The sequence below is a fragment of the Cricetulus griseus genome, chromosome 5, assembly GCF_003668045.3.
Source record: "Cricetulus griseus strain 17A/GY chromosome 5, alternate assembly CriGri-PICRH-1.0, whole genome shotgun sequence".
Lineage (NCBI taxonomy): Eukaryota > Metazoa > Chordata > Mammalia > Rodentia > Cricetidae > Cricetulus > Cricetulus griseus.
In genome coordinates this window covers 30,799,608-30,943,786 of record NC_048598.1, presented here as the reverse complement: position 1 = coordinate 30,943,786, position 144,179 = coordinate 30,799,608, and the positions used below count along the sequence as shown (strand labels likewise).

Genomic DNA, 144,179 nt, shown 5'->3' with positions numbered 1-144,179 from the left:
TGTTCTCCACTCTATTCCTGATGAATGCAGTGTCACCAGCTTTCTCAAGTTCCTTCCAGGACTTCCCTGCCATGATAAGCTGTACCTCTCTTAAATTGCTTCGGCAGGTATTTTGTCATACCAACAAGGAAAGTAACTAATACAACAGGTGTGTTCATAGATCCAAACTCATCAAATGTATACATTAAATATGGGTAATGTTTGTATATTATATATCAAAAAGGCTTAAAAATAGTTTTTAGCCAGGTGGTGGTGGCACACACCTTTAATCTCAGCACTCGGGAGTCAGAGGCAGCTAGATCTCTGTGAGTTCAAGGCCAGCCTGGCTTACAAAGTGAGTTCCAGGACAGCCAGGGCTGTTACACAGAGAGACCCTGTCTCAAAAGACAGACAGTCAGATAGACAGACACACTCACACACACACACACACACACACACTGCAAAGGACACATGCACACACATACACACACACACACACATACACACACACTGCAAAGGACACACACACACACACACACACACACACACACACACACACACACACTGCAAAGGTAAAATATTGAAGTATTTGTTTCACATCATCGAGACAGGTTTGGATATGACAGACAAAAACTAATTAGTACAAATGATTTGCTTTGCTGTATGACAGGGACATCGCACGGGGCTTTTCCAGTGCATTTCTTTTCTGACACTATAAGCACTAAGAAGTTCTATAGTATTCCAAAGGCACTGTGCTACTTACAAAGGGGACAGGGAACACAGAGACGGCTCAGCAGTTAAGAGTATGGTTCCCAGTACCCACACTAGGCAGCCCACAACTGCCAGGAACTCTAGCTCCATGATGCCTCCAATATCGCAGAACATCCTCCCCACAATAGATAATTCTAAAAAGGTGGAGATAGGTAACTCAAGCATTCTGGCCACTGGATCAGCCCCATTTAAGTCTCTTTCAGACACCAAATATCTAAGACTATACTGGTCTGAAAAAGACAGTGTCTCGCTCACTTTGCTTCCCTCAAAGCTGTAATAGTTTAATACAGTTTGTTTAATAAAGCACAGGGGTGTTTCAAGAGTCTCCTAAAAGGAGAGGAAACTAACAACATTCTAGGAAGAAACTGTACTTACAAGACAAAGGCATGATATTGAAAGCATAGAACACAGTTCTTTTTTTCCCCAATAGCAACTTATTTTCCAAAATTATGTAACTTTGGTTGGCTTTAGTACATAGGTGATTAATATTCTAGAGTACAAACTGTTCATAATTTCCAACATCTGGTAGAAGCAACATTGCTTATGCTTGACAATTTAAAATCTGATACTTAAAGCTGAGTGTTAAAGGCTAATCTTACAACCCACACAAACAATCAGGGAAGCATTTAAAAATACATGTTTGCCGGGGCCGGAGAGATGGCTCAGCGGTTAAGAGCACTGACTGTCCTTCCAGAGGTCCTGAGTTCAATTCCCGGCAACCACATGGTGTCTCACAACCACCTTGAATGAGACATGGTACCCTCTGCTGGCATGCAGGCAGAATACTGTATACATAATAAATAAGTACAATCTTTAAAAAAAATACATGTTTGCTTATTTTATGTACATGGGTATTTGGCCTACATGTGTGTCTGTGCATCACATGTGTGCCTAGTACCTGCAGAGGCCAGAAGAAAGAATCAGATCCCTTGCAACTGGAGAAAAGGAAAGTTCTGAGCTGCCATGTGGTTACTGAGAATCAAACCCAGGACCTAAAGAAGAGCAGCTAGTGCTCTTAACCATTCAGATATCTCTAATAGTGCCTAACTGCCTTGTATGTAGTAGATGATGGGAGAATAAATGACATGGTTGATGTTGGTACAAATCAAGCTTCTGAAAGAAAAAACAAAATCACCATTAAAGAGGGAAGACTAATTAGAAAATTCCCATAGCACTGATATTAAATGTTGAAACCAAAGTGTTAGTGTTCTGACTTTAATTATTAAGTTAATTAAATAAGATAGTATTGTTGAACTCTTATCTGAATACATCTTCATTTCATTTAGGTATAATGTGGATAAGCTAATTTTTGCATAACTACTTTGTTCTTTTAAAAGTATAACATTAAGTGAGGTGTGGTGTAATGCCAGCACTTGAAAGGCTAAGGTTGGAGCATGAGGTACATACCAAAGTCCTATCAACAAAATACAACACTCCCCCAAGTCTGTCTTAGCATTACACATACATATATCAACACATACACTTTGTGTTCTGATTACTGCATTAATATATATTCTGACTTTTTCCTATAGACTCATTAACTATCTACTTTTCAAATTTAGAAAAGTAATTCTATTTCTGTCTTATTTTTTGAAACAGGGTTTTGCTATGTAGCCCAGGCTGGCCTACACCTTATGATCCTCTTGCCTTAGCCTCCTCCTACTGAGATCGAAGGCATGTACCACCATATCTGAGTGAAAGTAACTCTTGAATTGAGTCATTCTCCAAAGCACTGTCCCTTAATTCTCTACTCTGGACAAACATTTTGGAGGAATTAATCTACTCTAATAGTGCCCATCACCCACACACAAATGGCTAAAGGATTCCTATTTCTTACTTGGGTAATACTGAATTGGGATCCATGTTAATGTCCCACTATCATCAAAACTGATTTCTTGGTTCTCTCCCTTAAACTTTCCCAGATTAACAGAGAAAAATCTTAATTCTTTCAGTTGCTCAATCCAAAACTCCTTAGAGTCCCTTCCCATCACACCCTCAAACCCAACCACCAGCAAACCCTGCTACCTTCAAATAGGATCCAGCTGTTTCCCTACATCCATACTGGCTTGGCTTTCATGTTAATTTTGGCTATTCCCATCCTTTTCTCACCCAGACTATTACAACAACCTTATGAATTATAGTCTTAATCTTCTTTTTGCCAGTTTATATTCCTTCACTAAACAACATCAGAGTTCCTCTGGTAAAGTAAATCATATCTTTAGAGCTACTCCTGTGCTTGAAACCTTTTGAAAATGCCCAGAGGGGAGACAAAGCTTAGTTAAGGCTCGAAAGCGCTGGGACCTTCTCCACGCTGAGTCTTTGAGCATCTCTTTGCTCTCTGCTCCCCAGCTACAGACTTTCTTGCTGGCCTGGGGACAAAGTCAAGCTTCTTTTGCTTTAGTTCTTTATTCCTTCTTCCTGAAAGGTCTTCTCCCACATATTTGCAGAGTTCACTCCTTCATTCCTTTCACACATTTGCTAGACTACCAATTTATCATACCATTCTCTATGAAATAATTCATATTTCTACTACTCAGAATCGTTCACCTTGTTTAATGTTTCTTCATAAATACATAATATATTGGCTCTTTCCTTCAATTAAAATAAAAGCTCTTTGAGAACAAATGCTTCTGTTCTTTCTTACATGCTGCTATACCCCAACACTTGGATCAAGAACCCACTAAGGAGCTGCTTATGAATTAACTTTTCTTCTTGTTAAAAATGCATATCCTCCAAATGTTCTCGTCTAGTTCTCATGCAAGAACACCAAGTTTGTAATTAGGCCAACACTGGTCAAACTTAGGCTCCTTACTTACTAGGCTAGGAAAATTACCCAACCTGGCTTGTCTTAGTAATCATTTCTACTGCTGTGATGTTGGGATGAAACATCATGACCAAAGAGTGCTGGCGAGGGTATGGGGAAGGGGAAGGATCTCTCTGGCTTCTACTTCCACATCATAGTCCATTAATAAAGGAAGCCAACACAGGAAATCAAACAGGACAGGCACCTGAATGCAGGAGCTGATGCAGAGGCCATAGAGGAATGCTGCTTACTGGCTTGCTCCCTGTGGCTTGCTCAGCCTGCTTTCTTACAGAACCCAGGATCACCAGCCCAGGGGTGGACCCGCCCTCAACGGACTGGGCCCTTCCACATTGATCACTAATTTAGAAAATGATCTACAAGCTTGCCTAAAGCCTGATCTTATGGGGGCATTTCTCAATCGAGGCTCCCTTCTCTCAGATGACTCCAGCTTGTGTCAGGTTGACATAAAGTAGCTAGTACATGTCTCATCTCTATGTTCATCATGTGTATGTGAGGATAACTGTACTTACTTCATAAAGACTGACAATGTTAAGCTTTCTCTAAATTAGGTCCTCTGACTCCATATGCAGATCTTTTTCATCACAAACTGTCTTGGTAAACTGGACCAAGTATTTAAAATGGAAATGATTTTGGAAATCTGCTCTATGTGCCTGCCTATTATTCTTAGGAGAAAAAGAAAACATGCAGGCACATGGCTGTATTATGCTGCTCTTCTAAAATAAGCAGGCATAAGAACAGGGATACTGCTAAGCTGAGATAATAATTTTAAATATTCTGGGAAGCTGTATTTAACTCTAGAAGTGTTTAAGTCTAGACATTGTACTTAGTTCTATTGAGTTTGTTCTGTTCCTCCTTTTTTCTGCTATTTATCTTTGTAAATTCATTTAAGAATCCAATCTCCTTCCCTAGTGTCATCTTCTCCAAAGAGTTTTATGGAAGGAAGCATCTTTCTCTGTATATTTTGTTTTCTTAGATACCAGTAATGAGAAATCATAAGCAATCTGGAAATAGGTCATGTTTATACCTTGCTCATTTATGCTCACAGCTTCTTTGCCTGGTAGAATAAATGCTCTGAAGAGGTAAGTGGCTCACTGAAGAGTAATAAGGCATAGAATTAAAATACAGAAGAAATGTGTCTTAGGCAGAAGGAAGTATTTCCCCTGGAGATTAATTTGCAGATCATTTTCTGGCAGTCAGGAGGAGAGGTACGAGATCATGGGAGGAATGGATAAGAATGTGAAATGTTTGCTGTGTAGAATATGAAGCAATGACTAAGGAGCCACAGAACTATTGATGGATAACACTGTCGGCTAAATGACATTATATACCATGAACATTGTAGCATAGATCTCTGTGGCTGGTTTTATTTGACAATACTCACTACTGTGGATCAGAGAATATAAATTCCTGAATTAATCTAGAGTTGGAAAAAACAACAGTCAAATATTCCCAAGACCCATTACTATACTAACAGCGATCTCAATTAAGGAACCATTTTCTGCAAATGGCTAATTTTAAAAACCACTACAATAGCAATTTTAGAAAACAACCCTTTTCACTCTAAAGCATTTATAATCAAAGATCCGTGGAGTGGAATGTTTCCTTAGACTTGTACATCCCTCCTTTTATACCCTTGCCTAGCAGTGTAAGTTTCTAGGTTTTTATCCCCAATACTTCATTTTTTAAATTTAGAAATTAACAGCTGGTACTTTAAGATTTGTTTGAGCTGACTCTCATTTATAGTTATAAATACACTTGAAAACACACTTGAATAGAGATTTGAACAAATTCTCAGAGCATAAATATCTCACTGAACTGGTTCTGCATACCAGAAAGACACCCACTAGACACTAGATTTCATTTCTAATTCCAGACAAAAAGCCTGGCTGCCTGTTTTAAAAAATATATATTTTTATTATGCTTAATTATGCATACTTGTATATGTGTGGGTGGGTGTGCAGAGCCGACAGGTGTCAGATTAACTTGGAGCTGGAGTTACAGGTGCTTGTGAGCTGCCTGATATGGGTGCTGGGAACCACGCCTGAGTCCTCTATAAGAACAGTATGTACTTGTAACTGCTGAGCCATCTCTCCATTCCCTGTCCATTTTTTAAAACTAGAAACAGGTTGTGGATATTTTAACTTTAAGACATCTCATCACTTGTTTACTGGATAAAAGTATAAGTTCCACCCCAGCGATCAAGGCAAAAAACCAAACAAAAACAAAAAAAAGGAAGGGCAAGTAGCCAGTAGCCATGTAAGCAAACTGCCCTCCATAGGTCAGGAAGTAGAAAACGGTTCCAGAGTACTTCTCAACACCTTGTCCCAATACTTTATTAGTAGAAAGCTGGGTAACAGAGCAATTCCAAATGAAAATATGACTAAGCAATGAAGCAGAGTATTCAATATTCTTGTGTCCCAGAAAGGAAAAAGAGGTGTTTTTGAGTAAGATAGCATACATAGTACATGCATGCCACACTGGAGAACAGTCAAATCAAGCAGATCTATCTGCTACTATTTTTAAGCATGCATTTCAGACTAGCTAGAATAAACAGGAAGTTGCGGCGAAAGCCTTTACTTGTTTTAGAATGTTTACTTGTCTTCCATTTAAATCCCATTTAAACACTCCTGGTACCCCTAGAATTCTGTCCTGGTTGTTATTCTAGTCCCTCATTCTAGTCCCTCATTCATACCCATAGCTTGAAAAACCTTCTGCATATTGGTTGGCTTATGATTTATTAAGTTCCAGCATAAATCTCTTTTCTCTCCATTTATACTTGGTTCCTTAGACACAAACTCCTAAAACATATGAGAGCCTGCTGGATGCTTATGACACTTGCTCATGTTTTAAAATGTATTTTATCCCATCAGGGCAGCACTCAATTTTCCAATTTGAAATCTGTGGAGAGTTATATTCTCTTCAACATAGATCTACCCCAGGTAATCTTTCAGTTAAGCTATTAGAACTCTTTCATGTTCATTTCTTTACTATTATTTTCTCCTTTTTCTTGCCAATCTATCACGTGGCTAAAATTCAGCCTAAACAAATTTTATCATTTTATCCGGATAAAATGATAAAGGACAAACTATTTCATGATTATGGCCTTGACTTATACAATTTTCCTTTGTTTTTCTTCATTCATATACTATATACTAAATTTAAGATATACTTATCATGTATATAACTCAGACACTTAAGTCTTACTGTCTCCCTCCCCACAAGCTTTTCCTTCTATATTTCTCCTTCACTACAATGTCCTTAATTACTCCCTGCTTGCTTCCATGCCCATCTCTTGCACCCCTACCTGAACCAAGGGCCTCACACATGCAAGGCAAGTGCTGTGTCACTGAGCTGAGTTACATCTCCAGTTCTAAGACTCTTTTTTTTTAATTTTAAAAGTGTGTGTGTGTGTGTGTGTGTGTGTGTGTGTGTGTGTGGTGCCGTAGTGCATGAGTGGAGGTCAGAGGACAACTTTTGAGAGTGGGTTTTCACCTTCCACCTTGAGGAAGGGTTTCTCATTTCTGCCTTCTAAGCTTTCAGAGGATTCTCCTGTCTGCCTCCCATCTCACAGTAGGTGTGCTGGAATTACAGATATGTGTCACAGCATCTATCTTTTTTATGTGGGTTCTAAGGACTAAACTCTGGTTGTCATGTTATACAAGGTAAGCACTTTTACCCACTGACCCATCTTGCTTGTCCTTAATCCCTTCTTTAGAGTTCTTGGGGTGGCCAGATGGTTCAATGGATAAAAGTTCTTGCTACATAGATCCAAAAACTGAGTCTGATCCTGGGAACCCATGTAAAAGTAGAAGGAACACATATTATGCTTATACATTTGAGCAAAAATCACCTACAATGATGTTCACTATAGAACATTGTTTAAGTATGGTGTGTACAAATGTCAGAATACTATTAACTATAAAAAAGAATAAGAGAGGTTTATATGTATTGGTCATTTAAAAATAAAAACAGCATCTTGCTATATAGCCCAGGTTAGCCTCAAACTCAGACTCTTCTTGCCTCAGTCCTGAGTGTAGGGACTACAGGAACATGCCATCAAACTGGCTCACATTTAATTTGTGAACTGGAATGATATGCTGACATTAATGTTTTGCTTTTCTAAATCTCTCCTTTCAGAACTATTCGGAATCCAACTTCAGCTCTAGCAAGTGCTGGACAGCAACCTCTGACAGTCTGATCTCTACAGCAATGCACATTGGCTCCTAAAGGGATAAAATAATAAAGGCCCAAATTACTTCATGGTTACAGTCTTGATTTCCACAACTTTTGTTTTGCTTGTTTGTCCTTTTGCAGCTAAGGAGGAAAGAAGGCCAAGGGTCTTCTTTTTTTCTTTTTCTTTTTTTTGGTTGTTGGATTTTTGAGGCAGCAGCTCATATAGCCAGGCTGGCTCCAAATTCGCTACATAGTTGAGTCACTTTATAATTATGTGCCACTCAACCCAGTTTATTCAGTGCTTGGAACCAAACAGGGCTTCAAGCATGACAGGCAAGAATTCTACCAACTGAGCCCATATCCCAGCCCTAATTTTTTTAAAGAGAAGATATTTTATACATGCTTGTACATGCATTACAAGGTCTTAAGAATAATGCAGATGAAATTGTTTATGCCTTTGAAGAACAGTGGGACCTGGGATCTGTCCTGGGAGACTCATTGTCACCATTTTTGTTGTTTTAAGAAAAAATCTTGTATAGCCTGTGCTGACCTCGAACTTGTTATGTAGTTGAGGATGACTTTTGATTTCTGATCCTCCTGTCTCCACGTCCCACATGTTGAGATTACAGGCATGCACTACTATGCCCCATTTTGAATATGCTGTTGAATCTTTCAAATGTAATGCCATATACATACCATCAAATAAATGAAACTTTTGCTAATAAAATGCCAGTTGATTTTATAAAACTGTATAGTTATGAATTATAATACCTTAAGTAGTTATACTCTTCATTTCTTTGTGCTGGGAGCCTTTAAATTCCTCTTCTGACTTTTATAAAGTATATGACAAATTGTTATAAACCTTAACTTACTGTGCTGTAAAACATGAAGTTACCTTTCTTATTTGGGAGCCTATTATTCAGCCTCCTTACATCCCCTGTCCTCTTGCTTTTCTAGCCTGTATTCTATTTTCTATTTATCTGAAATCATTTTACTCTAGTTTCTATTTCAGAGAACATGCAGCTTTGACTTTTTATATCTGGTTTATTTCATTTAACATAACAATAACAAACTTCTACCTAGGTGGGTGTCAATGATAGGATTTTTTTTTTTAATGTTTAAATAATGGTGTGTGTGTGTGTGTGTGTCTGTGTGTATGTTTACTCTTCTACTTTCTCTACTCAACGGAAACTTCAGATGATTATATATCATGTCTGTGTGCTACAATAAACATGGCAGGACAGGACTCTCTCTGATACAGTGATGTCATTTCCTTTGGATATATACATATACACACACATACAGTAATAGGATAGCTAGTCAAGTGATAGTTATAGTGTTAGTTTTTGCATTTTTAAATTGTTTTTGGAATTTTCATAGCGTTTTCCATAATAGGTGGAAAAACATATTAGGAGATGAATAGACTAATTACTTTGATTTGATCATTACATATCATGTACATGTATCAAATTGTCACACCTCACTGCATAAATATATACAATTGAAAAGAATGTTAAAACTACTCCCACCCAGGGGAAAAGCTGAAGGAGCTGTTCATCCAGACAATTATTCTTTAATCAATAGGTGCTATGGTTGCTATGGTGTCATGCATTAGGTGTGAACTTATAGTCTGTGAAGGAGAATGAGCATGCATCCAAATAATCACTTCGAAAAGAGTTATTTATTTATTTATTTATTTTTGAACATAATTTATTTTTATTTTATTTGTATCGGTATTTTGCATGCATGTATGTCTGTGTGAGGGTTTCAGATCTTGGAGTTACAGACAGTTGTGAGCTGTCATATGGGTGCTGGGACTTGAACCCGGATCCTCTGGAAGAGCCCAACTGATGACAATAAAGAGCTATGATTCAATAATTGATGGCATTAGAATTATACAACATCATTTTGAATAACTGACAGTATTGTGTAATAAAAATAAGGCAAGGGAAAAAGCTCCTCAGACTGAGTGGTTAAGTGAATATTTTATACAGAAATTACTAATAAACTAAGAATGTTGCCACAGTCTGACTTTCCTTTATAAAATCCCAGCACTGAGAAGGGGATTGGGCACAAAGCTTCACACTAACCAAGAAGCTATTTGCAACTGCTAGTTGTTGAGAGGAAAAGTCAGTTTTCCCTGGGTATATCAACTGCACTCCAGGGCAGGCCAGCGCAAAATATACTCCATGTTGCTGTTGTTATTGTTATTGTGTGTGTGTGTTTTAAGACAGAGAAAGAACATGAAGTTCCATGGTTAGGGAGTGGGGAGGAACTGGGGGAGGGGAAAGAAAATGATCAAACTATATTATATGATAAAAATTTTAAATAAAATTTAATTTAAAATTTTAAGTTCTTATTTTAGCAATTACTTAAGATATGATACTATGGCAACTGAGGATAAAACAAAATCTGTGGCTTTTGTAATCATGCTAGAAAATGAAGTGGTAAAGCACTTAATATTGTGTAGTGAGTTTCTTCTAGTACTTTACAATTCTTATTCTTACTGTAGGGTAAGCTATAATGCAGGGTCCATTATCCTAACGGAACATGTCACCTCTATGATGTCTTTTCATTTGTACATCTTAAAGCATTTGTGAACATTTATTAATTCTAAATATCACAGGCAGATACACCAGCGAAGTTAACAGGGCAAGAAAAGGTAAAATGGTTCAAAGCCAATTGATTAATCAGTAACAAATCCGGAAAAGGATATATATTCTCTCTCCTTTTACTTGAATGTGATCCCAAGATCTTGCTGCCTCTGCCTGCAAGGTGCTGGGCTTTACAGGGTTGCACAGTCATGTCCAGCCCTGTCCTTATGCTGTAATTTCCCTTTTCTTAAAGAATCTTTGTGTTATTTATCTTTGATGTTAAGCAACATATTACAAAATAAGAGTTTGACAATAATGAGTTTAAACAATGAGTCAATAGAATTGACTTGTTTCAATAAAGATTCTGGTATAATTTGTTAGGACGGACTGAGAAAAGACATTAATAAATTCTAGCAGCAAGACAGCCTGTAATTGTGCATAGTTTCCTCACACTTCTATTTTTCTACAGCTATTTTAGTCCTTAATCTTCTCCTTCATGCAACTATTTAATAAACATAATATATTACTGAACACCAGTAAAACAACCAAACCACGCCTAGGAATGCAGTATAGTGTCTTACAAATACTACTTTTATTTGGCAACAGAAATCTTCTATATTATACAAAGAATTAAATTTATAATAAACACACAAAGCATCCTATGGTTATATATAACAAAAATTACTATGCAAAAAAGGCATATTTAAGTATTAAGGACCTAAAAATCCAAACTCTCCCTAGAAATCTAACACCTACATTTCATTGAAAAGCTGCAGAGGGTGGTGGTGCACACCTTTAATTCCAGCACTTGGGAGACAGAGGCAGATGAGCTCTGTGAACCTGAGGCCAGCCTGGTCTACAAGAGCTAGTTCCAGGACAGCCAGGACTACATAAGTTCTTATTTAAAACAACAACGAAAAACAATCCAAAACAAACAAAAAAAGCTGCTAATTTCTGACATTGTTAGTTTTGATTTACTTGAAACAAGAATGATCAATTCCAAGCAGGGTTTAGTACGGTTTGTGAATAAAATGATTTTAAACGATGCACTGTTAATAGCCGCTAAGCTTCAATCAGTGAAATCTTAAATGGCTTACCTGCGCATTGGCTTTCCTTCCATGCACCATGAAAAGTATCTTTCACCGTATTCAAAAGCCGTACCTTAAGCAAGAGAAAAGCAGTAACTTACTAAAAACTGTTTCTGATTCTCCAGCAACCTTTGTAATCATTTCACTCATTTCGTCTGTAATCAAGAATCTTACATCCCGACATATTTTTTGTGCAGATGCATAATCATAAGAGAATGCAATGCCTTTAAGATGCCTATCATTAACTAAGGAGGCTAAGTCAATTGATTACTCGTGAAGGTGAGGGAAAGCGTGAAAGTAGTCATGATAGCTTCTCGGTCTTGTCTCCGTTCGAAATGCACTTGGAGATTTTTGTTTCGTTTTGAACTTCGCCCCCAAGCATATTTGCAGAACAAACACTTGATACCACAGCAGTTCTAACTCAATGAGTCGGAGCGGAAACATGTCTTAAACACTGGAAGGTTGTTAACTCATTCCGAAGTGACAGAGAGCAGGCCGAGGCATTTGCTTTTTAAAAACAACTCAGCTTCCGACCAGCCCGGACAGCTTGAACAAGGGCAGGGAAAGTATAGCTCCAGACTTACACTCTCCAGAGCCCTTGTCTTATTCCCCGAAATACTGTCCACCACTAGGATCTCACTGGCTTCCAAAGGTGACGTGGGAAGCACAGTGCTCACTCCCCTCAGAATCCCAAGTGAAGCTGTCCAGGATGCGGAGCCCTAGCGTCCCCAGAAAGCACAGCACAGCACAGGCTTCCCCTGGCTTCAAGACACCTTGGTCGGCCGGCAAGAAGCGCAGTCTGGCGCCCCGCAAGGCCCAACCCGGGCGCCCCAATAGTCTCTTTTCGGGGCTGACTGACAGGCGACCTACAAAGCACTGCCCTAACCGCACTGGGGCAGTTCGGCAAGTTGAGATCACAGATCCGCACAGCGAGACCTGGAGCTCTGCTCTCCATCCCCTGCTCTAAGGCTCTGACTTACTGGCTTTGACACTTTTTTCTCTGCAGCACCCTTCTCTGCCTCCTCCGCCCTCTCTGCCTCCACCTCTGGCGCCGCTAGCGCAGGCAGGATGCGGCTCCCACAGCGATTTCCTTTCTCGGCACCCGCCCCTATCCAGAAGCAGGAAGTGATCCTGTTCCTAAATCCTTCCCGCCGAACTGCACATGTTCGGGTAAGTGGTTCCGTCCTGGTTCCGGAAGTTGCTGCGCCTCGCGCTGTGTGTTTCCTATTTAGTGTTTCCGGATAATTTATTGATTTTTTTTAAAAACGGAGGCTTCCTCCCCTCCGCCTCCTTCTCCCCCTCCCCCCGCTATGTTTTACAGCATAGGCAACAGGAAGATGGTAAGTATTACCGGAAGCTAGGAATCTTGATTTGCTTGTAGCTTTTGGGTCCCTTTTTAGGGGATGCAATGCGGTCCATGATTGTGGATTGATTTCTTACCTCATGCATACAAGGAGTTGACTAGTATCTATCAGGCTCCTACTATGTGCAAGTCTGAGGATACACAAACAAATCACAAGACAAATCACAAACCTTTCCCTCTAATTTTCCACAGCACAGTTTCAAGATACTGGAGTTTAATCCAATATTCTGATGGCATCATTTTCCTTTAATATACTTTTTTGTGTGTGTGAACCCACTTTAGTACCAAGAGTAAAAAAACCTTTTTGTATTTTGTTCCAAAAATTTCCTCAATAATTAGCCATCTTATTTTTACAATATATTTTAAAACCAACCAAACGAAATAGGGGAAAGGTGAGGATTACAGTTTTGAGTATATCAGTTGTTTATTTTTGAAAACTATACTGCACTTAACTAAATCTTCTTTACCTGATCATTAAATGAAATCTACAGACTCTGTATAGTTGTTTCTGAGAGGAAATATTCCTAATATTAATCAACTTGTAGTGGGTGGATGATTAGTCCTCAGTATTGAAGGATTTATGACCATCATTCATATTTTGCTGATGGTACCAAAGCATTATATAACTTTCAAAAGGGCAAGGGCACCTGTGAAGCACCTTTTGGGGATGCACAGCATATCAGGGTTAGAGCCAGGACTTAATGCCATGTACAATGGTTCTAGAGTTTGGCCACAGTTACATTGCGTCTCCCTTCAGAAAGGCTCAAGAGTTTTTGTTCATCTATACTATTGGTATTTTCAACTTTAATTATACTTTGCCAATCTGGTGGCTATAAAATGGTTTCGATGTACATTTCTCTGGTTCATTGAAATGTCATTTTATATGTGCAGCTGGCAGTTAGGTTTCTTTTGTGCAAATTGCCTAAAAGACATCTTCACAGTGACCCTTAGAGTCTTCCAAAATATGAATTATAATTTTGTGGGATAACTAAGCTCAATGGGGCCTGACAGCTGGCCTACAGCATGCGCAGTAGATATTTCCTAACAGCTAGCCTGGGTCTGCCAGAGGGCCTTGACAATAGCAGTAAGTCTGACGAGAGATGACGTGGACAGTGACCATATCACCTCAGCAGATGCCTTCTCAGTGGATCTCCTCCCCTGGGGCAGGGTTGGGGGGAGTATATAAGGCTTACCCCTTCCTGCAATAAACTGAGCTTGTTGTTTCAACTTGTTCCTAATGCCTGTGTCATTGCTGTTGTGTCTACTTTCCCCCACTCCCAAAGGCACCCATCAGGATCATGCAACATAATTTTAGTTATTTATTGCTATAAATTTCAATAACAAGGGTTATATAAAAACCACTAAGCAATGCTAGTAACTAAAGATGTAATTTAAGCCTATAGCCAGGGTAAAAGTAACACTTTCTGTTCTTGTCAATCTATAATTCATTCTTCAACCCAGTGTAACCTGGCTTGTGCTTCTACTACTCTTATTTCTTTTCAAAGGGGAGCAGTTCAATGTGAATTGGCTCTTCATATTTATGTCAAGGCCTATCAAATGATACATAGAAATAAGAATATGGAAAACCTGGCATTTCCAATTATTATAGAACTCCTACAATCTCACTAAGTCTTCATCTTTGGGGATCCTGACTTTCTAGTTGAAAATGTACTTAAAATTGGTTTTACACTTTGTGGGACAGTGGCAACAAATATACTTTAGGGGCCAAGGAGCTTAACTTTTAGACTTTCAATTAGAAATACTATCTTGTTTATCATGTATGAACTACATAGATCCCAAGGTTTAGGTGTAAACAAGACCCATGGGACTCTTGTTTTGTCAAATCTTCATTCTTGGAGAAATAGACATTATAAAATTAATATATCATAATATAAAAGCACAAGTTATGTGATTGTTTAGTTACAATAGCAGTATAACTGAAAGTGACATTCAGGTTGCTAAGAAAATAACTAGCAGGGAGCCCATATCTGGTCTCAATAACAGGGGGAAGTATGGTTAGCTGCACTTAAGATATCCCCCAGTGTTTTTTGACCCCAGCAATTGGTCCCTTATCCATGCAGCCATCTTCTTTTCTACTGTTGTGGAAATACAGAGAGTGGGCTGTATTTTTCCAACATGAGATGCAATGTTGTTTGGACACTCCAGGCACCAAAATGAGCTCAGCAAACTTCTTTTCTTTATAAGGCACCTAGGCATAGACATCTTGTTATAACAACAAAGACAGCCCTATGATGAAGATCTGGATCCTGGTGCTGATCTCATGATCTCAAGCAAGTATTTTATCATAACCTCAGTTTTCTTACCTATATGATGGTTCACTTCTTATAACATTCTGAGAAGGCTTATTTGTAGAAGTTGTGGCTGTAACCCAATTTTTAAAGTGCTCATCTTGCGTGCATGGGGCCCTGGGTTCAATCCCTAGCAAAGTCCTATTGGAAGTTCTGAGGTTGTATTGTGTAACAAAACTCCTGTGGTGATGCAGCAAACATGTCTACTCACCCTAGATAGGGAGCCCATTAAATATCATAGTACGGATACCACCAAAGTCCAACTTGGTGAACCAACGAGTTTTATTGAGGTTATTTACAGCCTATGAGTAAGGGGTTACTTACAGGAGCAGACATGACTAAAAACAGCTCCATCACCAACATCTACCCCAGCATGGGTGACAGCTCTCAGAACTGGGAACCTGGAATACACTGCACAGCCTGTGGGCAGCTCAACAGGATGGAGATTGTCCTTTCCGGGTGCCTCAGTTGGTCTGAATCTCTTCTGGGCAGCTGATCTGATTGGAACGACTTTTTTTTTTTTGTAGCTTTTCTCTCCTGAGAATCTTCTTTGCAACTTAGCTTTTCTAAATCTTGGCATTTCAGCTCATGGAAGAGTCTTCTCTGCAGCTCAGATTTCTTCTGTCTGAGGGGGACTCTCAGCTTTTTCCCCTTCCAGTGGCAGTGGAAAGATCCTAGTGAATCTAGTCACTTTCAGGGACTTACTGAAGCTATTTTGAGTTGTGTACCTTCCTGCTTATCGAGCTTCCCTGCTGGATAGAATGTTTCAACCCATCCTGCATGGAATGTTTGCAACGGTTTTCAGGAAACCGTTGCAAACAGATTATAATGAAACCTTAGTGGCGTCAAATTGACTGGGCCATTATACCTTACAAAAATCAAACGTATTTGGAATATAAATAATGGAAACATATAAGTGGGGGTGAGAAAATATGGATGCATTTCTTGAGTGGAGAAGCATCTCTTTGACTGAAGGAATCAGTATCAGCTTAGGACATCCAAAGACCAAATTCTCAGCACAAAGGAAATTTATTTGTCCCAGAGGGTCAAAGGGCAGGGAATAAGAGACAAAGACAGGAGATGGATGACTAGGTAGAAGGAGAAGGGAACAATGGAGAAGGGGAAGGAGTATTTTTCCTAGGGGGGACAAAGGATTGCTTCTGGGCAGAGAGGAGACAGACGTGGCCCATAGAAAAATGGTGATTTATAAAGGTAAAAGCAGAAACCCTGTGTTAGGATGAGGTACATAATTTTAATTGGGCATGTTAATTAGGTGAGCCAAAGGGGGTTTTTGATTGCTGGACTTCAATACTTTGATAGCTGGACCTTGGTAATCAGCCTTAGGATGAGAAAGTGGCCAAATGAGGGGATAGACCTTAGTGGCTAGCTTTAGGAATGTAACCTAACAGTTTTAGCAAGGCAAAGGGAAGCATGGAAAAGGGGAAGGCCTTCCAGAACCATGCTTGCCATACTTGAGCTGGCTAGAGTCCCTTCAGTGAACAGAACTGATTTTTTTAAAGGGTTAGATGGGGGTGGGATGGGGAGTGGATCAATGGGTGAAGTGCTCATGATACAAGCATGAAGATCTAAGTCACTGGAATAGACACTTATTCTGGGTATGACTTTACCTTTCCTGGATGCAATACTGCTGACAAACCTACCATCCATGACCATACAGCGTGCCTTATCCACCATCACAGTATTCCACCTAGAATCACTTCTTATCAAGAAACTCATTTCACAACAAAGTGTAGCATTGCACTCATACTGAATGCACTATTCTTACCTCGTATCCCACCACCCTGAAGCAACTGTCTTGATAGAGTGATGGAATGACCTTTAAAATCACAGTCACAGTGACAACTAGATGGCAATAGCCTGGAGAGTGGGGCACGGAGAGTGGGGGCAGTATTCTCTAGAAGGCTGTGTATACTCCAAGTCAGCATTCAATATGTGGTATCATTTTTCCTAGAGTCAGGATTCATGGGTCCAAGAATCAAGGGGTGGAAATACCAATGTTACTGCAGGCTGCATTAGTCAGGGCTCTTTAGAGGAACAAGAGTAATAAAATGAAAGCAGATAGAGACTTGGTATAATGATGAAGTTGGATAAATGGGCACTAACTGAAGAGCAAGTAAGAACTGTCCTGCCAAATTATGTCTACAGTATAATTCATCCCAATATGAATCTTCCAGTTTGAGAAGATACATAGTTGCAGAGGCCCCTACTTCCTCCTCTTGCATCAAAACAGAATCTTCAGCCTGCCTGGACAACTAGGTTATCCTTTACCAAACCTCTACCAACAGATGGGAGGGGAAGGAAGAGGACCCTGTTCAAAAGCTAGGCCTTGTCCCCACAGCTGCTGAAAACACCAGAAATGCAGGACCTTCATTAAACAAGTGGTTTTGAACTCTTCTTCTACTGAGTTCAGATGGGAATTGGTATTGGTAGCCTCCAGCTCTCATGTCTGATTTTCATTTGTATCAGAGAAGCCAAATCAAGGGTTAGCAAACAGAGGAGCAGTCCACTGAAGCACATGGATTATGGCTTCCCTATTGATAGTGTCAAAACTGCCCAGGAAGCCCTTACATCAAGCACATGGAAAGTGTTGAGAACCGAAGAACCTTATATGCTGTATACACAAGTATTCACCTGTACATGAGAGTGGTTAGGGATGCTGTGCACTCCCAGGTGTGTTTAAAGTGACATATACATTGTATGACCAGGCTGTTTATCTTCTCCAGAACTGGCCTCAGCTATACTTTCAAAAGATTCACAATTCCTAAATTCTCCACTTAGGGTGAATTTTTAAATGCTATGATTTTTAAGGAAATTTAGGCTTTTGTCGGATTTAAAAAAAAAAAAAAGATTACCCCAAGCCAGGGTTACCAGTGTAAGTTATTGTCCTGGTCATTGTCAGCCTCTCTTATGTTGCCTATTGGAATTCTGAACATGAACAGAGCAGGCTCATTCCCAGGTTCTCCAGGAAGGCAGGAAGCCAAAGCAGCAGGTTCCTTTGTCTTTAATTGGCTGAACACCTAAATTCTTCATGCCAGGGGTCTCTGATAACTCCAGATGGAGTCACTTGAATACCCAGTGACCTTCAAAGCAGGATCTCAAAGAAGCTCAATCTCCTATCAGGTGTATACAGGTCTTCTGAGTGATGGTCTGTCTCTAGCTTGCTAGCATCGGATTTGTTGGTAGCAACAAATTTTCTTCAGGAGAATTCGTGGATAGGACATTTATTTTACCACCAGCACATCCAGATTCCATGCCTAAGCCTAGAGGACTCTTAGGTGCCTCCATCCTCCTATGGCCACAGAAGCACAGTGGTGGTGAATGTGCTGTTTGTCTTAGTGACTCCTAATTTGTGTCTGGGCTTTGAGCTGTGTGCTCCCGGGCTCCCGACTCACCTAGAAATGGTCTCAGTGCTTCATCCAGCTGTCTGGCCTCCTCTGTTCACTGGTTGTCAGTCTTGTTTCTGATAAATTAAATGATTCTAGCTATACTGGGGCCACCTATCAAATAAGCAAATATCTGGATTTGGGCAAGTTGCTTTGCTGACATAACTGAGGGGAAGTGTTCATTTATGCTGGTGTGTGTGTGTGTGTGTGTGTGTGTGTGTGTTTATGAAAAAATAATAAAATTTCCATGGAGAGAGATTTGACAACTTCTAGTTAAGTTATGTTTGTATCTCTTTTTGACCTCATAACCCTTTTATCCCAAAGAAATAGCTGCAGAAAGAAAGGAAAAGGTAAATGTGAAAAGAAAGTGAGAATAAAAAGGCTAGGTACAAGGTTATTCACTGCAGGACTCTTAGTGACAGCAAAAATCGCAAACAAATGAGAAGTCTCTCAAATGGGGATGAATTAAACAAACTGGGGGATGTCCATAGAGTGGGAACTGTGCACTATAAAATAAGAAAAGAAAAGATCTATTCACAAACACCTCCATGTGAAACAAACACCACCGTGCTCAGTTAACCTCATTGTTTTGGAGCCTAGGGTGAGGGAGCCTACAGTGAGGTAACACACCACAGTGGGAGCATGTGGGAGGGTGACACTTTCTCACCTTAGGGCTTGGAAGCAAGCAGAAAGTCTGAGCAGGCAGAAGACCTCCCCCCAAATTCCCATTCAGTAGTATGATCCCATGGCCTCATCATCTCCAGTATAATTAGTGAACTCAGCCCCATAACACCATCTCCAGCTATTAAGAAGAGCCACCGTTGAACATCAGTGATTCCAGTACCCCTTCTTTTTTTTTTTAAAGGATCCATTAAGTAACTGTCCTTTTTTTAAAGATTTTATTTATTTATTTATTATGTATACAACATTCTGCTTCCATGAATATCTGCACACCAGAAGAGGGCACCAGATCTCATTATAGATGGTTGTGAACCACCATGTGGTTGCTGGGAATTGAACTCAGGCCCTCTGGAAGAACAGTCAGTGCTCTTAACCTCTGAGCCATCTCTCCAGCCCTCCAGTACCCCTTCTAATATGGCCTTGTTATTTTGGTCAATGGATCGTCCTCTAGAATGTGGTTGCCTAGTGAGTTTTCATAGCACACCAGCTCTGGCATACTTAACTCTTGGAGCTTTTAAATGCCTTCTTCCACATCTATAGCAACCCTGGTATCTCTACCACATAAAGCATGGATCATCATTTTCTCATGCTTACAGAAACAATCCTAGTGACCCATTTGCATTGCTGTTAGATCCCGTATCCCAAGAGAATGCTTCCAGAGTGATTAAATTCTCTTATTCAACTTTATAATCTGTTTCTCTTGATCCAGCACCCCTATAATGTATAACCTCAGAGAGGCTTGGCTTCTCTGGGAAACAATTTCTATTATGGACTGAATTGTGTCATTTCAACTCAAATCCCCCTATGTAGCTCGAAGTACCTTAGGATGTGATGGTATTTGGAGACAGGCCCTGATGCAGTGCAACTGCTGTCCTGATTTGTAAAGGGTTAGGGTTAGTATCTCTAGGGGAAATGCTGGCCATGCCCACTTGGAGGCTGGTACAGGTGACACAGACCATGCACACTTGGGCATGGTCAGAGTGACGTAGCAAGACTTTAAATATGAGGGACGCACGCATGGGGCTCTCTCTGTTCCCTGGTCTGCCTGGTTGTACAGGACTGACTCCATTGCATGAGTACTTTCCCAATAAACATCTGCTCATCAAACTTGCTCTGACTCCATTGAGATCCCCATTTATTGCATTTCATCTCAGGTATCTGAACAAAGACAAAGACATAGAGAAAGTGATATGCAGATACAAGAAGATGAATGCCATCCAAGTGCCTGGGTCAGATCTTCCCTCAGAGCCTTTAGATAAAACCAACCCTGCCAGCACTTTTATCTGCTACTTGCTATTAGTTGTTTTACCTTGGCTTGCTACATACTTAATAAACCCACTTATGGAAAACCCAAAGTTTTATCTATTTATTGAGGATTTTGTTTCTATGTGGAACGTGGTGTCAATAAATAGAGTGTCACTTTGGTGGTTTGAAAGAAAATGGCCTTCAAAGGGAGTGGCACTATTAGGAGGTGTGGCCTTGTTGGAGGAGGTGTGTCACTGTAGGGGCAGGCTTTGAGGTCTGTCTTTTCAAGCTGCGCTCAGTGTGACAGTCATTAAGCTTCTTAATGTAGGATTCTCAGTTCCAGCACCATGCAGTCTGTCTGCATGCTGCCATGCTCCCTTTCATGATCACAATGGACTGAACCTCTGAAACTGTAAGCAAACCACACTCAGTCACATGTTTTCTTTGTAAGAGTTGCCGTGGTCATGGTGTCTTTTACAGTAATGAAAACCCTGACTAAGACAGTCACCCAAGATCTGGTTTGCAGAGGATCCACTAGATACACGAGAACTTCCAATAGTCATTTACCCCATCCCGACTGTATAATTAGAATAGACATACTCAGCATTTGACATGATCCTCACATTGGTTCCTTGGACATCGGGGTAAGAATAATCATAGGTGGGAAGGCCAAATGGAACTCTATCCAGTAGCATAGGAGCAAAACAAAAGTCCAGGGATAGGAGAGAAATGATAGAGATGTGTGTCACTTAAAGACCCAGTGGATGCAAGGGTCCTGTGGTCTCATCACATCTGCTCTGGGTTTACCATCCAGACCTGACAGTAGGCAAATGGATCCTGGAAGATGTCCATGTGCTGTGCAAACTTATCTGTGTAGCAAACACTGCAGCTTTTATGGCAAGTGGTATTTTCTTACAGGATATCAGCACAGTCTCAGGGACATGGCCTGCAGCTATCATCAGAGAGCTATTTCTTCATTGGAGAAAGATCAGAACAGCCAGCATTCACTTTAAATGGATAAGCACAAACATTTACAATCTTATGACTCAAGACAGAACATAATTTGAATAGATCTGAACCCGCTAGAAATTCCATGAGGTATCACATTGGTCCATTCTGTCACTGACGGCACTATTAATAAGATGTATGCTTCAGAGGGTAGATTAAGCCTGTGTATATTCAAAAGACCTCCCTACATCTATTTAATTTTAGGGGTTTGGGTGTCAGGGGCATGTTGAAATATCCCTTTTATGACTGGACAATTTATTACATTTTGTACCTTCCACAATATCTGGCATGCTTTTTCATCTAAGAAGCTGCTTCTACTCATACAATGTAGGTTTAAAACTTCTTTAGTGCAACACAGAACAGAAAGAGCGCTTTGTTGAGGAAACATGTGATCCAAGACATTCCTAGGTATTAGAAATGCCAGTGGTGAGAACTGGGGAGATGGCTTATTGGGCAAAAGTGCTTTTGTGCATCTGAAAGACCTGTTTTCAGATCCCTCCTATCCACATTAGAAAGTCAGCTATAATATATACCTGTAGTCTTAGCACTGGGAGATAGAGACAGAAGAATCCTGGAGGCTTGCTGGCCAGATGCAGAGAAAGCAGGATGTGTCAAATATGAGGTAACAAGCCATGAGCCACATGGTAGAACTTAGATAGGAAATATGGGTTAATTTAAGTTGTAAGAGCCTAAGGTATTGGTTGAGCATTTATAATTAATATTAAGTCTCCGTGTAGTTCTTTGGGAGCTGGCCAGTGTATGTGAAAGTGGCAGAGGTACTGGTAAGAGGGGAAGCTTTGCTTAGGATGTAAAACCAAAAAGATAAAAGAGACATGGTTAAATTCATTAAGTATCATGCTATTTAATATTTATTTATTTATTTATTTATTTATTTATTTATGTTTCTTAAAGGCAGGGTTTCTCTGTGTAACCGCCCTGGCTGTCCTGGAACTCACTCTGTAGACTAGACTGGCCTTGAACTCACAGAGATCTGCCTGCCTCTACCTCCCGAGTGCTGGGATTGAAGTCATGCACCACATTCTTTCATCTATCTATCTATCTATCTATCTATCTATCTATCTATCTATCTTTGCGTATGTGTATTCATGTGTGTGTATATATGTATATTTGGAGGTCAGAGGGGTGTTGGCTTCCTCTGGAGCTCGAGGACCTTGTAAGCTGCTTGGTGTGGATGTTGGAATCGAACTGTAAGAGTATGCACTCTTAACCACTAAGCTATTTTTCCAATGTTGATTTTTGAACAGGTATTCATCTTCAGCTCAAATGATGAGCCCTTCTGGAATATCACCTCCTTTTTAAAACGATTTCATTGTAGAAACAGAATGATATTTCCCTTCACACTTGACTTCAGAACAAAGACTTCCTGGTTTTCTCTCTGCCAAAGCACGTGAACACGTGTATTACTTAACAATTACAGTGGTAATCTCTCGCTGGTTTTTCTCCAGTTTCCCCCTGGCCATCCTCACCCCCAGAGCTGTTCTGGATTTTAAATTTCTGGATAAAAAAAAAGAATCTAACACATCTAACTTCAAGTTCCTTCTGCTCCTACCTAGTCGGCATTTGTGAGTGGTCAGGAGACAGTCTAGGTGACACGAACTTTAACGATGTAAAGTCTGCAAATAACTAGGAAATTAAGCGAGGTGTCTGGTTGGATTTTAAAAATAGGATTCATCCTCATATTTCCAGAAAGATATCCATTTAAAGGCAAAAGAGGGGACCAAAACAAGACATCAATGAACATGCCCACACTTCATTTTTATTATAGTTTTAAAATTGTTAAATACAGACCTATTACAGAAAAATTTTACAAAATAAAACACCTGCATGCCACCATCGGAACACAGATTTTCGTTACTAAGCAGAATTCCTCTAAGCTTTGCATCCCTGACCTTCCCGCACAGCTAGAACCTAGGCGCTGGTGAGGCGCGGCTGCGCGAAGTACGCCGTCGTCGTGGTAACCACGGAAGCCTGGGCCTTAGGAGAGGTGAGTAGGAGTCCAGGCCCTGAGGTCCTGAGGGCGATTGGGGGGCGATGGGGCAGGATAGACCCGCCTCATCCCTACAGGTTGCTGGGGTAGGGACTGCCTGCTGGGGTAGGGACTGCCGGGATGGGCGTCAACTAAGGTGTCCTAAGCCTGTGTCTCCCTCCCATGGGCTTTGCGCATCGCATCTTGCCCGACTTTGAGCATCCCGCCGCTGCCGCTGCCGGAGGGCCAGCAGAAGGGCGGAAGGGAGAACTCTTAAGCCCCTCAGGGAACCCCCGTGCTCTTTCCACGTGACCTGGTTATCGTAGCAAGGCGGACATTCCGTGTGTGGGATCCCCAGGCCTTCATTCTTGATTGAATTTCTAGGCGCTCAGAGCTGACTTTACGGGATGAGGAGCCGGCTCCTCTGTGAGCTGGACTTTAAAAACCTCAAGAGACATTTATTTATTCCCCCCCCCTTTTTTTTTGAAGAAAAAAAAATTTGAAGAAAGAATTCCGTTGGCTAAAAGAACCTCCAGGGTCGACTCCACTACAACTTTGGGCAGCCTCATCTGCCTCCCTGCCCTTTGTTTATAGTAAAGTCCTCTGGAACCTTCTCCCAATCTGTTGTTGCTGCCTGCCCTCTTTACAGTTAGAATAAGCTCAGCCTACAGCCCTTACGTCCTTTATCTCTACGATTGCTCATTAGACTGTGGGTTGGCAACCAGACTTGTGTAATTTTCTATTTTTGGTACTTTGCAGCCTTTAAATGTTCCTGCTGTGTAGTCGATAAGTTTCTAGACTTCTCAGAGCCATTTAGTAAGTTAGAGCAGGTTTATCCTCATTCTAGAAAATTCAATTAAATCAAGAGGATTAAATCAGTGGTGTTTTGCCTTCACAGTCTCTCCTCTCTCCCCTCTCCATGCCAAGCTTGTGTTACATATTATTAGGTATGTGGGCTGATACCCATTTTGCAAATATTTTAGCGACAGCTATAGCCATCCATGTGTGTGATTCCTGTGATTACTCCCCTGCTACAAAGGGAGTGACCGTGTAATACACAAACAGTATCACACACGCCTAAATAGGTGCCACCTGGCCCTTGACCCCTGCTTTGGAATGTACCCTCTGCAGTCCTGTGTCAGTCTCCTCTTCTTACCCCTCCTATTTTAAATTTTCTCTCTCCTCTTTCCTTCCCTGTTTTTTTTTTAAATTCTTCATCATACTTATTACCGTATCACATTCTAAAATGGTCTCATTTGTTTTTCTTGTTTCTTGCCCAAATCCATAAGCATCATAATTGGGGGAAATTTGTACTGGAAGAAATGTAACAGGCACTGACTTAGATGAGGGACCCTTGCTCTCATTAGTTTGAACTTGCAGTAATGGCATAATTTGCCATATATATATATATATATACATATATATATATATATATATATATTTGGCTTTGGCAATTTCCTCTCTGATTTGTCAACTGCATAGCTAGGTTTGTTGGATCAATTTTTATTGAAATATACTTAGTTCCCAGCACTGATGCCTTCAACATCGACCTGACAGTTGCCTACAGAATCAAGTTCAGACTTCTTGCTGCAGTCTTAGCCTGTCTTTATGCATATACCAAATGCTCATTTCCAATAAGCTGGTTAATTTGTTTGTTTGTTTATTTATTTATTTATTTATTTATTTATGTTTTTTTGGGACAGGGTTTCTTTGTGTAACAGCCCTTCGTGTCCTGGAACTTGCTTTGTAGACTAGACTGATCTCAAACTCACAGAGATCCATCTGCTTCTGCCTCCCAGCGTGTGTCAAAATGATTTTGGCAGAATTAAACTCATCATAGGCCTCTTAGCTAAGGACCTCTCTTCTTGCCAGTTGTTGCCAGGGTTTGTCTTCTGTTTCTTGAAAGGTGGCTCTTTCTACCATGTGAGGAGAGCTAGGAAGAAAATATAAGCCACTGTATATTGGATTCCATCATAACGTTAGCATACCATGCTTGCTGCCATATCTTTTCATTAGAAGCTATGTGAAGTCCATGCTGAAAGGTGATGGAATTCACAAAGGCATGGACATCTGGAGGCAGGGGGTACTGTGAACCACAGCAGAAGCATATTGTCACATTGTATACTGCTGTGATTCATCCTATTCAATTGTTACCTTTACTTTTTATTTAAAAATAGTTATTTTATTTATATGTGTGTATGCAAGCCTGCATAAGTTTATATACACCAGGAATATGCAGGAGCCCAAAACATCCAGAAGAATGTGTTGGATCCCCTGGAACTGGAGTTGTGGGTGGTTGTAAGCTGCCATGCAGGTGCTGGGGACCAAACCTGTGGCCTCTCTGCAATAGCAGTAAGCACTCCTGACTGCTGAGTCATCTCTCCTGTTTCTGGGCATGGTTTTCCCCTTAAGGATTTTGCTGTTTGAGTACATAGTGATGCCATAACGTTTGGTATAATGTCATAACATTTGGTGTGTATGGGGAACCATAATTCTCTTCCCTGAGTCATTCCCGGGTTGATATACCTTCCATCAGAGTGAGCCCTGTTAAGATTTCCTTAACTGACTGTAATCAATTCTAAAGTCCATAGAATTTCAAATGTTATGGCACTTACCACTTGTCACATTTTATAACATATATTTTGTTTATGTCATATTTTCTTCTGTGTGTACAGTAGATTGTTGAGGGAAGAAGATAAACTTGTTCATTTTAAGCTGGGTGTAGTAGTTCACACCTGTAATCCCAGCACCAGAGATGTGGAAACAGTAGGATCACTGCAAATCCCAGGTCATACTGGTCTACACAGCAAGTTTCAGGTCATCCAGGGCTACATAGTAAGACTTGATCTCAAAACAAAACAAAACAAAACATGAGTTTTTAATTTATATAATATATATGAACATTTAAATAACAGTGATAAATTTTCAATAGATAGTAATAGGTGAATATATTCTGTTTGAATGGATTCTGTTTAAAAGCTAGTGCCTAATTTTTGAAGTTTTTATAATTTGGCTCTAATAATCTAATTATATTTGTTATTTCTCCCTAACAAGGATCATTTTTAGGCAGATAAATTTAACAATTCTCTTTTGATTCTTTCCTAATGAATTTAGTTGACTTTGGTCTTTTGTCTGTTCCTATTTAATATATCTTTTGTATTATATATTTAATATTTTATCATATACTGAGGCCACGTGTTTACTCATTGTAGATTTTATTGATTGAATGACTAAATATTTCAGTTATTTATTTTCAAGTACATATTTTTGTTTCATTTATATTGTCAGTGAACTGATTAAAGATAATTAGCCTGGTATGGTGGCACATGTTGCCTTTAATCTCAGCACTTGGGAAGCAGAAGTAGGTAGATCTTGGTGAGTTCAAAGCCAGCTGGCTTACAGATCAGGTTCAGGTCAGCCAGAACTACATAGTGAGACTCTGTCTCAATAAAAAGTAAAGAAATAAATACTGGTATGTTTGAATTACCTATTATTTTCCTTTGGTGCCAGGTATTTTTTGGAGTGAATGGAGCTAGAAGGAATTCCAGAACCAGAGGGTTCAGAAAAGTCAGTAGTTTCCTCCCAGGAAGAATATGAAGAATCCCAAGAAGCAGAGGAAAGAGGCTTGGAGAACCCCCTCTTGCAGCCAGCTCTCAGGGGGGATGTAGAAGGTTTGCAGAAGATTTTCGAGGATCCTGAACATCCCCACCATGAGCATGCTATGCAGCTGCTTCTGGAAGAAGACATTGTTGGGAGAAACCTGTTGTATGCAGCTTGCATGGCTGGGAAAAGTGATGTAATTAGAGCCTTGGCAAAGTATGGGGTGAATCTGAACGAAAAAACCGCCAGAGGTATTTCATCTTTCATCATTTATCATTTGTGACCACCTAAAGATGCATCTCGCAGTCTCTGTGATCGGATAAGTGTGATGTGCCTGCTTTGTTACATAACTATTTCAAAAAATTTTATTTTTTTCATTAAAACAAAGGTTTTTTTGTTTGTTTGTTTTTTGTTTTTGTTTTTGTTTTCTTGAGACAGGGTGGTTTTTCTGTGTAACAGTCCTGGCTGTCCTGGAACTCACTCTGTAGATCAGGTTGGCCTTGAACTCAAGAGACCTGTCTGCCTCTGCCTCCCAAGTCCTGGCATTAAAGGTGTGCTCCGTCATCACCCAGTTTAAATTCATTTTTCTTAAGCCCAAACTTATTGGCCAATTGTGTTTCTGCCTTGAATGAAAGATTGGCTATGAAGTTAGAAGAAAAAAAAAAAAACTAGTGTAATGCCCTACCCTAAAAGATTAAGCAGTCAGGGATTTGTCAGTAGCTCAGTTGGTAGTGTGCACTTTCAGTATATACAATGCACCTATTGGGGTCAGCACAACACTGAAGTTGGTTTTCTTCTTTCACCTTTATGTGGGTTCTGGGGATTGAACTCATGTCATCAGAATTGTGCTTCAAGTACCTTTACCTGCTGATCCATCTTGCCAGCCCTTCATTGCACACTAGAAGAACCTCCAAAATTGAGCCCAAATTAAGCCCTCATTTTCTTCATAAGCTAATCCTATCATAATCATTTTGATAATTGTAAGTTGACTATTAAAAACCTGGGTTTTTATCTGACAAATATTGCTACTTTTGCTTGGTATTGTTTTCTATTTGTAGGAAATCTCTCTTTTCTATCTTTTACTGTCTAGTCTATATGTCTTATTTTCAGGGTGAGTTTGTTGTAGGCAGCATACAGTGGGTGTTGTTTCTTCTTTTCCCTGCCTTTTATTTGTATTTTTAAACTAGGGACTATGAGCCATTTTCATTAAAGGTTATTATCAGTACATAACTATCTACTCTTGTCATTTGGTTGTTTTCTGTTTGTTTTGCATATCCTTTGTTCTTTTCTGTTATAGTGTCTTTGAAAATCTATGTGTTGGATAGTTTTATGTCAACTTGATACAAGCTAAAGTCATCCTAGGGAGGGAACCTCACTTAAGAAAATGATTCCACAATATTAGGTTATAGGCAAACCTGTAAGGCATCTTCTTAATTAGTGATCAATGGGGGAGGGCCCAGCCCATTGTGGTGTCATCCCTGGGCTAGTAGGCCTGAGTTCTATAAGAAAGCAGGCTGAGCAAGTCATGAGGAACAAGCCAGTAAGCAGCATCCCTCCAAGGCCTCTACACCAGCTCCTGCCTCTAGGATCCTGCCCTGTTTGAGTTCCTGTTCTGACTTCCTTCAATGATGAACAATGATATGAAAATGTAAGGCAAATAAACCCTTTCCTCCCCAAGTTGCTTTGGTCATGGTGTTCAATCACAGCTATCGTAACCCTAAGATAGTCTATCCTATTGCTAAGCTTTATATTTTCTCCTTTTAGAAAGATTTATTTTTTACTCTGTGTGTGTGTGTGTGTGTGTGTGTGTGTGTGTGTGTGTGTGTGTGTCTGTGTCTGTGTGTGTCTGTGTCTGTGTGTGTCTGTGTCTGTGTGTGTGTCTGTGTCTGTGTCTGTGTGTGTCTGTGTCTAGTTTGTGCACATGAGTGCAGTTGCCTGTGCAGGCCAGAAGAGGCACCAGATCCCCTGGAATTGGAGTTACAAGTAGTTGTGAGCTTCCTGACCTGGACATTGGAAATGAAACTAGGGTCCTCTGCAAGAACCGTACTAGTTCTTAGCTTGTGAACTATCTCTCCAGTCCCATTTCACTTTATTTTGTATGTTTGTCATTGTCTTTTCAGTTGTAGAAATGGTTTCTTTCTCTGTTCTTGCCTTTCATCATTTCAGTTCTTAGAGTTGAACTTATCATTGGAACACTCTATAATTAGAAGCAGCCTTTTGTGTTTCAGTTTCCTTATATATAGTTGGGAGAAAGGCCAGTCCCCAGAGCTAGGTCAGGATGAGGAAGAGGTCTAAATGTACTGGTCCTTGTGAGGTTCACAGAACAAAGCCTGTGTAGATGGGGAGATTGCTTTTCTTCTTGTCGGACCTTTTGGCTCACTGTGAACTCCTGTTTTGGTTAGATTTTCATGAACTTGACACAAACTAGGATCATCTGGGAAAGAGGAACTTCAATTGATTAAGTGCCTCCACCAAATTAGTCTGTCAGCAAGTCAGTAAGGTGTTTTTCTTGATAATTTTGTATGTTTTCTGGACTTTTAATTTAAAAAATTATTTTACGTGTGTGTGCAGGCATGTGTATTTGCACGCATGTACATGTGTGTGTGTGCATGCATGTGTGTCTGTGCACATATGTGCATGTGTGTACAACACGTGCACACACGTGTGTGCTATGGTACATGTATGGAGGAATCTGTTCTACTATGTGAATTCTGTGGATCAAACTCAGGTTGTTAGACTGAGTCAGGAAGCACGCACTTTCATATATGCTGGGCCTGAAATAATGTTTAGAGGATTTTCTTCTTTTGGAATGGTGCTGGTGTTACAAAATGGACTATTCCCGGCAAAGAATTGAGGTTGAAAATTCCTTGGCAAAAGTTTGTTTAAAATGCTTTTATTTTAAACTGATTGTATTAAAATATACATCCCCCTTCACCCCTAATTTTCAGTGTCACAGTGAATTTAATGAGTAGATGACACCTTGAATTAGTATTTCAGCTTTGAGAAAAGCAGTGCACGATCCAGCTTATCTCCCAGGTAGACTGGATTCTCAGTCATACTAACAGTGCCTTGTCTATAGAGAGTGTCTTTCTCCGAGTAAATCAGGGACCCTGGACCATTCAGCTAATAGGAAGATTTCCACTTCAGGCTGATGGCAGGAATAACAAGGGTGGTATCTAGATACATCTTGACTCTCAGTTTGTAATCTGTGGTCTGAGTGTGTTCCCTACAAAATTTGTGTGTTGGAAATGAAAGCCAATTCGGGAATGTTGGGAAGTCAGTCCTTGTGAGAAGTGTTTAGGTCACGAGGATCTCTTACGGGTAAACAGTGGACTAATGCCACTGTACCAAAGGGCTGTGAGAGCATCATTCTCCTCTTTCCCACTGTGTGAGGGCTTAGCAAGGTCCACACCAACGCTCTGCCCTGGGACTTCTCACACCTCAACATTGTGAGAGATAAATTCTGTTTTAATTTACACAGACAGTGGTATTTTATAACAGATTAAGATTGTCAAGAATAAAGACATCATACAATACTGGAGCCAGGCTCTTGGCTCTTAAAGATCTTAAATATTTTTCTTATTGTGATGTTAAAAAATTGAGGGATGCCAAAGAGTTCCAATTTTGGGCAGAGCTGAAAGTAATTCACTTTCGATCTTTTTTTGTTTTTCCTCACTATGTGGCTCTGGTTGTCCTCACAGAGATCTGTCTCTGCCTCCCAAGTGCTAGGACTAAAGGCGTGTGCCACCACACAAAGTAGATTTTTTTTAGACAAGGTCTCACCATGTAGTTTTGACTATTCTGAAACTTACTCTATAGACCAGATCACTTTGGACTCATTATTAACATTTGATTGTCCCTTCTGGTCATGATGGTTTACAAGTTGATCTCAGGTAAACCTAGGGTTATGACACTCTGGTGAATAGGGAACCAAGAGGTTTCTGGAGGAAGTAGAGTCACTATTGTATCTTCTTTTTTCCTATCTCATCCAGAGAGTAGCACATGGGTGTTTCTTTTCTTTATAAACTCTATATGAACACATGCCCAGGTTTTAATCTTACTTTGGCTCTGTACTACAGTATGGCCTTGGGAAAATTTTGACTTGCTGACCTTTTCTTCCCATTATATACTGTAATGAAGCTAATATCTTCCTTATAGGGCTGTTGCAGTGATTAAATGAAGGACATACAGAGCCCTGGTATATAATAGTTTCAACATATTAATTCTTTATATATATATATTATTTAAATTAGAAACAATCTTATTTTACATATCAATCCCAGTTCCCTCTTCCTCCCATATTCCCATACTCCCCAATGGACGCCCCCATTCCATTCTCCATCCACTTTCCAGGGAGGGTGAGGCCTTCCATGAGGGATCATTAAAATCTGTCAAGTCGTTTGGGGCAGGACCTAGGCGCTCCCCTGTGTATCCTGGCTAAGAGAGTAATGGGTTCCCGAAGTTCGTTCGTTCTGGTTCCACGGCCAGAGGCCCCATAGACTGCCCAGTGCTTTTAACTGACACCCGCATTCCAGGGGGCCTGGTTTGGTCCTATATTGGTTCCCCAACTGTCAGACTGGGGTCCAGGAGTTCCCAGTTGCTCAGGTCAGCTGTTTCTGTGGGTTTTCCCAGCATGGTCTTGGCCCCTTTGTTGCTCACTCCTCACTCTCTGAAACTGGATTCCAGTAGTTTGGCTCAGTGCTTGACTGTGGCTCTCTGCTTCTGTTTCCATCAGCTACTGGATGAAGGCCCTAGGATGGCATTTAGGGTAGTCATCTTTCTCATTATAGAGGAAGGGCATTTAAAGTAGCCTCTCCACTATTGCTTAGGTTGCTAGTTGGGGTCATCCTTATGGATCTCTGTACAATTCCCTAGTGCCAGATTTCTCTTTAAACCTACAGTGGCTCCCTCTACTGATGTGTCTCTTTCCTTGCTCTCCTCTATTCATCCCCCACTCAATCTTCCTGATCTTTCATGTTCTCCTCCCCCTCCTCTTCTCCCTTCCTTTCTCCTACCTTCCTCCCCCTCCCCCATGCTCCCCATTTGTTTAGGGGCTCTTGTCCCTTTTTGCTTCACTGGGGGACCGTGTATGTCTCACTTATAGTCCTCCTTGTTTCCTAGCTTCTCTGGAGTTGTCAACACATTAATTCTTGCTCAGATCTTTTTGCCTCTTTGGCTATTTAAGGGAGTCATTAAGTCTATTCTTAGGGGTAAGTGTAGTGAATTGTTACAATTTATATCGACTTAGGTCTCTTTTGAAATTTCTCATACCAGAAGCATGACTCAGTCACCCTGGGTACCAGGTCTACACCACATCCCAATGGCTCAGGCTTGTGGCCAGAGAGGAGAGTTTAGCAACATCTCCTCTGCCAGCAGTGTGCATGCATGTGTGTGCGCGAGTGCATGTGTGTGTGTGTGTGTGTGTGTGTGTGTGTGTGTGTGTGTGTGTGTGTGTTTCTTTAAATGAACCATTCTGGAATTTGCCACAAGTTTAAAGTTACAAACTATTTGCCACAAGTTGAAAGTTACAATCTGTCGTGGCCCGGCATGTCTCAGCCCCAAGCACAGAAGCCATGAGGTTCGGCCTGAGTGGGGGTGTGTGGACTTGGAAACTCCTAGCAACCCAATGACGATAAAGATCAAACAAAGGCATCTTGTCATCTTTAGAGAGCTCTCAGTTCCATGCTGTAAAACTGGAGTCTCTTGTTTATTGAGCATCTTCCTGGCTGTTTTCTAACCATGATTCCAAAGCCACAAGGCTATTTCTGTCTCCTTCCTCTCCCTGGTCCCTGGTCGCTAGCTCCTAACTCTCTGTCCTCACTTGTTACTCACACACCTAACCTCCCACCCAGGTGCAGGCCTATTCAAACGCTTAGTCCTGTAGAGATGCAAACTAGGAGGCATTCTACACTGAGACTGTGCTATACAATAGCAGACCTGCTTGCATTAGCAATACAATAGTGGGCCGGAGCTCCTGGGTGCTCCTGTTTACTGAAACCAAAGGCTGGACCTTAAGACATTCCATAATGGAACTTTCTTGGTCCCCAACAACAATCTATCTCCTTATATATGTCACCAGTTGCTACACTTTTGAGTGACATGTGAACAAAGGACGGACTCACACTTTCCCTTAGCCAGGTTCTGAAAGTAAAAGTGTTTTACTTTCCCTGATAATGTACTGGTCTTTAGAATCTGCAACTTCTGACAAAACAGAGGCTACCTAAAGCCAGAGTTTTCCTGCATGCTTCGAGAATGAAAGGTTGGGTTCTTTTTTCCAAGACAGGGTTTCTCTGTGTAACAGCTCTGGCTGGAAAGGTTGGGTTCTTAAGACAAGGGTTGGCCAGGTAGACACTGGATATGGGTCAAATGAAAACCCAGGTCACCCACCAGTGTACATGTTCCCCGTGTCAGGGACTTTCTGGTTGTGAATAGTGTGGGGCTTGTGAAAGGTACACTGTGAGCCCCCAACTCCTAAGGTCTTCTATAGTAAGGCCTGATACTAAGCTTTGGTGTTGGAACCCCAATTGAGATAATTTATAATTGCTTTCTAGAACCTAGGACCTTGGGCATGTTAGGCAAGAGCTATGTCACAAAGCTGTGTCCTTAGCCCTGGCTCCCCGGCTTAACTGAGGCCTCTCAAAACAATAGAACAACGACTGTGATCTTTGATTTTTATACAAATCAGTGGGGAAAACTCTTGAAGGTGCACCGTATTTCCACCTTTACTGCCGTACCTCAGTTAAGTTCAAGAAACTGCTTTTATTCTAATTCGGCAAGTCATACTTTCAGCTTTAATTCAAAAGATTGATTTGCAAACCAAAGCATACACAGTGATAATGATTTAGATTAACATTAAAGAGAGGTAGTCAGAGTATGATGAAAATTCCTTAAAGTCAAATAGGGTGGTAGTTCCAAAGTGGACGATTGCTAGAGAGGTTGCCGTCTTTCAGCTGTGCAGGAGCTCAGGAGTTAGGCTGCCAGCGCTGGTATCTTGCATCCATCATTTTATTGACCGTGTTCCTTGTGCCAAGTTTCTGAGCATCTCTGACTTTTAGTTTCCTTGTCTGTAAGATGAGGATTATAATAATTCTGATGCTATAGGGTCTCTAAAATTCAATGAATTTACTATACAGAACACTTAGTGCCTGACTCATAGTAATTGGTACTTGATTATGGTTATGATCTGTTATATAAAATAGTCTGGAATAACACAAAGATGTACCTTAACTTGTGATAAAGCCATATCTCCATGGACCCATTATAAAGTACAGTAAGCAGAAGCATGCATTTAACATAGCTAGCCTGATCATCATAGTATAGCAACCCTGTAAACCAGAGAACATGCCTGGGAGCTGTTTATCCTGTGATTACATGACTGCCTGGGAGCTGCTACTCACTGTAGCTGTGCAGCGTCAGTGTATCAGAGTATTGGAATACATATTGCTAGCCTTGGAAAAGACTAAAATCAAAGTTTCAAGTGTGCTTTCTGCAGAATGTGAATGCCTTTTCTACCATCGTACAGTTAAAGACTCCTGTCAAGCCCTCCTAAGTCTGTTTAACCTGACCATCTTTACTCTGATAGGCTACACACTCTTACACTGTGCTGCAGCCTGGGGCCGCCTGGAAACTTTGAAGGCCCTGGTGGAACTGGATGTTGATATAGAGGCTTTGAACTTCCGGGGAGAGAAAGCTCGAGACGTTGCTGATCGATATTCTCAGACTGAGTGTGTTCATTTTCTGGACTGGGCAGGTAAGGAGCCCAAGCAATGCTAAGATGATTGAGGCCATGGAATGAGATGCTTTACATTTCTACCTTCCAGCTAGATGCTGTATTTTCTGTTGTCAATCTATGAAGATTGCCTTCATTTTTTCTTTTCTCTTTCACTTTGCTATTGACCATAAAGCATTGCTCTTAATTATAACTCTCTCTCCCTCTCTTCTCTCTCTCCCTCCCTCTTTCTCTCTATGTCTTATTGGTTTACCAGCTTCTAACAATTTAAGCAATACAGTTCTATGAGATTATATATATAATATATGTTCAAGGTTCTTTTCTGAGAGACTTTGTGTGTGTGATCTTGTTGATTTACCAACTTCTAACAATTTAAGTAATAAATTTCCATGGGATGATACAAGCAGTATATATTCAAGGTTGTTTTCTGAAAGACCCAGGCAAAATACACTATTTCTTAAATGTTTAAATATTAGCATATTTCAGTAATATATTTGCCCCCCAGAGAGAAAAATTGTTATTGATGATTAAAAAAATATTTTCCTAGGAAAAGTTAACCTATGGTGTTAGTAACCCAAATCACAATTACCCTATTGCATGGAAGAACTTCTGAGACTTGTTATTCTTCTGAGTTTGGCCCCTGGTTACATGAATATTTTTTAATGGAATTTCATTGAGATGTACAATTAAACATTTTTATGTCTTTTATGCATATTCTATTTCAACAGAGTCCAAAAATCTATGTGCTACCTTGAATTTTGCTCACATTTTTCTCTATAATTCTCAATATCTGTAAAATACAGCTTGAAGAGCCTTTAGGAAGATACATCTGTGTAACTTGCCGTGTGGGCTTATAAACTTCAAACCGTTTGATATGGTTATCACGTGCTGAGCAAGCCTTTATGGAATGCCCACGATTTAATATGCTAATACTGTTGTAGGCACAGCTGGCTGTTTCTGCCATCTGGACTTTTTTTTTTTGGAGGAACAATCTAGAAATCATTTGGCAATTATTTAACAGTATCAGAAAGATGTGAGTATAAAGAGAAAGGTTGAAGGTAAAATGACAGGAAAGGCAGTCCATGCCCTAAGATAGAGGAAGAAAGCCAGCTGGCTGGGGTTCACCTAGGCCTTACCAAATGAATGGGACTTGAATACATAGTAGCAGAACTAAGCACGTAAATGGAATGTTAGATCTGGGAATGAAAGTGACAAGATTGCCTTACTGGAGCCTATGCCATAGCTTCCACAGACAATTGAGAGTGTAGGTGGAAGGGGTGAGTACACGGTCCCTAGAGGATGTTCTGGTTTGAATCCTATATGAGTGTGAGCAGAGTACTCCAGTTCTTTGCACCCAAGTTTCCTTTTCTGAAAAGAGAGGCCAATAATGGATCCTTCCTCTTGAGACTTATGAAAGCTAAATGATGCAGTGTAAAGCACATAGCAACTACCTGTCATGTTAAAAAAAAAAATTGTCAGGCTGAAAAAAAAATGCTGCTGCTATAATTATCACCGGATTATACCCTTATATGTCAGGTTAAGGTGTTTTCATTTTATTCTGGGAGCCACATTACTAAGTGTGGATTCTTTTTCAGTTGAGTGGAAAGCCAGACTTGTCTGAAAATTTTCCACTAAGGGTGGTGGAAACAAAAGAACCCTACACCAGCTCCCAGAGAAACCTTTCATCCTCAGACAGTCCTGGAAATAGATTTCTTCTGCCCTTGACTGAGCTACATTTGCATGTCCTTAGATGGCATGTCCTCTGGCTCCTGTTCTCCTTTACTCTTCATCTTCTTTAGTTTACGTTGTTGCTTAAATTTCTTAAAGGAAGAATGTTGAGACACCTGCTTCAGAAACTTGGTCATCATGGATGTTGTGGTCAGTAGTCTGCAGAGTATTTGTTCAATGTCGTAGATGGATGGGCTCTCCAGGTCACTGCTGTGTTTCTCTAAAGGGGGTTGCTTTTTCAGCTGTAAGAGCAAAACAAATGAGCTTTGTCTTATTTCAAAGTAAACATATTCTGGATAAGCAAACTTAAAGACTGCTAAGCTGTTCACATAGAACATAGGTTCCTATAGAAGACTGGAGGACAGAAACGATGCTCTTTAATGTGCAACGCAAGACTAGATCGATCGTTGTCAGCTCCAGCAAACATTGGTTAGTGTTTTCTAGGGTGAGATCATTTCGCCAAGAGAAATTAGGATGTTTTCCTTCAGGACGTGGAGCAATTGAGTCAGTGCTAACCTGATGACTTCCTCCCTGCTGACTTACCCAGCTGTCAACCCTGTGAACTGCAGTAGTGACTAGCATAGCAAGATGTGTTCATGGGTGTAATGGTGGCACACAAATCACAAGGGTAGCCAAGTGCTTTCTCATTGGATTTAAGGCCTGCTCCACAGGAGGAAACACATGCCTGGCACTGCATGTATAGCCAAGAACCCATGAGGGTAGAGCTCACAGGTCCCATTGGTGAACCTACAAATATTGTTTTGCTAAATGGGCATAGTACCAAACTGCACTCTAAATTTGGGTCTCCTACATGTAGGTTAGTGCAACTCTCTGACCTCATCAGAGAAATTTCTTTGTGCAGTGGATGGTAGTTCATGCAGCAACTTACGACTGGTCCAAGTGCAGAGAATAAATGGCTGTGCAGTGCCTAGACATAAATGTGACATCTATATCACACCTGTCCCCTTAGGCATCATGGAAGAGAGGGGCAGAAAATTTGAAGGAGCCAGAGGCCAGAGAGGACTAGAGCAAAACAGTATTTTCTGACCTGGACAGGAATTCTGCACTCATGAACTTTACAGCACTTGTGATTGCCTGCACAAGGTGGAGTGGGAATGGGATCATAAGCCCTCACCCCTAAATTAGGAACTATAGACAATTGACGATTTCGGGGGAAGGGAGAGCTAGTTTTCCTTAAGTGCATGGTTCCTGGAAGGTTGACTTGAATAAAACTTCTCAGTGATAACTGGGACATTAAATGAGCCTTTAAGATTGTTGTTAGGGGTTGGGGACACAGCTCAGTAAGCTGTTGAGAGCTTGCCTAGGATGTAGGAGGCCCTGAGTTTAATTCCCAGAACCAAACAAACAGAAGAAAAATATTTTCCCTTACTAAGCAAGATCACTGTCTAATACAGAAATATTTTAAAAACAAGAAAACACATATTTAGGTCACTTTGAAGGTCAAGGAAGCATGTGTGCACACATAGCAGCATTCTTGTCTCAAATTATAGTGCCATCTATTGACAAAATTGGGAATGGAGAACCGTTTCCCACTAAGATCTAACATTTAGAAATTAGTTCATTTACAGCCCCTTGGGAAGCTCATGTCAACTTTTGTAGTGAGCTTTCTTTGATAGACTCTCAGGTTCTTCAATAGGCCCCCTTATTTCAGATCATTTTATGAGGAGGCTGAGAAAGAGCACATGACTTACTGAAGGACAAGTAACCTCACTTCCTATAACCCCACCTACCGTATCTCAATGTTTTGATGTGTTTTGTAACTTGAAAGTAGGAGTTGGAGGAGATGATTTAAAGACCTTCTGATTAAACATGCCTCTGTGGAACTCTTAAGAGTGTGCCTGACACTGCGATAGGGAGTGGGGAGCAGGGAGGGTAACTTCAGAGAACTGGGTAACCTTGCCCTTCTTTGAGATCCTACAACTCCTATTGGCATCATAAATTCACCTTTTTTTGGTGTTTGGTCCATTTCATCCATAGGTAATGCACAGATAAGACAAGCAGGATTAAGAAGAGAGCTTGCACTAGGATGTACGTGAGGCGTAAGGAACCCTGGATTAGATCCATGTTAGCAAAGTTGCAGCAGAGTTTGTCCAGAGGGTAAGGTAGACAGTGGGATGGGGAAGCCTTAACTTTCAGGTAGTGCACTTCCTCTGGAAGAATCTCCCATCCGACCTTTGTCCAGGTTGTCCCATCACAAATGCAGAAACTCTCTCTGAAGAAACAGAAGAACAGCAGGGGAGAAAGCACAGATAGTCTTTGGTTAGACATGTTTTAGTCTTAACTGAGAAGAAAATCTTAAGCTAAAAAATTGGTCAGACAAGGCAGAAAATGCCCCAAGCACTGGTTAATGTGGTGCTTCTGTCAAGGCCTGTCAGATAATCCTGTTAGGCAGCCCAGCACACCTAGAAAAATACACAGGGATGATCATTGTTACATCGTCAGTCATAGTGACTCAGGGGTAAGTTCAGTGACATCATTTAAAAATGCACTGGGATGAAAAGCTGCACCCAGCTAATCACGCCTGGTTTCTTGAAAGTGAATAGTCTGCCAGGGAACATATTTAGCAATAGGCATGCAATCATAATAATAAAACCTCATGAAAACAGACAAACAAACAAAAAACCCAAAGGTAGTGAAGTCTTGCTATGAAGCAACAGAAAGATTGGTTGCTTTGGATCCTGCTGTTCTATGGAAAGCAGACTGTGAGAGGGAGAACTAGGATGTTTAGATGAGAAGATTTCCATACAAAACATTGAAGGCATGACTGGCCTTTCTCTTACTGTCTGTTGTAAAATGTGAAAGGAATGGGATAAATTACTGAAAGAACTGTCAAGCAAAAGGGGAGCAGAGCTTGGCAGTGTGGGAATGCAGCAATGAAGATCACAAGACAAGCTGCTGTGGTTTAAAATGTGGTCCCCCAAAGCCCCCTCACCCAAAGGCATTCTCCTCAATTTGGTGCTTATTGGGAATCACTGGAGACTTTGAGAGGTGGGACCTAGTGGGAGGTCTGGTCACTGGAGATGGGCCCTTTAAGGGACTGGGGGGATCTCAGCCCCTTCCTGTCCTTTGCATTGGTTTTTGATCACAAGTTCTTTGTTTTCATACCCTCCCTGTTATAATGCTATGGTGCCACAGGCCCAAAGCAATAGGACTGACTACCCAGAGATGGAAACCTGACACTTGAGCCAAAGTAAACCCTATCTCTTTATAAGTTTCTTATTTCAGTCATTTTATTACAGTGACAGAAAGTCTATTAATAGCACAGGTACTAAGTATTAAGAGTCCCCGTCAAGAAAATAAGCTTTGGAGGGAAAGACATCAATATGGATGGGCAGCTTTTTGCTGCTGAATTATTGGGGATTATGGATCATGCATTCTCCAGCCATTTCTGCAGAAGTCAGGATGGACATTAAATTATCCACAAAAGACTAGGAGGAGCCTCTTTCTGACTGGATGAATCTCTGTGATATGCAGGGAGTCTCAAAAGGATTTTGAGAGTGTTACATTGGTAGAAACACCATTTTTAAATAAAGGGACAAAGAAGACAAAATAAAAAAAAAAGAGTACTGGTCTACCAAAATTTTGTAGACAGGAACAGATTAATAAAGCTATTCAACTGCTAGGACACATTTTTTTTCCCTCACTTCCTTCATTCCTTCTCCTCATTTTCCACCTCCTCCTGAGCCAGGGTCTCACTATGAAGTCCAGGTTGTCCTGGAACCCTATGTAACACAGTCTGGCTTTGAAACCAGAGATCCTCCAGTCTCAGTCTCTCTCTCCCTCTCCCTCTCCCTTTCCCCCCCCCTCTCTCTCTCTCTCTCTCTCTCTCTCTCTCTCTCTCTTCCCCCTCTCTCTTTTGATTTTTTGAGACAGGGTTTCTCTATGTAGCTTTGTAGACCAGGTTTGCCTGAAACTCACAGAGATCTGCCTGCCTCTGCTGGGATTAAAAGCCCCGCTCAGTCTCAGCCTCTTAAGTGTTAGAATTATAGCTTTGAACTACCAGGTTGGGTTATACGATATAACTCACGAAAAGGGAAAGATGATTTAGTGGGTGGATCCTTGGGCCCATGAGGTAAAGAAACAGGCCCACAGGGTAGAGAGACATCCTTAGGTCTGAATCCTACTGGAATTTATATGCTGTAATTTGAATTATTTTGAATGGCAGTGTCTATGCCTGTGTTCTGTGCTTGTGCCACCACTAGAGTTTGAAAGAAGATAGTTTCTAGCTCACCACATCTACAGATAGAGAGGAATTTTGGCCTAGGACAGATCACATATTTGAGAGTTTGAGGTTTGAGACTTCTGAGCTGTGATTATTTAGATGAGAATTTGGGTTTTAGTTGATTTGGTCATAGCTTTTGGGGGTATTAGGATGGAGTAGATGCATATTGCCTGTGAGATGCATGTGAATTGTGAGTGGATGAGAGAGAAGGCTGTGGTGGGCTGGATAATGGCTAACAAACATCTAGATTCAGATCCCTGAAACATGGGACTATTACATCATTTAGCAAAAGAGACGTTGCAGATCCTTGCAGTCCTTGAGGGGAAGAGTGTCCAGTTTGGACCCACATGTAGTCAGTGTCTTTATAAGCTAGGACAGAGGGAGGTTTGACACAGAAGAGAAGATAACTTGATGACAGAAGCAGAGATCAGAACGATTATTTGAAGATGGAAAAATTGCCATAAGCCAAAGAATACAGGCAGCCAGTGGAAGTTGAAAAAGGTGACGATCAGTGTCTGCTCAGAGCCTGCAGGTCAGTAGAACTAGCCTCAGCAATTTGGCCTCTGGAACTGATAGAGGATGAATTCCAGCTGTTTAATCCACCTGATTTGTGGTAATTGATACAGCAGCCACAGGAAACACTTTTTAAAAAAATCATATCTAATGCAATTTGGGACTAATCTACAATTTCTAGCATTCAGTATAAGAATATGGTAAACTCTTCTATTTATTTAAGGCTTTCATTTCTCTCAGTATAGTATACTTTTAAACAGGTCATGTAGTGTGTGTGTGTGTGTGTGTGTGTGTGTGTGTGTGTGTGTGTGTGTGTGTGTAAGCTCAAGAAAATAGAAGCAAGTGACAATCTGTCTACTGGAAATCTTTTTCTCTTGTTGCTGTTTTCTCCAGGATGAACATTTTGACAGATACGGTCGATTTGGGACCCAGTGTCATGTTTTATATTTCTTTGGGTCTTCAAAATTCCTATCATAATTCTAGGGACACACTGAGTGTTCTGAAGTGATGTGTCCTTGAGTGCTGTTTTCCTGAATTCCTCCAAGACAGCAACAGTGGACCCTGTACACAAATTTCATTGAGTTCTGTCTATGTGACGGACTGCACAAATACGGCAGCTTGCCCATTGTTTTTTGTCTTATTTTATTTTATTTTTTTTGTCCCATTCTTTCAGATGCAAGGATGATTCTGAAAAAATTTATTACAAAGTCCTCTCTCATAATTACTGACCCAGAAAAGGGTCCAGGGAAACTCCTCAAGGAAGACAAGGTACTGTGTTGTGATTATTACCTGTCTTGATGTTCTAGAGGTAGACGTTTCTCCTGGTGCTCCCCTGCCCTTCTCCTGCTCCTTCCTTTCCCTCCCTCTCTTCCTTCTCTAGTAAACTTCTGATAAGAGATTAGATGGTACAAAGTAATATTTGAAAGCAGTATTTTTAAATTGATGCACAAAATATTGCACCTGACCACATCGGCGAATGTTAGAATGTTGTATTGAGTGAAAATCTGGAAAAAAAAACAAACCAACTCACTAAAACTTGCAAAGGTTTTTAGAAAGCCCCCCCTCCCAAGTGATACCTATTTAAGGCATGCATCATGCTTCTGTCTCTGGGGCAGGTAGTGAGAGGTGAGGAGGAATTGGGAGCTGTTAATTTTCTATTCTTCTGTTGGGATATTATGCTCCTCTGAAATTCAGTTCTATATAAAACATACACGATGCACTTTAGTGCATATGAATGTGTATATATTTATTACATGTATCAAATCTTCCATAATGAGAAAAAATATTGATTTGGATATACATTAAAATTGTGCCCAGCAGATCTCTGTGAGTTCGAGGATAGCCTGGTCTACAGAGTGAGTTCCGGTACAACCTCCCAAAGCAATACAGAGAAACCCTGTCTCGAAAAACTAGAAAAAAATTGTGCCCAATAAGCTGGGCATAGAGACAGCCTGTGTTCCAATATTTGGGAAGCTGAGGCAGGAGGATTACCTTGAGTTCTAGGCAAGACTGGCTGCACTCTGAGAACCAGGCCAGCTAGGGCTACAAGCTAACAAGACCCTGTGCCAAAACACTAAATATGTTCCAGGTATTAGAAATATGTGATGGCTTTAATTGCTGTCTGTGTTGCTGTGTAGGATCCATGAGAATTTATTTTGACATGATTTGATGAAAATCCCAGTTAGCTCTTGCTTAACGGCATCAGCAAATCTCACTAAGGCACACATTGTTCTTGTATCTTCATAAACAACCTTACAGTATGTCTTGTGAAAGAAAATACAGAAAACATTCAATGAGAGCGGGTTGTTGGACCTGCACCTCCATGGTTCTCACCATGAAGGAACAGTGCTTTGTCAGCTGTGACTAGAAAAGCCTTTAAATTTCAATGAAAATGTAATATGCACACCCCACTAATTAGAAAAAATGACCTAGAATAAGCTTAATGACCTTCTCATTTCCAGTTTTATTACCCTGGAGTTCTGATAGCAATTTTGTATGATTTTCATCATATTTTCCTCTTTATTTATAGAAACACAGATAATAGAGGTTTGTAAAGAAGATCTTATTGCTAAAAAAGTGTGATCGCACTATAGAGATTACTCTTATTATTAACTTGTTTCTTCCCTCTCTGGATATCTTATGGACACTTCTCAAATCTGTCTCTTTTGCAAGCTTCTGTATCTATGGCTTATTATTTAGCACTATGGAAAATACACGTCAACAGGCTGCTAATTTGTATTCATTATTATAAAGCTTACTATAAGAAACACTTTCCTACTTTTAATTTTTCTGGCTGACACATTCTGTCTGTACATATGAGGCGTGTGTGAGAACTGTTTTTGAGTAGACACCAGGAATGTGTGTGGGTGTATGGTTTGATAGAACTTTGTTGAACTTCCTCCTTCTGCACACCATTGAAAGGAAGTAAAGTACAATTTTTACCGAGTTTCCTGTAGCTCATACCATCCACCTTTTCTCCAAAGCTTTATTTGTTTTTATTTTATATGCATGAGTGTTTATCAGCATGTACATATGTGCACTGCATGTGCAGTACCTATAGAGGCCAGAAGAGGGTTAGGATGCCCTGGAACTGAAGTTACAGATGGTTGTGAAACTGCTATTTGAGTACTGGGAACTGAACTCTGGTTCTCTGCAAGAACCGCAAGTGCTCTTAACTGCTGAGCCTTAGCTCCAGTCCTACTATCCACCCATTTTTCACCTTTTGCAAACACTTCTCTCATCAAGAGGGCTCAATAAAAACAGAATCAGGGAGAAAGGGTAGACTGGTTTAAGGTTTCTCCATGCTCAATGGTGAGTTTTAAGACTTCTCATTCTAATGGTTAGACAGCTCAGTAGTCAGAAGCCATATGCTATTTCAATTTTAGTCATTTAAAATTAAATGTGATTTAAAATTTAGTTCTTTAGTCACACCAGCCAGCCTTCAAATACCCAAGAGGTAAATATACCTAAAGGCTACTGGATGAGGTTCAGATAACATAGCCTTAGAGACACTTCAGTTTGTAAAGACAATATTACATTTATTTATTGTGTATGTGTGTATGTGCCTCTGTGTGTGCCTCTGTGTGTGTGTGTGTGTGTGTGTGTGTGTGTGTGTGTGTGTGTGTGTTTGTGTGTGTGTGTGTGTGTGTGTGTGTGCTTGTGCATGTGTTAAGGTCAGAGAACAGTTTGGGTGAACCTGTTCTCTTCCTTCCACTGTGTGGGTTCCATGTATCAAACTCAGGGCATCAGGTTTGATAGAAGTGCCTTTAGCCACTAAGCTATCCTGCGGATCCCAGCAATACTGCAGTCTTATTTTTCAATAAATAAGTGGCAGTAAATTCACTGTTTTTGCTCCCAGAACGCTATCCTCAATGCATGCCGTACGAAGAACGAGTGGTTGGAAACTCATCCAGAAGCTACCATCAGTGAGCTTTTTGAGCAGAAACAACAACTGGAGGACATTGTGACTCCCATCCTCATAAAAATGTCTACTCCACGTAAGTTTTTGGGCTTGAATGTCAGGATATATAATAACTCAGTTCAGTGTTGTTCTTTCTGATACACTATTATTTTTAAATATCTTCATTCCACTAATAATAACTGAATTATTTTTGTAAGATATATTCCTGATTCTAATCTTAATATTACATTTATCAATTAAATTTTTATAAGATTGTAATGTTTTTTATGATTTATTTATTTTAGGAGTGTTTTTCCTGCATGTATGTATACATATCCTTATGCACGCCTGGTGCCCTCGGAGGTCAGAGGGTGTCAGATTCCCTCAGAACTGGAACTAAAGATGGTTGTGAACCACCATGTGGATGTTGGGAACTGAATCCAGGTCCCCTGAAAGAGCATCTAGTCCCCTTAGCCCTGCCTTTGAGACTTTGAAATAGGGTCTTGATATGTGGCTCAGGTTGCCTGTGCCCACTGAATGCTGGGTTACAGGTACCACCTTGTCTGGTTTATGCCATGGATTTTGACCTGAGATTCTCACGCAGGAGAGGATGCTCTTGGGGAGCAGGATATCAGAGTCTGGAAAATATTTTCAGTATTATAATTCTGTTTTTTGGTTGGGGAACACCACAGTGGAAGTGCTATCCCGAGACCAGAAGAAACTCACACATCAGAATCTCATTGGCAGGTATACCTAAGATTTAAAAATGGCAACATTATTGTCATACAATTTTCATGAAATTCACCCCTTAAAACTCCAATCAGTGCTTCTCAGTACATTCACAAAGTTGTATAATTATCGCCATTTCTAGTTTTAGGCCTTTTGCTACCCCATAAAGAAGCCTTATACTTATTAACGGCACCTTCTATTCCTCCCCACCAAGGCCTGGCAATAATTGCTTTACGTTCTATCTTTATGGGTTTGTTTGACACAGGGTCTTGCTATGTAGCCCTGCCTGGATTGGAGCTTGTGATGTAGGCCAGGCTGATGTAAAACTTGATATAATCCTCCTGTCTCATCCTGTCAAGTTCTGGGATTACACATGTGAGACAATGTCCAGCTTGGATCTGGTTATTCTGAATTCTTCATAAAAAGAGTCACAAAATACATTTGCCCTTTATGATTGCCTTCTGTCCCTTGGCATACTGCTTATCTTGTTCGTTTATTCTGTAACATGTGTTACCATTTAATATTGGTAAATAAAATTCCATTGTATGGATACAAGTTTAATCCATTCACCAACCAGAGGGCATTGTGGTTTCCACTCTTGGGCCAGTATACATAATACTGATATGAACTGTGTCTATTGCCATATGCTTTCGTTTTTCTTTGGTATATGAGCAGGAGTGGAAATACTGGGTCATAGCTAAGTGGAAAACTGATAAGCTGTTTTCCATTCTCATCAGTGAAGAGCTACCTGGCATGCCTTTGATAATGTTTATTATTGTCTTTAAAGTACCTTAGACACACGTAGTGGGTGTGAAGTGACGTACTACTCTGATTTGAATTTCCCTGATCACTAGTAATTATAAACATCTTTTCGTGTGTTTATTGGTCATTTGTATATTATGATGGAGAACTATTCATTTTGATTATTTTAAAATTAAAAGTTGAAGTACCTTGTTATAACAGTTCTTCATATGTTCTGGATACAAGTCTATTACCAGAAACACGACTCTGAGCTGGACAGGGTGACAAATGCCTGCAGTGCCAGCACTGGGAAGGCTGAGGCAGGAGGCTCGTGAATTTGAGGTTACCTTAGGCCACTCACTATCCACTGCTGACAAATACACTTCTGTGTTCCCTGAGAGCTGAAGGAAGGATGGGTACAAAGGAAGAGCTGGACAAGCAATACAAAGAAGGGTTCATCTTGTTGGTCTTTCATCCAAGTCAGTCATGGGGGAGAAAATGTTTTAAATGCCAAAAGAGATTTCATGGAAGTTTCCAGAATGTCCAGAGACCCATTTGAACAGCCCCAGAGTAATCAGGTTGTTTCCTTGAGTTAGCAAAAGGCTCTAACCCTATAAAAGAAGGAAGAAACTAGCCATCCAGGGAGGCACATCCAAATTGCAGCTGAAGATGAAAGAGTGACTTAAATTCCAATCTCCAGCCTCCACACAGGAATGTGGTAGCACTTGTCTGCGTTATGGCTTAGTTAATGAATAGCTTTGCCACAGCACTGTCTGCCAACAATGCCTTGTCTGCTCAGAATAATGTGTGGGGCTGTGAGGTAACAGGGCCCATGATTTTGCAGCCAGCTTTCCTTTCCTCTTTTGGCTATTAAGAGATGTAACTGAAAAGGCACTGCCCGATTGCATGAGTTTGTTTTCATTTTCTTGGTTATATCTTTTAAAGCACAAAAGCTTTGTCTTTCCTTTGATTAGCTGGCAGTGTCATATCTGAGATACATTGCCTAACCCAAGGTTACCAAGATGTAAATTTATGTTTTTTTGGTCAGAGTTTTATACTTTTGCACTTAATCCTGCGGTGTTACTTTTTTTTTTTTTTTTTTTTTTTTTTTTTTTTTTTTTAATATGGCGTGGGATGGAGTTCAACTTCACTTTTGTGTGTGTGTGTGTGTGTGTGTGTGTGTGTGTGTGTGTGTGTGTGTCATTCATTACCTAAGCTTTCGATGTTTATCAAGAGGGGTTGTGGGTTTTAAGAGGTTGAGACAATTAGGCTAGTGTAGGTGGTATGAGGGGCTCGCCCTTGCCATCTATGTAACTAATGTCTACTGAGCAGGTAGGTGGCACTCCCCTTAGGTACCTTGAAGGGAGACCTGCCCCTCCCCCAAGCAGCTGCTTGTGTAGATTGTGAGTAAAGCATGTACACCTGGGAAGGTAAACTTCAGTGAGGCCCAAAGGAACAAAGAGAAAGCACCCTAAGCCGGAGGCATTGCTGCCATGAAGCCAGGGTAGAGTGACAACCATAGAGCAGGAGCACAGGCTACCTATGAAAGGTTTAGATTAGGGACTAAGGAGATGGAGTGCTCCCGTCTGGCTGATTGTAGTCCTTGAGTCAAGGCAGGTTAGAAAATAGGGCCACGGAGTGAACTTGTGATCATTTTGTTAAAACTACCCAAACCCAATCTGACAGCTTTAAGCTTTACTTGATGGGTAGTGGAACGCTATTACAGAGCTTTTAGGTCTGGAGAGAGCTCAGCCGATAAAATGCTTGCCTCACAAACATGAGGACCCTTTGAGTTTGATCTCTAGAAGCCACTGAAGTAGATGAGTAGGCCGCCATGTTCTAGTGCTGGGGTAATGGACATAGGCAGGTGCCTGGGGCTCACTTGCAGGCTCGACTTGCTAAATCTGCAAGCCCGGGCCATGGAGAGACTCTGTCTCAAAAAACAATGTGGGCATGGCCTGAAGTGGGACATTTGAAGTTGTCCTGTACCTTCCAAAGGCACGCACAGCACACACAAGTGCACCCGTACAAGCTCCCCTCCCCCTCCACACACTTGCACACCCACAGGCACGTGTGTTTAGTGTTGTGTGACTATAATCCCAGAACTCGGATGGCTGGAACAGGAGGACCATGAGTTTGAGGCTATCCTGGGCTACATAGCAAGGCCCTGTCTCAAACACACAAAGAAACAGACCTTTAGGGTGGCAGAGAAGAGGGACTAAGTAAAGGAGGATAATCTGGCTTCCTTTATGAAGTAGCTTGGAGGGAGAGGAAATTAAAGGCGGTCAAGCCCTCCAGTCCAGAAGTGGGGTGATTAAGACTTCAGTTGACGGGTTAGACAGTCCATTTTCCACCGTGTCTGTCACCATCACTGAGTTCACCCAACCGCCTCCCTTCCCCCTCCTCACCTCTGCAGAAGGATTCCCTCTTTCCTCAGGTTCCTCATGTTACAGATGTCCCCTCTAGACATCTTCATAGCAGAAGATGCTATGCTGGATCTTGATGGAACCTCTGAAATGATCCTTCATTTTACAACAAAGAAATGAAGATGAAAGAGGTTCAACATTTTAATCAGAGTTTCTCTAGGTGGTGGTCTAACAAACACCAGGCAAAGCGAGTATATGAAAGTGTGTTCCTGTGGCTTTACCCAAGTGCCAGGGTTTAATCAATGACTTCTTCAGGCTAGGATACACTGATGTATTGCATGCCCATTGTTTGAAAAACTGGCTTCTGTGTGTTCTGTATCACAGGCTAATCAAATGTCATTTAAAAATGTGCTTCTTTCAGGTCAAGTGAAAAGTGCCAAATCGATGACCTAAGCCGTGGTCAGCAAAGCAATCAAGATTGTACCTTCTACAGGCCCCACACGGTGTAGAAGGCTACGTTATCTTCCAGTATTAGATAAGACAAACCCATTCCTGCCAGCTGAACTCAAGAAATAGACCCAGGGTTTTGCAAAGTGTTTGGGTCCAAATTCAGTCACCCTGGCTTTGTGTAAGGCTGTTCAGGATACTCCCACCTGCCTCAGGGGCTGGGCCTCTGCTCCCCCAGACACGTCTCCTCATGAGTCCTCCAAGCATGGCTCCTCAAGAATTCCTGCATTCCTTCGAAAGAGCTGAACAAGGATTTAAAAACCACACAGAGAGGGGGCTGGAGAGATGGCTCAGAGGTTAAGAGCACTGACTGCTCTTCCAGAGGGCCTGAGTTCAGTTCCCAGCAACCACATGGTGGCTCATAACCATCCGTTATGAGATCTGGTGCCCTCTTCTGGTGTGCAGATATACATGGAAGCAGAATGTTGTATACATAATAAATAAATAAGTAAAATCTTAAAAAAAAATAAAAACCACACAGAGAAGCTAATAATCTTCTGTGTAGCTGAGGCAAGAAATTTCCACTAGACTAGGGAAATCCATTTTAAAAAAGATGCACTAGGCCATTTCTAAAGGAAAAGCATTTGTTCATTGTCTCTCAAACAGCAACAGTAAGAATTGCTTGGGGCAGGTTCCTCTGATTTTAGCTGCTACTTTTTAATGTCTGAATTACAATTCACCTGGAAGGTGGGAGACAGTTTTTGAGAAAAGCCCACTGTTACCTTTAATATCTGTAATAAGTACAAATCTGTCTAGCCTCTACCCTCCAGGGGATTTGGTGGTATAGACACTGTAACTGGCACCATGCCACTTCCCTTCTTTCTCTTTGATATTGTCCAGGTTTTAAAGGTCATTGTTAACCATGAACCTTTAAAGTTCTTTGCAAAGTCCTTTTTCTAGTCACGTTAAGCAGGACCTTGCACTTCCTATTCCTTTGTGACTTTCTGGGAAAGATTTTATAGGAAATAAAATGTAAATAAAAGGGGGGGGAGAATATTCCTCATTCCTATCACTTCTTCCTCTTAGTCTTGCTATGCAAACTATTTTTCACTGAAGAGGAGAAAGAGAACAAGGAAGCCATTCAGAGTTCTCTTAGACACAGCACTAAGGTTATCTTGGTTTGAATGTTTCCCAAATCTCATTCTTGAGCTCTTTTGACTACATGAGCAATTCCCATTCACCTTCCTTCAGTGGGATCTGTGTTTGGCCCTTTTAATACGAATATTTCATGATTCTGTGCACATCAGTACTGGGATCACTGGGAAGAGGCCAGGTGCCCTTCTTTGTTGCTGTTATTTTCATTCTAAGCCACATTTCCTGAGCCTCAATCATGAATGAATACAGCAGTGCTTTCCAGGTCTGCGTTCCTGGTAAGTAGGAAGTGAGTCCTGAAACACACTTCTATTCCTAGGTAAGACAGAAGCATTTTAAACCATCTACTAGAGTAACCTCTCTCTCCCTCTTTTGTCTGGCTACCTTTGTCTGCAGACATTTTATAGCCTTTGATACACTCGCTAACACTGTATTTGTACAACCCCTTGCACTGGCACCTTTTTGCCAGCACCCAGACTTTCTTAAAACCTACTTTTCTAACTCCCCACTGGCTTCTCTTCTTCTAGACCCTCGACGTCAGAACCTCTCAGAATTCAGTTCTGATTCTTGGTGGGACAATTGTTTTTCTTCACCCCACGACAGTCCAGTCCCTGTCTCCAATATTACAGAGATCTAACCCTTCCTTCCTTCCTTCCTTCCTTCCGTTGGGGGCACTTATGGTGCCAGAAGCCTCATTCTGGGTTCAGTGTAATTATTCATGTTTATCTCACCATATGAATGAACAATGATATTTTTTAAAGAAAGACTGGTTTTTGCTCTCTGTCATACAAGAGAGCTTGTAAAATAGTAAGTCAGTAAATAGAAATTGAATTGACTTAGTATTACCTTACTCCTAGCCCCTAGCTCTGCCTAGTACTACCTAGTACTCTTAGAACTCATTCCATCTCCATTCATTTATAGAGCTTGCTTACATTATAGAAATGATATCGACCTTATCTTATGTCTTGCTTATGCCAGTGCTCTATTGCAATACCTTCTCCCCCAACAGACAAGCCATACCTACATCAAACATTGTGGCTCTATGTCTGCCTTCCCTCAACTTTGTATTTCCTGAACTGTCATCTCGAATGTCATGGACCTAGTGATTTCCAAGAGATTCTTGGATCTCATTTCAGAGATTTCTTTGATGTGGGGCTCTGAACACTTATTTATAATATCTGTGGATCTATACCTTCTGTTTGGAAGAGATGATATCAATTATTATTTACTGTTGCACTGACTTAGAGATAGGTTAATGGAAGACTTAAATGCCTTTATGCTGTGAGTTTGATGTTATTTCATTAGCTGCATGGATTATTAGCTGAACCTGCATAGAGTAGTTCCTTTTTTAGAAGTACATGCTAACAATTCAGGAATGCCGCCACAGTATTTGAAAGGTAGTCAAAAACTAATTCAATGTTATAAACAGTTCCAGCTGGTAGTTCTTTAGGTTTTGTGTTTCATTGACCATAAAAATGTAAAAATATAAAGGTAGGATATTAACATAACATTATTAAAATAACAATTTCTGCCCTCTATCACTGTTATATAACAAAAGATGTTTTAACAGCAAAGAAGCAGGAGAAAGAAAACAAGGAAGCCATTCATAGTAACACTCGCTAGGTGATATTCTCTTGGACACAGCATTGAGGTAATCTTGGTTTAAATGTTTTCCCAAATCTCACTTTTGAGATCTTTTAACTATATGAATAATTCCCATTTGGCGTCCTTCAGTAGCAACATTAATATTGGTCCATCTGTGGGATACGCCGAGTGAGTATTCGCTGCTGGCAGGAGAAGGGGACCTGTGTTTGGCCCCTTTAATACATGTATTTCAGGATACTTTGTGCACATCAGCACTGGGATCACTGGGAAGAGGCCAGGTGCCCTTCTTCGTTGCTGTTATTTTTCTTTTAAGCCATATTTAGGCTGAGATGACAGTTAGAACTTGGTTAGATTTACTTTTCTCATTTTGCCATGTATGATAGAATTTCATCATACACCAGAACTGATGTAGTATATAACCGTTGACAACTACTGCCCTAGAACAATGGAGGTAGACTGATGTTTATTTTAACAACAACAACAACAAAAAACCCACATTGTAAAAGGCTGCCAATTACTCCAGTGTTTGTCTAATATGCAGTGGATTATATTGTCCAGGATAGCCTATATACCTATCTTGCTCACTCCTCTTACTATGTGGTCCTGCCATTTCTAATGTAGAAATACAAGTCTCTGAGCTCTCTTGAATCTGGGGAGCCCATGACCATAATTGAAAGCAATTCTGTGTTGTTTCCAAGGCTGGGTTATAAGAGGTGATGTGACTTCTGCCTCAGTCTCTTAAGATACCACCTTAGAAACCAGCCTGTGAGGAGACCAACAAGGAAAGGAACTGTGGCTCAAGCCTGCAACTCTGACTTCACTCCATCCATCTAAACATTGCTGCCAACCTGCCCGACTACGAGTGAGTCATCTTGGAAGTGGATTCTCCAATCGAGCCACTAAATATTTGATGCTATATGGAGTGGAGACAACTTTCTCTGCTGAGTCCTACCAGGGTCATGGACTGTTGAGTTAAATAAATGTTTTGTTTTAAGTCACCGGGTTTTGTATTTATTGGCTACACAGTAAAATATAACACGTAAACACAACTCAGTAAAATATACACATGTTGGAACTCAGAAATGTCAGGTGACACAATAAAGCCCAGAAAACGTGTCTTTGGTTCTGAAACTGGATGGTGGGTTGCAGCTGCAAATGTCTCCTGGGGGAGCATGAGTGACAACCTCCAGTCCTTAAGGATAGCCCGACCAGAAGCCTTCAGATCCTCTATGAGGCTACTAGAGGGAGTCTATAAGAAGGAGGGAAATGTCCCTTGCAAGCTAGAGCAAAGGGCTCTTGTTATGAGGCCACAGGAAGTTTTTATGATGTTATGTAATGAACACAAAGATTCAGTGAATATGTCCCAACTTACCCCAGAGCCACCTCACCGTTTCTAACGTGGAAGGGTCTGAGCTGAAGAAAGGAACACAGCAGCTTTCAAGTAAAATTAGAACTGTAAATGTTCCAGTAGCTCCTGGGTTTGAAATTGAAATTGCTCTTTACTTCCCAGTCTTTCTAGGTGACAAAGGTTATGAAACCAAGAAATGACTTCTGGGGAACGATAAAATCCAGGGTAGAACTACAAGTGCATCTGTTAATCAGAAACACCTAAGATGGCATCTCGGGGTTCTCAGACAATAGGGTTTTTTTTTTTCCCTATGTGTCCGGGAAGATGGTTTCCAGGTGTTCCAGGTGGCATCACAGCCACACCCAGATGGAAACGGAACTGCCACAGCTATCTTCCTTTCTCAGTGGTGGCATATGCTTGCATAGGAAACTGTCTGACCTACCTTTCTGCAGTCCCATGTCCACCCTTGACCAAATCAACTTATTGGGAGATGGAAAATTATGACTGATCCACTTGTATTGCTGGCCCGTCCCAGTCACACAGCATAGCCTGTCATCAGAAGATAGGATGGGGCAAAGCCCACTTCAGCTTCCGAGCTCCCCAAGGCTGTCAACACCTACCTCTGCTGGCTTTGCTCTCGGTGAAATATGCATTTTATTTATTTCTTATTTCGAGCCAGGGTTTCTCTGTGTATCCCTGAGTGTCCTAGAACTTGCTCTATAAACAGGGCTGGCCTCAACTCAGAGATCTGCTTAGCCTCTGCTTCCCAAGTGTAAAATATAAATTTATTATGACTTTTAAAAAGGCTGTCTACCAGGGAGGTTGTAATGAAGAACTGCTCGTCCATCCCTGTGGTTTAGTTAGATGCTGTCTCTGGCTTTCAGTACCATGGCTAAACCAGAGCTGAATACACACTCTGTCCATGTTTCCCGAGGTCTGTGGACTTGGAGAACCTGAATCTTGAAACCTAAAACTTAAAACTACAAGAGCTATAGTCACAAGGTTTGGGGGAACCAAGAGAGCCTGGGGGGACAACAGTGAAACAGGAGCTAAACACAGCAGGGAAAGGCATTGTTTAGAATGACCTGAGGCAGTACAGCTGAGGTGCCAAGGCAACAAAGGTGCAAATGAGAGAGAGCATAGTGAGGTGGGCACCAGTTGAGGAGAATGAAGGCAGCATAGGGAAAGTTCTCGGGCAAGAAAACCAGACATCTACACAAACAAGAAAGCTGCGGAGTATTTTAGGGTGACATGGATGGATTAGTTATAATTCAGGGTCAGATACAGAACTTTTGACTCAAATTCAGTCCCTAGGAATTGAGACGTCCTTCAGAGTTTCTTTAACACAGAAGTAGATTCAGTCAGCTTCCTGCTGTGATGTTCCCCTGGTGCTCTATGGAGAGAGAGCACAGGCAGCAACTTTGATTAGTAAGCAACAGGAAGAATAGAATTCGCTGCACTCAACTTAACTCCTCCATGGCAGCACACTGCAAACTGAAGATTAGTGTTCACCGGAGAAATATTTAACTGAATTTGTTTCTAGTAATTTAGATCGGAGCCCCCAAATCACATGCTGGACGTTGAGAATTTGTTGACTAGTATGTCCCGGGGAGAGTGGGTGACCATCGTACCTTCAAGCAAAGAACTAAAATTCAATGGCGAGTCGAACGAAGGGAAATTGGAAAGTTAAATATTGAAAGGGAAGAAGAAGGAAAGGAAAATGGTAAGAAAGAATGAATCAGGAGGCCTGTGTAGGGGAAGAAGTCTAAAGGGACCAGAGGGTGATGGGTGGGTAAGATGGATCCAGCATGAAAGCAGAGTGGGGCGGAAGTGAGAAACACAAATATGAGTGAAGTGTAATGTACATATAAGATGTTACAAGGAAACCCATTATTTTGAATGCCAGCTTAAAGTTAATTTTAGAAGGCAGTGCGGTATTGAAGGGGGTTAGGGCTGAACTGGAGAGTATTGGCATAAAAAAGACACCATGTATGTTTTTAAAACCCAACAGGTTCTGTCTTTGTGGCTGTATTTGACCCTTTCATCTGTTAATGTCAAGCAAAGGAAATCAGTTAAAAACAGTTGTAGGTGCAGACTACAGTGTGGCCATTAAATGCATGCTCCTCTGCAACTCAATAACTCCTTTTGGATTGGAGGTGGGGATAATGGGTGTAGCCAATCAGAACAAAAGCAGGTTGGCAAGAAACCAATGGGGCGTCAGCATGGAAACAGCTTTGGCTTTGGTATCAGTTGGTGGGACTGACCCTGGCAAACAGATGCAGAGCTGAGCACAACAGAGCTCCTCTTTGGGATTTTGAAAGGCTGCAGTTTGATGACAACTCTGAGCCATCTTAGGCTTGGAAGAACACGTCTCTGGGGAAGAGCTTGCTTTTAAGGTCATTAACATGGGGAGGAGGGCTTGGAGATGAAGAGCTGCTTGAGGGCCATGGAGTAACTTGAAGATGTAGTGGCCACCTATTTCTTTACGTTATAATCATTGTGACTGACAGCAAATAAGTATAAAACCGGGCAAAAGATGAAATCTATTCCTAAGGTGCCTTCAGAAACTTCCAGGAGTTGTTAGGTTAAGGCCAGCTATAAGAAAAAACAAAAGAACCCCAAGTCCTTCTTGGGACCATCATGTACATTTATGCAGGCGATGTCTTACACAGGACACCAGTTCAGTGGGGGCATCAGGGGTGGTATCCAGCCTGTTGATATGACAAGCCACCTGCCTGTAGTCAGGCTTCACGGCACTGAGGAACAGGTACTTTTTCTTTTCTTTCTTTCTTTTTTTTTTTTTTAACTTCAGTCAAAGGCTCCACACAATTAAACCTCAACCTCGATCTCTGCAGTTTTTTTTTTTTTTAAATATTGTTTACCCCCGTCCTCACTCCCTACTTTAACTGATGTGACACAGCAATTTACTTTGCTTTTCGTTTGCTGAGAGAGGAACAGGAAGTTTTGTAGTTGAAGTAGTCATGTGGAATTCCAGAGTGATCTGTACTAATGGAGAATGAGGAGCATGGCGTTTGTCTTTGCTCCTTTCCTCTCAAAGCGTTCGCCCCTTGAGGTGTTTATGGTGAGCCTGTCTTGTGCTGCGAACCATATTTACAGCCTTAATGAAAATCAAAAACTCAGTCTTGGCCTTTGAGAGGCTCACTGCTCCAAGCAAGCACATGGTCAGATCATGACAAAAAGAGTGCAGTCAGGGGCCTCTCCTTCCCACTTGTAGGTAGTACTGGGAAGATGCAACACAAACGCTGCTGCTGCTTCCCTGCAAATATTCCTGGAGCATGAAGGAGAGTGGGTGGCATTAATGCGCTCAGCTCTGAGTGTGCTACCACCTCAGTTAGGTGGCGTGTGGATGGATTGGATCCTGGGAGACCTCACTCCCAACCTCTTTTTTTTTTTTTTTTTTTTTTTTTCATTTTACAACAGGGTAGTCTGCCATAATGCAAACGACTTCTGGAGCAGCATTGTTAAACAATTTATCTTTCTGGGCATCAAAAGATGACAACAAGCCTGATTTACTCTGTGGGAGGTCAGCCGATTACTTTGTGGTCCAGAAGCATTTCACAATTATTATATTTGCCACTATTGTTTTGGGAGGTAAGTAGCCATGTGAGACTCCTCTGTCTTTAGAAACTTTTCTCATTGTAGAAGGAGATCACAGCTACGTTAAAAGAGCAGCCCATGGAATGTCAAGATGAGAGTGAAGACTGCCAGGCTAGCTTCATTCAGTTTCTCAGGAGCACTTGTTTACATCCCTTTATTCAGTAACACTAGCTGGGCATGGTAGGGTGGTAGGACCTTAAAGAGAGGGAGACAGTCCTTGCCATTATGGAGCTTTCGCATGGGGGAGGCAGGCAAACAAATAATCATGAGGCAATGTGTTAAGTGTTGACGTGAAGGATTTTCTAATAAGGAGGAAGGAGATCCCGATACTGCCTAGATGACCAGGCCTACCCTTATCAAATATACAATATGAGGGGAGACCGGTTGGCAAACAAAGAGGACACAGGCAAACGATCTGCAATTTGTATAGTTGGTGTCATTAACCTTGTTTATTATGCCTTTTTTAAAAGACGATTTCATTTTATTATATGAGTAGGAATCTTTTGCCCGCATACATGTCTATGCACCATGTGCATGCAGTGCCTCCAGAGGCCAGAAGAGAGCGCTACAGCCCCTAAAACTAGGTAATTCCAGTTGTTTGTGAGCTGCCATGAATGCCAGGGTTGGGAACTGAGCCTGGGTCCTCTGGAAGATCAGCAAATGTTCTTAACCATTGAGCAATCCCTCCAGCCCCAATTTTGGTTTTCGATGGGATTTTTCTTTACTCCACCCACTTTTCTCTAATGTTCCTAGAAGAACATTAGAGAGGGCTTTGTAAATAGAGGCCTCCTAAACATTGGTTAAGAATTCAGCAGGTGTGCTGGGTGTTGGTGTCGCACGCCTTTAATCCCAACACTCGGGAGGCAGAGGCAGGCGGATCTCTGTGAGTTCGAGGCCAGCTTGGTCTACAGAGTGAGTTCCAGGACAACTTCCAAAGCATTACAGAGAAACCCTGTCTCGAAAAACCAACCCCCCCCCAAAAAAAATCAGCAGGTGTAGTGAATAATATTCATAGAGATAAAGTAGCTTACTCAATAAAGCAGGTGCCTTATTCTAAAGTTAACTCCTGTGAGGAAAGTTTCTAAGTCTCTTAAAAGAATATTTACTTAGGAAAAATATCAGCTGCTTCAAAACCTTTTCTGGAGTAAGAAAGATCATGTAGGACCAACAATGAAACAAATATATGCAAAGGGAATCTTCATTTTAGCATTTATCAGGGTGTGAAACTGTTTTGTCTACAGATTTTTAATATAGTCACTAAGGACTTTGGTTCCTTTTGGTACCCACGATGATCTGATGACCATGAGCTTTGCCGACTCTAGATATCCTCTGAGGATGTAAAGATAAGTGGCCAGCAGCAAAGGGCATTGCAGAAACAGCAAGAATACCTGCCCTTTACCTGGCTTTAAGCATAAGAAGTATTCAGCAATTATTTACTGGGAGGCAGAATGCAAGAACCTGGGCTGCTGGTGGGTCTTGCTTTATGCACAAATGTGCAGGATTATGGTCAGTCTTGTGTCTCTAGGGGAAAGAGATGAATAGTCTTGGACGGAACAGACTTAAAGGCAGCCAGACAGTGACAAGTGCCTTTCATGATTGTCCTGTGAAGGAGGTGTTCCTTATGACACAGTCAGTTTCACGTATTTCTGTCTTCCAGGAAAATTATGGAGTATATGTTATTTTAGCACAGAATGAATGGTTATTAGCATAAAATGAAGTATATGGGTATTAAGTTTGGCCTTTTCATTAATTTCACCATCAAACTCATCCGTAAGATGCCTATGGAGAGGTCCTAACACGTTCCTGTGTGAGCAAGTGTGAGGCTGGTGAAACCTCAGTATTTTTCATATTACCCTATGAGGGATGCCTAATTACATGCATCTTATACTTAACAAATTGTATTTGTGGGTCATCGAGGTTGTTTCAGAAGTAAAAGCACTTGCCTCACAAGCCTGTATTCCTGAGTTCAATCCTCAGAACCCACATGGGGTGGAAGGAGAGAACCAATTTAACAAGGTTGTCCTCTACACACACACACACACACACACACACACACACACACACACACACAGTGCAAACATGCCCATGAATGCACATAGATAGAGAAGATAGATAGAATTTCCTAAACCCAAATAGCATTTGTAATAGTTATTAACTATTCACACATACTATGACTCAGAAGTTGAAAATTAAATAACTAGGCTGACAATTACACTATTCTGAAAATATAAATAATCATTTGTCTCTTTCAATAATGTTTATTTTTTAATTGACATGTAATATGTTTGTGTATTTATGGATTATAGTACAACTTGACACAGGTATACAATGCATCAAATAGGGTAATTGCCATTTTGAAATTATAAGTTGTATTTTTATTTTTTAGGGGTTTCAAAGATGATTTTAAAGAATTCTGAGGCCTTTGTCTTGATGGTTCTGTCTCTGTCAGGATTTGTGACAGGTCAACTGGCTTACCATTTTATTGAGGTACTGTATACATAATAAGTTACAGTAAATCCAAGGCCAAACACCTCACAAAGGCCCATTCCTAATGTGTAAGTTTTTCCTCTTCTGCAGTCCTGGGGCTCAAACCCAGAACCTCATGCATGCTAGACAGAAACATCTTATCAATGACCCACACCCCCAACCCTATGGAATTAAAAAAATGTAAACAGATACTCAAATAATTTCATATGACACTAAGCATTTTTGCGAAAAAAGACACGTAAGAAATACAGCAAGAGAATCGTAAGTTAGGAAAGCTTCAAATTGAAAGTGAGGCCAATTCATCTAATTGGCAGGTTCCTTGTCATCCTTCTCTGAGCCATAACCTTTCCCCTGTTACTCCTTCTGAGTTCTTGTTTCTTTCCACTGTGGGCACACTGGCTTATTCTCTGATGTTCACTTTAAACTTTTAGGGACTTGGCACAAAAGACAGCATCTCTTTTCTTTTTTAAGATTTGTTTATTTTATGTGCATGGGGTGTTTTGCCTGCATGTATGTAAGTGTGCTGCATGCATACCTAGAACCCCTGAAACCAGAACAGGGTGTCAGATCCCCGAAACTGGAGTTACAGACAGTTGTATCCACTGTGTGGGTGTTGGGAAATTCACCTGGCCCTCAGCAAGAGTAGCCAGTGCTCTTTACTACTAAGCCATCTCTCCAGCCCCTGCACCAGTTATTTTCATGATAAAGCATGGCTGCTCTTTTTCTCTCGGATTAGATATGAAACATACATTAAACACAATATAGCCACAAGAAAATATTCCTTCATTTTTTTTTTCAGCTTATTAATGCCTGGCTTTAACAGCAATGCAGTGTGCATTTTAACAAGTTGTCTCCATCCAATGTTTTATTTTTTGAGATGGAAATAATACCTAGAGCACATTTATCGAGGGCTGCAGAAGCCTGTCAACCTCCTGAAGTTCCACCACTCCCACTAGCTAACACCGTTTGAGTGTCTACTATGTGCCACGATCATTTTTAAGTGCTCTATACTCAACTCATTAGTCCTGAGTTAGCTCGTTGATTCTTGCAGGAACTCAATGGCAGTAAACTTTCCAGCCGCTTCACAGACTGAGGCACAGAGAAATGAGATAAGGCAGTCATTAAATTGGAATGGTCTAGAATAAACTTTTTAGGAGGGAGGGAACATTTACAGCACTTCAACGACTGTTGTTGTGTTTTCTATTACTTTATGTACACCCCCACCATTCCATTCATGCCTAATATAACTGATTATACCACCATCTAACTATACTATTTCTCTGCTGACTGACTGGAATATTTTTTTTTTTCAATTCCAAGCAGCTCCCCATGAAGCCACAAATATCTGTGTGAGAATATATAATAGACATATTAAAATAAATATCAAACAGCTTAATAAAGACTTGTCTGTAAATTGGATAGTATATCTCAGGTAACACCAATGGTAAGAGATATATATCAAAAAATTAAAAAAGAGATATATATCATTTTTGCAAGTACCAACTTTAGGTTCTTAGCAATATTGGTGTAAAACTATCAGAGAAGATCAGTTTAAAAGGAGGAAAGAGTGGAAAAGGAGGGGCTGGAGAGATGGCTCAGTGGTTTAAGAGCATTTGCTGCTCTTGTAGAGGATCTGGGTTCCGTTCCCAGCACACAGACTGGCAGCTCACCAACCCTCTATAACTCCAGTTCTAGGGGATCTGACAACCTACCCTGGCCTCTTGAGCCACATACATATGGCGCATGTACACAAATGCAGCCAAAACATGCATACACATACACATAAAATTAAAACAAACAAACAAACAAACAGAAAGTTACCTCAAAGGAGGAAAGATGTATTTTGGCGCATGGTTTCCTACTTTTTGGTCCTTGATTGTTCAGTTCCATGGCTGTGGTACTTGGAGCATTGTCATTATCATAACAGAGGATGGGGTAGAGAAGGGCTGTTCATCTCACGGCAGAAAGAGCTAGAAAGGCAGGGGTTGGGACAATATACGCCCTAGGACGCTACATCAGTGACCTTCTTCCATGAAGCATCCATATTCTAAAAGCCCAAGGATGTTAGCATCCTCATGATCCAAGCACCTCTCAATAGTGCCACCTGTTGGAGCCAAGTCCTCAAAACAGTAACCTTTGGGGCAGGGGGTGGGGGAGGAAGGAGGGAGCGACGCGGGGGTGGGGGTACACTTCTAAACAACCACAAGTAACAGACTGATTTTTCCATGCATTTGTTACTTTAGGTGCACCAGGTTGTCTACCCTCTTCTAAAAACACCAAGTTTTTCACTTTATTGTTATTTTTTACCTTTAATTGTATTTGTGGCTTCTCTGGATGTGGACTTTTACATAGTCAAGAATGTGTTGTGGCAGGTAAGAAAACATTGTAACACATTTTTAAATTAGTGCTCTGTAGAAGCACTGATCTAAAAAGAGTTGAGGGACAGGGTGTGTCGGGGGGAAATTAGTGTTCGCTGAGGGACTGTTCCATTTGGGATCTGAGTAAATAACGTCTCAGTTTTGCCCATGGGCAAACGGAAGTCACAGTTGGGTCGGGAAATATTTGGGTCTGGGTTCTGGTTCTAACCTGGCTTCATCATGACGGTGTCTTGTACTTTTGGTTGTGAGCCTAGCCTTTAACGGCTGCGCTATTCCTCCAGCCCAGACAGTGTCTTCTTTTAATTGCTGGGATTGTAGTTATCATTTCTTGTTTTCCTTAACTACACTCGTTGCACTATTGTATTTGTGTTTTCAGAGAACGTTTTCCCCATTTTGGTTTAACGCTGTTCTTTCTAGCATCTTGAATTAAAATGAATTGTAGCATTTTAATGGTATTTTGCATATTCAATGCTTGTTTTTCCCTTTTATGTGATCTCATGTTTTGATGCTTAGTGTTTTCATTATTATTCAATTTTAATTTTTAAATTTTTTTTTTGGGGGGGAGGGCAGCCCATTCATTCGTTTTTTAGTGACATAGTTTTGGCTGGTCTGGACCTCACCATTGTAGACCAGGCCTTGAATTTACAAAGTTCTGCCTGTTAGGGGCATGCCTGCAGGGTGTGAGCAGTGCAGCCATAAGTAGACATAGACAAGTAAGTAATCTGTGGTGTGTTGATTTAGAGTCCTTTGGGTGCATCGTATCCTCAAACTCCGTACAATTTGATGCCAGTTAAGAATAATAAAGTAATGGCTAGAGCCATGGCTCATGAGTTAAGACACTGGCTGATCTTCTAGAGGACATGGGTTTGGTTCCCAGCACCCACATGGCAGCTCACAACCATCAGTTCCAGGGCATCCGATGCCCTCTTCTGGCCTCCATGGGCACCAGGCATGCAGGTAGTACACATGTTACCGATATACTTACAGGTAGAACACCCATACACATAACATTTAAAAAAAAGAAAGAGAGAAAGAAAAAAGAACAAACTTAAAAAGAATAAAATGGTGAATATGACCAAAATAATTGTATGGATGCATGAAGTCATCAAAGAATAAACAAAAACATTACATTATTAGAAATAATGAAACAAAAAAATTAATGTGTAACCCAGGATATGGTTCTTCAGTTTGAGTAAATGCAGTCTTATCATCTTTGGGTAGATGTGACACTGTGTGATGAATTGCTTCACAGGTCTTGCTAACGGGAGTGATTAGCTTTGGTACAGCATTTGTCACCATTGCATATGTGGTTCTGAAATTCAATGAAGATTCATGGGATCTGCAGTGCTGTTTACTCTTCAGCATCACACTGTGCGTAATAGACCCTCTCCATTCCGTCAACTCGCTGAAAACGATTGGTATGTTGGTTCCTTTCTCTCGCTTCCCAGATGTGAGGATACCGTATTTCCCTACATTGCTTCCCTTTTCTCACCTCCCAGATGTGAAGATACATTGTTTCCTTTGGACTGTATTTTCCTTGCATGGATTATGTATTCAACAGACTAGGGATTAGCGCTTTGCTTTTTCAAGGATAGATGACTGACTTGAAGGCAATGCAGGCAGATAAGACAGTCCCTGGAGATAAACCTAAGTATCAATCCGTAATCAGATTTTGAGTCATTCCAAGGTCATGTGGAAACATTCCAGTACTTCACATCCAGATTAAAAACTGGAGAACAGAGTTCCCTTAAAACAAAAACTATAGATATACTATCCTAGGAATAACAATAACGATGATGATGGTGATAGTACCTCAACTATATATATTTTCAATTATTGTTTCAAAACCCCAAGGCAAAAAAGAACATTAGACAGGTCCAGCTTCCTCTGTAATGATGATGGTGATGTCACTTACTGTGATCAGTTTGGGTTTTTATCCAATGGTTTAATGAAGTGATTGCTTTTATTTTCTTTTATTTTTTGAGGCAGGGTTTTACTATGTAGCTTTGTCTTATTCAAAGCTCACTACGTAAACCAGGCTGGCCTTGAATTCAGAGATCCACCTGCCTCTGCCTCCTGAGTTAGCGGTTGCTTTTAAAATACGTGGGTGTATAGGAAAGCAAACTAAAGAATAATATAAAATTAAAAAAAAAAAAGGAAGGAAACTGAACAAGCCAGGGGGATCAAGCAGCAAGCAGCACTCCTCCATGGCCTCTGTCTCCATTCCTGCTTGAGTTCCTGCCCCGAATTCCTTCAATGATGGACTGTGATATGGAAGTGGAAGCCAACTGAACTCCTTCCACCCCAGGTTGCTTGTGTTTGTGGCATTTATCACAGCAATAGAAATCAGAGCAGGGCAGTAGCTTTTTTTTTGAGTTTCTTTTATTGTGATTTTATTGTTTTCGTAACAAGATCAGCTTAGAACTGGATCACTTGGCCCTTTCTCTTCTTATCGCCTCCCAGTTCAAAATGCTTGCATCTCTTAATTGTCAGCATCCTCTTAGATCTGCAGTTGGGGCTCAACATACTCAAGCCTCTGCACGATCTTCTTTGTAGTTTTAGCCTTTTTTTTTTTTTTTTTTTTTTGAAAATAGGTTTAGTCTGCCCACCATAGCCACTCTGTTTCCTGCCACAACACCGCTTTCCCTGGACATACAAAGAGTCTTTGCCCTTCATGTACTGTGTTGCTTTATGGGGCTGGTGCTTGCCATATTTCTTGCAGAACGTCCGGCGAGTCTTAGGAACGTTCACCATGTTGGCGGGAGTGATATAAATCAGTGTGTGTTTACAGATGGCAAACACTGCAAATCAGTATTTCTCTTCCTCTGTTTTTAAAAGAGGGTCTAGAAACCAAGCCCTGTGTATGTCAGACAAAAACTCTACATCTTAGCTATATCCCCATCCCAGATGTGGTCTTTTTAGTTCTGGAGAGCTGGTTTATTGGTATACCACTGGACATGGGAGACATAAGAGGCCTCAGTCAAAATTTCTAGAGAGGCAAACCACAGGGTTAGTGGAGAAAAGAATGTTCTGCAAAGAAAGGGCCAATGAACTTGAAGACACAGGGGTGGGAACCATCCAGAATGAATGAGAGAAACAGACTGGGAAAAACTGAGCTTTGATAAGCTGTGGGACAAACACAGGGGACCCAACATATGAATCCCCAAAGGTGGCAGATAGAGAAGATCTATGAATGAATAATGAATAAAAAACTCTTAATTTGGTAAAAACCCAAAGTTTCAAATACCTCCAAAAAATTCCCCAAGTCTAAGAAAAACAAAACCATACCACAGTAAATCAAAATAAAATGCTTGAAAATCAACAATACAGAACAAAACCCTCAACAGCAGCCAGAGGACATGGTAAAGATGTTTATTATATAATAACAATTAGAGAAACCTCTTCAGAAACATGAAGATACAACCCAAAAGACATCAAAGTAACTTTTTCTTTTTTTTAAAAAGAGCATTAGAAGAAAAGGACTGTCAGGTTAGACTTCTACACTCAGTATCTTGAAGGCAAGGTGAAACAGAGGCTTTCTCAAATATGGATTTCTCATTCAGATGGAAGTTTGGATGTGCAATTTGATCTACCCAATCCCCTGGCAACTACTAATCTAATTTTGTTGCCTGAGGGTTTGTCTGCTCTGGACAAACCATACAATGCAATAGTCCTTCTTTACTCATGGTCTGTTTCAAGAAGCTCAGCACTCGTCTGAGACTACATATAATATGGAGTCCTAGATACAATGTTTTGTCTTACAGATTCACATCTATGAGAAAACTCACTTTATAAATTAGCCTCATTAAGAAGGTAACAGCAATATCTAATAACCAACCAGAAAAATTAAAACAATATATTGTAATTAGCTATTTTAAAACCCATGGATTGTTTATTTCTGAAAATTTTCATTTTCTATTTTGGGACCACAGTTGGCCTCAGAGAATGGAAATGATGGCGAGTAGGATGACAGCCATACCAGGCCAGTGTACACGGCTTTTGTGTCCGGCGCCTTTTACTTACAAGGTTCTCAGGGTTCATTGTGCTGCAATTGGATCAGCATTCCTTTCTGTGGAGGGATACTGTCCTGCTAGAGGGGTATAGCCACCTGCATTTATTTACTCATTAGCTGACAAACCACCGAGTTGTTGCGAATAATGCTAAACATTCATATACAAACATCCATGTATGTACAATTGCTCACTTATATTTTATACTCTTCCCTTTCCTTCTGAGACAGGGTTTCTGTCTGCAGTTCTGACTGTTCTGGAACTCACCTACTATATAGACCAGGCTGGCCTCAAACTCAACAGAGACCCTCCTGCCTCTGTCTCCCAGCTCTGGGATTTAAGGCATGTGCCACAACACCTGGCTATTTCCCACTTTCCTAAAATGAGCTTCTTCTGGGCTCTGATGTTTATTCAAGTTAAATGTGGTATCCTAAGATCTGTCTCGTCCAGAAGCTTAAAAATGTTTCAGGCAAGGAAGGTAGAAGCCTCAGCAGATAAAGCGTTTGCCACACAAAGCATGAGGACAGTAGTTGCGATCATTCGGCACCCACTTCAAAGCCAGGTAGATGCAGTGGTTTACCTGTAATCCCTGTGTGGGGAGAGCAGAGACCAAGAATCCCTAGAGCAAGATGGCAAACCAGACTAGCTGAAACAGAGCGCACTGGGGTCAGTGAGAGACTTTGCCTCAATATGTGGGGGGACAGTGATTGAGGAAGACAGTTAATGTCGACCTCAGGCCCCTCATACACGTCGTGTCCATGTGCACAGGTGTGAATACATAGAGGTAACCAGATTCATGGATATGCAAACAGAAAGTAAAAGGAATGGAACAAATATTGGAGGTGGTGGACATGTAAAAGTTGGCTTTAATTGCCAACTTGTCACAAGCTAGAGTCATCTGAGAAGAGAGTACCCATGTGGGATTGTCTAATAAAGTTGGCCTGTACACCTGTGTGTGTGTGTGTGTGTGTGTGTGTGTGTGTGTGTGTGTGTGGTTGTCTTGATTATGAATTAATTGTTACAGAAAAACCCAGCCCAGTGTGGTGGTACCATTCCCTAGGCAGGGGATAAATATACAGAGGCGGCTGAGTACAAGTAAGTATGCATGCATCGATTTTGATAGCCCGTGTGATGTGACTGGATGCTCTAAATTCCCGATGTCTTGACTTCCCTGTTATGATGGACTATAGCTTGGAATTGTGAACTAAAATAAACCCTTTGTCTTGTAAGTTGCTTTTTGTCAGGATTTATTTTTAATCACAGCAACAGAAATAAAACTAGGTCAGGGCAACATAAGGGGTGCTCCCATTACCTTCCTTTGCATCCAAAAAGTCAGAAGGCTTAGCACAAAATTTAAAACATGTTGTCTGTGATTGTTTCACATATTCATGCCAGTCATGATCACCTTCTTTCTTTCTTCCTTCCTTCCTTTCTTTTTTTTTCTTTTCCCCTAGCATGTTGTAGCTCACCTCTGTTTTCTATGCAGGAGCACCACATTGAATTATACTTTGTGTTTCCATTCCCAGGCATTTCTAAGATGTACACTGACATTATCAGAGGAGAGTCACTGATCATTTGTAGTTTCACGTGCATTTTCTTCGGCATCTTCCGGGGCCAAACACCTAACGTTTCCATGTTCAGGGGTAAGATCATTGTGTTTTGCCCACATATTATCTAAAATTATTCTTGTTGAAATGAAAGTGCATTTGTCTTTGTAGCTTTCTCTATACATTGCTATTGGACCAATTAAAATGATTAAGTTAGATAACAAGAAAATAATTACCATCTTTGCATTTTTACAGATCACTGCAGCACGAAGTGTACATTTTATGACTAGTGAAATGCAAACAGGTGTATACAAGAGAGCTGGAGAGAGGAAGGGAAGGGGGAAATGATATAATTTTATAAGCTCAAAAAAGGAAAAGAAATAATTAAAATAATAGTAATAAAACCCTTTATTCCTCTCCCCTAGCATGCACGCACATATACACATTATGTCATCTGGCTTAGGCTATCTCTTGTGCTAGGATCATTATGTTTCTCAGCCAGTGGATGTTAAGAGTTGACTTGTCATAGATTTGATGATGAAAACAGACTATTCATCTAGTATTGGTAGAACAACCCTGAGAATGACAATAGCTGGATTTGTGTGGCTAATGGTCACTGGAATGTGGAATGTTTCCTTGACAGGTTTCTAGATGTTGTACTAGTAGCTAGAGGAGAAAGGGGAAAATCAAATCATAGCATGAAGGGAAAAGTTGTCCTGTACAGAGAAATCCTGATTAGAGGCACTGCTGATCACGCCTGCTTGGGCGTGGTCAGAGTTACATAACACAGGTTTAAGAAGGAGGGGGGCTCATGAGGCTCTCTTTTGCCTGGCTGAGCTGACTGGGAAGGATTTCAGGGTCCTTCCTGCTCAGGTGCAAACCTGGTGACTGGCTCCCTTGAGTGAGTGATTACTTTTTCCCAGTAAACCATTGTTTATCAATCTATGCTGACTCCACTTTGTAAATGTCAATATCCTCTTGTAATGTATTTGTGGCAGCTGCAAGAGGAGGGTGGAAAGGCCTGAAAGCAGAAAGGCATTTGCAGTGCTTATCAATGAAGGAGCTGTGGTAATTTGGGTAGACAATTCAGAAATGATTTATTAGCATATACTAATTATGCATAAAATGGGTTTCATTATGGCATTTTCATATAGGTACATAATATATTTCAATTACATTCACCCTGTCAGGCTCTCTTGCCTCTTTATCACTCCCATTAATCCTCTTTTCAACTAGCTCCTCTACTTAATGTCTTTTTGTGTGTGACCCAGGTTTCAATGGGATTGGCAGGAGTGTGGGTGGGAGTTTGTTTACATCCCTGGAGAAATTGATGTTAAGTTGTAGACTGTCCCAGAAAGACAAGCCTCCTTTTCCGACTTCCGCCTGGCACTCTTCTCTGCTGAAGAATAACCCTGTTCACAAGCCTGAAGAACAAACCCAAGTGCTATCAGTGAAAAACAAACAAACAAGCAAGCAAACTCCCAGACGCTAAACTCAAGTTTTCCTTTCTCATCTTCTCTCCTTTCTTTTACTTTTAGAGTTACATGTAATCATTGGGCTCAGCTTCGATATCTTTGGAAGCACAATTTGTGGATATTGGTGTACAAGAATCATTCGGATTATATTGACCGACCTTTTTAGCAACACGCTGACCAACGTTGTTCTCTGCTTTTCACTGGTGTACATGACTTTCTACCTTGGTAAGGCAAACGAGCGCAAAACCTGCTGTCCCCCCGGGAAAGCGTATGATGGATGAATCTTGGTTCTGCCCTGTTCCTTACTCCAGATGCTTCTTCACAACAACTTCCGCCTCTTTGCAGTCTCCTTTCTGTTTTGTCACATGACTTCTCCTCTCCATGGTCTCCAGTTCTCTCCTGCCCTCTCTTAGTATCCTCCTCATCGTAAACTCCGCGTCTTTCCTCTTTGCACTCCCCCCTCTGGGTACCCTTACCCCTTTGCGCTCTGTTCTCTAACCCTATAGGCAGTCCCTGGCAGATCCCTACGAGGACACGGAGTTCGTTTCTGTTCTGATTCTTGAGCAGCTCACCTGTAAAATGGGAAAGTTGGCAGAGAAGCTCCTGAGGTCTTTCCCAGCTCACTTAGTAAGCCGAGAAGGCTGTTGAAGTGCCGAGCTTTCCTTCCATCTAGAAGGCAGGAAAGGAGAGGGAGAGGTCAGGGTGTTTCTGAATGGAGAAGCTGGGGCCGGGCAGTTAGCTCAGTCCCGCAAAATTGGGACGTGAAGTGTTACAGTTCCCATGAGCCATAGTAACTACGACCGAACTGCTTTTGCTCTCATCCCATCCAGTGGAGCAACTTCAGCCAACTAAGATTTCAGATTTTAAGAGCTCTTTACACGCCCAGTTACGGAAAAGCACTGTTTTCCTTATAATATATCGCCACCTAGTGGTTGCTTATTGCCCTGAGCCAGTCAAACTGGAGAAAACATTCACAGAGGGTTCGTTTCCTCGGCTTTTCTTTCCTCCTCTGTCAAAGTTATGTGGATGGGTGCCTTATCTTCAAAAGAGATTCCGTTCCATCTTTCCCTCTCCCTAACCAGATCGTGAGCACCTGGAGCATGAGTGGGACTCATAGTCAGCTCTTGCTCTCTGTTTTGCCTCTTTGCAGCCAAGCTTAGAGTTTGTCAAATGCCTGACATGATAATTGAATAAAGCAATATTCATTCTCAAAAAGTTTTTGAGTAAGAAGACTCCAGATAGACTTCATCAATCAGTGACCTTGTAGACTAGGTTTCAATATTTAGAGCCCAGTGAACTACCCTTTAGTCGGGCATTGGGGAGCCGGGGGTGGGGGGGTAAGGGAGGGCAAAAGCTCCAAGAAGCTGTGAGTTCCCTCAGCAATTCCTGCATACAGGCGGCTCAGTGTCCCCGAGGTGCTGAGCTAACTACTTTCCCCACTAACCCTAGCCTCGGTGAGATGTAAGGCTGGCAAACTGGGTCACTGCTCTTCGCTAAAAATAGCTTTGCAAAAAGAACAGAATAAAAGAAAATAAATATCTCGTGGAGATGAAGATGATACGAAGTTGAAAGTCCACAGTGTTTTGTTGGCTTGTTTGCATGCTGTCTCTGGCTTCTTTTACAGAATAATAGCTAAGGGAAGTAGCGGTGACAGGTCCCTCTGGCCCGTTACAGAAGAAACCTTGCTATTTCCCTATTTCCTGATCTACAGTATTAGGCTAATTCCTTGAAGCGACATTCTAAACAAGAAACACCACTTCTAGCTTTCCTATGATCTTTACTCAGCACACACTAGTGCGCAGATTTAATTGTTTTTAATTTTAACGCATTTTCTCTCTCTCTTCCCAGTGGAATATTTCGGAATGTCGGGCATTGTTGCTTTGGTCACGGTGGGCCTGAATTTAGATTCGTTAAGCTTTAAACCGAGGATGGAATTCATAATTACTAAGTGAGTTTTCTGCTGCATATTCAGTATAAATCTCATAGGATTTTGGTGCTAAATCAGTTGTGTCTTCAAGGAGGCTAAGACAATTCCATATATATATACATTTTTTTCTATCTGTAAAGTCTTAATGTGTCAACAATGATCAGCATTACTGATATTTTTATTCTGAGTAAAGAATCAGTGGTCCAGAGACTGCAGTGGCTTCTCTATGTTTCTGTGATAGAGTTATACTTTGAATTGTGGGTTTTTTCCTTCATGTCATACTTGGGTGACACCATCCTGATGTGAGAAGAAAGTCAGAAGGGAAGGAAGGAAGGAAGGAAGGAAGGAAGGAAGGAAGGGAGGGAGGGAGGGAGGGAGGAAGGAAGGAAGGAAGGAAGGAAGGAAGGAAGGAGTCACAGTGAGTTGCATCACCAGCAAAACTCTTACCCAGGCTTCCCTCACGGATGGGGCATAGATCAGTGTCTTCTCAGACCAATGGATTAGCCCTTCTCTGAGAAACAATGCTAAATCGCAGAATTGTTCAGAATCCAGACACCAAGTCTCACTCTACTAAAGAAATTCTCATCTCAAATGAAAGCAGATGTGGACCATACACCCTAACCTTGATTTTTCTCATGAAAATTTGTTCAATGTAAAAGTTGTTTTGAAATAATGTTCCTTCCTATTTTTTTGTGTGTGTTTAGATTATCCTATAAAAATAAATACCAGTGATAGAGGACGGTATGGTATTTTTTTTCTTTTTGGTAAAAATGAAACAAAATTGGCACCTATAACTTTTGTTACTTTGATGTGTTTGTGAATGAAGCTTGGAACTAACTGTTTCAGAAGGCTTATTGCTTGATGCAGCCACCGAACTTGGGTATGCTCTTCAACATTATTGCAATTACTCATTGTGTCCACTCAAGTGTTTATTCTTTTTTAAAAAATATTTATATTTAATGTATGAGTGCTCTGATGTATACCTACACACCAGAATAAGGCACCATGTGCTATTACAGATGGTTGTGAGCCATTATGTGGTTGCTGGGAATTGAACTTAGGACCTCTGGAAGAGTAGCCAGTCTCTCTCTAGCACCTCAATTGTTTATTCTTTTACTTAAGCCACTAATCTTTTCATGTCTGCTATGGCTTGGCTGTTGAATTTTAAGCCTGACACAATGAGAATAAGGCATTTTCCAAAAAACAAATAAGCAAACAAACACCAACAAACAAAACAAACCTATGCTACTATTAAATGGCATACTTGTTTATATAAAAAATACTAATGATAAGTGTTCTAAAATTATGATTTTGGGGAGTCTTATTATATGCACAGGCATTTTTAGGCCCTATGGAGATATTTTAAAAATACTCAACTCATCCGTTATTTTTTGTGACAGCTGAGAACTGAGCACTGGGGTTTGCGGTCCTCCATTCTACTTTCCTTCACGGGAGCTTCGAGTGGCTTGAATCAGGAGATCAGAATCACTTGGAGAGTCACATTGTGTCCTAATTATATCGGATAACATGCTTTATCCGCAGCTAAAATGGGGCTTCCTGAAGCTTCTTCTCTGGTGTAGATATTGAGCGCCCTCATGACTTTGGGGCAGAACAACTGGAAGTTCCTGAGAGGGAGGCAGGATTTGAGATCTGCCTGTAGAGGGCAGATCTGGCCCTGACTCAAGCAAGCCAGCATCACAAGTTTTTCAGAAGCAACCTGAGAGTATCTATCTCTCTCCCTTGCTTAACATATGGTGCAGGCAATCAGCACTGCAGAGACTCAGAAGAGGTCACGGCTAACCAGAGAGCATTAGATGGAGAACACAGGGCAAGAAGCAGGTTTCCCAGATGTGTAGGCATTCAGCAGAATGGAAATCAGACAAGAGAGGCTTTCCAAAGTAATGGGAGGAGAATATGCAAGTCACCGCAGAAGTGGTGAAGAGGCATTGCACCATCCTCAGCTGTTTTCTGGTACCCAGGTGCCTCTTTGCAACCATTCTCACTCTGGACTTGCAAGTGGCAGCTCCAGTATCAGACAAACTGCTGGTCAACCCCAGGGAAATTAGTACATCACCAACTTGGGGAGGGCTTTATTTCTATGCTTTGTTCTTACTGTTGTGTTGTGAGAGGCGCACCATGAGTTTGGTGTGATGTAGATAATGACATGGGTGTCTTAGGTTGACAAAATGCTTTTTCATGTTGACTGTAACTAGGATGGGGGCCACAGTTTCCACTGAGACAACAGGGTTAGGCATAGCATAGATACTTTTATGTGAAAAAGACTATATTTTAAAAGTACATTGATTAAAATGTCATTTCCTTTTTATCCATCCTAGGTTCTTAATAATGTGTTCATCTGCATATGAACATTTAATATATGGTTTCTTTGGCATTGTTGTTGGTTGTGGAGAAATCAAGTATTTCAGATTTCACTCCCTAGTTTTCACTGTCACCTTATTTGTAACAGTGAATTTTGCAAGGTAATGATTATATTTTAACATTTCCTTTGCTGGGCTTAAATCATTTTCTGTGTATATGAGCATTTATGTATTCAGGTGTGCATGCATGTGCGTGTGCGTGTGTGTATGTCCATGCATGTGTGCATGTGTGTGCACACATGCGGAGGCCTGAAGCTGATGTTGGATGTCTTACTTTACATCTTTCTATCTTATTTAACAATTTAAAAAATATGTGTTTGTTTATTTATTTATATGTGTTCACCTGCTCACATATATATTCACATGTTTTGATGTCAGAGGACAAATTGCAGGGGTTGACTTCCTCCTTCCACCACATAGGTCCTAGGGATTGAACTCAGGTTTTCACAGTTGGCAGCAAGTGCCTTCATCTGCTGAGATACCTCCACTGACCCTCTACTGTATTTTTTGAGACAGAGTCTTTCTTTTCCTGAACCTGGAGATCTCTGCTTCAGCTAGACTGGCATACCGGCAGGTGCCAGGGATATTTCTGTCTCTGCCTCCTGAACACTGGGGATTGAACTCAGCTCAAGTCCTCACTCTTGTGCCCCAGGCACTTTGCCAACTGAGCCATCCCTCCAGCCCCTGAGCTTAGATTCTTATGCCCAGAGTTAGAATCAGAAGCAGTGGAGTCTAGGGAAGGAAATGTTATGCACTCAGGAAATGTGCGCTGTTGTCTCGTCCTTGGCGATGGCATGCTGTGCAACCCCGGGTGAGCCGACTTTTTGAGATTTCTCCCAGAAAGGACTCTCATCACCCTTGAGCGCGATAGAAATGCAAAGTCCCAGTCCTATCTTGACTGATGATTCTACTGAGTGGAGGTGAGACCAAGAAAACAGTTCTATGTATTGTCAGGTTCCTCTGACTCAAGGTTAAAGTTAGAGCACACAGGACAAGATGAATGACATGCCCTACTCTTGCTGAAGTTCTCATCATGAGTGGTAATCAGTACCCATGGTAAAGTCACTGGTTAAGCACTTGCCCTGTGGACTAAAGCCATTGGTATTAACACAACTCCGAAAGAGAGGTGCTGTTGCATCAGTTTACAGAGAAAGGGTGCAGGGAGCTTGGAAGCTTGCCTAAGTGGGTCACCCAACTTGTAAGGACAGAGCTGAGATTAAAATCTGACTCTATGAGCACCTTACCTGAATGCCATTGCCTGCCCCTGATAGCTGTCTCCTATAAAGACTCATGACAGTGTGGCTTCTGGATAGGGCAGTGGCCAAGGGACCTTGCTTTATAAGATGCTATTTTGAATCCAGTCTTATGACTTTAAAGAGATGTCACGCAGCTCAGGAATTGCCATCATATAATCTAACACACCAATTCCCACAGCGTGTCCAGTTTGTGCCTCATCTAACGCACACTTACTGTACACACGCGGCTGTTCAATCAGTAGCTCTCTACCATCTTTTGTCTGCAAGTTAGTCTTTGCTTCCTACCTTAATTTGTAGGTGCAGGTATATTCCTGGGCTCAAATCACTCTGCCATACTTGTCATCTTTGAGACCCTGGGACTACTGTGTGAATGCTTTACAATAGCCACTGGGCACACAGGCCAGTTTCTGATTTGGACACTCACGTGTATAATATAAAGCCATTTTTCTCTATATGCCTGTAATAACTTAGGAATTACACAAAAAATAAAAGTACCTCAAAAATAAAACTTTATTTCTATAACTTTATGTTCTATACAATCATGTAAGTGGGGGTCAGATCAGGATTATTAGGTTGCATACACATACACACACAACACACAGACACACACAAACACATGCAGACATACATGGACACACAAACACACACACAGAGACACAGACACAGACACACAGAGACACACACACACACAGAATCAGTCACTTTGATACTGTTCTTTTTAACCCCAAAACTGGGGAGAGTATAGCTCCCTTATATAAATTTGGTCCTTGAGGGAATGGATGGGAGTGATTGGCCAATCACAATGATAATGGCAAGTGCAGTGATCTTCTCTACTTCTCTAGTGGGTTCTGTTCTGATACCAGAAATTGATAGTGTCTTTGAAGGCTGTTTTCTAGACTGTGGCTTTGGTCAGTACTCTGCTGTATCCAGCTTCCTCAGGTTAGTGCTATGTCCTGAGAGACTGCCAGACTTTCCACTCACTGTCTAGCCATCAGCAGGAGCTACATTTCACTAATTTATGCCCTAATTTTTCTTATTTTTTTCTTACTGTCTACTGCTCCTAGGTTTGGCTTGTTTTTGTTTTTCTAAGACTTTGAGTTGCATCATTGCACTAACTGGTTTTGTGTATCAACTTGACACAAGCAATGCTAAAGTGTAAGCCAAACAAACCCTTTCCTCCCCAACTTGCTTTTTGGTCATGGTGTTTCATCACAGCAATAGTAACTCTAACTAAGACACAATAGTTTTTGGAAAGATTATGTAGTAGAACCCAAAAGATTATGAATGACTTTGCAGAATCTCTGGATGTGAGGCAGAAGAGTTTGCCTGTGTTAAGTGCACAGTGTACAGGTAATTGTCGACTGTATTTTGCTAAGTGCTGGAAATGATCTACACTAGTTTGTGTTTTGCTTAGCTGGGAGGACACGTAGCTAACTAGTCAATACAACACAGCATTTTTTTTAAAGATTATTTATTTATTTATTTATTATGTATACAACATTCTGCTTCCATGTATATCTGCACACCAGAAGAGGGCACCAGATCTCATAACGGATGGTTGTGAGCCACCATGTGGTTGCTGGGCATTGAACTCAGGACCTCTGGAAGAGCAGTTGGTGCTTTTAACCTCTGAGCCATCTCTCCAGCCTCACAACACAGCATTTTTGCTGAGGTTAAAACATGTCTGATTTTACTTGTGCTGGGGACTCTTCTGTCCCAAATCATCTGAAGCACAGTATACATATTCTCTTGGTAGAGATTCCCTAAAGGTAGATTCTGAGGGGCTGGAAAGATGGCCCACAGGTGAAGACACTGGCTGCTCTTCCAGAGGACCTGGAGTATTTCCCAGAACCTACAAGGCAACTCACAACAGACTGTAACTCTAGCTCCAGAGGATCTAATGCCTTCTTCTGGCCTGTGAGGTCACTAGGAATGCAGATGATACACAGACATACATGCAGGCAAAACATCATACACATAGTAAAACAATGAAAAGAATGTTAGATTCTGAATTTTGTTGCAAGATCCTATTGAAAAGTGACCTTAATATAAGCAGAAACACATTGAAGTATAGGATTGTTTTCTGCCCCCCATTTTCATGTGTGTGTGTGTGGTACATTTATGTATGCATGTTTTATATGTATGTGGGTGTATGTGTGTGGGGTGTGCATGCACACACTAGTGCATGCATGCTTGTGGGAGAGGTCTGAGGTTGATTTTGAGACTCCTCTTTGACTGCCTTTCCACCTTATTCATGGAGGTAGAGTTTCTCAGTCAAGCCCAGGGCTCATTGGTACAGCTATTCTCACAGCTTACTCTGGGAATCTCCTGCCTCTGCCTCCTAAGGCTGGAATCGCAGGTGGGCCACCACATCCACCAGGCATTCACTCGGGTTCTAGGGATCTGAACTCCAGTCCCCATACTTATTTGGCAAGTATTTTCACCACTGAACCACCTCCCCAGGCCTAGTGTATGATTCTTGTAGGAGGTAAAGAAAAAAATTTGTTTGGTTAAGTTTATAAATGTGTCTATAGTAATTTTGTTTTTTTGAGGGTCTGATTAGCACTTCTTCCAACTCCAATTTCCCAGTCATTTTATGGTTTATCACAGAATAGATGGGCTTGTCAGCATGCTTTGGAGGATTATCCATAAAGGGATTTACTACCTGACTGCAAATTATACACGAATGTTAGTGATAAATCCTTATATTGGGTGGAAATTCTCCCACTATGCACATACTATAGTGTACCCAAACTTCCGATTAGCTCCGGTGACTTACTGATAACCTCTGCTGTTTTCTCATTGGAAACTTTTAAATGAAGTTTAGTGCTGAGTATGTGATTTTAACCATGAAAAACATTACTGCATAATGTACGTTTCATTTATCTGTGCTGTTTTTCTGCCCACAGGTTGCTTACTGTTATTTTAGTGAGCCCTATTTTGATGCATTCAAGTTATGAGTATGATTGGCGATGGGGAGTTGTCATCGCATGGTCTGGAATTAGAGGCGTTTTTAGCTTACTCTTGGCTCCTGATATTTATAATTTTTCTGAACATAAAATAGAGGCACCACATATGGTAGGGAAAATAGCCATCTGCTGCAATGACTTTTATTCATTCATTATTACTGATTTTGTAGTATACTATACCTCATCTTAAAACTTTGAATTAGTTTTTTTTTTAAATACATTCTTTTCAGTAGAAAAGGATATTGTCAGAAAAATGTTTATGTTGATCATGTGGAGCCAGTGTTCACATAGTGAATGTCTGGAGCTCCTGATGGCTGATTGATGGCCTGGGATTTTTCTCTTCATTGCTGTTCTTTTCCTGTCCCAGAGGCCTGTGGAGTACAAACACTCAGGTTTTTTTTTTTTTTTTTTTTTTTTTTTTTTTTTTTTTTTTTTTTTTTTTTTAGATTAACTATCAACCTTTTCATTTTGCATGTGGGGAAATCAAAGTAAAGAAGTTCAAGGGACTAAATTCCCAAAAGAGGAATCACTCCTCTTGATAGAGAAATGTACTCCTTCCTGGTCTTTCCACGGACTTAGATCTGTGTGTGGCCTTGTCTGGGAATTAATCTGGAATTGAAGAAAATCTGTGGTTTCACAAAGACCTAAAGGTCCTTGTGTGCCCCAAAGGAAAAGTACAACAACAGCTTAGCCTCTCAGAGTCTCACTTATGCAATGAATTGACCTAAACTCAAACTGAGGAACTGTTAACTAACATTTGGGTATTATTTCACAGTGTTTCCCAAGTCTGAATGATATTAAAAATCTCCTGGGTTGCACTCCAAACCTATAGTCATGATCTCTGGGCAGGGGTCTGGGGGTAAGAATGTAAGAATGTTTGATAAGTACCTCAGATGACTTTGATCAGTTTAGGGAAATGTTTTGGAGGAGATATTGTTATTAATTTCAGTTTTCAGTGAAGGGCACTGGGGATTGTAGGGGTTAACTGGTCCAAGGCATTGGGAAGGTCTCTCTTTCAGTGTCTTTATCCCAGAATATACACGATTAGCCATTTTTCTCATTTAAATTGAAAGTTAATTTTTGCCTCAGTGTACTATGGCCAAACAATGTCCATAAAACAACTCTTTTGCTTTAACTCATTAGAGACATAATTTAAAAATATGGATTGAATTAGAAGTTATGTAGGGGGTTAAATGAATATTATTCACCCCTGGGAAGAGTATTTGATATTTTGGCTCTAACATCTGTATGTTTTGCTTTTAGTTTATATTCTATATACAAGTACTATCATTATTGACAACAGGAATAAATTCACATATGATGCTTCGATCAGCCAAGACATTAGGTAAAGGTTATGTATTATTGGGAGGTTTATTGGAGAGAAAGTGCAAACACAATATTAATGGAAGGTTGTGCAGACATATCTTATGGACTGCAGGAATTGGCTTAGAAATGACTTATTTTCATTAATGGATTATATATAGATAATTCATTAATTGCAATATTGGTTCATATAATTTAATAGAAACCAAATGAATAGAATATTGAAAAGGACAGGTCTTTTCCCTTCTGCCAGCACGTCTAGACTAATAGGATGATTCTGCTGTACCAGGTTTTCCAGAGACCCAAGTTCCCTTTCTCTTACTGCTTCTCTATTCCATAGGTTGCCTTTGTGCCTGCAGGGTAGAAACCATTAGTTACCACAGTCTTACTAACTTGAGAGAAACTGTTTGTGTCCACAGTCTAGCCAACCAGCAAGACTATGTTGGGATGTAAAGGCTAGAGGATAAGCTGCTTTTCTTTAAGGATAAACATATCATTTCTATACACAATGCATAGGCTGGAGCTTAATTACATGAGGTGCATGGTTTATAGAACCCGGACATTTTTATTTTTTCTGGCTGGCCATGTTGTTAGTCAAAAGTCAGGGATTCTCTTGGCAAAAGCATGAAGGAGAGATGGACATTGGTAAATACTTCCCAAGTCCTGCTATAGCTGCGTATCTCTAAAAGGAATTTGAATTCAAAGACAAAAATATATGGAGATGCATTAAAATCACAAATGGAAACATTTAATAACATCGAAGAGGAATTTGAAGCTATTCATAATACAATTACATGAGAACAGTGAAATAACAAATAAGCAAATCTTGTAGAGAAATCTAAAGTAAGATCATTGGTACCAGTGGGGACCAGGGGAAAGGGTAAAATCTGGGGTGGGTACTATGCTAATGCCTTCATTTTTTTTTTTTTAAATCACAGGTTTGTGTGCTCTCTCCCTCCCAAGACAAATGGCCATTCGAAATGCCATTCAACACATACAGCATATTATACGGAATTCAATAACTTTATTTAAGACAGAAAAAATTTTGACAAATGTTAATTGGAATGTAGTAGAAGAAAAATCAAATATTGAATACAATCCTGTGAGTTGATAGACACAATGATTGTCTTATTTTCCTTCCCTGTGTCTTCCTGTCTTTCTTGACTCAATATTAAAAACACAATTCCGGGGTTGGAGAGATAGCTAAATGGGTAGAGCACTTGTCACACAAGCATTGGGACCTGCGTTTGATTTCCAGCATGTACATAGAAAAGCCTGGTGTGATGGTGCCTGCTGGGGAGCACTGGAGTTCACAGGACAGCCACCCTAGATTAATCTGTGAGCTCCTGCTTCCAGTGTTAGATCCTGTCTGAAAAATTGAATGTCTAAAATTGTCAAAGAACAAATTTAATTAGTGAAACATAAACTAAAAACAAAAACAAAGTGGCTATTCTAAGGTTGATCTCTGTCCTTCGCACACTCATACACACATGTAGACACACATACACATACCTACATCTGTGTAAATACTCATACACACAAAGCCGATTCTAGTAACCAAATACTGGGAAAGAGAGGGAAAAGTTTATTAGCTTTGGTGTCCTGGTGAAGCATCTTTTTTGAATTCTGTCCCTAAAGAAAGTCTTCATGACTGACCTTTCTGTCAGATACAAGAAGAAAGGACGTTTGTCAGAATGGCTGGTTGAATTTCAAGCAATGACCTCTGCCAAGATGATGTTTTCAACAGGTTGAGATCTTGAGAGATCTCTCTCTGTGCATTATAAAAAGCAGAAACACAGGCTGATGTAGAGTAATGAAGTATAGATAGGTTTGAAGGATAAATTGGCTTCTGAATCTCCCAAAGGAATATTTCCTTCATGGCAATAGAAAACAAGTGATTTCATACTGTGGTAGTTTGAAAGAAAATGCCCCCCCAATGGCACTACTAGGGGGTGTGACTTTGTTGGAGTGGGTATGGCCTTAATGGGGGAAGTGTGTCACTATGGAGGCAGGCTTCGAGGCCTCATAGATGTTCAAGCTACACCCAGTGTCTCAGTTCACTTCCTGTTGCCTGTACAAGGTAGAACTCTCAGCTCCTCCAGCACCATCCTGCATGCTGTTATATCCTGCTATGAAGATAATGGACTAAACCTCTAAAACTGTGAGCCAGCCCCAACTAAATGCTCTCCTTTATAAGAATTGCTGTGGTCATAGTGTCTCTTTATAGCAATAGAAAACTTAACTAAGACACATTGGGCAAAGCATTACCTAAGTTACACAAAGCTTATCATTGTAGCAATTCTGAGTGAGTTACTGAAATCTTTGTTAAGTACAGTATTTACCCTGTCTTAACCAGTTTTACTTATTTTTAACTTTGTCTCTTTAGATTTTAAAACAGACTCACACTGTCCAGGTTTCCCGTACTCACCATGGTCCAAGAGAAGAGTCCCCAACAGATGAAATTTTAATAGAAGAGGCCAGATTGCATGTAGCTATAATACAAATGGTTGGTATTATTCAAACTAATTTTTTTTTTTGTCTCACATGCCTTTAATCCTTTATGGTTTGGGGGTGATTAGAAAACCTTTTTGTCTTCTGATATAGTCTACTGACTGTCAAAATTAGTGCCTTGAGTTACGGACATTTATTTATTTATTTGGTGTGTGTGTGTGTGTGTGTGTGTGTGTGTGTGTGTGTGTGTGTGTACATGTGTGGAATAATTCTTCTATATGCTGCAAATCTGTATTACTCTCATTGGTTAATAAAAAGCTGATTGGCTGGTAGCCAGGCAGGAAGTATAGATGGGACAACCAAACTGAGAATGATGGCATGAAGAGGGGTGGAGTCAGAAGAGTCAGCAGACGCAGGAAGAAGTGAGATGAGCATGCCATACTGAGAAAAGGCACCAAGCCTCATGGTAGAGTGTAGATAAAAAATGTGGGTTAATTTAAGTGTAAGCGTTAGCTAGTCATTTAAGTGTAAGAGTTATCCTGAGCTATTGGTTGGGCATTTATAACTAATATAAGCCCCAGTGTGTTTATTTGGGAGCTCTGGCTGACAGAAACTCCACTTACAAGTGTGAAGGCCAGAAGTTGATAATGAGTGTCTTTCTCAGTTGCTTTCCACCTTATTTTTGGAGACAGTATCTTACTGAATCTGAAGCTCACTGATTTGACTAGGCTGGCTGGCCAGCAAGCCTGAGGCACCCCGTCTCCACTTCCTCATTGCTGGGAGTACAGGGTGAAGCTGAGCTATAGCTTGAGTTCTCAAAACGTAAACAAAACCAAGTCTCCATTTCTCAGGCTTTGAATTCAAGTCACAAACATTGTGTTTCTAAGACTAGTATGTTTAACTGCCACTGTGAGGACTCTTTAAATAGTTGAAAGTTTTTGTTTTGTTTTTGAGACAGGGTCTCAGTAGGTATTCCAAGCTGATATCGAATGGGTAATTCTTCTGTTTCAGCCTCCCAGGTGCTGGGATTACAGGTTTGTCTCACCACACCCAACTCAAACTGCTTTTTGGAAATGGAATATGCTGAGTTCCTTTTATATGAGATTTCCCTAGGTGCTTATTTAACTTCTAGTAGTGTGATAAGTTGATCGAACCCATGATGTACCAAGGCTGACTGCTGGGGTTAGTAATTATAGTGTGAGCTATGTAAGGATTAAGACAATGGAGCTGGTGAGCCAACTGCTCAGTGGGTAAAGGCACTTGTCATCTTGTCTGAAGACCCGAGTTCTATCCCCTGGACCCACTTAGTGGAGGAGGGAACTAATTCCCACACATTGTCTTCTGACCTCCTTGAGCTCACACACATAGTAAACAAATGTAAAAACAATGAAATAAAACTGTAAGAGAAGCGTAAGTTATTTGTATGCTTGTTTTTCTTTCTTTTAAAGCAAGATTTCACTGTAGTTCAGGCAGGCCTAGAACTCATGACGATCCTCCTGCCTTTCAAGTGCTGGGATTACAGGTGTGAGCCACAGTTCTCAGCCATTGCACTTAGGTTTTCGTCCTTTGTTAAGTTTTATTTAAATGTAAACATATAAATATTTATAAGTACAAAATATTAAAATGTAAAAACTGTTTTAGAGTAGCTTTGAAAAGCAATGTAATGATGGAACCCTTGGAGTAGAGGCAGCCCGAATATTAATTGGTGCAACCAAAAGCTACTGCCCCATCCACGGAAAGTAAGTGAGACCCTTCTTTAATTGACTATGTGTGACTCTGAACAAACTGACAGTTAACTCTCTGGATTAACCAATCTATCATCTCAGCTATCTGCATCCATCTGTTTGTCCACTTGTGTGTATCCAATAACATTTTTTCTTCTCACTCCCTCTCCTTTTCCTTCCCTCCACCTTTACCCCTCCCTCCCTCCCTCCCTCCCTCCCTCCCTCCCTCTCTCCCTCCCTCCCTTCTATAGTTCCTCTCTCCCTCCTTTTCTCTTTTATGCTGGGCCTTGAGCATGCTAGGTAAACTCACTGTCTATATCCCTGCCCCCTATTTAATGACTCTGAATGCCCCTTTTCATCCCAACTCCCACCCTCATGAACTTTATTACCTTTGGAGATGATCAGGCTAGATAAGAGACAAGGGAATCCATGCACGAGAACCTATACAACTTTAATTGCTCTTATAATTATTTTGCTTTTATATCATATTTTCTAAGTCATTGGAAAAAGAACAGGATCCTGGATCTTGTTCATAGACTGCTGTCCGGGGATGAAGCAAGCCCTGGAGTAGGTGGCCTAAATGATGGTAGAGCTAGATGGAATGTAGTATGGTGGGAAAAGCTCAGTGTCTTAGGGATGTATCAAGATCTGGTCACTGTCCCGGCAAGCATTATTGAATGGGTGATAGGAGACAAAGCCGAGAATCATTGGTAGAGATACCAGCTGGGCAGCCATTGATATTTCAGCACTCTGGTCATCTTGGTGGTGACCTGTCACTGGCCTGGGGGATTACATTTGGGAAAGCAGGGACATTCAGTTGCCTTTAGGGTCAGATGAAGGAAGCTTAATTCCAGAACTCCTAAGGGGGCTGGTCTAGAGAATTCTGTCTCAGGTCAGAAAGGGTTCTAGGAATGGGGACACAGGAGTCTCAGGCTAAAAATGTTACTGAAAAATGACTGTGGCGGACAGATGAATAGGTGTGGGAGCTGAGGGCTGGGGAAGCATTAAATTAATATTTAGGATATCTTCCCCCTTTTATTGTCCCAAGATACTATTCTTAACAACACATTGTGTATATTTTTCTTAGATTCATGAGTATTTCTGATGTTTCAACTTATGTGAGAGCTAGAAGTTGGCTTATAAAGTTTAAAACCATGTTAACTTACTTGGAATATCACAAAGAAAGGATACTTTTCACTGTACCTGGGTAAGTATTATGAACCTTTAAGACTGTCATACTCAGAATATCACCATTTCAGCGTTTTTAGAATAGAACCCCCCATTTAAACTAATTTTGTGGCAGATGTTTTACAGGTTAAGTGGTGACTGAACAGTTTGCCTCTTCTATTCTGCTTTAGCAATTTCATTGACATGCTTATGAAAGAAAGTGATGGCATTTTAAGGCTAGCTCACATACTATGTTTCTTGCACTATTCATCACGGTAGAGGACTACACAAGGGTGAACCATAACTACAGTGGGCTGAATCTAGCTCAGTGCAAATATTTGGAATAAGATAGTTGTATCAATATCTAAAATTAAGGGAAAATCAACACTAAAGAATGCCTACCACTGATTTTCCAAAATACTATAAAATACATATTTTGCTTAACATGGATAGAATTTTTACTTTGATATATAGACCATGAAGTCATATAATTTTTAGAGCCAGAAAACAACTTTTTTTCCAACAGAGGATGTCAAAAACAAGAACGTAGCAGGAATATTTTTGCTTTCTTCTATTGAATACATTTAAAAAGAACATTTAAAAAGTAAACCTAGCATCTCATCGTATGTTCAGGAGCATTCATTTCATTTCTCATTGCTGTGATGGGACACTGGACACGAAGCAGCTCAAGGAAGAATAATTTTGGCTCACAGTTTGAGGGGGGCATGGGCCATCATGGCAGAGGAAGGGTAACCCTGCTAGTTCAGACCTTGGCAGACCAGGAAGCACTGAGAGATGAGTGTCTGTCTGTCCCTGTCTCCTTCCTTCCCTCCCCCTTTCCTCTGTACCCTCTCCACCCCCACAGACACAGCTGCTGTGTGTTTATGATTCCAACAGCCATGTCTTATCCAGAAGACAGCTCCCCATCATATTCTTCTCCATCCTTTGGTTCTCACAATCCTTGCACCTCTCTTTCAAGATGTTCCTCGAGCCTCAGAGGAGGCCACATAAATGTTCCATTTGAGTTCAAGTACTCAGCTGTGCCTTATTCTCATCGTTTTGACCAGTCATGGGTCCCACTTGGACTGCAGCCCACTCCACTGTAAAAGATGCTTCTCTGTTGGAGGCTGAGAGCTGTGTGATTCTATGGGCGCACACACACACACACACACACACACACACACACACACACACACACACACACTTGGAAGGCAGTTTAACTACCTGTCCATTTGACAAAGCATCAGCTGCAGGTCCACTGTAAGGACTGTGAGCTCCCTAGCCGTGGGCTTTTGGCCAGATATATAGTGGCAGGCATACCTCAAATCTGATCAAGATATGGTTGTTTCTCTTAGAATATCCTTGCCAATACTGAACCTGTGGGCATATCTTGCCAGGCAGTTCAACACGGAAACCCTCAAGGTCTACAGCGCATGTGGCTATTTTCTCTATTGACAGCCTATATAACACCTTCCATCACTATGAATGTGAGCCAGCAAGGAGGAAGCTTCCAGCTCAGTCTCAGCTTCATTTTCTGTGTTCTGTATCCAGAGTGTGTGTTGTCTTCAGCAATAAGGACTTAGAATTGTAGTTGTTGGTTTTTTATTCTTTACTCTGGTGATTATTGAGTACTTTTCCTGTTTAAAATTTTGAAACAATGCTGATGAACAACACACTTTCCACTGTTCATTGTTTTTTGCTTTTGATTTATTATACATATTAACAGAGTCATCCCTTTGTCTTCCTCTAGTATAATCTCTATGTAAAGTGTGCTAGTTATTATTATTAATAGTAGTAGTAATATTTTGTTTTTTTGGAGACAGGGTTTCTCTGTGTAACCCTGGCTGTCCTGGAACTCACTCTGTAGACCAGGCTGGCCTCAAACACAGTGACTAGCCTGCCTCTGCCTCCTGAGTGCTGGGACTAAAGGCTTGTGCCACCATGCCTGGCTGTATGCCTGTTACTTTTATTATGTATTTCATATTATTTCTAGTTTGATTAGTTTAGACAGATGTTGGACTTCACTGCTTACTCATTATGCTTTAATGACCTGATATTTTATTTGCTCTTATTTTTTCAGGAATAATAAATTTCTGATTTTAGTCTATCGAATTATAATTTCAGAAGAATTTGAATATGCAACATATATTGTAACAGTAATGTATATTTTCCCTATGATAATACACATATGGCCAACTGCAAGAGAGTTAAACATATCGGCACTGATATCCATAAACTACTATTTTATGTTTTTATATACATTAGAATCAGCACTGAAGGTACTGTGGAAAATAGAAATATGTTGTACAGAAAAGAATAATTCAGATATTTTGAATCCATTTTTTGCTACCTTATTATCAAAATAATTTGATACCAGAAGCTATTTGTTATTACAGCTGATAGATCCTGGGATGTTCTCAGCCTTAGTGCCAGCCTTGACCATAAGCTACGTCTCGTAAAAGTAGAGAGACACCCAAGGATTGGGTGATAGAAAACTGATATTTCTGTATAAATGCTTCCCTCAGATTCTTCCTGAAATAATTCAGGGAATGAATAAACAAATACAAATGAATTGGCTTGAGGGCCACATGCCTGGATAGGTGGCTCGGTGATAGTTTTATCGTGCTTCATTATAAGTAGTACTGCTGCTGCAAACTTGTCTGCTGCTTTTAAAATTATTATTTTGGTATTGTGGCTCCATTATAGATTCTTTTTTCTAAATTTTATTTATTCATTATGTATACAACATTCTGCTTCCATGTATATCTGCACATCAGAAGAGGGCACCAGATCTTAACGGGTGGTTGTGAGCCACCATATGGTTGCTGGGAATTGAACTCAGGACCTCTGGAAGAGCAGCCAGTGCTCTTAATCTCTGAGCCATCTCTCCAGCCCCTCCATTATAGATTCTATATTTTGAGTCTCGTTAAACATTTTGATGTGGGAAATTAAAAATTTAGGGAAATTCCAGACAAGTAGCTTAAAATTCAGCTTTTAGAATACAACTCAATACGGCTGGAGAGATGGCTTGGTGCTTAAGAATGGGCACTGCTCTTACAGAGGGTCTGAGTTCAGTTCCCAGAAGCCACTCTGAGTGGCTCACAAGTAACCATTGTAGGCAGAGGTTTCTCTATACTGTCAGTCAGCTCTGTCTCATCGGCTGGCTCCCAAATAACCACACAGAGACTTAATATTAATTATAAATGCGTGGCTGATAGCTTAGGATTGTTTTTAGCTAGCTCTTATAACTTAAATCAACCCATTTCTATTCATCCATGTGCTGCCCCGGGGCTCGTTTGCCTTATGTACGTGCTTCCCATCCTGCTCGCTCTGCATCTCATGGCATCTCCTCCGACTCTGCCCTTCTTCTCCCTAGCATTCTCTCCACCACAAACATCCTGTCTAGCAATCAGTCAATCAGTTTTCTTTTTTTTTTTTAAATGAAAGCAACACAACTTCACAGTGTACAGAAGGATTATTCCACAGCAACCCATAACTGTAACTCCAGATCCAGGGCATCCGATGCTCTCTTCTGGACTCCATGAGTTCCTGCACACTGGTGGTATATACAAACATACACTCAGATGAATACACACATACACATAAAATAAAAAATAACATCTAGGATACAATTAATTTCTAGTTAACTTACAATTTTAAATGTTTCCCTCTCCCCTATGTCAATATATTGTTATTATGGAGTAACATATATTCTGTTTGTTTTTTTAAACAGATGCTAATTTTAAAAAGGAAATATTTTCTTCAGAATTGGAATACTTTGGATTTTTTCATCATAGTTATAGGAATCGTTGATATATTGTGCATATACTTTGTAAAGCTGAGACCAGACAGCTTGATTCTCATTCAGTTTACAGTGGTAATAGGATATTTAAGAATAATTAGGTTTCTACCTATCTTTAAGGTAAGGCTTCCTGTGTTAAAATATCGGTTTGCTGCGTGGTTTACTAAGGGATTTAATAAGCTTTGCTCTTATGAGAGAAAGGAGAAAAGGAGCTGCCTCTTCCAGAATGTTCTTTGAGTAGACACCTGCTTGGTTTGCTCTCTTACCTTCCTTCTGTATTCCATGGGCAGCACATGGATGAATAGAAATGGGTTGATTTAAGTTATAAGAGCTAGCTAAAAACAATCCTAAGCTATCAGCCACGCATTTATAATGAATATTAAGTCTCTGTGTGGTTATTTGGGAGCCAGCCGATGAGACAGAGCTGACTGACAGTATAGAGAAACCTCTGCCTACACCTTGCCTTCACAGAGGCTTTTCCAATTACACCAGACAAAAGCAGAGACCCGAGTGCTACATCTCAGCTTTATACTCCATTCTTTTGGTCTTCCTCCATCTGCCTAGTTTTTATTTTCCTTCCATTTATTAGTGCTACAAATTTAGTGTTCATGAGAATTGTTATGCAGAATTGTATGTGTAAAACCCACTTAAGGGACTAACTGTGATTCTGTGGCATTTGCTTTAGGAGTTGAGATATGAGCTAAGAACTCATGTTAGGTGTAATTATATAATGCAAACAACTGGAAATCAAAAGTAGTAGTGAGGCTAAGACATAGCATGGAAGAATTTTCTCTAGACAATCAGTTTTTATTTAGATGTCTTGTGCACATAGATGCAAGGTAATTTTATTTTTATGAAACAGGATTTCTCTGTGTAGCCCTGGCTGTCCTGGAACTCACTCTGTAGACCAGGCTGGCCTTGAACTCAGAAGTTCCCTCCCTCTGCCTCCCAAATGCTGGGATTAATGGCATGTGCCACCACTGCCCAGGACAAGATAATCATTTTAGAAGTAGTGGTACTCTATGAAAAGTTTTAAAGGTGGAATAAAGTTTTAAAAACCCATTTTTGTGTAAGCCAAGTTGTTGTGTGGCTTTTAGGGAATAGATGTGAAAAAACTGTATATTTCAGAGGAGGAGTCAAAGTAGAGATTTCAAGTCCATCTTTGCAATCTTGTGAGTTTATTGGGTTTTCTTAACAGGAGTATGAATGAGGGATTGCTTACAGGGGTGACTCAGAGTTGACAGGTCAGTTTCCTTTCCCCATCAGTCCTTATCTTTATATAATTTTGGGAAGAGGCCTTGTGAGACTTGTAAGTTTCAGGGACTTTCTGATACTTTTGAGTGGTTTACTTCCTGAGACTTAAGAAGCCTTCTTCCATAATAGAATGTTTCAATTTAGAGGATATTGTTAAACAGACACAAATCTACTGAGAGTGTGCCCAGCAATTCTCAATCAGTTAGCCTTTCTGTCTTGTACTGCCTGAACAAAATTATAAATACAATGGATTTAATATTATTACATAGTTGGGTTTTTAAATTAAGTATTTTCTTTTGCCAGGAACTGGGGAAAGTACTTTATATAACTTATCCAGTTAAACTCTTATAATAACCTTCTGAGGTAGTTGTAATTTCTACATAAAGTTAGGTGCCCTAAACATTAGAGTCAGTCCAATGTGACTTTGAAAAGAAATATATATGTCTCAGTGAAGGTCAGGAGAATATTGGAGATCTTTATTTCATATGCCCTGGGAGTCAGTGGTCAACTCAGGTGGTGTCAGTGTGTCACAGAGGAAGGCTCTGAAAACATTTTCTTTAAACAAGATCCCTCTATCCCCAAATTCATAATCAAAATGGCAGCTGATAAAGTCATACTCTGTTGTTTTAATTCCTGCACTATTTTCTGGTTATTTTCTCCTCTCTTGATATTGAGTCTCTCACCAAATACCCCTGTGCTCTGGCCCAGCATGGTCTCTGTGGGAAGCCCCTTGCTGTGCTTTTGACAGTTGGCTTTGGAGCAGTGGCTCCTTTGGATTTCGGCCTTACAATATTGCCTTCATTTTGTTCATGGGGAAATGGAGTCCTCAGATTCACAGGTAGCTTGGGGAAGGTCACCAAGATGGGAAGTGGAGAGATGGTATAAGAGATCTCAGTCTCTAAGTCCCTTTGCTAGCAGGCCTCAGCCTAAAAGTAGAGAAATGTACAACAAGGACAGAATGCGGCCTCAGGTGCAGAGAGAGAGTTTATTCTTCAAAGCTGTTACTTGCTTCCTGGGCCACCACTTTTGTTTTCTGAAATTGAAGAGTAGAGAGACAGAAGGACAGGGGCAGGGACCCCACCCAAATCTACAGTCAATTAATTATTCATAAATCTTTGACTTTAGGGAGTGGTCACAAACCCAAGTGTGTGTGGGCACCGGCAGAGGCCTTTTGGAAACAGGCCCTGCTGGACCACACACCACAGTGTCTGACATTGTACTTCCGGACAGGGCCAAACTCTGTATTTCTGGAAAGTTCCTGGACATGTTTTTGCTGGCCTACAAATGACACTCTGAGAACTTCTGCTGGAGAGAGTGCTTTCCTCATGATTTTTCCTTTAGTTAAAAAAAATTAGATTAACATACAGTATTATGTTATCTCAGTATTAACATGAGATTTTCAAATAAAATTATATTGTTACTAATTCTCCTCCCTTCTCTCCCACCCACTGTCCCTTCTTGTAAGCCCCAGTCTCTTTTCCACTTTCCTGTCCCATGTGCTTTGTTGTCTTCCCTGCCTTGCTCAACACCTTTAATTCTCTCCTGTGGTCTCCATCCTGGTTTCGTAGCCTGTACCCACACTCACCCCTGCTTATATGCGTGCATATAACCATTGTAAACTAGATCCTCATGAATGAGAAAACACTTAACTAAATGTATGATTTATCCTCCACCCTGTTGCTCCAGATTATAATACCAATACTAATAAAAATGGCAGATGTCCAGATAAAAAAGAGCCTCAGCTTAATGTATAGTATTACAAAAGGCTACGTCAAAAGTCAGGAAGATGCCAAACTTTTGGTAAGGCAAATTTCCGGTCGTGAATCAATCTATCAGGTGAGAAGCAGACATGGGGTTGTGGGGTGGATGGGAATTACCTTTCTTAGATACACTCATATCTTTAAGACATGTGTGACCAACAGAGAGATTTCAGCAAACAGGTCCAGATGTTTGCTATACAAAGTGCTTCAGAAAACAGTCTGAACTGTGTGCTTGTGCATGCATGCACTTATGTGGGGGTATGCTTGAGTGTGTGCATCTTGAACAAAAAAAGACCCAATAAGCAAAAGCAATAGTAATAACCTACCAAACAGAGAATTGAGTGTGCTGAAGGAAGCCACATTTGAACTGGGCACTCATGGAGCCTCATGGAGAAGTTTGTAGTTGTGGAGTCACTCACTACTGGCCATTGATGAGATAGGCATTAAAAATTGAATGAGTCAAAGATGAGTCTCTGGTCCAAGAAGACTTGGCATGTAAAAGTCCACTAAATGACTCAGCTTGCTCCTCCATCCCTAATCAGGGGCAGCCCCTGTTAAACATATTGTTTATAGCATAGTGATTTCAGTCACATACACAGGGATGATTCCTAGGTTTAGTCCTTGGTTCATCTTTTCTCACAACTTTGCTATGAGAATTCCTTGGCATGATTTTCCAAGTTTCCAGTCCAGCCCTCTACTGTGTCCCAGTCCTCTGCTGTGTCCCAGCCCTCTGCTGTGTTCCAGCCTGCTACGTGTTCCTTCTGCTCATTTGCAGACCCATTAAACCATTGTTTTAAAAACTTTGACAAACCGGGCAGTGGTTTGTCAAAGCCACTGACATGCACGGACAAACTGGTGCATGTCTTTAATCCCAGCACTCAGAAGGCAGAGGCAAGTGGATCTCTGTGAATTATAGGCCAGCCTATCCTTTTTCCTGCCTCACTATTGGTCATTCAGCTCTTTATTAGACCAATCGTGTTTTAGACAGGCAAAGTAACACAGCTTCACAGAGTTAAACAAATGCAACATAAAAGAATGCAGGACATCTTTGCATCTTTAAAACAAGTGTTCCACAGCATAAATGAATGTAACACATCTTAAAATAATATTCCACAACACTTGGTGATTCTGGAAACTGGCCTATGACAGTTTACCTGCAGAGAGGTGACAGACATTGCCTCTCTGGTAGTGGTGTCTTTGCAGGCAGGGGCTTCTGTTGCCCAGAATTTCAGTGTGAATATAAACTCAGTTCTGTGTGAAGGAGGCTTATTGTGGTGCAAAAAGGGCTGGCTGTGTGTATGTTGGTGCCATAAGGAGTCTAATAACTATTATTGATATCAAACTGTTTCATAAAGACTACATATCTCATTTGTATATTCAAAGCAAGGGACTTACTAGGTGTAATTTTTAAAATCCCAAAATAGAGAAAAAACAAAAATTTTGTTTTGCTTAAAGTTCAGAAAATAAACCCGTTGTTCCATATAAGTAATCCTGTGGCATGTAGTATCTGAGTGCATTTGCAGGGACCTGTATGTGACAACCCAGGGGACTTTGTGTTGTTGCCTCAGAGTTGTTGGTATGGCTAAGAATATGCTCCAGAAAGATTGACAGTCAGAGTGAGTTTTATGAGGAGCAGTGCCTGGGACACAGTGAGCACCCCACAGTACCTGTTGAGTGATTGCCAAAACAATCACACCATCCGTTTGCCTTGGTGTGGAGCTCCTCCTTCAACCATCTAAGGAGTGGCCTTTAGGGCGCTAGAACTCATTTATGCCTCGTGTTCACATCATCCCACTTGTTTTTGTGCTCTTGGCAAAGTAGATCCCCAGGTAACTGTTCCCTCAGCATATCTTCAAATTGGTCTTTGCTGATGAGAATTCTTAGTGGAGTGGAGTGCAGAGTTCCCTCCCTCCCTCCCTCCCTCCCTCCTTTTGAACTAATAATAGTTACAGTGAAGCATGGTACTTATGCAAAACATCAGCAGTGCAACGTTCACTTGAATTTGAGTCCCGGCCTGGAACTCTCCCCTAAACCAAAGTAAGTGAGAATTCCTGTGATGCTTCTTTAATTTTTACTCAGGTGATGAAGCCAGGATTGTACTTGGTGTAATAAGAACCATTTCTTAATTTCTTACAGAAACTATATGACATTTTAGAAAAAAACAAACGAGAGGCTGTTAAAGAACTAGGTGAGTGGTTGGAGCATTTGGTTTTCTGTTTTGTTTTTCATGTAATCTATAGATTTTTATTTCTGTGTGGTTCTGAAGGCCAGAATCCCAGATGATGCTGCTGTCAAGGCTGGTTTCTGATGAAGACTGGCTTCTTTGGGGGAGGTAAACATGGCTGCCTTATTGCTGTGCCCCATTTGAACTTTTCTGCTTGGGCAGAGGGACTCCGGTGCCTAATTTGTCTAGTGAGATTACATCCTGACAAGGTGGGGGCTCCACCCTTATGGCATCATTTAAGCCTCGTTACCTCTAAATGTGGTCACGTGGATTAGAGCTTCAGCAAGTGACATTGACAGGGCACAATTCTATTCATGACAGAGGAAAAAAGATCTGGGACGAAAAAAGCTCCAAACATCCAGGGAAGTATCTGGATAATTCAACCATAGATAGGTATTTTCTATGTGGGTATATACTGTATTATTTAGGTTTTTCAACTTTCTGCAGTGAGCATTTGTCCTTTTGTAATTGGGAAGGTTGCACTGAGCTGCAATACCTGTCTCCCTGCGGGGGCTTTTTCCTGACAGATGCTCCTCAGGGCTCTCACGCTCTGCTCTGTGGATGGATGCCTTATCCTCACCACAAGATCCTCATTCCACTTGGAGCAATGTAAATACAGGAACATCATAGAATAGCTTTGTTGTTTCATGTAGGGCTGGTGCCTCACATAGGGCATTACAGGCTGTGAAGTCTTACACTGCATGTTCTCATTCATTCATTTATCCAACTGGTATTCGCTGACCACATGCTTTCCCAAAGATGGGAAAGCAATATTGGGTAGATTCAGATTCTTAAAAAAAAAAAAAAAAAAAAAAAAGTACATGCTGGTACAATGTCTGAGCATGCCAAAGGATGCCACTGCAGAACATTGTCGAAGGATATTTAACTATATAAAGATGCGCTACATTTGTTTATGCTGTGTAAAGGTGTGTTACATTTGCTTCTGTTGCATTTGTTTAATGATGTAAGGATGTGCTGCATTTGTTTCTGCTGTATTTAATTATGAAAAGATGTGTTGCTGTTTCGCCTTGCCTGCCTAAGGCACCTGATTGGTCTAATAAAAAAAGCTGAATGGCCAATAGCTAAGCAGAAGAGGGATAGGTGGGGCTGGTGGGCAGAAAGAATAAGTAGGAGGAGAACTCTAAGACTGGAAGAGAAGAAGAGAACAGGGAGAAAGAGAGCAACATGCCTGGGCAGCCACCAGCTAGGCACACATAGAGACAGTAGGAAACTAAGACATATAGAAAGGAAGAAAAAAAGAAAGAAAGGAAGGAAGGAGGGAGGGAAGGAAGGAAAGGTAATAAGCTCTGTGGCAAAAAATAGGTGAAGAGAAACAGGTTAATTTAAGTTAAAAGAGCTAGCCAGAAATGAGCCTAAGCTAGGCCGAGCATTCATATATAATAAGACGTCTCCATGTCATGATTTGGGAGTTGGGTGGTGGTCCCCCCAAAAGAAAGCCTGGTACAGAACATCAGAGGGATCCTATCAGCTGCTGTGTCAGTGTAAGGAAAGGGTGGAAGCCCAGGTATCTGTTCAGATGGCAAAGTCAGAGTCCTCAAGGTTTTTAGGAAAAGCCACGTGAAGATTACCTTTGACAAGAAGTTGTTTTGCTTAGTTTGGTTAGCTGGCGTGAGGTTACATGACTAGTAAATGGCGGTCAGATCTCTAACTCTTTTGGATCTAGTACTAAAACCCATGCTCTACATCGTAGCTACCCTTTGTTTTACTAACCAATTCATTTTAGTGAAAAAATGTGCAAGTACCTTCCATACATATATCAGACTTCATGCTCAATGAAAAGTGACACATGAAATGTTAATTTTGGCCAGGAGTCTAGTCCCTGATTTCTTATGTTTATTAAAAGGGAACGAGTATTGAACTTGATCTCACAAGACCCATCCACCTAAGTCCAGATGCTTTTTTGAATGAAAGTTTTTTAGTCATCCAACCAACAAAAAGTATGTAGAGGATGAGACAGAGACATCAAAACAGCACTCGAGTGAAATGAGTTTTGGCATAGAAATAGGTAGGAGATGCCATGGATAAGACAGAGGGTGGTTTAGTTGTGGGGGAAGCTAGCTTTCAATTTTCTCATGCATGCGATGGGGATGCAAATTCTCCCTACCACCTCAGGAGTTCTGTGTGAAGCCAGAATGAAAGGCTATGTACAAATACTCTGGGCATTCTAATACAATACTAGTTGTTGTGGTTGTTGCATGGGTTGCCTACTAAATCAAACTTTTTTCAGGACTCATAGAGCACGAAGGCCGAGATGTTGTCATTGCTCTCAAGACAAAGCAGGCAATCCGCAATGTGATTGCTAAAGCCCTGAAAAATCTCACCTTCCTCTGGTCAAGAGGCATCATTGATAAGCATGAAGGCATTGAGATGAATAAGGTAGTAACGCAGTTCCCACCTTGATTGCTTCCGTAAGCTCAGGTGTCCCAGGATGTAATGAGAGAAGGTGTCTGGGGAAAGCATTTAACCACACACAGGTGCTGCCTTGATAAGTTCCGGCAGCATCTTCAATGCCTGTGGCAATCAAAGCCAGTGCTGCCCAGCATACTCCAGCAGTTGGAATGCTTTGGCTGCAAACGACAGAAGCCAATTGCAGCTAAAGTCAGTGAAGAAGCAGGCATGGGGATTTAAGAAAAAGGACTTAGAGGACTTGCAGGCCATGTGGCCAGGCTTCAGGAATGGACCTGAAGAAAGTCTTAGAAAAATTTCCAGATTCCTTACTTCTATCAGGATTGTCTCTGAAATCTTCCTCTGTCTTGTTCTCTAGACTCAGCAGATTTATTTACTTCATTTATTTCTGCTTCTCCATTTGCTGGTGGAGTTTGTACTGCATCACTCCACTGACTGGGGCATCCACGCAGACCATAACATAGTATTTGGAGGGGACCAGCTGTTTGTGTGTGCTGTGTAAGACAGGGTAGGATATAATAATTAAATTATAAAGATGACAAGTTTGACCTGAGTTAATAAGTGAAAATAAGAGGAATATAATAGGAACAAAACGGATATAATACACATGGTGTCAGGGGGAGAGGGCGGTGGACTGTGAATCAAAACTCAAGTTAACAAAACTTAGTTAGATTTCCTTGGTTTTTACTTCACGTCCATTTTTTTTTGTCACATGTTTATTTTTAGGTACTTCTTACAAAAATAAAAGCCTTGAATAACTTTCCAATGGCAATCCCGCCTCCAACCCCAGACAAATACCTGCCCAACATTGTTTGGATGGAAAATAAAGATGTTCTCATTGATTTCTTCAAGGTAATAAGGTCTTCCATTCTGGCTCAGGCTTGATGTAAGCATTTTCTTTCCCTTGCCCCAACCAATGACTAAAGAAAAGCATATCAAAAACATAACTTGAGTTAAATTTAAGCCCTGTACCTCCCCCGACCCCCTTGTTTTGGTTGAAGACCTCAGGAACCTAATTTATTGTGGTTGCTTTCATAGAGAAGAGCCATTTGGCTATCTTGATTTGCTATAGCAAAGTGTCATAGACGAAGTGGCTTTCAAACAACAGAAACTTACTTCTCACAGTTATGGAATCTGGGAAGTCACGGCATGATCAGATGTGGTGTCTGGTGAGAGTCTGCATCTGGTTCATAAATGATATCTTCTCTATGTCTCCATCTGACAGAAGGGGCAGGAGGGTTGGCTCCATGGTGCTTCTTTCATAAGGGCACTAATCCCAAACACGTGGGCTTCATTCACCCTTATGACCTAAGCACTTCCCAAAGGCCCTACCTCCTAAAACCCTCATGCTGGAACCTGGGATTTAAACACAGGAATTCTCGGGAGATACGAGCATTCAGTCTATAACATTAGGCAGGGCAGAAGCGCCTAACAGGAATCTGTGGACTTTGTTTTTTTCCTAGTGCTTAGGTGGAACACATGGGCTCTCGAATCCTAAGTTCTTTGCTTCAGTTCAGACTCTTGGGAAGTCCAGTTGGTGCAGCTTGCAGCAGCTGTCCAGAGGGAACCCTGGTTGGCAGGATTCCCTGGGGGTGGTTTGGAAAAACAGATGGTGTCTAGCAAATGGGAGGACGTAGCGTGGGACTGGGAAGAAGGAATTGAAAGTTGCTTGTTAAAACTCACATCCCATGCAGCTTATTTTTTTTTTTTTTATTTTTATTTTTTTCCTGAGACAGGGTTTCTCTGTGGCTTTGTAGGCTGTCCTGGAACTGGCTCTTGTAGACCAGGCTGGTCTCGAACTCACAGATATCCGCCTGCCTCTGCCTCCCGAGTGTTGGGATTAAAGGCATACGCCACCAATGCCCCGCACAGTTCTTTTTTTTTTTTTTTTAAGTAGAATTTTAAGATAAAGTTAGAATTTGGTTCCTTATAGCTAATAATTTTCACAATGACTGACTGACCACCCAGGAACGAACTGGGAGTCATGGTAAAGAGCATGAGAAGATAACTCCACACACTATTGACTCACAGTCATCTAATGTACAGCCCAGCAAGCCTTTCTCCCCTCTGCAATTAGTCATACTACTGCTGGTAGATTTTCTCCCCCGCCTACAGACGCCATTCATTGTTTAAGTGGCTCCTTGCTTTAATATTTTGCCATGTAAGTCAGATTTCACTGTAACACAAATGATAAAAAATCAGCCACAGATATTGGGGTTCAAGCTGAAGATCAGAAAAGCAAAGCAGTTGGCCACTAGCTCTTACCTCAGACTGAAAGGGGTGATCTTGTCTCCACAAATCCTCAAAGTGTGATGTAGACTGCACTGCTCTCCACCAAGACTACAATCTTCCGAGTTCCTGTCTCCTCCTGCCTTATATTCCTCTCCACCCAGCCTTATCACTCCTGTCTCTACCTCCATAGTGCTATGATTAAAGGTGTGTGATCCCAAGTGCTGAGATCACTTTTGTGTAGCTCAAATCTGTGCAGATAGAAATCGGTCTGCCTCTGTCTCCTAAGTCCTGGGATTAAAGTTGTGTACCTGGTCTCTATGGCTAGCTAGTATGGCTTCTGGGATTAAATGTGTGTATCACTACTGCCTGGCTCGTGCCTGTGGCTAGCTTTGCGTTTTGATCTCCAGTTGCTTTATTAGATCACAAACAATGTATCACCAAATTTCACCAAGATAAAAATCACACCCGATCGGGAATTTGTGTATGTCCTTTTTAATCAGGACTAGCCCAGCACTCTTGCCTGGGTTAACAAATCCACATGGTAAAACAGTAGAAGCATCTCTTATTGTAGACGAGTTCATTCTTACTATCTGTCATAGCTACAAGGAGAAAAAATTATGAAGCTAATTTTCTCTACTGCTCCCTGCTTCCAACTCCCAACTATGAATTCATTAAAATGACATTCATCAGTATTGGGAGATAGCTCCAAGATAAAGCATGTGTTGTACCAGCATGAGGATCTGAGTTCAGATCCCCAGAACCCATGAGAAGTTGGGTGTAGTAGCACACATGTACAATTCCATTGTCCCTAGGTGAGATAGAAGGCGGAGACAGGAGAATTCCTGCCAACTCCCAGATCAGCTATCATTGTGTAGCAGTGAACAAAGAAAAAGAGACCTTGTCTCAAACTTAGTAGCAGGAGAGGACCGAGATTGTCCTCTGCCCTACACACACACACACACACACACACACACACACACACACACACACACACGAGAATAGTCTATAAAGATAACTGCAAATATAATGGTAGAGAATCAAGGCTGACATAATACATAAAGCAAGTAATTAAGCTTAGGTAAGCCCTTGGATTTTTAACTGTAGAATTGCCGGTGCTAGTGTGCCATCACACAGTTCAAAAACACGTCAACTGGGAGGTGAGAGGTACTTTCTTGGGTCTTTACTCCATGCTCTGAGATAGCAAGTATGGGTGATTTGGAAACCTGTTTACTGCATGTACTTCTCAAATGCTAACTGCTGCCACAATTTTCCTATTAAAATCCCTTAAGTGGATCACTTTGGTTAAAGCCCAAACTCTTCAATGCCCATGAGCCTCTTCTAGAACTGGCTCTAGACTTGTCTCCAATGGGGCTATGTTATGTCTTTTGTGGGCCCTTAGCAATTTTGCTTTGGCAGGCCTATTCCTTCTCAAAAAATATGTAGAAATCTCTGCTTTATATCTGTTGGTGTTATTATGAAATTAAGCATATTAGCCTGGGGAGATGGTAAAGTGTTGCCATGGCAAGCATGTGAACCTGAGTTTGAGTCCCTAGAATGCATATACAGCTGGACAAGGTAGCACTCCTCAGGAATCCCAGTGCTTGTTGTGAGACAGCAAAATTCCTGGAAGCTTGTGGCCAGATAGCCTACTACACACCGTGTCTCAAGAGACCCCGTTTCAAACAAGGTGGAAGGCAAAGACAGACACCCAAGACTGTCTTCTGACTTCACCTGCAATACACACACAAACACATACATGGACACACATTATACATATCAACACACGCATCACACATACACCAAAAATGAATATATTAAAACACTTTCTTTACAAAAAAAGCATTATTATCATTACTGTTTTAAAAGAATTTAAACATTTTTGTGAATTCATAAAGGATGTAGCGCCCCAGGTACCTACAATGCTACTGATGCCTTGTGATAGCTAAGGCTGGTCTCTGGTCCTGCTTGAGATATATGGAATCTTTTGCAGTTATCCCAGCTGTATACACTGTGTTTGCTACTAGGTCTTTTCATATCAATCTGCCCTCTGCTGCTCTTCTTTCAGGCCTCAACTTACCTATCCCTGCCTTGCTAGTGGAGGTACTGCAAACAACTGGGAGAAACCCTGTATCCTTTCTTCACTTGTCCCCAAGTGCTGTGTTCCTGTCTGCTTTACTACAGCCATCACACTTCATTGACAACACCTTCCCCAACTAACTAAGAGACCCTTCTGTGGCCAAGAAGTTGATTGCCTGGTTTGACATTCATAGGCCAAGCCCCAGTGAGGGCTAATTACTACCTTATTTGTTCATTTGCTCAATCACCCCCTAAACATTTACTGGGTGCTAGCATTATTTGCTGTGTTAAGTGCTGATCACAAGGTCTTTCCTTGTTTGCCTGTATTTTTATTCCTTAAAATTGAAATGATATGTGTATTACTATAACTAACAACCCCAGAATATGTTTTCCATTTTATGCTACATGAAAACCATCTTCAATTTTAAAAAGTTAATTTGTGTTTAGACAAGTGGCCTATGAACTTTTAGGTTTCACTCTCTCCCTATTTTATTTTTTCATCCAGGAAAGAACTAGACTTACCTATTTTGACTATGGAGATATCATCTGTAGAGAAGGTGAAATGCCACAAGGAATCTTTTTAATCATTTCAGGAATGGCAAGTGTAAGAACAATTACATTTTCTCTATTTAAAATATGTTTTGAATATACTGTTGTAATTTAGGGGTGAGTTCTGGAGCTGAAAAGTTTGAAATTGTGAGTCTCCCCCACATGAAAGCATTTCCATGGCGAGGAAGTGTGAGGGTTGAGACAGCATTGTCACAATTAATACTCGAATGTGCTTCCCGTTTTACAAAGTGCACTCAGCGTGGTTATTTACACTTACTCACAACAAAGCTGGAGGAATTAGTGGTGCGAGGATGTTCAGAGGTGGGAACCAGTAAGTACTTGGAATCATTTACCTAAATGAGAGTTCAGGCATAAGAACTTGGCTGCAACTCAGACCTCACAGAGGTCCAGGTGGATGAAGATCAAAATAAAACTTCTCAGTTGCTATAAGGAGACTTTTGTTTGAGGAGAGAGAGATGGATATAGAGACACAGAGAGAGAGACAAAGAGACTGAGAGACAGAGACACAAAAAGACAGAGAAACTGAGAGAGATATACAGAAAGACAGAGATATACAGAGACACAGAGAGGGAGACTGAGAGAAGACAGAGATATACAGAGAGACAGAGACAGAGAGACTGAGAGACAGAGATATACAGAGAGACAGAGACACAGAGAGGTACAGAGAAACTGAGAGACAGAGCTACACACAGAGACAGAGAGAGAGCTACACACAGAGAGACAGAGACACAAAGATATACAGAGAGAGACAGAGAGGAGTGAAAAAGGGAATATGAATTCAATAGTGTGATGGGGGCAAGAATCCTGTCTCTTCCTTCATACTGATACCTCGGTAGCTGACTACAGTGGTCCGAGTGGCTTATACACTGATCAGCTTCTATTTCCCAGCTGATGCGCTTATGTGACAAACCTTTATCCTAGGAAAGAGAATATATTTACCTTCCAAATTATAAAATCAGTGTTTTAGACCTTTCACTCTGATGAAAATAAACTACTGTGATGAAATAATATGAAGAAAATGTAATGCCAAGAATCTGATTCTAGGCAGTTTTGTTAATTGATTAAAAGGCCATTTTGTTACTGTCACAGCAAGCACTGGTCATTCTAGGTAGAGGATTGAAAAAACTGACAAAAATCTCAGCTCATTTAGAATTTATTTTCCAATGGAAGGACAAAAGGAGAGGACACAATGTACAAAATAAATGAGATGTATAGACATTTAGGATTGTAAAAGAGGTGTCCTAGGAATTAGGATTTCTCTAGGAAAACTTTATACTGGGAATGAAGATGTCCCACCTATAGGACCTCTAATGCAAAGAGTGAACAAACTCATCATTGCTTGCCTATGTTGCCCCTCCTTTTTTCATTCTTGTAAAGTACAGAGTTCTGCCTAGGGAATGGTGTTACCCACAGTGACTGGGTCAATAACCAATCAAGATATCCCTCACAGACATGTCCACCGATGAGCTTGGTTTAGATATTTCCTCAACTGAGACTCATCTCAGGTGATTCTAGGTTATGAAAAGTTGACAGGCTTTGTGTGTGTGTGTGTGTTTCTGGTAACAAAACTAGTGGCCATTAAGAAACAATATCTTGAATTTTTTGGATATGGCACTCCCAGAATCTCACCCTGGCTATCTGGTCCTGAGAAATTTGTTTGTTTTGTTATTTGAGGCAGGATTTCTAAGTACAGACTTGGTTGTCCTGGAACTGACTCTGTAGACCAGACTTAACTCAGACACAGAGATCTACCTGCCTCTGCCTCCCAAATGCTGGGATTATAGAAGTGTGCCACTGTTCTCTCTCTCCTCACATCACCAGTGTCTCTCATTGCCTACGAAGAAAACAACATAGCATAACGAATAGGACATTTAATTTATTTACAGCTTTGTCCACTACCATAATCTGTCCAGGCATTTCTCATAAAAATGAACAGAACATAAAATCCAGGAAATATATACATGGTGGTAGTTTTTCTCTTGGGAAATGAGTCTTCAGACTAGGGATTCTGAGGGTGGTTCATCCTTATTCTCAGCATGGGAATCCCAATTTCTAGACCCCTGTGTCCTCTGATGTTTGGAATCAGATTTTGGTATATCTATAATGAGATCTCTTTGGAGTAATGTTCAAGTCTAAACATGAAATTTGTTTTTGTTTCTTGTATGCCTTCTACATATCTTAAAGGCAATTTTATGTAGTATTTTTATTGTGCCTACATTTTGACTGTGATCCACCATGTAAGGTCAAGTGTAGAATTTCCCATCAGTGGTGTTTTTTCAGTCCACAGTTATTTACAGGTTTTGGAGCATGTTGGGTTTCCACTAACTTAGATTAGGGCTCTCCAACCAGTAGTACATTAAAAGGATGCAGACTGGAAGAGGTTAGTTTTAATTTTTATAAAAGTAATCAAGAAAGACAATGCGTTTTGTTATTTAATCTTTATAAGAATCTTGGGGTTTCTGTTTGTTTGTTTGTTTTGCTTTGTTTTTCAGTGCTTAGGATTGAACTTGAGTCCTCAAGCATGTTAGGCAAGTGCTGCACCCCTGAGCTACATCCCTAGCCCAACAACTTTTACTTTTTATGTGGAGAAAACCTTGGCCTTGAAGTGTTCAACTATGAAATAAACCATGACTTGTGTGGAAGTCAATTCTTTCATTCATTCTTGACACATCTCATTAAAGAATCATTGGCTTTCTCTAGAACAATTGCAAGAAAGAGTAGAGGATGTTGATATACTCAAAGAACTTGACGCTTTTATTTCCTTCTCATAATCTCCCCACTACAGTTGCATAGCTCATCTCCCACCTTTGGGATAGACGCAAGCCCGAGGTTTGAAAGGCAGTTCAAGACTATGTATACAGAGTACTGCACCAGTGGGGAAGTACTTGGCGAGCTGAGCTGTTTGCTTAAGCGTGAAATTGAATTTACTGCCATCTGTGAAACTACTTTGCAGGTACAAAATAGTTTGCTTGTAGGTTATTAGTTAATCCTTAACAAGGAATGACAGTATCTTTTCTTTGCTTGGGGTCTGATATTTTATTTGATCACTTGATCAGCTGATGCCAGCAGTATAGAAGAGCTCAGAGAAGAGAGACTTAATCTCTCACATTTGAGGCTCTGCTGAGCTCTGTCGCAACTGGCCTGTGAATGAGTTATTTAACCTCCTTGAGTCTTGATTTCCTTATTATTTAAGCAGAGAGGATGCCTGTCCTTTGATGTTATTGAGATTAGAAAATCATCTGTATTTTAATGCTGTGTTAATTGTCACCATTCTGAAAGCAGTATTTGAAAAGAACTCATTTGTTTTCAAACTCTCTTCCTTTTGTTTACACTTGACAAGTAATACGCTATTTGTTCAACAAATAAGTAACCTGAATTCCCATTTGGGGTGGAAAATCCCAATAAAAAGGATCTAAAGGTCCCATTACAAATTGTTCTCAGTTTTGAGGCTGATAGAAGGAACAGTGTGTTATGGGAATGTAGAGCTGCAGAAAGGAATGATAAATCATCAAATTATACCATGTTGTTTCTGGACAAGAGAAGGGGTGTGTGTAGTCACAGGTCTGAATGAACTCATGACAATTCATTTAGCTCGAATTCTGACAGAGTACAAGGAATTTGCCTCTGAAAGGGACACTGTAAGTAAGGAGCACTGTGGATTAGCTGCTGTGAGAGATAAGGTCCTGAATCTTAGGCTCATGAGCCAAAATTTCAACGTACTTATTGAGTGATGAATATCTGGGTATATTAAAAAATTGTTTTTTATTTTTAAATATGAGTAGGTGTGTACATGTGTGTATGAGAGTACAGATGCCGGGAGAGAACAGAGGTGTTGGATCTCCAAGAGTTGCACTTATGGATAGTTGTGAGCCACTTGATGTGGGTGCTGGGAACCAAACCTGGGTCCTCTGGAGAAAAACCAGTGCTCTTAACTGCTGAGCCATCTCTACAGCCCCTCTGGGGCTACTTTTTAAGTGTATACCTTTTGCTGTACCACAAATTTTATCATCTTATGTAATCTTTCCACAATGCTAATTCTTTTAAATATTAGAGTATCAGATTGGTGCTAGAGTATCATAGAGTTAGTAATTGGCTGTTTGAGAAGATGGTGACCATCTTGTTTAATGACTGACTATAATTTAGCTGTCTGTGTCTTGATATCTTGTTATTTCAGGCCTTTTTCATCTCCTTGGAGGATTTATATGAAGGTTTTGATGTCTTCTGGCCATCTCTGGAATATAAAATATGGCTCAACTTGGCTCTTGTTACTGCGAGTCAGTATTTTGAACATGATATTGCTGGTGAGGTAAGTTATGGGAAGAAAATGTCAATACATTTGTAAGTACTAATTTTTTTTAAATAAAGTACATCCCATATTTTTTAGACAACGATAGAAAGGAAGGTGGTGTCTGATTCTTTAAAGTGAGTTTTAACTACTGTTTCATCCTAAATCCCTGTGGGCCATTAATCCTCTTGTCAGAGTTAATTTTTCCAGGCTACCTGAAAGATCCTTTTAAAGAATAGAAATAGAGACTATTAAATGGGTAGATCCTCCCAAAGATGAGCACATCATTAATCAAAAGAAGTTAATGAACAATCCTGGGCATACATCGCTTAGGTTTTCAGAAACTTTGGTGAGAGGACTAAACCCTGTCTGTGAGCTTTTCCCCTAAAGTAGTGGTTCAAGTCTGTCCCAGACCAGTGTCATCTGCAGTTTCATATTTGTAAGTTACTTGTGTTTATTCTCACCCTTACTGTGAGGCAGAAGCCGAGGAAGTGACAGACCTAAAGTTCAACATTTTTTTCTGATTAATTGTAAACCTTGGGTTAAAAACAGTATGTCCTCCAAGCCAGTTCAGGTTTCATTTCCAATATGACCATAATGACTTTTGGTGCCCTGGCTGTGCCGATGCCCCCAGAAAATAAGCACTTCACTTGCCTGTCAGTGACTGACAACCAAAGGCTGCCCTGAAAGCGAGGCTAGCTTCTGCTAACAGGGAGCATCTGGCTCAGGTTTCCCTCCTTGGGTTGTACTTGGGTGCCTTTATCTTCACATAGCATCTCCCCTGTATTCAAGTTTGCTTACAAATTCCCCCAACTCATACGTAGCCTCATCTTACCTAACTGAATAGGCTCTACTTCCAAATAAAGTCATATTCTGGGAAGCTGAAGGTTAGGACTTCAGCTAAAGCTTTTGGGGAGTGGACTCAATTCCACCCACAATAGCTGCTGTTCAGTTCCAAAGTCTACAATTCTGGGCCTTCGTGGATAGCCCAGATGGAGTAAATGCCTTGCTTGCCTTGATTTGGGATTTTTTTTATTATTGCATATTCAGTTATCAAGTGGTCATTTACTTACTACTAGAAGAAACCTATGAGTCTTGAGCCTGGTTAAGCCTAGAAATCCAATAGCTTTGTGTTAGATTTCTGTTTAAATTAAAGGCACGCTCTATGGAACATGAACCATGGAGAGCAGAGAGTATATTAATCATAGAGTTTATTACGATGGGAGAGGGAGAAATGGAAGAACAGAGTAGGACAGAGAAAGAGAGAGAGGTACAGAAAAGTGTAAGAGAAGTAAGAGAAGAGGAAGAGAAGAGGGACAGAGAGTGTAGTTGGGAGAAGAGAAGAGAAGAGCAGAGAGAGTGTAAGTGGGCAAGGGTCTGTCTTTTAAAGGGGTCCTTTGTACCTGCATGTAGACTTAGTTCTCATGGAACCCTGGGCTGACCAGGGTACTGCCTGAGTGGCTTCCGCCAGGTAACAGAGGCAGACCAGCATAATGCCTGAACCTTTCAACATGGCTGATCATATGGTGAAGTGGATGGCTCATTCATCAGACAGGATGACCAAAATCAGGGTCACTTGCAGAAGCCATGCTAAACTCTAAATACGCTCTGTCGACTCCAGGCTCTATGTGCATCCTGACATACTCAAGGAACTCAGACTAGGGCATCTGTTCCCTTCTTGCTAGCATGTATCCATTTGGTTTATAAAAAAATGTCATTTCCTTGTAGGATTTAAAATTTCAGAAGTGTGTGACATCCAATCATGCGTACGTGGAGACTCTGTCAAGCTATAATGAAATGACTCTTAACCATGTGACTATGAAATTCATTGTTCTTGTGTATGGTAATGTAATTAACAGCAAGACAGAAGAGCCACATGTTGCACCCAGCATTATTCCTAAGTCGTGTGAGCAGGTAAGAAGCATAATCTCTAAGGAGCCATTTGCTTTGTATGGTGCTTAATAAGCAGTTTCAAAACTCAGATGACAACAGTTAATTTTGGAGTCAGGATTTAACAGCTGACTGGTGCTTACTGGATGTAAGAACCAAGCAAGTTGCTCAACTGTTTTGACCTTTGGTTTGCTACTAATGTAATGAGGATACTGGCAGCAGCCATTTTGTTAGACTAGTGTGAGGACTAGTTGAGATAATTCAGAATTTAGAGTTTAATCACTGTTCTTTTGCCCCCAGAATTCTGGGAAGCCAATGGGAAGTCCGGTCTTAAATCTCCAATCTTCAGTGTAGGTATAAAAGCAATCCACAGCTTGCTGGCCATTCCCTTCTTTCTAGATGGGGTATTCTAGTCTAGCCATAAGTAAGGAATAGATATTTTTGCTCTGACTTCCATAAGTATGCAGAAGACAATTTTCTAACCTAAGATTTCTTTGAAACAATATGAAAGGGGATTTCAAAGTAAAAGAATAGGGCTTGCCTGGGTCTGTGTGTTGAGTGTTGTAGCCCCAGCAGTTTGGCAGTGAGAGACAGATGTTAGTGAATCGGAGGCCAGCAGCCTGGGCTACATAATAGCTCCTGTCTCAGAACACAAGGAAACAGACAGACAGACAGGCAGGCAGACAGACAGACAGGCAGACAGACAGACAGGCAGACACACACACACACACACACACACACACACACACACACACACACACACACACACACACACACGGTTTAGGCTGGAGACCTTGTGCTAAATATTAACTTGTTTCTTGCATTCTTTACAATGAAAATTGGGGAGCAGCCATTGGGGAATCAATGTGTGTTCTTTTGACTAATTGTCATTTCTTTTGCCTTTTAGATCCAGGGAATTGCAGATGTCAGCAAGCTTCTGATAATTCTGGCATCGGAGCCTGTCAAAAATGATGAAGCACCCCATGACATTGGTAAGGGATGATAGCCTTCTAGTGGTGAGAAAACCACTGTGAAGCATTTCCACAAATGTAAAGTTCTTTTCATTCTGAAAAGTGATTGGAGGTGGTCCCCACTCTAGGGTCCACACTGGCTGCCACTTTGCTTTTGGGAGGTTACCTATCAGAGACGATAAAATCCATGTGGCTCTTGCCTCTCCTCTGTCCCTCCCTCCATATACTTTGATAACAAACAACAAGCCCTGGTAGGGTGGATCAACAAAATACTATTGCAGCACTATTGAAATGGGGAGAGGAGAGACTCCCACAGTGGGGTCAAGGGTGGGGAACTGGTCTGTTCCCAGCAGCTGAAGGGAATATGAAACCTGGCCCACCTTCTCTGAGTATTGCAAACTGTAGTCACAGCCACAAGTCCACCAGTTGCTCTAGTTACACTTTGAAGTACACAATTCAGTAAGGAACTGAAGTCAATAGATACAATTCTCAATCATGTTGCAGAACATTGATTACACAGAGAAGAGTAGGCAGGAAGGCTTTGTTCTGGGGGAAATATACCCAAGGACTCCATTCTGTGCTCGTGGTCCTGGCCTTCGTAGGCGCTGTGCCACCACCACCCCACCTGTCCCAGCTTGAATACAGAGTCAGCCTCTAACTCTGGTTGTTACCGAGCACGAGAGCACTCGATTTAAGAATAACTGCTATTTTGAGAGGAGACCTTGCTTACCTCAGGCCCTCTGAAAAGACACTAGACAAAGGGGGGCATAGATTAGTATTGTCCAGTGGGCTCGAGACACAACTCACAAATGGTTAAGGCCAGGTCGTGATCAAGTTCCTTGAGTTTGGACCCTGAAACACGTTTTGCTTTGAAAAATTTCAGTGAGTTGCCATGGAAAAATATATAGAAGTTTCATGGTTACAAATGTAGATTTTGAGGTTTTCATTAAAAAAAAAAAAAAAAAAAAAAAGAGGCCTACCAGTCTGCAGCCCTCATTCTCATATATGGCAACAGTCAGTGGGAGGGACTGATTTGTGGAGTGGGAACAGGTGCCTTGCTATGCAGTCCACACTGTACCCTCTTGCCTGCATACAGCCTGCTTTGTTTGTGGGACCTGCTTGCCAGCCTGTGTGTTAGATCTTTAGGGGCTTATTACAGAACTCCAAGGGAAGAAAGTAAAACAGCCTGTTTGGAAATGCAAGGGGAAGGGAAGACTTCCCCCTTGCATTTGGAGAGAGCAAAAGTACTCCTAATTCTTTTTTTTTTTTTTTTTTTTCCTATGCACATCAGTCAACACTGGTCTTCGAACCAAGAAAGAGTATACCTGGAAGAGAAAAGATGAGGTAATAAACTGGGCACTTGGAATAGATTTTTCTTATTGTGAATATTAATCTACATAGCTAAAACAAATCACACAAGTTAGGTGTGGTGGCGTGAACCTACCGAAACTGGCTCAGGACCCCTAAGACTGTGTTCTTACCACAAGGGAGATTTATTTGTCCCAGAAGGACAGAGGGCAGGGATAGGGGACAAAGACAGGAGACAGAGGAAGAGGAAGAAGGGGAAGGGAATGAAGGAGGGGGGCTGGGTGTTTGTCCTGGAGGGACAAAGGACTGCCTCTGTATGAGAGGAGACAGACTTGGCCCAGAGGTAAATGTTCCTTTATAAAGGTACAAGGGGAAAACCTGTGCTAGGATGAGGTGTTTAATTTGATTGGGCATGTTAATTAGGGTAGCCAAATGAGGCTTTTGATTGCTGGACTTCAATACTTTGCTGTACCTTAGCAGTCAGCCTCAGGGTTAGGAATGCAACTTAACAGTCTAGCAAGGCAAAGGGACTGGGGAGAAGGGTAAGGCCTGCTAGATCTGTGTCAGCCATACTCCAGCTGGCCAGAGTCCCTTCACCTGTAATCCCAGCACTTGGGAGGCAGAAGCTGGAGGACCTTAGCTACCAAGCAAGATGCCCAAACTGCATGAGACCCTGTCTCATGTAGTAAATATAGAAATACATAGTGAGATGAAGGAGCAAAATGTAGGCAGTGAGAAAAGACGTCTTGTTGCACTCACTCACTAAGTTGGACTAATTGAGACAAAGCTAATCTGTATTACTTGAAAATTAAAATCAAGAACATTGTTTTGAACCGGGTAACTTTGAAGACTGGGAAAATGGCTCAGTGATTAGTGTGTTTTCTCTACAAGCCCCAGGACCCCAGTTGGGATTCCCAGTCTTCACATGAAAGCTTGGTGTGGCTGCACACCTGAGCTATGTATGACCTGTGGGCAGGGAGGGGAGGTGGATTGTGGAGCTCACTGGCCAGCCGTTCTAAAACTTGTCCCAGGCTCAGTGAAACACCCTGCCTGGCTCACTGGTGGCGGTAGTGACTCATGCCTTTAACCCCAGCACTTGGGAGGAAGAGGCAGGTGGGTCTCTAAGTTCAAGGCCAGCCTGATCTACAGAGTGAGTTCCACTACAAAACAAACAAAACTAAAAAGTACCTTGTCCCAAAAAAAAAAAAAAAAGGTAGAAAGTAAAAAGTGGAGACATCAATGGGGGTGGGGGTGGGGGTGGGGGTAGGACGTCTGAGGACATCCTACCTGTAATGGGGTGCACCTGTGTACACGTGTGCATGTACAAACAACAATGTGTTACAGACACACCCAGGTTTCCTCTTCTCTTTCTCTTTCCTTGATATTAATTCAGAACACCAGGATCTATGGGATGAGGAGGGACATCCATCAAGCTCAGATTTAGGTGTCACTGTCTAAGCATCCATGCTTCTCCCATTTTGAATGTGCTATTTGGGTGGCCATACAGCCAAGCCATTAAGCTGGGGGTTGTGAAGCCACTGACCAGTCACAGGTAGTGTCCTAGAGTATCAACCAAATTAACTGTTAGTTTACTTGAACTAACGCTTTATATTAACCATCACTGAATAGGATGATGGGAAATTTATTTGGATTTTTAAAAAATAAAACCAGAAACCCTAAAAAGTATTATTTTACTTAATTAAAATATCATTATAGCATTTCTCCCTCCGCCTTTTCCTTCTAACTCCTCACATGGTCCCCTTCCCTTTCAAATTCATGGCCACTCATATTTTAATTATTGTTGTTCACATGCAACCTGCAGAGTCCACTAAGTATTGCCTCTCCGTGTATTTTTTGAGGCGGCTGACCATTTAGGGTATTCATCTCCAGGTTAAATCTCCCTCCCTCAGTAGTTTGTAAGTGACTCCAGTCCTTCACCCAGGGGTGTTTTCTCCAGTCCTCACTGGCAGGTCAACTGCCTGAGTCATTGTTCAGGTCTGGTTTAGACACCAGATTGTTGAGATTTCATGGATGTAGGAGATCATCTTACAGCATACTTCCTGTTCCGGTTCTAACAGTCTTTGTACTTCATCTTCTGTGCTGTACCCTGAGCCTTGCCTATAAGGATTGCATTGTAGATGTATCCAATGGGGCTGGGGACCCCACAGTCTGCTGTCCACCACAGTTTGACCAGTTGTGGCTTTCTGTAATGGTCTCTGTCTGCTGCAGACAAAAGTTTCTTTGATGAAGGGAGGAGCTACATTTACCGGTGGGTGTAAGGATAAGCATTTAGAATGCAGTTAGCCATTAAACTGGTTTAGGAAACGGGCAGTAGTGAGGTCTCCTCTGAGATCTCTGACCTTACTAGCCACATGGAGTTGACTAGGTTTACACCAGCAGGCATGAGTTCCTTCCTGTCAAGTGGGCTTTAAATATGATTAAAGGGCTGCTAGTTGCAACCAATACGTAACTGTCATTATTACACTTTCAGGGACACCATTCAGTGCTGATCACTGTTGTGGCTCACAGACATCACAGTAAAAACCAGACATTTTTGAAACATGATTTAAAAGCCATGTGTAGTTTTGCTTTCACTTTTTTTGATCTCTTCAGCTGCTAGAGCTGATGTGGGGAAATCTTAGGAATGCTAGAAGCCATGTCTAGATCTGTGGAGGCAAGGGACTTGCTACCCTGGGGCAGAACAGAGTAGAGCCCAGATGGTGGGACTGTCTGCATGCTCAGCATGACAGGGTCTCTGGTCAGTCCCTCAATAGCTCTTCTGAAGCAATGCCTACCTTTGGGTGGGGTGCATGAGCAGATAGGTCTCACAAGATGATGGTTATAGGAGTGATGGGTGCTAAGGACAGACCTCAGGAGCCTTCAGTAATCTCCCTCATTTTGATTTCTAATGGCTAGATCCCAAGTCACCTTGAAAAAGCCCATCCTCCGAGCAAGTGATACAAAAATATGTGATACACACGGTATACTCACACACATGTGTGATACACATATACATCACACACACACACACACACACACACACACACACACACACACACACACACACACAGACTCCCTCCTGAAGGAGATGTCCATGCAAGCAAGGCTCTTCTAAGAGAAAATTAAGTAATTTAGTCCTGTCACCTATATTTACTATTAAGGTGATATGCAGTGTGCTTGTCAGAAAATGACAGCTGCCCTGATCAGGGTCACCGGCAATAGTTCCTTTTAAAAAGACCAACTCAGCTCTTTTTAGGTAGCTCTTCTAGGGTCTTCCTCTCCTTACTGTTAAAGGAACCTCATTTCATAGGTGGAGATGCTGAGAGTCAAACAACTGGGTTCCTCACTACTCTTTTTTTTCCAGGCATCATCATCATCACTATTGTTTGTAGGGCTGGGGAATTGAATGAACTTAGGGCCTCAAAGCATGCTAGTACCAGTGTATCAGCTAGGAGCAGAGTACCAGTGAGCCATATTCCCAGCCCATAGGCTCCATTATTTTCTAAAAAAATTCACTTCCACAATTTATGGAAAAAGTTCCCAGTTACTCTGTTATCAGTCATAAAATTAACTAGAATTTAAATTTCATGGCACTTCTTTTTCCTAAAGCACACCTTTGACAGTTGAATTAATGTAGTATCAATTGCTAATTAAACTAATTCATATAGAAATATACTCGTGGGGCTAGAGAGATGGCAGAGTGGTTAAGGGCCCAAGTTTGGTTCTCAGCACCCACACAGTGGCTCACAAGCATCTGTAACTCCAATTCCAGGGGAATCTAGGTTCTACAGGCAATAGGCACACACATGGTCCACATACATACTTGAGTTTGCATTTGTGTTAATTAAATAAAATCAACGTTTTTTTTTTTTTTTTGGTTTTTTGAGACAGGGTTTCTGCTTTGGAGCCTATCCTGGCACTCGCTCTAGAGACCAGGCTGGCCTTGAACTCCCAGAGATCCACTTGCCTCTGCTTCCCGAGTGCTGGGATTAAAGGCATGTGCCACCAACACCCGGCAATAAAATCAACTTTGAGTTAGGAGATTGAGTTAGCAACTGGTTGACAGAAAATAATCATATAGAGTTAAAAGGGTATCTAGAAGATAAGAGAGACACACAGGAAGTAGTAGGGAGGGGCTTTAGTGACGTTTTTTTTTTTTTTTTTTTGGTTTGGCAGAGGTAAGGACACTGTTTCAGAGACATGGGCAAAGAGAGATGGTCAGCTAGTTGCTACCCAAACTCTCTGAGCTAGCAGGTTTTCACCCCAGCCTCTGACTCTCAAGTCTTATTGAAAACTAGAATGGTAGAGAATTAATTACAAGCTATATTTGGCAGTAGCGACAGAGCTGGTACCTGTGAGAACAGAATTCCCACCAAGCTGAGTCTCAAGTGGCCGGCTATTGACAGAGAAGCGGGTCAGTAACTTCAGAGCCACGGTTACTGGCTAAACAGCAGCAGTAGATTAGAGTGCAGGCTCTGCCAAAGGAAAAACAACACATACATGCAGACAAGACACTCAGGCATATAAAATAAAAATTATAAACACGCATGTTAATTGTATCGTAACTCAGCCTTTTTAGTATGTAAGTTCTTTTAAGGGAAAATATAGATAAAAAGATAGAAACCAACCTTCTAGTAATTTTTGATTCCATTTTATTGGTAAGAATCTTTTCCCAAAGCGCTCATAGTCTAATATTTTGGACTTTCTTTTGCAGCTTGAAGGTGGACATCTCTTTAGAAAGACTAATTAGCGAGACAGTGATGATGTGCGCAGTCAGGTAATGGCGGGGCTGACACCTACATAGATGTTGACTCAGAAACCGCTTGCTGCTGCATTCATTTTAGAAGTGATCAATGGATTGCCACAACCACTTCAGATTTTTAGTAGTTGCATTATAACTTGAGATACTCAAACTTCTTCAGGATTAACATATTTTAAAATTGAGGGAAGGGAACCCTTCCCCCCGGCTTACTTAGCATAATCGGTAACAGTAAGTTGGCAAATGAGACGTGCAACAAATGTGGTAGTCTGAAGCACAATACTTGTGAGCCCGCCATAATTAATGCCTCTCTGACACTTTGTAACCTTCCTTCTCTAATTTAGTATGTGCTGGAAAGTGGGAAAATGTCCCACAACCTTGGCTACTGAAAACAAAGTTTAGGAGAAATCAACACTCTTACATTTCATAATCCCATTTGATGTAATTTTCCACTTTATTTTTAAAAGTCAAATAAAGTTGAACGGCCAATGAATAACTCTTTAGAATCCATTATTCCTTATCATCTCAACCAGACTGAGGATATAATAGTTTTGGTGAAAATAATAATAGAGGTAAGAATAGAAAAAAAAAAAAAGTTTGGGAGAAAAAGTTGAGCTTTCAAACCTTCTCAGGGCAGGTTTTGAGTGGCTTTCACTCAGGAAATGCCAGGTGTGACTGCACACTACAGAAACCTGTCTGCACTTGACCATAGTGGGCCATTTTTTCCTTGTGACAAGTCTGGAAGTGGATGGAGTGGACAGGTGCTGCCACTCAAGAGTGTCACGGGCCAAGTCCCTTCTAGTGTCCCATTCCCTCACCCTTGGCCTCTCAGAGAAACACCTGTGAGGAGCCTTTATTGTAGATGGAAGGCAGCTTAGTTTTAAGTCTGTTTGCCACATGTAGAATTTATCCGAGGAGGCTTAGCTAAGGAATTAGCTAGATCAACTGGGCCTATGGGCATGTTTGTAGTGGGGTTTGTCTGGACTGTTAATGTAGGAAGATCACCAGCCTGCTGGGGGTGGTACCATTTTATGGGTGGGGTGCTGAACTGTGTTCATCACAGAAGGCTATCTACTCTAACTAAAGCATTTTTCCTCATTCTTCATTTCTTGGGCTGGGGGGCATTAGCAAACATCTTTAATCCTGGCAGTTGGGGGTACGGACTACACAGTTCCCAGTTCAAGTCAAACAAACAAAATAGGAGATTCCCTATTGCCATTATTCAGTTATAAGAAACAAATCTTTACATGGATAATGAAATTCATTCTAAAAAAAATCATGCCAAAATGATTTTACCCTCCCTGCCCAACGATGTATTTAACAATGTGTTCAGGATCACCCCTGCCCTGGAAATGCAACATTGAGTATTATGTATTTGGTAAAGGATACTTGTACCAAGCCTCAGACTCAGAACTCTTTGGGGAAAGAGTACCGGAATTCACTTTTAAAAAGCATTTTTTTATACTGACATCATTAATGTGGGTAAAATAGCCAAAAAAAAAAAAAAAAAACCAAAAAAAAAAAAAAAAACAAGATTTAGAGCCTGAGTGAGGAGTGGTAACAAGTTGATAGGGATGAGGGAAAAGGTAAATGAATTTGGCTTTGAATTTGCTCATTCAGCGGTAAACATCCCATTGGTCAATAAACACAAGACTCAAGGTTTGAGTAACCAACAACAGCAATGTAAATTTTGAACTTGTCATAAAAACTGGTACTTCAGGGCGTGGTGGTGGGCATATCCTAGCATCTGGGAAGCTGCAACAGCAGGACTGATTTCAAATCCAACCTGGGCCGCAAAGCAAGATAGTATGACACACAAAAAGCAAAAACCCCAACAGGAAATTGAAGCCAGACTTCCCATGGCAAGCAAGGACATAAATAAATGTTTAGGGGAGAAGAGAGACGTCAGTGAGGGGTCTGACAGGTAGGGAAATGACAGAAGACAGAGGCCAAGTACGTCAGGAGATGATCTCTGTCTTGGTCATGTCCACAACACAGGAAGTGGCCTCTCATCAGAACCAGGATCCATCATTGCCCAGCTTGACAACTAGAAATAAACACCCATCACTCAAGCCATGGCATCTTTTACAACAACGAAGACCAAAGACCCACAAATACCTTTCTACACTGATCTAGTAGCATTGTGTAACCCTAAAACAATTCAGTTTGGAGTAGAAAAAAATAAAATATACCACAAAGCTCTTTTAATTAAAAAAAATTTTTAAAAAGGTTTACTTATTTTATGTATGAATGCCCTATCTGCATGTATGCCTTTATGCCAGAAGAAGGCATCAGATCCCATAGAGGTGGTTGAGTCACCATGTCGTTGCTGGGAATTGAACCATCTCCCCAGCCCCTCGAAACTCTTACGTCTCTGTGTACTAAGGCTGTAATCTCCATACCTACTCACAAGACTCTAGGAAACAGGAAGCAGTACAGGAGTGGGGATCCTATCCTTCAGCGGCTCCTGCTTCATGTGAAGTTTTATTTATCTGTCTTTGGAGAAAAATACCGGTGCCAATCATAGCAAGAAGGAAGCCTGCTTCTGTCCCTTAGGGTGAGTCGTCTAAGCTAGTACTTCAAAATGTGACAACACAATTTTCTGATGCAGTTTCAACAAAGGATTTTATTTGTTGAACCTCAAAAAAGCAGAATTCAGAAAATGGCAACCTACTACTAGGACAGTTTAGTGACAAAATGTTGTCACCACCTGTCTTTACATGGTATCACATGGTATTACATGGTGTTCACATGCAGGTATCATCAGAGCAGACTGACAGGAAACACTAGGAGGGACAAGCGCCATCTTGCTCACACCCTTGGGTGCACCTCCCCCCTTCTTGGCAGGGCAAAGGAAGCCTCTTCTGAGCCTCCAGTTGATAGAAACTCACCACAGATTTCTTATAGCAAAATAGTTAGAACTTTCCCTGTGCTGTTCCCAAGTTTGTTATCTACTAAAAATGCAGAATTGAAAATTTTCACCCCCGTTTTAATATTCTTCAAAATGGGTAACAGAAAATTCAATTAGGAAAGCTACAAAATGTGAAAACCATTCTACCACGGAGCCAAGTGAGCTTCCCCTACCACCACCTGACACTCTAGCCTGCAGGGACCTAACAAGATCTGATTCTCCAATACAGACTGTATTTCAGAGAAAGCCGGTCAGCAGAGCCCTGAGATGAATGCAGGGACAGAATGCTGTTGAAGAAGGCACAGAGTAAAGAATCCCAAGAAAGTTTTGGTGCCATTTCCATTTAATGAGCCAGAGGTATAGTGACCTAACGATTTTGGCTGTGACCACACTAGGATATTTCTATGGAACTGTGTAAGGACACATGACTGTCAGCTGGCATCCTCAGGTCCATTGCAGCGAGCAGCTGCAGCCCCAACTCCTACAAAGACTTAAGGCTGTGGGGTATATCGGAGGTATCTCTTGCCAGACGGGAGATCTTTGGTGAAGACTCCTTTAGGGAAAAGTTGTTTGGCTTCCTCTTCAGGGATGGTGGGAAGGACCATGACGCTATCACCCTCCTGTTGGGAGAAGGTGCAATTCAATCTTACAGCAAGAGTAAAGGTCTTTAAGAATTAACTACAGAGTGGTGAATGAAGGTGGCAATGGGAGGAAGCTGGTATTCTTTACTCTCCTCTTTGAGGAACTTACTTTGTTTTGCAAATTGATTGCTGACATGTTTGTTAGGAAAGTATTTGTCCATCTGAAGTAGGAACAGTGTTTTAAAATCCCATCACAGCTGGCCACAGAAGGGACTCTAGCCAGCTGGAGCATGACAAACATGGTTCTGTCAGGCCTTACCCTTCTCCCCTTCCCTCTGCTTTGCTAAAAAAATGTTAGGTTATATTCCTAAAGCTAGACACTATTCCTTTATTTGGCCACTTCCTCCTCCTGAGGCTGACCACCAAAGTCCAACTATCAAAGTATTGACGTCCAGCAATCAAAAGCCGCCTCAGGCTGCCTTAACATGCCCAATTAAAATTAAACACCTCATCCTGACATGGGGTTTACCTATATAAACTATCATTTTTCCTATGGGCCATGTCTGTCTCATCTCTATCCAGAGGCAGACCTTTGTCCCCACACTCTGTTCCACAAATATCCCTTCCCCCTTATCCTCTATCTCCTGTCTCTTATTCCCTGCCCTCTGTCCATCTGGGGCAAATAAATCTCCTTTGTGCCGAGAACTTGGTTTTGGGGATCTGAGCTGATAGTTTTCCTTAAAATTGAATTCTAAACCTACCCCTCGGTTTGCAGGATTGTTTCAGACTAGACTCCTTCTCACCTCCCATCCCTCCACCTTACTTCCTGAAAATGCAGATGACTTTACCTGCCAGAAAAGTCTAGTCCCATTTATTTAAGGTATTAAAAGTTTATGAACAATTTGGGTGTAGTGGTGCATGCCTGTAATCTCAGTACATGGAAACCTGCCTGAGGCAGGAGATTAAGCCGGGCGTTGGTGATGTACGTTTTTAATCCCAGCACTTGAGAGGCAGAGACAGGCGGATCTCTGTGAGTTCAAGCCCAGCCTGGTCTACAGAGCTAGTTCCAGGATAGGCTCCATGGAAAACAATACAGAGAAACCCTGTCTCGAAAAACCAAAAAAAAAAAAAAAAAAAAAAAAAAAAAAAAATCCAAGGCCAGGACTTGAGAAGTGGAAGAGGACAAGAAACTCAAGGTCATTCTTGGCAACATGGTGAGCTCTAAATGCTCAAACACACACACACACACACACACACACACACACACACACACACACACACACACACACTTTCTGAGCACATGCTCTCTCTATATAATGTTTCCAAGACTATATATGTTTAAAAGGTTGGAGCTTAAGAGAAAAAAAAAATGGTATAACATCAGTACAACAGTTGGGCAACCACCATGACAGATGACAATCAGCCAATTAAGCTTTTGTTCCTTCCTGACTTTTGAGACGGGACCTTGCTACTAGCATAGGCTGAACTTGAACTTGTGATCCTTTAGTCCCTGCCTCAGCAGTGCAAGGATCACTGGGATAATACAAACACCTAGAAACCCAGATCCTGAAGGAGGCCATTAGCGACTGTCCCTCCAACCCTTCGGTCAAGCCGGGCACCTGGTTCTTGAACAGCTTTACCTTCCAGTCAACTGGGGTAGCAACTTTTTTTGTTGCTGTCAGCTGGAGAGACTTAATTACTCTGAGAATCTCATCAAAGTTCCTGCCAGTGGTGGCCGGGTAAAGGATAGACAGCTTCAGTTTCTTGTCAGGGTCAAAAATGAACACCTGTAAAACACAGATGAATGGGTAGTGCTTTAGTATTATTCAGTTGTTAATTATATTGCTGTAAATTTACTACCTTATGAATCATAATATAAATATCTGACATGCAACCACTATGAGAGGGTCGCTTGACTCCCCAGTGGGGTCACGACGCACAGGTTGAGTACCATTGCTCTAACAGTTTTATAATTTAAAAATAATTTTAGTCATTTTTTTGTGTGTGAGGGTGTGGGTGTACACACATGCCAGTGTAATAGTAGAGGTCAGAGGTCGGCTTGCAGGAGTTGGTTCTCTCCAGCACCACATTGGTTCCAGGAGACCAATCAGAACCTCAGGTTTGGCACCCTTAGCTGCCTAAGCTATCTTGCTTGACCCAGTGTAACACTGTTATAGAAAAGATGATGTAGAAGCCAGGAACACACACATGTCCTTTTACTCAGTTGTCAGAGCTGTGGGAATGTCTTCCTGTGAAGAAGAAAGTTCCTATTTTGGTGTGGGTGCCTTTGTCCTACCCTTCTAGCCTGGGATTCCTGGAGAAATTTTAATTCATTGGAGTTCATTATTTTAAAGGTCCCTGTTCCAAAGTCCTCAGAACTCTCTGCAAGTGTTCAAAATGCAAATGACAAACAAGAAAGTTCAGGACTGTCCTGTCAGAAATGCTTTAAAGACGGCTGGCAGGAGGTAAAACAGATAAGTGTTTTTAACTCTAGAGAATAGTTTTAGATGAACTGCTTATTTATGTGTGGATATATTCAACAGCTACGAATTAAACAAATTTTAGCTGACTAGTTCAGCCATTCTGTACCAGCATACAGATAACAGAGGATAGTCTCCGACACACAGATGTTTCATAATGGTACAGACATTCCTCATCTATTTCCTTGAGTTGGCCCAACATTTACATGGGGTTGCTAGGACTCACCACACGGGCCGTCACAGGCATGCCCTTATCATCCTTCTCTGCTGGATCCAACATGCCCAGAAGGATGGCAAGGTCCCTGTTCTTGTCATCGATGATCGGAAATGGCAACTTATTTGTAGGCTCATCACCATTGTAAGCATTGATGTCCTGGAATGGAGGAGAAAGGGGAAAGAGAATTTTAAACCTGACCATTCTCTGCATTTCATCAGCGAAGAATCATCACTTCCCAGGCTGGGGAACCAACAAAACAATGCTATCTAAGGAATTTTAGCAAGATGCACGAACAGATACTTTTCATTGTCATTATTCACTGGACAGGAATATTAGCAGAATATACACAGGCCAAAGCCCTTACCACACTGAATTCATAGAACACAGGAGGTGAGAGAAGGCTCAAAGAAAGGGTGGAACATACCTGGGCTTTGAAAGACAGGTAGTTTTTCACTGGGAAAAGCAAGGCATTTTGGGGAGAGCAATATTAAGGAGACAATGTAGTTAAGTCTATACATAAACCACCATAGGAAAGTGAGGAAGTTAATTAGATTTTAGGAAGTGACAGGAAAAGGGGTTTAAAATTAGAAAAAGGTGTTTATTATTCATGTGAAGCCCTGGGGCAGATCGGAAACTTTTGCATTTCTTCAGAGATAAGAGGAGATAAAAGTAACATTAAAACTCTGAAAAGGATAGCAACAGATTTGAACATATTAATTAATTTTATTATCTGAAGTTGCCTGTGGCTGTTGGTCACTGACTGCCTATTTAGTCACTAGCTAAATAATAACAAGTATGGTTTCCTGCCAGCACATCTAGGGCTTTCTTGTGTAATCTGTTACATGTCGAAGCTGGCACTGCTTTCGGAAGCTTAGATTTATTTTCTGTTCCAGACAATCACATTTCTGGAAACTTCTAAGGTAGAATAAATGAACCTGGGTATATTCCTGTATATTAGAGGTGTTGTGTGATGATGACCTCTGAACTCCTCTTTTGGTAATCTGTGATTTAATATTGATATTCATTAATTCTTGACCTTGTCACTTGTTTAATTGACAGCACATACACTCACAGGCAACAAAGAACCACATTATTTGGTCTTTGTTTTATCCTAAATCAGGACAATTTGACTCTTTACCAGCTAGCACCAAGAACATTGGTTGAGGTTCAGATCATGCTGGCACCCTCCTTTTCAGCTGGGTGAGCTTGAGGAGGTCATTCCAATACTCATTTACAAAATTACACACACACACACACACACACACACACACACACACACACACACACACACGGTAGGTATTTCACCGTATACTATAGCAAAGTTGATTGAAACAGCTTATGGTAAAGGGCTTTGCTGTGGAAATGCCAGTTACCATTCATTGCCAAAGTGTGCAGAATGAGGAAAAAAAAAATCTACCTCAGGGAAGATGGCAACCTCCTTATTCTTCCTACCCATCACTCTTTTGATCCCAGACATTGGGGATTAGTTGGTGTGAAATGGCCATGGGATGTAGCCCAGTGCACATACCTAAATGTCATCTTTTATTCAGTTGCATGTGATTGGCAATGCCTAGTACACACACACACACACACACACACACACACACTAGGTATTTCACTGTATACTATAGCAAAGTTGATTGAAACATCCTGTCCAAATACGTGAAAATACTTCTGTCCAAAGCAGACAATTTCAGTACTTCCATTCAACGAGCACTGACTGTCCCCTTTACCGAGTACTTTTGTAGCAGTGAACTGGAGCCTACCCTGGCTGGGTCCTATGCTCACAGTGGGAAAAACCAGTGACTAGATAAGCAACATGCAGAGACTTAGACAGTGAGTGTCATCATTCGTCATAATTTTAGGTAAGGACAAAAAGGGGTTTTGATGAGGTGCACTTGAGACGAAACACCAAAGCAGTATAGGCAGTGCAGACAGCTGTATTTAGTACGGGGTGCCCATGAGTGTGTGAATAGACCAGTCAGGGGGTGTGAAAACACAAGGAGTTAAGGATGGCTCTGAAGTTTCAACTTAGCAACACCAAAAATATAGCTGCTATTAGTGGAGATGAAAACTATCTTGGAATAAATAATGGGGTCCAAATATATATATATATTAAGATCAGAGTATCTAGACATCCAAAGGAGATGCCGAAGAGGCTGGTTTTACTGACCTGGAGGCCAGGAGACGAGACTCTGAGAAGCAATTCATGAATGCTATCTGAAGACGTGAGTGTAAGAGCTCACCAAGAGAGAAAGTACAGATAGAAAAGAGAAGTGGTCCATGAAGTAAACCCCGGGCCAACTTAAACACAAATCAGGAACTCTGAGATGATGACAAATAATTCTAAGCATGGACATCTGGAGACGCCATCCTGACTGCCAGGACAACCGATGTAGGGTGTTTCGAGAGATCAGGTGAGCTGAATGCTATCAGTAAACCAGGGAAGAGGGTGACTGAGAATCCGTCATTGGACATAAGAGATCACTATGGCAACACAAAGATCACTATGAAGTTGCAGTCTGGCTTTCACTTAAGCAGTGTGAACTCTGAACCCTAGGTTTATGTGCACTTTTTTCTCAGAAACCAGGTTACGCTCTATGTAACTAAGATATAGTAACCTCAAAATCAAAGCACACGCCAATCGATACTTCTGATACGGAAGGGGAGAAAGCAAAGTGTCTATTCTCTTACTAAGGAACACAAAGATTTCCATGACATTGCTGGTCACCAAGAAGTGTACAGGTATTTCTCCCCAGAGATTAGGTGAGGATTAAAGTCTCAACCCCTATTCCTGCCTGGTTCTGTTCAGACCTGTGGAGGGGGCTGTGGCCACCAGTCAACTCATTAGCACATAAAAAGACACTACCTTTTGGAAAGTATTAAGGCTTTTAGGAGCTGTGTGGAAGGCGACAGGAAAGGAGGACTATATATACCTCAAATCACAGATAGAACTATACCTTGCTCCAGGCAAGATGGTCCTCAACACTGTCTATAGAAAGAGCAATCAACTTTACATTCCTCTTGGCAAACTCTGGCGCCAGCTTTGCCGCTCTGCCAAGCTCTGTGGTGCACACTGGGGTAAAGTCCCGTGGGTGGGAAAAGAGAATGCCCCATCTGGAATGAAGAAGAAGGACACAACTGAATGGACAGTAACCATCATCATGCAGAATGAAAACACTCAGTATCTGCATTTAAAACAGGATTGCTTTCTTCAAACATCTGCTTAATGAAGACATTCGAACCTTTTAGATTGAACCTTGCCTCCAAAGAAGCCCAAGTTGATCGCAAGTGTCTACCCATATATACAATTTTACATATTAAATATATAAAAATCAAGATAAATGGCTCAAAAGGACTCATTTTAAGATGTTTCATTTTTACTTTTTAAGTTTTTTGAGACAGGGCTTCTGTGTCCTTGAACTGTAGGCCAGGCTGGCCTTGAATTCAGAGAGTGGGCCCGACTATGCCTTCCGAGTGCATGTGCCACCACACCATACCCGGCCACCACTCCTTTCTTGACAAAGGAGTTGTTACCATGACTCCTTTTCAGTCAATAAAATGTGTGCTATTTAAGCCAAGTACCCCATTGAAATAGTTCTTAGGCCCTTTGTTTGTTTTCTAGCACAAACTTTGACATTCAGTGCCTACTATGCCCCAAATCCAAACAGATGTCTGGGTACAATAATAAACAATTATGTAACTCAGAACAGATAGGGCTCTGTCCTCGATTTGTAGGTAAAATTTAGGTTGGTACTTGGCTTTCTGGAAGCAGCTAGACATAAAATCTTTAATGAAGCCACTTGACTGATCTAACCTGTTAAACAAGGTGTCCACATTTGTACCATCCAAGATAATACTTCTTTAACAGTTGCAGTTTCCTACTTTAGAGCAAGCAGGTAGAAAATACACAGATACCCCACAATGCAGATTTCCACACCTACAATTCTTAGGTAAAGATTACAATCAAATCAATGTCTAAGGTTAAAGTTGTACAGATTTTGAGGATGACTTAAGCACCCAGGAAACTTGGGAGTAATATTTCCTTCTTCTTGGCAACTGAAAACATTCTTTCAAGCGACAAGGAAAACTCAGCGTTTGGCTCTGTACACTCCCATTGCTTGAGCCATCCAGGGGCCAAGGTCTCAAGCCAGCAGATTACACAATCTGGCCAAAATGCTGAGGGTTTAGCAACCTTCCCTAAGCACGAAGAACAAGGCAGACAGAGCTACTGCCTTCCACAGACACCTAACACTCAGTTCCCAGGGTAAGGCAAGGCCTTCTTCTTAAAAGGCTGGAAGGCCCTAAGAATGAGCTAGGTAATACTTGGAAGAGTGTGGAGGTATGTGGTGTTTAGTTCTTAGTATGGGGAAGTAAGATTTCACTATTTAATCTAGCTATGATGTTTAGGTTTTGGATTCTTGGAAAAGAACTGATGTAAGGTTCACATAAAACTTAGAGAAAGGCTCTAGAAGATGCAGAAAAAAAAAAAAACAAAGGAACAGAGTATTTCTTTATGTATTATTTAGGAGTGATGAATTAGAAGTCTTTTTTTTTAAAGTGTGAGGCAAATGTATTTTGCTGAGTCATGTTGGGGTACTGGTTTTATGCCACTTCACAAACTCCAGTGTATCTCAGGGTATTCCAAGAATGTCTCGCCCTGGCCTACCTGCCCTACTCTTTGGAGAAATTCAATTACACCATCCCATTTCATCCTCATTTTCAAAGGACTAAAGGTTTCCTCCTCCTAAGAGAATGGTCTCTGCTTCTATCAGAAAACCTCTGGCACAGGTGTTTTGATTATCGAGGAAGCCTGAGACACACTACAGAGATACTCTTCCACATCCAGAGGCCATACAAAGCTAAGCAAACCCACACTGCACCCAAATCCTTGTTTCTAATTGCCAGAGGTAGAGCAGACACCTGTAATGTTTAAAGTTGGAATTTTTTTTTCTCCAAAGGAGATTATCTACAGAATGGAGTTTAGAAAAATAAGCAAATTCCATGTATTGTAATGACAGAATGGAAAAGTCTTTTTTGGGGATGACAGGAGTATCATGCTTCACTCTAAGCCCACTTTTAGGCTTCCTTATAAGCTTACCTCATCTTCTTAAGAGGATGGTGTTTCATTTACTGTTTGTTTTTTGTTTTGTTTTGTTTTGTTTTTTTGTTTGAGATTGAGTTCTTCTGTGTAACAATCCTGGAACTCTCTTTGTAGACCAAGCTAGCCTGGAAACTTAGAGATCCACCTGCCCGTCTCCTGAGTGCTCGGATTAAAGGTTTACACTTTTATTTAGAGACAGGGCCTCAATGAGCTGCCCAGGTTGGTCTTGAATTTAGGATCTTCCTGCCTCTGTCTCCTGAGTGGCTGGAATACCAGGCCTACACATCTGGGTGCAGCTGGGAAACAATATTTTAAATCTAGATAGATCTAGATCAACAGACAATCACAAAGACACGCCCCCCCCCTCGTGGTTATCTTCATAGTATGTGTGCTTTCGATTCCTATTTGTCTGTAACCCATACAGATGAAGAGTTACAGCGACATCTCACACTTGATGGGGGAGGGGGCTGCAGGCAGGAATGGGAAGGTATACTGTGTAAATCCTCTGCAGTCTTGGATAAATATTAACACCTGGGTTCTGAGTATGAGACGGGCAGTCATGCTTATCTCTAGTCTTCTCCTGCAGAGCCTGAGAGTTCCATTGGCTACTTTTTCTAGTCTTCCTTTTTCTTTGAAAAGCCAGGCTTTCTGACCTGATCAAAGATGAGTTTCATCAACTGCTGTCTTCCCACTTATATACACTTGGGTACTGGATATAAAAAGGACACAAACCCAAGAGTTTCTTCATACAATGTATTTTGGTTTTTCGAGACAGGGTTTCTCTGTGTAGCTTTGGAGCCTATGCTGGCACTCGCTCTGGAGACCAGGCTGGTCTTGAACTCAGAGATCCGCCTGCCTCTGCCTCCCGAGTGCTGGGATTAAAGGCGTGCACCACCAACGCCCGGCCTTGACTCCGGATGTTAAAGGAGTTATTTCTTGCCTATTTATAATTCCCACCAGAACAGAGAAAAAGAACACTCAGGTGGGTGTGACCTGGCCAGCCTTCTCTAGGCAGCAGATTGCTCCCAGGGCTCTAGCAAAGGATATAGAGGTTGTGACTTCACTCCAGTGGTGGGTGACATTTTAAAGCAATGAGCCACTTCCTAAGAGGCCTGAATCTTGTTTGTTGTAGTCCTTGTCTACATTCCCAAGTATACCTGCATTTACTAGTTACTTAGTCTAAAAAGTGATGGGATTAAAGGCATGCGCCACCAACGCCCTCTTCATACAATGTAGTAGGGCACTGAGACTCCAGAACCACAATGTAACCTGACATGTATGCAAAATGCGGACTGAAAGTAAGCATCTTGCAATTTGTGCATTCAGGAGCTGTAAAGATAAGGCAACACTGGTGTACTCCTCGCCATTAATGGCCACCACAGAGGCTATCAGTAGCAAGGCCAGAAGCTGGATGCAAGACAGACAGGGAGGGAGGAGGGGACCACTGGGAAACAAAAGAGTCTCAAAGTGGGAGGTACACGTGTCCTAGCCTTGGAATGGCCTATGGTGGCAAAATGGTCGCAGGCGCGGAACAAGCCCCCTCCCTCAAACTGTTGCTTATTCTGGAATGACGGCCATACCCACACAAAGTGTTCCTGGTTTCTCCCAAAGCTGCTACACAAAATCTTATTTTGACCACTGACGTAGGCTCTGGACAAAAAAGTCTTCTAGCTACTTACTGGCACATGGTAGTTTTTAAAATTTTCAGAAGTCCGAAACTACCATTCCCCGAAGTCAAGCAGGACTTCAGATAACGCAGAGCGCATCATACCCTAATTTGTGGCTGTGTACTCTTAACTATGGCCTTCGGCACCCACCTTCCGCCGGGTGCAAATTCTAAAGCGGCGAGAGGGCGGGCAGTGCCACCCCTGGGCAAGCGTCCCGGGAAGTGACCTCCAACACCGCACACCCCTGCCCCACCTCTCTCCTGGGTTTTATGTCCGACCGCGTTATCAGTGAGCATTGTTTACAGAGCCGGGTTAAATGGACAACAAATCGTCCGTGGCAAGGACCCCCCCTCCCCCATGCAGTCCAGCCACGTTGGGTCAGGGAAGGATCCAGTGATCAGAGCAGGACGGGCCAGAGGTCGTAGGTCCCCAGCAACGCCCGGTGATGCTCGGCGGGACTCCGGCAGCGGGCACGTGCGGGAACCGGTGAGGGGCTAAGCTAGCGGAGCGCCGGGGCCGAGCGCAGCGCGGAAAACAGAAGCGGGGAGGGCAGTTCTGGGGACCCTCCATCTGGCAGGGCGACGCGATCGCCACTTACGAGTCTCCCAGGAAATCGTGGAAGCGGATGCGGCCGATGGTGGTATTGGCCTCAAAGTTGGGGGCTAAGTCCCCGAGAAGCAGTCCTCCGGGCATGGCGGCGGCGGTGACGCGGGTAACTAGGAGGCGCAGCCGCAGCAGCAAGCGGCCAGCGGGCTCCGGTGAAGCCTAGATCTGTGCTAGCTGAATGGGCGGGCCCGGGGCGGGGGGCGGGGCGGGCGGGTGATCCCTAGTCTAGCCGCCGCAGTTCTTCACGTGGAGCCCGCCGGGTGAGGAGGATTCAGTGGCTAAAGGAGGCCACGTGCAATAGGAAGGTAGATTAAGGCGGACGGTTGCGGAGGCCTATAGCATCGGGCAGCTCTCCAAAGATGCCCTAGGCGATCAGCTCAGACCCTCCTGCACCCCACTCCTGTCAGACTTCCAACGGAGGGGTCTGGTGGTACACCCCTCTTTCACTGTGAGCATCTAATACTGACAACTCAGCCAACCTAGGCTTCAGAGGTTTTTCAGGATGTGGAAAGACCAAGATGTGTGTGGGGATGAAAGTCAGAGGAAGTGGCTTTCTTATTGCAACAAAAATTCTGTGCCAACGTCAGTAAGAGGACAATGAAAACCACCTTTTATTTTGCCTCCCCATCCTTGGAGTTCCTCATGAAGCATAAAAATATTCAACACATTAAAAGTTTAAATACAAGTTTCACAATGTACTTCCTGAGATTCAATGTATGCAAGCCAGTTTTCACCTGGGGAACTGGGAGGTTTTGGTCCACTTCCTACTTCGCAAGCACAAAATGGAGAGGATGCCTGCGTTATTAGAGACATACCGCAGACATTCTGCACAGAAACCAGAAGTTGTTAGAGGCTCCTGGTTATCGTAAGCCTGAAACCCTAGCTACTCTAAACCCCAGCTACTCTGGAGAAAGGAGGACCCTAAGTTCCAAGCTACAGAGGAAGTTCAAGGCCAACCTGGGAAACTTATAGCACCTCAAAATAAAAACGTGCAAAGGGGATAGGAAACAGTTTTGTGGTAGAATGCTTACCTAGAATATAAGAGGTTGCAGGTCAGTGGTTCTTAACCTACGGGTCACGAAACCCCTTGGATCACATATCTTATGGTTTGCATTAGGATTTCTAACAGTAGCAAAACTGCAGTTGTGAAGTAGCAATGGAATAATTTTATGGTTGGGAGTCAACCACAACGTGAACTGTGTTGAAGGGTCAAAGGAAGCTAGGAAGGTTGAGAACCTTGCCCTAGGTGCAGTCACCAGCACTGGGGTGGGGTGGGGAAGGATATATCAGAAAGCCCCAAGCTCTAGTTGGAGAAACAAAAGTAAGGTTGCAGAAGTTAAGTAAGGATAACGGCAGTGGTTGGCTTCAGATTGTGTGCTCCAGTCTGGGAAAGCCTGCAGGATAATATATAATGGGTAAACTGCTCAAGGCATGCCAAGTGCTCTGGAAGTGGCAACTATTATTTAGATAATAATTCATGCAATAACTCTTTCCTTATTGCTAGCGAGATACCGTGCTAGGCCTCATTCGAGAGACTGCCCCAGCTCTTACAGGAAAAGTGAATTACATACAATTATGATATAATGCAAGGTAATATTGATAGGGAAACTGCCAATGTTGGGATTCAGCATGAGGAAACCTCCAGAACAGACTTAGCAGAATCGAAGGAACTCTGTGACAGTGCCAGGCATGGTGACTCACTGGGACCTGTGTTTTCATCACAGTGATGTGCTCTGTCTTTGTGTCAACATGCATACTGATTATACTAATCTACTTCATTGTACACAGACTTATAGAGAGATTACTGGCAAAAACTTCAAAGTTAAGATAGTTTCATTTCTACCTTGATCCATCCTTCTGTTTTGAAAGCACATATCTGACCTTTTTATTTTTGTAGTAGAGGAAGAGAAGTAGCTTGACTTTAGGGCACTACGAGCAGTGTGTGGCAAAGGTGAGCTGAGACCCAAATACACCATAATACGGAGAATGGATTCAGTTTAAGGCACCATGAGCAACGTGTTGCAAAGATGGGCTAAAAGTCAGATACACCACAATACAGTGAGTGGGTGCAGAAACAAATGATTGATCGCTATCTAAGGCATAATTATATAGTCACCAGTTGTAAATTAAGCAAATACAATAAGAGAAACACCTACTCCAATTTACAGTGCCACAAGTAGCATACCAGTGATGAGCCAGCAAACTGCTTTAGTCTTGGCAAAAGTTGAAATTGTTTTAAGATAGAGTTTAGCATTTTTAACAACACCCCCCCTACCCCCCAAACACTGGAATTTCTGTCTTCTGAAAAGTCAGAAAATCTAGCAACAACAGGCCATGGCCCACTAGGAAATTGTCTAGAAAGTAACTTTCTTTTCTTTTCGTGCCCTGCTTTTTTTCTTTATTATTTTTCTTCTTTCTGTTTGTCATATTGTGAACATGAAGGATGAAGGTTATTTTAGTCAAGGCAAAAACCTGATAATAGAATTTTTTTTCTTTGTAAAAGCAAAGCATGTTCCCATGTACTTAGTATGTGAATAAAGTTGGAAGAACACCGTGTTTTCCCTTGTAGGTGAGTTTGACCTTGACTTACAGCTAAGGAGCAAGGGAGTCCCAGGAGGAAGTTCGAGACCATTTTTCTCAAGGACTAGTGAGGAGGGCAGTGGGAAAGGAGGAAAGAAAGTGTTGTGAGAGAGGCCATCCAGGGGGAGGCCAGAGTGTGGACAGGCTGGGGGAAGGAAGCATTTGCTATGAAGGACAGGAGGTTCCAGGTATTGGGGAAAATGCTTTCAAGCATGCTAATGGTTGGAGAGATCACTGTGGTCCTTAGAATTATCTCCCAGGGTTAAGAAGCAAGTGCAGGGCTTTCCAGTGGGCTATTTTCTGATTCACATAGTCTATCCTATTCTCACTGCTTCTCTGTCTCTCTGTCTCTCTGTCTCTCTGTCTCTCTGTCTCTCTCTCTCTCTCTCTCTCCCCTCCCCTGAGTCTATGCATATGAAGCAGAAGGGGCCTATTTGGAAGAAGAAAGGGGCCATCTGGATCGGGACAGGAGGATGGAGAGGATCAACAAGAGCAAAGAATAATGAAACCCAGCACTTTGGTTTTGTTGTTGTTTTGGCTTTTTGTTTTGTTTTGTTCTTTGGTTTTTGTTTTTTTTTTGAGACCAGGTTTCTTTGTGTGTAGCCCTAAGTGCCCTGGAGCTAGCTTTGTAGACCAGGCTGACCTCAGACTCACAGAGATCCGCCAACCTCTGCCTCCCGAGTTCTGGGTCTAAAGGTGTGCGCTACCACTGCTCAGCAAACCCAGCACTCTGTATGCTAATGAGCAACAATAACAACAACAACAAAAAAACCAACTCAAAAAATGTTGGTTTAAAGTGCATGTATGTTTACCAAAAGATTATACTAGAATATTCCTAAGAGCAATGTCATAGGAACAAAATAACCATTCACATCATCCATTCATGTTACAAAGGAAACAAATTGTGGTTAGCCATGCAGTAAACTGTTGAACAGCAAGTAGACTGGAGCCTCCAAAACTCCACACAGTGATGTGGTTGCATCTCACAGGCTTGAAGAAGGGGCCATGTGTTTGTCCTCTGTTACATGATGTACAAAGGGAGCCAGAATGGGTGTGGCTGGAGGTCGGTGTGTGGCTGTGTGGGCTGGCCCTGGGTAGAATGAGAAGGGCAGAAGGGAATGAATGCATAGAAGAAGGGTTTTGCATTTTGAGGGCTTAACAACTACTTGTGAACAATTCAATTTTCAATACTTAAAAAAAAATCTTTTAAAAAGTTCTTTCTGGTCTTAACATTTCTTCCTGCTTTCACTTTTGTGTTCTTCTCTCTTTCTCTTTCATACCTTGAAACATATCTTGTTAAATGCATTGGATGCTTTTTCTTTACTTTCTACATAGTGGATGGAGCTGATTTCATGATGATCATGATGATGATTCTTTCTGGCTTCCGCAATGTCAAACTCACCTGCTTCCCCTCCTTTCTTACTGGTAGCTCTTTCTCTTTCCTTTCTTCCAATGTTGGCTCTCCTCAGAGCATAGTCTTAAAAGTATGTATAGTTTTTCTGTAGGTGTGACTATATCTAGTCCTGTGGCTTTAAAACATCTATCTATATGTTGAAAATGACAATTTTTATCTTGAGAAAAAGCTCCAAACTTATATATACATCTGCTCATATGACATATGCCCAATATGTAATTCTTAATCCCGGCTGGCCCCTGCCACAAACTTACTTGATGTGTTCTGTCTCAGAGGTGGCTCCTTTTTATGAATGACTCTTGTTACAAAGCCTGTCTCAGAACACTTGATCTTTGTCTTGCCCTTGGCCTCCTCTCTGAGGTACACTCTGTAGTCATTCCCTTTAGCTGCACACTTGCCTTTCACTGTCCTAATTGTGGGATTGGAAGCGTGCGAATCCTATCGAGCCCCCCCCCCCAAGATGGCTGTCTGTTAGGGTCTGTCCACTGGAGCACAGGGTGTGCTGAAAGGGATTTTCAAGACTGCAGAGGGAAGGGCCTTATCTTTTTCCTGTTCTGTTTTTCCCTTTCACAAGACAGGGAGCAGATCAGCCCACAGCTGCCCTTGGTGAGACAGATAGGAAGACTCAGCTTTCCCCAAGTGTTATTTGACTGGGAGTTAAACACTGTTAAATAAATGGCATGGGAGGTCTTTATTGGTAGAAGTTTTTGAATATTCTGTCAGGAATGAGTCATTTGATTTTTTGGTTGACAGTTGTCCAATCGTTTCCCTGTGCCCAGCCACCTTAAGGTTGTAGCCTGTCAAGCAGGAAGACCTTTTTATTTGACAACCATCCAGATGGTCACTATGGCTGCTTAGAACCCCTCATGGATGCCCTGAGAAAAATCTGCACCAGCCATGAAAAATAGTGCCATCAGAAGCCACCACATCTGCTTGAGGGGACTTGCTCCAGTCACAGCTGCTCTGACAACACCTGACAATTGCTAGAGATTCTCTTTGACCATGGTCTTATTGCAGTTGTTCTGAATAGCCCCGCCCATCTTTCCACTATTCTTATTCAGGCCAGTGGAAGAAAACACTTCCCTGGGAACTCAGTAAAAAGGCTGCGATTGGCAGACTGGAAACTGTATATTAAAAGCTTGGATTTGATAGAGCTGGAAGCTGGATACAAGTATATCATGTCCCTTTTCTGGCCAATAAGCCAGATCAGTCTTGGAGGCTTCCCTCCTATATGCTGTCTCTCTTGTAACAGAAGGATTCAACAAAGCCTTCAGAATAGCTCTTTATTGCTGGCTTGCCACCTTTATGGCAGGTGGTTGTACTTAGAGCAGACAGAACCCTGGGGCATTCAGACACTTAGCAGGCACTTGGTATTGTCACTTACAAGGTGGCTGGAGAGTGATGTCAGAGTCTATAGGCTCTCTGTATGTTCTTGGCTTCCTCAGATGCTAGGAAGCCACTGAGAGTTCCAGTGGATAGCTGGGAACTGAGACTGTGAGTGGCTGTATAAGTACTGAAAGGGAAAAAGTCTGAGAAGAGCCGAGAAGGCAGAAGACAAAAGGCAAAGAGCCAAGTGAAGGGATGGTAGACCCCGCACCCCTCCCCCAGTTGCTGGGAAAGTTCGAGAGAGTCACAGAAGATTAAGTGCTGAGGGCCCCAACATCGAAAGCTTGGAGTTAGAATGCTAACTTTTGGGTACAAGATCACTTGCAATTAAAGCCCAGACAGTTAAGTCTCTGACTCGAGTACCGAGAGCTGTAAGTCTCTGGGCAGTAAGCTTCTAGTCTCAAGGCCTACTGCCAAAAGCCTTAGTCTTGGAGCAATAAACCTTAGGCTTCCAAAGCCTAGAGCCACAAGGTTAACAGTTCCTTGTAGTTGCAATTTTGTTATTTCAGTGACTGTGTGGTTTCTGTCTCTTGCCTGGATCCTGACTGACAAAATTCATATAGGAATAGTCTTGTGAGAAACACTCTCTAATATGGACACTTTTCTTGGTTAGGACTGAACCCATTGCTGATAGAAAACATAAGACTAGTAATCCATGGCGTTCAATGGCATCAGAATCAAATGATCACAAATGTCTGATTGTGAGGAAATGACAACTGAGGCCCGTGCTTGGGAGCCCAAACAGTTGCTGCACTTGACCCTGAAGGCAGCAATGGTCATGATAAGTATTGTGGTGTGAGATGGACATTTCTGGGCAGAAAAGAATGTTCACAAACAAAATGAAAAGCTAAGGTCCTTGAATCCTTGGCCTAATCATGAGAGAGCTTCCAGGGGTAGCCTTAACAGAGTCCTAACATGATTTTTTTCCCTCCCACAGATTTGATACTACTAAAAATCAAAGTTTAATTGTCTAACTGCCAGATTACAGCATCATTGGAAATTGCAGCGTGGCCGGTTTTCTCATATGAAAGCTAAGCCTTTGAATCTGGAAGGAGGAACCTCAAACTTAAAATGGGACACAAAGTTGGACTGAACCTGACAACCTTGAACCCCTGAGTTTTCCCTGACAGTGGAGGGAGCTTGTCTTTCTCTGAGGAGCCTGGAGCAGGTATCTCACAAAAAGATGAGGGTGCATACTTTCCTCCAAAGCAATCCCCAAGCCTTCCTGTTTGCACTCTCTACACCATGAGGCTCAAGCTCCAACAAGTGTTGCTCTGGTGCTGAGTTCAGATTCCCGGGTTTGTCTTCCTCAAGGAGTTAAGTTACCTCCCTGTCCTGCAGGGGAGTGTGGGCCAAGACAACCTCACCAAACAGCACACCCCAGATTCTTAAACACAATGGTTTTTGTTTGAGAATATACTTAAGTTTGTCCTGTACTTAATTTAGACAGCTAATGTTAAGTGAGACTCCTAAACAGAAGAATCCATTTTAATGAAACATATATAATCCATGGTGACTGCCATCCAACGTAGGACTTGTCAACATTGTGTCCTTGCATTGCCAATAGCAGGCTAAACACTTGTAGCTTTCTGGCTGCATCACTGGTACTTGAGTGGCTTGAAAGTCTTGGGCAGAAGAAGCAAGGCATTATGCACAGGCAGGCTCTTTATCTCTGAGATTTCTCTCAGTGTTCTGCATGCTGAGTCACTTTTAGCAAATGCCTGGGAGCAAGCTATTACTCTGAGAGGGAGTGTGGGTTTGCCCTAGTTCTTGACTACTGAACTCAAGCACTGTGAACATAAATTTTCTTATTTTGCAGAGGGATGAACAATTAGAGTTGTGTATTTACAGTTGTTATCTGTCAGCAGTACTCCATCCCAACAGTCCTCTGGACAGGTAGAGTTATTTTACAATTAAAAGAATCTTTATTTTTGTAAAAACTTTAACTGGTGGACTGAAAGCTCAGATTTCATTTTTTTTTCTTGTTGGGTTCTACCTTTGTGTACCTGTCTAAGTGTGTAATCGGTTCTCATCAATAATCACCCAGTCTTCATTTGCATCTCATCTTAGTTGAGAGAAAAACCCTGGGTTCTGAAAACCAAACCAAAAGTGCAGGCCTCATGAACACTTGTGGATTTTGCCCTGCTGTGTAACAGGCCCATCCTTTTCAACAGTATCCTTGCAGAAAGATGACTTTGTAGGGTCAGGGTCTGTTTCACAGACAAACATGTTTAGTGGATGATAAACAATGGGAAGTACACACTTCTATTTAAAGGTCTAAGAGGGAATGTCAACGGTATTGACTTCTTACATACAGATAGATTTACTTAATATTTCAGCAGAGTTTCTGAATTATTATTATTATTATTATTATTATTATTATTATTATTATTATTATTTTGGTTTTTCGAGACAGGGTTTCTCTGTGTAGCTTTGGAGCCTATCCTGGCACTCACTCTGTAGACCAGGCTGGCTTTGAACTCACAGAGATCCACCTGCCTCTGCCTCCAGAGTGATGGGATTAAAGGTGTGCACCACCAACACCCAATGGTATTAAAACTTTTACAAAGCTAAATTATTCATATACTTTATTTACCAGTTCACCTGCCTATCCATCTAATAACCAGTTTGCCCAAGTGTATGAAACACTGGTGTGAGGTTTCACCAAATTTTTAGCTAAATGCTCTTTCTTTTGCCTTTCCTCTCCTTTTAAAACTTGCTTTCCCCTTCCTTCCTTCCTTCCTTCCTTCCTTCCTTCCTTCCTTCCTTCCTTCCTTCCTTCCTCCCTCCCTCCCTTCCTTCCTTCCTTCCTTCCTTTCTTCCTTTCTTCCTTCCTTCCTCCCTATATCCAAGTATTTGTCTGTTAAGTTTAGATGACCCAAATCAGGAAGGTTTGGGTTTTGAGTAGTCTCTGTGGCAAAGATGGGGTATATATCTGCACTTCACTTTTGCCGCTAACAAAACCTACTAGACTGGGTATGTCAGTGGTAAGGTGACATATTGCAGTATGGGACAGCTGGAGGTATAGGGATAACAAGCAATGCTAGGTTTTTTACGCAGATTAATTCCATAGCATTGAGAGTTTTCACAGTCTGCTCTTTCAAAGCCTGCTTTTATCCTCTTCCAGCATAAAGTAAAAGCCCCACTTTCTGCTGAAACAACCTTAGTGATTATCTCTGTCCAGTTATCATTCCCACACTGTGCCTGAGAAGTCTAGCTACATGGGGTTGTGTCATCCAACAGAAAATAGCTTGGAACTTCCCCAGTAAGGCCAGTCTGTGAAAATGCAAATCCCTGTGCTTATTGTTAAGCTAGAACAGACCCTTGAGCACTGGAGGAGCTGGCTTTGTAGTTCTCATAGCTGCCTATCACACGGTCTCTTTTGTTTGTTCAACACGATCTGTTGTGCTCTTCTAATATTTGTTGATACTAATGAGAGAAACTTAAGAAACTAGGCTGGGCATTTAAGTGGTCAGGTGGTTATACTCTGCATCAACAAACAATATTGACTTTTGTAGTTCTCTTTCTAAGCTAGAGTTTTTGTATTTCAGCCTTGGGTGAGGAATGGGATCCAGCAACTGTTGATCAAAGGAGGAGGCAACCATGGAGGAGGACGCAGATGAGACATTAGGTACACCTCAGACTACTTCATAGGAGGAATTTGGGAAAGATAAAATCTTTGGGCTGTTTTGTATACCATCCCTGCTGCAGAACAAGTAGAGACAGTTGCATTCTGTTTGAAGAATTTGCAGTTGGACAGTGTTGTCTCATGCAGTCCTGAAGAACAGTATTATCTTCAAGCATGATGGAGTCAAGAATGGACATACTGTGTTCCTTACCCAGGAGGAGGGCTAATTTCATGGATTATAAGTTACACATTTGATGGTCTGGGGCAGGCTCAAATTGTTTTGGAAGTGAACTTGTTTGTGTCAGGTCAAGGATTATGTTTAATATTTCCTTTGAAACCCCTTTTTGTTTGCTAAGGGTCTCTCAATAATGGGCTTTATTTTTTCACAGCACTGAGAAAAGAACCTGAGGCCTTGTCACGTTTGCATACTAAATGGAACCACACAGTGCACAGAACTGTGAACTTGGAGGCAGGTGGCTTAGACTCTAATTCAGTTTTTTACCTGTTCATCCCATGAACTAGAAAAAAACTCTCTTTCAGCTTCCGCATATCCACCCAAACAATAGTGAGTAATCTCTTCTCTTTATTGGATCAATTTAAGGATTCACAGAGAATGTAAACCATCTTTTGTGATCTGTAACTGCTATAGAAGTGTAATACATATATGACTTCAAGGTGTTGACGCCCTTGTCACTTGGACAATGGACTTCCCCATTCTTTAGCTGGGTCAGATCTGGGGTCAGGAGGGATCCCAATCAGTGTGACTAGAGACCAAGCCTGGACCTGCCTCTGCTGTGTCACCACCCTGTTATGAAAAGGAACCACTTGTAGAGTCTTGCTTGTTTTCCCCAGATTTTTATGATCGGCCGTTAGAGATCTGTTCTGCAGAGGCCATGGAGTATTGACCTGTGTTAGCTGCTTCTTCTGCCTATTTATTTTTTTCAGAGAATTATGTTAGATACTAGATAATCAGAGATTATCATTATTTTTTTTTTAAAGCCTCAGTCTGGTGAAGGAGATAGACCACACAGTAAGCAGAACGATTGTAAGTTGTGATAAGTGCTAGGATGAATGAAGATCAGTTGTGGTGGAAGATAAGTAGGTGGGAGACTTACTTTGGGTAGCTTGAGGCCTCCAATAGCATGGGCCTGAGGGAGAAAAGCCAGCCATGCAGAGATCTGTGAGAAGACCTTTCTAGGCATAGAGAACTTTGTGTGGGAAGGCCCTGGGGCTCAAGGAGTTTTCTAACAGAGAACTGAAAGGTGGCTAAGGTGGAGGGGATGGTGGTCCAGGTGAGCTGAGGGCAGGGGGGGTGGGGTGGGTCGTGGTGGTGGACTGAGCAGAGACCGAAAGCTGTGGAGTGTTTTTTTTTTTTTTTTTTTTTTTTTTTAAGATTTTATTTATTATGTATACTACATTCTGCTTTCGTGTATATCTGCACACCAGAAGAGGGCACCAGATCTCATAATGGACGGTTGTGAGCCACCATGTGGTTTCTGGGAACTGAACTCAGGACCTCTGGAAGAGCAGTCAGTGCTCTTAAGCTCTGAGCCATCTCTCCAGCCCCAGAGTGTGGAATTTTAAGATCACCCCACTGTCTCTGTCTCAAAGTCAAAATACTACCTCAAAACATTTGACTTTCTCATCAAAACTTGGGAGACAGCCTTATCTCTCCCATCTACCTAAATACTGGACTTTATATGCAGTCAACAGAACCTACCAGCACCATTTTCAAATATCTTTGTAAATCCATTCATCTTAATAAATCATCTTAACCTCATAGTTGTCACCCTAGATCAAGCCATTGTCCCCCTTGCTCCAGATACTGTAGAAATTGTCCATGTAGTAGTGTGCTGGTAAAAGCCTAATGGTCATGGTGTTGGGAAAGGCCTAACTTGCAACACTTGCAAGTTTCCTTGGTATCAGTATGCACACTCTGGACTATCTGTCTAACAACATGGTGCTCCTAAACATGGCATCAGGAAAATTTACAAGTCTGATACCCTAATAAACTGGTGACGATATGCCACCGCCTAGGTGTGTCTGCTTCCAGCACACACCCAGAGTAATCTTTTTAAGAGCTACATTCTGATCATCCATTCTCAATGCCATCTGTACATTGTGTTTTGACTTTTGACTTTATCATGAACTGGGTAGAGACAACATGAAATATTATGTTAGCTTTGGTCTTAGGCACCTGTTGAGAATTTTGTACTAAAGCTAGAATCAACAACCAAATTTTAGCTTCAAGTCTTTGAGCAACTAAATTAGGAGGGGAAATTAGCTTCTTTGCAACTCTGGGTGTGGGTACCAGCTTTCCATTACAGTAACAAATACCCGACACAATAAACTTGTAGAAAGGAAGGGCATATTTTGGTTCACAGTTTTGGAGGTTTGACTCCATGATCAGGCAGGCCCAGTAGTTTCAGACCCCTTAGAAATGGCAGATGGCAATGCCAAAAAGCTTGTGGTAGAACAAAACAGCTCACTTCATGGTTGGGAAGCAAGACACAAAGAGACAAGAGAAGCAGGTTCCTGCAATTCTCTTTGACAGCATGCTCCCAATAACCCAAACAGCCCCAACTCAGCTCCACTCTGAAAGGTTCCATCACCTCCAGAGAGTACCAAATTGGGCCTCAAGTCTTTAACAAGAGAGCATTTGGAGAATAACTTAAGATCCAAACTATAGCAACCAGTGTAGGGATGATGAAGCATCCTTAGCTTTTGCTATTGACATTTTGTACTAAATTAGGATGAAGTGTGTTTTGTTAATTATTGAAGTTTTAAAATTTTCATTTTAATCATATTGAGTTGTGATTTTAATTTAAAATGCTTCCAAGTAGTTTATTTTACACATAGTTTTAATCTGAAATATATACAAATGTTCATTTTACAGGTGAACATCTTGTCTTCTACTTTTTAAAATTTTACTTTGTTAGACCCCCAGAAAACTCAGGTATCTGGGGTCCCAGGCCACGACCGCGGTTACCCCAATCACCAGGCAGATTTGAGAGCTTGATGCAAACTGCACGAGGCTTTATTGTAATTTAACGAGCTAACCACATGTTAGCTCGGGTCTTTCATCCACCCACCATGGTGGATGGCTAGCAAAGACAAGACCTAGGGCCTCCCAAGAGATCTTGTAGGGCAGCGTAAGGGGAGTGTCTAGGGGTACGCACAGACTCACTATTGGTGTGCCTCCAGCCTTGGAGGGCTTGCCCTGTGTTGATTGGTCAACTGGTTGTTATGGGCCCATTGGCCCTCCCAGGGTGGCTGCATCATTGCTGTGTGCTTGTCCGTAAAGTACACCCAGGGTCGTAAAGCATAGCGCCACCAGCTAACTTCTGATTGGTTCCTTGACACGAGGCAGGCATCTGACTTTCTAGTGTCTAGGACAAGGTCAGACAAGCACGTGTTCAGCCATTATGACTGCCGAAAGGGGAGCTGGTCCCTTCAACTTTAAAAAATCTTTTTTTTTTTTTAGGTTAGCATACAAGTCTTGGGTTTTTCATGGGATCTTTATGCTTGTGTCACTGACCTTGTTCTCCATTGTCCCCCCTCCCATAATCCACTGCTCTATTTCCTATCTTCCTTGAGACCTCTTTTTGCCGTCCCATGATATATTCTATTTTTATGTATTTTTATGCTTATTTGTGTGTGTGTGTGTGTGTGTGTGTGTGTGTGTGTGTGTGTGTGTGTGTGTGTGCCGTGGCCCGGCTTATCTCAGCTTTAACCCACGACAGCCATGAGGTTCTACCTGAGTGGGTATGTGTGTGTGTGCATGCCAGAGTGTGCCTATAGAGGTCAGAGAATAACTTGCAAGAGTCAGTGATCCTCTTTCACCATGTGGGGCCTGGGGGTTGAACTAAGGACATTAGTTTTGTCAAAGCATCTTTACCTGCTAAGCTATCTTGGTGGCCCTAATTTCTAGATTTTCAGGACTTGCTTAAGTGCATTGATAGTTTCCTGTTTCTTAGGATGCCCTATCTGGAATTAGAAGGGGTTGAAAGTTCTTAACACAAATGCTAGATATTTAAAAGTATTAAAATGCTAATGACCCCAATTTGATCATTGCACAGTATACATGTCTACTGAGTTATCACACTGGAAATATGTACAATTATTATGCATAAGCTTACAAGATGATATGTGGAGTTGTTTGGATTTAAAGGTTGGAAGGATAAAGCCTGACAAAAATGAAGAGATGAAAAGGCATCCTAGGAGAACAAAAAGAGACTGAATGCATTTTTGTCATCTAAAGAATGGGAACATCTGATAGATTGCACAAACAGATCTTTGAGTCAGTGAAACCTTTGAATCATTGTGCAAGGCTCCCATTGACTCCACTCAATTACATGCAATATCCTTCCCCACCCCCTGGCTTAACTCTGCTCAAGGGTAGAAATGCAGTTAACACTTCCAACTCTGCTCTCTGCTGAAGGCTGGTTTATCACAGACTTCATGATCATAGTATAAGCAGAAGATTATGATAAAGAGTGACAAGGCCTTCCTCACTCATCTCTATGGTGTGTCATAACCTTTAGCATATGATATATGGTGGCTCAAAAAATGTCATTCCTCTCCTTTCCTAGAGTCAATGCTCAGTTTGTCTCCTTTTTAATGGATCTGAGATAAAGAGAGAGAAAGAGAGAGAGAGAGAGAGAGAGAGAGAGAGAGAGAGAGAGAGAGAATATGTGTGTGTCCTGATAGTATCTATCTAGGCAAGGACAGCTGGTATCAAGTCTCTTTCTTAGCAAGGAAAGTAGAATATCATACACACATACACACACACACACACACACACACACAGAGAGAGAGAGAGAGAGAGAGAGTAGAATATTATGTTACACACACATACACACAGTAGAATATGTTACATACACACACACACATACATACATACATACATACATACACACACACACACTACCACCACCAAATTAATTGTTACTAGTATTTGAATGGTGCTTCATAGCTTCCACAGTATATTCACATCAATTTCCTCTCTTACTTCTTACAACTGTCCTATAAAATTACCCACTGTGTAAGAAAGGGAATGAAAACTCATAAAATGATTTAATTAAAATCAAACCATCGGTGATGGAGCAAGGACATCAGTGTGCTTTATACCAGAAGCAATTCTGGGAGCCATTTCTCCAGTTCCTTATATTTGCCGTGTGGTTAACATAGAGCTAGAAATCTTGCATCAGGTCTGCCAAACACATTGGAATTATCAGAGTTTCATATTTCTCTCAGTTGAGCAACTTTCTGGTAAAAATGTGAAGCCTGTGACTTTGTACTTTTGGGGAATTGATCCATCTATATGGATTGTAACAACACACTTTTCCAATGGTTCTGGGTAAAACAGCATGCTTAACTCTCCTTAGACTTTTGCAGACTCATAAACAACATTAGCAGACTGAGGTATTTATTATCCCTTAGACTAAGATGCTTTTTGTCTGATGCACTAGTGTGCTGACTTATACAAAGAATACTTTTAGTCTTGGAGACTTCAGTCCATAACCATCCCTGTGTAGCTTTGGGGACATGGTGAGGCAGCATATCATGGCAGATATGTGTGGAATAAACAAATCATTTGCATATATGGGCATGAAAGAGAGACAGGAAGAGGGCAGCATCCTTTGAGAGCATGTTTTCATGGACCTAAAATTTCTCATTAGACCTTACCTCTTAAAGATGCCACTTGTCCCAATAGTACCGAGCTGGAGAATAAGCCTTATCACATGGGCCTTTAAAGGGCATTCCAGATCTAAACTATAGCAACTGGTAAGAGGTCTTCAGCTGTAATTACTTAGTTCTTTCAGAATGAGAACATTCTGCTACTCTACTGAACAGTATGTGCCAAGAAGCTGCTTAGCAAACCAAATGGTCTTGGCATAGAAACAACTCCAAATGGGCAGCCAGGGTTCAACACAGAGACAGATCCGACAAACTTTAACATTTGAAACAAACCCAACTCTTTAGACAATAAACTGATATAAACCCCACAGGTATTAGGACACTAAAATTAAATGTGTGATATAAAACAAATAGAAGAACACAAATTAAAAGGAAGGAAGCATATTAAAATATTATAGGGTTTTGAACTGGTCGCCTTCCTAAGTATAAAGATCATTAAAGAAACCATAATGAATAGATTTGAAAGTATGGGAAAAATTAAAATCTGCATATCAGAAAGCAAAAATAAAATTAAGATACAAATACTATCTGAAGCAAAATGTGCCTATAGTAAAATGTTACTCTTTTTGTTTTGGACAGGTTCTCACTCTGAAGCTCTAGAAGACATGGATCTTGCTATATACACCAGGCTGTCCTCAGACTCACAGAGATCCAGCCACCCGTCTCTGCTCCCAAGTTCCGGGATTTAAAGTGTGTGCTGCTATACCGAACCCATATGATTCTTTTTCCAGTATTTATTGTATTTATATGTGCAAGTCTATGTGAGGTTTTGTGCGCCCGTGGGTGTTCACGAATGCATGCACGCATGTGAGTGTGCAGACCGAAGCCAGAAAAGGGCATCTGATTCCTTGGAGCTGAAGTGATGTGTGTTTGTGGAATAGCCAGGTTGCTATGGGCATTCTGGAATCCAAACTCTGGCCCTTAACACTGAGCGCAAGCACTCTTAGCCACTCATCTCCAGCTGTGATATGTTACTCTGAACACAGAAAATATGCAAAAGGCACATTCACAAATAAAGGAATGTGTTGGGACTTGTATTTGGAAGTCCATTCCATCTTGCCACAAGTTCAGAGAGCTCAAAATCACTCCTATTGTCCTTAAGAAATTAGCTTAAGGGACTTTGAGAGCCCATCCCACGTGAAGGGATGCACTCTGGCCCTGGACACATGGGGAAGGGCCCAGGACCAGCATAGGAAGACTTGGTGGACTTTGCAGAGCCCCAGTTGAGGGCCCTACCCTGCCTGGGGAGTGGTGGGTGGATGGGGTGGGGGGTAGACTGGGGGTGGGGGAGGAGGGCTGGGGGTGAGGGAAGGGAGAGGGAGAAGGGACTTGAAATAAGCTTGTTCCCTAACCAGAACTAATAAAATAAAATAAAAAAAAGAAATTAGCTTAAGGACTGTAGGATGTTCTGGCCTCATTGGTGAATGGCTCCTAGCTAAATAAGATTGGGCCCGGGTGAGTTTGCACTCATCCTGAAGGGTAGGTGATACATGCAGCTATGAAGCAGCTGATGGCCAAGTAGTGCGTGCAGCTACCGAGTGTCTTTAGGATTAAGGGAAGTAATTGGTATCTGCCCTTCATACATGATAATAGAAGTTTCTGCCCTTGTCCCCACCTTGGGTTGGTTACTTAAGATGATGTATGAATAAACAGAGGCACATTCAGTATGGACTGAAACTGCCCCCTTGACACTATCCTATGTCTCTGTCTTTCCTTTAATGTCTATAGCTAGCCTTCCCTCATCTGAACTCCCCCACTCAGGAATGGACCTGGGGCTGTTCAGCTGGCCCCAACTACAGCCCCACAAACATCAGTCCGTGACAGGAATGCAAGTATCTGGCAAATAGCCTGGGAAATGTTCATCACCCAAAGTCAAAGAAGTGTACCTGAAAGTCACAGAGACATACATTTTTTTTACCTGCTTAGATTGGTTGGGGCGCATACTCAATGGTATATGATGCTGACAGAAGTACAAGTTTTATGGAAATAAAAATTATTTCCTTGAATTTAGCTGGACCTATATGAAGACTATTAGCTTTAAAAAATGTTTTTCTTCTTAGGCTGGGGGATATACCATGCTCCTGCTTTGGAAAATTAGTTTTAAACAGGTTTATTTTAAGCAAATTTTCTCTGAATCAGTTTTTGTTTAATATAATTCCAAGTACACTGACAAAGTGATTTAAACTTTCCTTTTATGTTCTGAGTTAGCTGTTTTCTTGGGTTGCATAAAATTTTATGATGGGAGAGATAAGAAATAAAGTCAAGAAGACTGAAATAGAAGCAACAGGTAGGAAAGCTGTATACAGTGGAATGTTAATTTGTATTATTATAAAGCCACACACACTAAGGATGGTTCCAAATGGAGTATGCAGATGGGACAGACAGATGAAACTTAGTATATGTGAGAATCTAGTATGTGATTGAAATGGAGAAAAAATTATCCAAAAGATAATATTGGATTTCTTGACAACCTGGGAAATAAAAAGAAGAGATTAAAAAAAAAACCCTAAGGATAATTCTTTTTAATAGAAAGGCTAACATCTCTGGTACTGTAAGGAAAGGGAGATAGAAGAGATGGTCCCCCATGAGCACACAAGAGGTTCAGTAAAA

General features: G+C 41.4%; 4 protein-coding genes and 1 long non-coding RNA gene across 5 annotated transcripts in view; 3 read left to right on the top strand and 2 right to left on the bottom strand.

The window, feature by feature from the left end:
* Klhl20 (kelch like family member 20) overlaps nucleotides 1-12,558 on the bottom strand; it is a 46,473-nt gene extending 33,915 nt beyond the window's left edge. The window contains exons 1-2 of the mRNA XM_027417241.2: nucleotides 12,410-12,558; nucleotides 11,439-11,502 (exon numbers count right to left, since the gene is read on the bottom strand). Of these exons, the coding sequence (XP_027273042.1) occupies nucleotides 11,439-11,461 (23 nt within the window). The 5' untranslated portion in view covers nucleotides 11,462-11,502; nucleotides 12,410-12,558. The remainder of the gene's footprint in view (nucleotides 1-11,438; nucleotides 11,503-12,409) is intronic.
* A 14,385-nt stretch (nucleotides 12,559-26,943) lies between these two features.
* Nucleotides 26,944-56,327, top strand: Ankrd45 (ankyrin repeat domain 45). The gene is made up of 5 exons (XM_035445821.1): nucleotides 26,944-27,277; nucleotides 34,609-34,776; nucleotides 41,913-42,007; nucleotides 44,598-44,736; nucleotides 56,263-56,327. The coding sequence occupies exons 1-5, from the start codon at nucleotides 26,953-26,955 to the stop codon at nucleotides 56,325-56,327; spliced, it is 792 nt and encodes a 263-aa protein (XP_035301712.1). The 5' UTR covers nucleotides 26,944-26,952.
* Nucleotides 56,328-56,482: 155 nt separating this feature from the next.
* Slc9c2 (solute carrier family 9 member C2 (putative)) lies at nucleotides 56,483-107,260 on the top strand. The gene is made up of 25 exons (XM_035445820.1): nucleotides 56,483-56,639; nucleotides 59,032-59,132; nucleotides 61,376-61,504; nucleotides 62,763-62,928; nucleotides 67,047-67,163; nucleotides 68,606-68,767; nucleotides 70,391-70,490; nucleotides 72,806-72,949; nucleotides 77,013-77,181; nucleotides 78,336-78,417; nucleotides 79,334-79,497; nucleotides 80,809-80,901; nucleotides 82,488-82,585; nucleotides 83,658-83,777; nucleotides 85,818-86,016; nucleotides 87,471-87,659; nucleotides 90,480-90,629; nucleotides 92,690-92,741; nucleotides 95,026-95,174; nucleotides 95,931-96,056; nucleotides 100,018-100,116; nucleotides 102,868-103,035; nucleotides 104,257-104,388; nucleotides 106,096-106,281; nucleotides 107,165-107,260. Exons 1-25 carry the CDS (start codon nucleotides 56,483-56,485, stop codon nucleotides 107,258-107,260), a joined length of 3,348 nt encoding a protein of 1,115 aa, XP_035301711.1.
* An 8,638-nt stretch (nucleotides 107,261-115,898) lies between these two features.
* Prdx6 (peroxiredoxin 6) lies at nucleotides 115,899-127,028 on the bottom strand. The gene is made up of 5 exons (XM_027417238.2): nucleotides 126,854-127,028; nucleotides 122,445-122,601; nucleotides 119,494-119,640; nucleotides 118,428-118,574; nucleotides 115,899-116,826 (listed from the first exon to the last, which is right to left on the bottom strand). Exons 1-5 carry the CDS (start codon nucleotides 126,946-126,948, stop codon nucleotides 116,698-116,700), a joined length of 675 nt encoding a protein of 224 aa, XP_027273039.1. The 5' UTR covers nucleotides 126,949-127,028; the 3' UTR covers nucleotides 115,899-116,697.
* A 6,154-nt stretch (nucleotides 127,029-133,182) lies between these two features.
* LOC103159773 lies at nucleotides 133,183-142,727 on the top strand. Its single transcript, XR_004770391.1, has 4 exons — nucleotides 133,183-133,409; nucleotides 135,793-135,872; nucleotides 136,259-136,434; nucleotides 142,149-142,727. It is a non-coding gene; the product is annotated as an uncharacterized LOC103159773 (long non-coding RNA).
* The last annotated feature ends 1,452 nt before the right edge of the window (nucleotides 142,728-144,179 follow it).

What these genes read in the sequence shown, in the direction of transcription:
- Ankrd45 (XM_035445821.1), top strand. Translation starts at nt 26,953, where the DNA reads ATGGAGCTAGAAGGAATTCCAGAACCAGAGGGTTCAGAAAAGTCAGTA. An exon ending in AACTCCTCAAGGAAGACAAG is followed by an intron (nt 42,008 to 44,597) that starts GTACTGTGTTGT and finishes TTTTGCTCCCAG; the next exon opens with AACGCTATCCTCAATGCATG. An exon ending in CATAAAAATGTCTACTCCAC is followed by an intron (nt 44,737 to 56,262) that starts GTAAGTTTTTGG and finishes TCCCACTTGTAG; the next exon opens with GTAGTACTGGGAAGATGCAA.
- Prdx6 (XM_027417238.2), bottom strand. Translation starts at nt 126,948, where the DNA reads ATGCCCGGAGGACTGCTTCTCGGGGACTTAGCCCCCAACTTTGAGGCC. An exon ending in CACGATTTCCTGGGAGACTC is followed by an intron (nt 122,602 to 126,853) that starts GTAAGTGGCGAT and finishes TCTTCATTCCAG; the next exon opens with ATGGGGCATTCTCTTTTCCC. An exon ending in TGCCTGTGACGGCCCGTGTG is followed by an intron (nt 118,575 to 119,493) that starts GTGAGTCCTAGC and finishes TGTGTTTTACAG; the next exon opens with GTGTTCATTTTTGACCCTGA.
- Slc9c2 (XM_035445820.1), top strand. Translation starts at nt 56,483, where the DNA reads ATGCAAACGACTTCTGGAGCAGCATTGTTAAACAATTTATCTTTCTGG. An exon ending in TGGCTTACCATTTTATTGAG is followed by an intron (nt 59,133 to 61,375) that starts GTACTGTATACA and finishes TTGTTACTTTAG; the next exon opens with GTGCACCAGGTTGTCTACCC. An exon ending in AACATGATATTGCTGGTGAG is followed by an intron (nt 104,389 to 106,095) that starts GTAAGTTATGGG and finishes ATTTCCTTGTAG; the next exon opens with GATTTAAAATTTCAGAAGTG.